This window comes from Panthera tigris, chromosome B2 (genome assembly GCF_018350195.1).
Source record: "Panthera tigris isolate Pti1 chromosome B2, P.tigris_Pti1_mat1.1, whole genome shotgun sequence".
Lineage (NCBI taxonomy): Eukaryota > Metazoa > Chordata > Mammalia > Carnivora > Felidae > Panthera > Panthera tigris.
In genome coordinates, this window is record NC_056664.1 from 68,541,457 (window position 1) to 68,685,635 (window position 144,179).

Genomic DNA, 144,179 nt, shown 5'->3' on the forward strand with positions numbered 1-144,179 from the left:
CAGATTGAAAATGGACGATCTAGCCAGGAAATAAATTATAAATATAAGAAAAAATATGACTGTCAAATGCTAGAAAATAACTTTAATGTTGAAAAAGTAGATCAAAAGGGTTTTTAACTGAAGATGGCTTTTAGAGAACCCAGTGATAAAAATGAATTTTGAAAATATTATGATGATTGTGAAAAAGACTGAAAAGAAAATAGTTGAAAAGCAGATAAAATAATGGAACTGGTAAAAAACAAATGAGCAATTATAAAATATAATGCCCATATAAAGCGGCAGTAGGAACTTTAAAGTGAAATAAATGATGTGAGGTTTTATTGTTGTTTAAATCTTTTACTGATTAAAGACAGTATTAGATTTGGTAGTTTAATAAAGAAAGACTTGGATAAAGATGATTTTATAAAAGTATAAATTTTTAGGCTACTAAAAATAGCAAAATTTCAAAAAAGCCAGATAAACACAATGGTTTCTGACTCTCAATGAAAGTTTAATATTGTCATTAGGAAATGGATATGTAAGTACCTAAGCTTGCTTATCCATATAAGGAAGTTATATACAGAATTAGTATAAGTTATATACAGAATAAGTATATAAATTATATACAGAATAACTCAGAAGCCTATATAAGAGGTGAATCTGTAGGCCTACTCCAAGGGTTTGGATTTATTAGACTAGAACAGGGCCTGGAAATCTGCCTCCTAAATAAGTTTCTTTAGACAATTTACAACCAGGTTTCAGAGATATTGCAAAATGTTAAAATATCAAAAATATCAAGACAAATTAGTATTAACCTTCAATTATGTAGAAGAAATTGTCATAGGCTCTTAGAAGCATAAGGATGATCATTTCATAGATCCTGTTCTTAAGAATTTAATCTCTTAGAACAGAGTTGCCTTAAAAGTACCATAAGAGGGGCACCTGGATGGCTCTGTCAGTTAAGCATCTGACTCTTGATTTTGACTCAGGTCATGATCTCATGGTTCATGAGATCGAGCCCCACATCAGGCTTTGTACTGACAGCACAGAGCCTGCTTGAGATTCTCTATCTCTCTCAGTCTCTCTCAGTCTCTCTCTGTCTCTGTCTTTCTCTCTCTCCCCTTCTCTGTCTTTACCCTGCTTGCACACACGTGCGCTCTTTCTCTGTCTCAAAATAAATAAATAAACATTTTTTAAGTGCCATAAGAAAGCTATGGACATCATACTTAATTAGCTAAATTAAAGAGCAGATTGGTTTCTCTTCTGAATCCTTAGTAGGATTGATGGGAATAAAGCCATTCCAGATACATAATGTAAGCACTGTCGATAAAATCTGATTGAGGCTAGACTTCGGTCAATTTGGGGAAGGAGAATAATACAGTGTAGATGGAATTGATGGCCAAATATTTATCCATTCAATAAATATTTATGGAGAGTAAATCTGGTGGAAAAATAAGGCTTGGAATAAAGTTGTCATGAGTGGACAGAAGTGAATAGAATCAATTGCTACTCAACTAGAACTTAAAGATTAATTGTAGGCTAGAATTCAGTGATTAATTGGATTTGGGCAGATGTGAGTGAGGGAGAAGATTAAAGAATCGCTTGAGTTTTCTGGTGTGAACCACAACCTGTGCTCTGATAACAATTATTGGGTTTTGGATGCTTCCTATTTCCTATTTTGTAGGCACTGAACATCCCTCTTTCATATTTGGTCTCACTTAAAGTTTGCAGCAATACAATAACGTGAATATTATTGCCCCTTTGTTGATGCCAGTACTGTAGACCATTGGGTTGAGATGCTGAGGGACAGTGTTATAATAGTAGCTAGATAAGGGACCTTTTCTGACCACATTCGTTTGTTTTCCCTCCTATTAAAAAAATCAAGGGCCATGCAATATACTGATTAGCATTCCGTTACTGTTAGTGGGAAATGACTATTTATAGTGGGAATTTGAATTTATATTCAAAATAAGAGTACTTTAAAATTATAGTTGCTTTAGGTAAAATGCTGAATTTGGCAAATAGTCCTCTCATTTGGGATCTACTGTGATTTTGTTTAACATTGAACTTAAGACTTCATTAACATTGTTTATTCCACTCAGCTGAGTTGCATACTTACGGACAAAGTTATTTATTTAAAAATAATATCCCCCTAAGCTACTTATTATCAGGAGTTATGAAAATAGAGTTTTCTTAGAAGGTGCAAATGAAATGTGTTTCTCCTAATTTTCACTCAGAGTAAGAATGAGATTTTTAAACATAATTTCAAGAGTTCATGGTCCCTCTCAATTTTTTAAATTTCCAAAATGTTTGTTTTTTCACAGAAAAATATTAAAAATTGGGGGACAGAGTAAAATCATCAAATTAAAGAAGACTATGAACAAAAGTGATGTTCTGTAACAGGTTCTGCTATTTTATTCTTCATTGTAACCTACTTAGGGCATTGCCTATTTTGCAAAAGAATTTGATTAGTATTTTTAAAAAAGGGAACATTACTTAGGGTAATAGCAATTCAAACCTTAATGACCAATTTATTGGAAGTTAAGCGGTATAGCCACAGGGTGAATACATTTATAAATACAAAAATGCTAAACTAGAATATCATTCCAGGATTTGCTTCCTTAGCACAAAGTTCAGTGCCACTCATATTTGCCCCCCAACTTACTTAATGTAAACTTTTGGCTGAAGAAGTAAAGCTTTATCATAGTCTAGTTCAAGCCTATAGTTATCAGTGATGAAATGTGAGGGACGTAAATTCTGTTGTCTACTGCTCCTGGGACCTGGAAGAGTTTTATGAATAAGACCACATTTTATTCTCACCCATATGTCCCATCAGCCTGAAACTCCGCTAAATTCAAGGGTGATTAGAGACATGGTTATGAACCTCAGGGTGCTTTGAAGTAATAAAGAGGAGGATTACAAAATTTTAGAGACACTGTGAATATAAAGGCCTGATCTGTAAACAGCCTTGAGCTCTCAGTAATGGTGTGGTTGCAGTTTTTATCAAATTTGTGGATAACAAACTATTATTTATTTATGTTCAATTCCACTCCAATAGATAGATTAGAAGTGTCTTGTCTGTGATAAAACAAAACTCTATCCGTATCAGATCTATATGAAAATAGTAACACATAATTTTGTGCAGATACATAGATAGATACCAATTAGTATTCCCATAGTGTTAGTATTAACAACATATTCCATTAGTATTAGTGAATGGTGGTAACCTTTTGGAGCACAATGAGGTCTCAGGCCTCCAGTTAAAACTCTTGGTAATTACTCAGGCCATTTCTATGAGAATAAAAGGCATACTACCAATAACAATACAAAGTGATTTTACATTACAGAGCAAAGGAAACGAAAATGAAATCTAAGCGCAACCAGAGAATACTTACCAACATCCTTAACACTGACTCATACTCTCAGGCTATTTGCAGCTGCATTTTGAGTCCAGAGGACCCATCTCTATACCTTTAAGTTAGTGCGAATGTCAGGAAGCCAGGTCTTTGGGGGCACAGCTCTGTTGTGGTCTTCTTAGTAGCCATTTTCTTATAGTGGAATAGATTGAATCATCTTTCCCATGAAGCAAAACTTATTGCCTATTTCGGCACTCATCACCATTTTGATAACCTCTGAGCAGCATCTGGTTGGGCGCTAAGCTTAATGCATGCCTTAGTTTCTGTTCTTTGTTGGCCTAGTTATCGCTTATGTGGCCATTAGGTCTGCTAACAAATATACCAGTTTTTCTCTCCTTTCAAGAACATGGTAGGATTGTTCTTTACCACTCATGTTTTTTAATTTATCAACATTTCACACCCTTTTTTTAAAAAAAATTAAGTGTAGTTGACACACAATATCACATTAGTTTTAGGTGTACAACTTAGTCATTTCACCCGTTAATATACCGTGCTGTGTTCTCCACAAGCGTAAGCTATCATCTGTCCTGTTACAACACTATTACAGTATCATTGACTGTGTCCCTTATGCTGTGAATTTCATTGCTGTGACTTAGTCATTCTATAACTGGAAACCTGTATCTCCTTCTCCTTTTCACCCATTTTGCCCAACTCCCAACTCCCTTCCACTCTAACAATCATCAGTTTGTTCTCTGTATTTATAGGTCTGATTCTGCTTTTTGTTTGTCTACTCATCTAGTTTTGTTGTTGTTGTTGTTAAAATTCCACTTATGAGTAAGAATGGTATGGTATTTGTCATTCTCATTCTGACTTATTTCACTTAGCATAATACCCTCTAGGCCCATCCATAGTGTCTCAAATGGCAAGATCTCATCCTTTTATATATATATATATATATATATATATATATATATATACACACACACACATATATATACATGTATATATATTTATATACGTGTATATATATGTGTGTGTATATATATAAATATATATATATATATAAATGTATATGTGTGTCTATCTATCTATCTATCTATCCACCACATCTTCCTTATCTATTTCTCTATTGATGGTCACTCAGGTAACTTTCATATCTTGGCTCTTGTAAATAAGCTGCAGTAAACAGGGTATATCTTTTTGAATTAGTTTTCTTGTTTTCTTTGGGTAAATATCTAATAGTGGAATTATTAGATCATATGATATTTCTACTTGTTAATTTTTTTTTAAATATTTATTTATTTTTGAGAGAGAGAGAGAGACAGAGTGTGAGCAGGTTAGGAACAGAGAGAGAGGGAGACACAATCTGAAGCAGGCTCCAGCTCTGAGCTGTCAGTCAGCACAGAGCCCAACGTGGGGCTCAAACTCACGAACCACAAGATCATGACCTGAGGCAAAGTCGGATGCTTAACCAACTGAGCCACCCAGGTGCCCCATCTATTTTTAATTTGAGGAACCTCCATACCATTTTCCACAGTGGCTGTACCAATTTACATTCCCATCAACAGTACATGAGAATTCCTTTTCCTCTACATCTTTGCCAACACTTGTTATTTCTTGTTATTTTGATTTTAGCCATTCTAACTGGTTTAAGGTGATATCTGATTGTGGTTTTGATTTGCATTTTCCTGATGATTAGTAATGTTGATCATCTTTTATGTATCTGTTGGCCATCTGTATCTCTTCTTTGGAAAAATGTCTTTTCAGGTCCTCTGCTCATTTTTTAACATTTTTTTTTCCCTCAATGTTGAGCTGCATAACTTATTTATATGCTTTGGATATTAACCCCTTATCAGATAATTCATTTGCAAATATCTTCTCCCATTCTCTAGGTTGTCTTTTTGTCTTTTTGATGGTTTCCTTTGGTGTGCAGAAACTTTTTATTTTAATGTTGTCCCAATAGTTTATTTTTGCTTTTGTTTCCTTTGTCTCAGAAGACATATCTAAAGAGAAGTTGCTATGGCTGATGTCAGAGAAATCACTGCCTGTATTATCTTCTAGGATTTTTATGGTTTCAGGTCTCACATTTAGGTCTTTCAACCATTTTGAGTTTATTTTTGTGTATGGTGTAAGAAAGTGGTCTTGCTTCATTCTTTTACATGTAGTTGTCCTATTTTCCCAGCACCATTTATTGAAAAGACTGTCTTTTCCTTATTGTATATCCTTGCCTCCTTTGTCATAGATTAATTGACTGTATAATTGTGGGTTTATTTCTGGAGTCTCTATTCTGTTCTATTGATCTATGGACTGTTTTTGTGCCAGTACCATACTATTTTGATTACTACAGCTTTGTAGTTTATATTGAAACCCGGTATTGTGATGCCTCCAGCTTTCTTCTTTCTTAGAATTGCTTTAGCTATTTGAGGTCTTCTGTGGTTCCACACAGTTTTAGTATTATTTGTTCTAATTTTTTCACCACTCATGTTAAATTAGGCATGGTCATTGAAATGCAGAGCAGAATTTTCGTGTGCCATTTCTAAGTGGAAGCTTTAAGAGCTAGTGTGTGATTTGACACACTAATTGTTCCTGCTTGAGACATCATGAAAGTATATGTTGATAGGAACCTGTGTCAGCTTGGATGAGTAGCACCATCTTCACATAAGTAAAAATATATGAGTAGCACCATCTTCACGTCTATACTGGATATGCAGAGTTAGGCCACCAAAAATTAGGAGTTGTTTGTTACTGCAGCATAACTTAGCTTGTCCTGATTGAGTTTACACTTACAACTTGACAATTTTACATTCAGCGTGACTGTTTTACCCATGAAAACCTGTGGATGACTCTGCAAGTTGATTTTTATTATTTAAAAAAGATTTTTTTGAGAGAGAGAGAGAGAGAGAGAGAGACAGTGCATGAGCAAGGGAAGGGCAAAGAAAGAGGGAAACACAGAATCTGAAGCAGGCTCCAGGCTCTGAGCTGTCAGCACAAGAGCCCATCATGGGGCTCAAACTCATGAACCATGAGTCAATTACTTTACTAAGCCACCTAGGTGCCCCTCTGCAAGTTGATTTTTAGAAGACCATTTTTATTTTTCTCTAGAACATAGATATTAAATAATCACATAATGAAAACTCACTTCTGTCTTGATTTTTTTAAAAAAATTCGCCATGTGCATTGTAAGGTCCAGTTGTCTAAATAAAAATGATATCCTCACAGTAATTATATTTTTATAAGACTAGTGAAAATATCAATTAAAGCAATTGCAATTATTTAAAACACAAAGTATGCAGACAAAAATATATAAAGGCATATAAAATAGTCTCTGATTTTGTCTTTTGTCTGCTTTTGTCTTAAAATGATTGTATTAGCTTAAACTTCATATTACCTAGAATAAGCACAAGAAAAAGCTGTATAAATCTGAAGTATATTCTTCAACATCTTAAGGGTTCAAGTTTATCTCTTTAAAATGATGTCTGAGCCTGGTTATAAAGCAGGCACTATACAAGTACAGCTGCTGCCATGAGAACTATAAAATCCAAACATGAGTTCGACTTTAATCATTTGAATTTTTTCTTTGTCTTCATTTCAACTTTTCCATTTCAGAATTTTTTCTTTGTCTTTGCAGTATGTCACCCAAGATTTCGGGAGTAGATTGTCTTAAGTAAAGTTGTACATTACAGAGTGCCTGGCCTTTGGTATTTGTGACCCATTTCTTTGTCATTTTGCTCTATTGCCTGTCAACACCCTCTTCTTTCCTTCACAGTTTTCACACATCATGTGAACCAGCCACAGATCCAACTCCTAGGTCTAATGCCAGTCATTTACACCTTCACTCAAACTGAAGTCAGTAGTTTTTCTATTGTGAGGGGTACATGCATTTTAAATGTGTCTGCGAAGGTAGGAGGGCCCACATATCCTCTGAAAAAAATTCAGACATCAGATGGGAGAGGTTTTTTAGGGAAGAAGGGGTGGTTTCTAGCATCTGTCAAATAATAGTCTGTGGTGGAAACTTTGTAGCCAACAGATGAGGGCAGCCTGGTTTTGAGGTTTAGGCGAAACAAGAGAGGGAATCAAGCTACTTCCGTTTGCATAAATAGTTTTATTTGTATTCAACTGTGTTTCAACTGACTTTCTAACCTCTTAGAAAACAACGTTTTAGATTCTTTGCACCACACAGCATCTCTGCGTGAAATTTATAGTAATTCAAACGGAAACTCCCTCTGGCTTCACATGACTGAACATTTGATTAAAATTATAGAAACCTAACTACCAGGCAACTCCTTCTAGCTCCGTATGGAACATCTGCTGAAGTAAGCCTTTAGAAGTCAGACAGAATTGAAATGTAATGCTCTAGGGGAATATATACAACACAAAGTTAAATGATGGACATGAAGGGGAGGGCTCATAAGATGTGGCTACATGGAAGCCTATTAGTTAATGGTTCAGATGTAGGGGCTTCAGGAAACAGAAGGGTTGTGGATTTGTTTGCTTGTTTGTATTAGGCTAATGGAGTGTAATACTATGTAAGTCTTAAGTGTAGGAAAATTGCATGTAATGTAAAAGCTTTAAAATAACTAATACAGGTATATAATAATTCAATTTTTTTACACGATTCAATTTTTAAATTTGTTTAAATGTTAAAATAGTAACTACATTTCAGAAAGTCAAAAGAGTAAAAAATTAATATACCAAGAAAAACTTTGGCATATAAATTTTTAGAATTCAGGAATAAGCAGTTATTTGACTTAATGTAATGTTAAAGAACTGAGGCATTAAAGAAAGTATCATTAGAGATATTGGGCAACAGAAATATATGAATATTCTTGCTGAGTTTGTAACAAATCTATAAAGATATAACTGACACTGATAATCAGAGTGAAAATAAATATGTCCAAAGAGGTGGGTTTTTTATTACTTAACCAAGCTTGAATTTTTTTTTTAGGTTAAACAAATAGCATGGTAGGCACATAAAATGGTTGATTATTGGTACTTTCCTGTTTTCATAGAAAAAAAAGTTACTGATATCATTTTGGAACAATACCAGTATTTATATCTACCAACATTGATTATAGCTGAATACACAATAGGTGGATCATAGGTCAAATTAATAATTATTGTTTGTGTCTTTCTCTCTGTAAATTAGCAAGGCAATCACTGTAAATATAACAAGGTTTGGCCTTAAGAATATTGTTATTGCCCATTTCTTAAAATAACAATGGGTGTGAAATTTCAAATATGCAAAATTAAGTAAATAATAGATTTAACGATTTGATTTATATTTTACTTCTGAAATATTCCTATTTTTGACTTTCTCTATTCAATATGAAATCCTGTATATAGAATTAAATTTCAATGCTTGGTACTTGACAGAAAAATAGAACCTGAAAGTCTGGAGTGTGGTATGGCAAAGAGCTATGAAAGAAAAAAATCTGAAGAATTATGCTTTATGTTGTGTTACAGTTGTACCATTTGTTGAAATTCACATGGTTTGTTACTTTCAGCAAGAGATACCACATAAATAAAGATTTAAGAGAATATAGAGATGTTAACAACTCATTGGTCAACAGAAATACACTTCCATAAACAGCTACATCAGACATTTCAAAATATACTTCAATAAAAATACTCATACATATTCATATAGAAATTTATATGTTCGCTTGCTCACAGAACTTCTCAGTGATTTGTGCAAGGATTAAAATTAACCAGTGGAAGAGGACAGGTGCCTCTCCTGCTATGGCTAGAAAACTATAGTGCTTGAGTCACTAGATAAAACCTAGTTACTCCTTTTAGTCCTTTAGGACTAAGCTTTAGGACCACAGTGTTATTTGTTAAGATGAACTTTCAGCTAACATTTTAGAATAATTTTTGAATCTAGTTTAGGTACAAAAATGATTTCTTGGAAAAAAAAATGGTTTCTTGGGCATTCTTTTCTTGTCAACTCCAATAAAAACTTAAATATTATTATTTAATATAATTATGGTATTATATTATCAAGTACCAAATAGAATAGATAGAATAAATTCAAGGCCCAGGAAAAGAATTCGGACATTAAAACTTCAACTTTTGCACTATTGAAGTAGGAGCCAAAATGTTGTATCAAAGGAGGGTGGAGTTTTTAAAGGAAGATACATGAAGGGGAAAAAAAAAAAAAAAAGGAAAATATGTGTAGAGTAAGAAGTACAAAACAGTAAGCTAATCCAGGTAAGATTTTATAAGAAACAAACCCCATAGAGTCAGTAACAGAAAAATGTGGAGGCTGTAGTTGTAGCCCATGTAGTTAAATGACTATGTTAGTGTAATATTCTAAGTATGTGGAATTCAAATCAAAACTGGACAGGGGCTCAGCTTTCCAAAAAGCTTCTAGAATAAAGAAATGGAAAAGTATAACAAAATCACAAAGTATAGAATGTAAGTTTGTATTTCGGTTTCTTAGTGGGGTTGAAGGATGCAACTTTCTCTTGCATGGAACATTTCCTCTATAAAATAATTTCTGTAGTTATTAGAAATTAGATATAATAAGCAATTGTCACTAAAATATATCACAAATTGGATCCATCAGTTTGGGTTAGTTCACTTAGAACTTGAAAGTATGTGTTATAAAATGTTGCTCTTTATTTCTATAAAATCAAAAAAACAGATAAAATCTGGAAGATTTAACATACTTATTAACTTTTAACTTGGTTGATTCTGTAATGAAATTAATGAGCCTAGGAATTAATATGATGTTATAGAAGGTTCTAAAATGAATTTTTGTAGACTTACTCCATATCACTGATCATAGTTTAACAAGTAGTTCTTTAATAGATATAAACCAAGCAAACTGAAACATCAAAGTTGACAACTTTGTCATTTATATAAGCTATTTACCAATACCCCACTTATATTTTGAATTAGATGATATTGTTAATTAGTGCAAAAATGACTCATTACCATTAACTTTAAGAAAGAAAATAAATTATAATAATATATTTCTATATGAAATTTTATATGGTTGCAATCATGTCTCAACTCAAGATTTTTGGAGAATATACAAATTAACCTGAATCATTGGATTAGGTACCACATATGAGAGATGGTGCAATTTTACCCTATAGTTAGTAAAATTATTACTCAAATATGTACCTAGCTAAATTTTACTTGGAGTGGGGAAAAAAAGGACATAAATATGTAAGTTGCTGGGAACCCTGTTCCTTTAGATACTGTCTAATGGTTGCAGTACACATGTATCTGCATTTTATATACCAAAAAGTTACCCTCATGAGACATGTTAGTGGAGGCAAATGAAAACCAAGTTTATACCTTTTTCCTTACATAGCCGTGCAGATTGACTTGAAGAGTGTGATTCAACTACATGATTTATTACTTGTATTTACGTGACTGGAGTCAGCAAAAAGAATATCCATATCGGTGGTGCCCAAGACACTCCAATATATGGGTTTGGATATATGTATTTACATATTTGTATAAAGCAACAACAAAATCTTTCTTCCTTTGTTTTCTCTCTTTACCCTAATTATTGCCCCATGTATCATCTGGGGCTGCCTCTCCTAAAACCCTGTGGTGGCTATACTTCTGATATTTTGCATTATAATCTAATTATAAGGTCAACTAGATGTTTTATTTCTGCCATAAGTCACTAGTGATTGTGGTGTTAAGTCAGCTTATTTTAAATATCTTTTAAAAATGGGGCCATTCTGAGTCTCTTGATATTTTTGTCAAAATGGGCTTTTCTCATGTTCTTTATCTCTTTGCTTTTTCTTTTTCTTTTGATCTATCATTTCCTCCCTTTTCACAATTGTCTTGGCTTTCTTCCCCCCCCCCCGCTTTTTTTTCTTTTTAAGGATTTTATTTTTAAGTAATGTCCACACCCAGTGTGGGGCTCAAATTTACAACCCCAAGATCAAGAGTCGCATGTTCTACCAATTGAGTCAGCCAGCTGCCCGGACTCCCTCTTTTTCATTCTCTGAGGAGGTAAAAAAGCTCAGAGGAACCTGTGTCTTTTCCAAACATTATGTACTTTTCTTCATATGCCTAAATCTGTTTCCGTGGATATATGAACTTTATACCTTCTAACAAACTACTCTGAATAATTTTTCTCTTCCAGTACTATACTAGTTATATGTTACTGTATAACCAATTTCCCCTAAAATAAGCAGCTTAAAACAACAATTGATGTATATTATCTGCCACTGTTTCTATGGACTTGGAATTTGGGAACAGTTTAGCTAGGTGGTTCTGAGTCAGAATCTCTCATGCGTTCCAGGCAAGATACTAACAAAGGCTTGACTGAGGCTGAAGGATCAACCTTTGTAATCGTCAGGGTTCCTGAGAACCAATAGAATATACAAGGAGATTTGTTATGAGAACTTGGCTCACATGCTTGTAGGGTCAGAGAAGTCCCATAATCTGCTGCCTGAAAGTGAGAGCCTGATGAAAGTCAGTGGTATTCAGTCTCAGTCTGAATGCCTGAGAACCAGGAGAGCTGATGATGTAAATCCCAGCTGAGGGCAGAAAAAGTTGAAACCAGATGTCCCAGCTTAAGTAATAAGGCAGAAAAAAAGGGCAGATTTCTCTTTCCTTTGCCATTTGTTCTATTTAGAATCTCAACAGATTGGATGATGCTCACCCACATTGGAGAGGGCAGTCTAATTTACAGAGTCCACCATTTCAAAGGCTAATCTCATCCAGAATTACCCATATAGACACATCCAGAAGTAATGTTTAACTAGATATCTGGGAATCTTGTGATCCAGTCAACTTGCCACATAAAATTTAACTATCACAACTTCCAAGGTGGCTCGGTCATGTTCCTGGCAAATTAGTTCTGGTTGTTGGCAGGAGGCTTCAGTTCCTTGCAATGAGTTCCTCTTTAGAGGGCTGAATTCACCATGATGTGCCAGATCATTTTTCCAGGTCAATGATCCAAGAGAAAGCAAGGCAGAAGCTGCAATGTCCTTTATGACAGCCTCAGAAATCATACTGTTGGTTACCCAGTTCACTCCTACTCAGTGTAGTAGGGGATCATGTGAGGTATAAATAAATACCAAAAAGCAAGAATCATTAAGTGCTATCTTGGGAGCTAGTTGCCACAAAGATAGACAATATGTGATTTTTTTTCTCATATCATTTGAAATTTCTCAGGGATAATTTTTATTCAACACTCACTTCCCTTTTACATGTCTTTCTAAATTTTATCTCCCTATAAAAACAAATCCATGGCTGCAATTTATACTCTTGCAATTAACTGAACATTCAGTGTTATTGTGTAATTTGTGTTGTTCAACATAAAGCATTTTTATAGCTATGCGATAAATTCATGTTTGCATATCATCACTTTTTAGGGCAATTTTTGTTACCTTTTCCTGTGTGCATCATCATGGACTAGTCTAAAAATATCAGTGTGTTCCAATTTTTTTTTCCTATAGCTTCTCAGCTTTTTCCTACTTGGCCATTAGGCTGTCCATTCTATTACTACTGCTACCACCACAGTGTACTCTGGAAGCATTCTTTAACAAAAAAGAACTCATATTCGGTTTGCTTTTCAATGGCCCAGGACACCGAATCAGCTATCATTCAAGGAGTTCTGGTTCCTTGTAGTAGAGAAGAGCAAAGGCCAAAATATGCGAGCCACAGGAGCACATTTCATGGCTTCACAGGAGTCCTGAAGGTAGGCAGGTTGTTCTGTTTGATGTTTATGTTTTCTGTTTTTTGAAATTTTAGAATCCTTGATTATGTCAAAAATAGTTACACTCTTCCATTTAAAAGCTAGTTTCTTACTGAATGTGAACTCTGGAAAGAGCATATATGGATTTGATTCTACATGCAAGAAGTGGAAAGATGTGAGGCAATTAAGAGAATAAAATTAAATGGCATGTACATATATGAGAGATAAAGAGCTCAGGGGAGACCCAGCTCATAATTTCTGGTGTCTCACCTGAAACTTAAAACTTTTTTATATGAAAATCACTTAGTCATGAATTAGGTAAGAAGAGTTCAGAACTCTGTGCTTTCCTTTTGAAGCTACATACTCTAGAGCATTCCTCCATTTTCTATCAAAACAGCTATCATAAGTGTCATGAATAGTCTCTGGGTACTTTCCCAAAAATTGTGAGGCTTAGTAGTTGGGGCATATAGCTCTGAAGTCAGCTCTGGACTTTCTCCAGCAGGTAGAGCTGTGTGACTTTAGGCAAGATATTTATTTATTTATTTATTTATTTATTTATTTATTTATTTATTTTAACGTTTATTTTTATTTTTGAGACAGAGACAGAGCATGAACGGGGGAGGGTCAGAGAGAGAGGAAGACACAGAATCCGAAGCAGGCTCCGGGCTCTGAGCTGTCAGCACAGAGCCCGATGCGGGGCTCGAACTCACGGACCACAAGATCATGATCTGAGCCGAAGTCGGACACTTAACCGACTAAGCCACCCAGGTGCCCCTAGGCAAGATATTTAAAGTCTCTAAACTTCAACTTCTTCATCTGTGAAATATATAATAACAGCAACCTCATGGTATTTTAAATATAAATGCACAATGAAAGGCATTCAATGAATGTTGCAAGAGTGTCCAGATGATACTATTTGTGTTACAGTTTGTATGTGTTACCTAGTCAAGGGATTAGTGTGGTGCCTAGAACCCAATACATGCTGGTTTGGTGCTAGTTTCTTGTGATTATTCCAATCTCACTTATTTGTTATTTCAAGAAACTCTTTAATAGTCCTTTTTACCCTAGCAAGGTCCTTCCACCAATCTAAATCTTTACATTGTAGACAGGAAGCACATTGCTGAAGCATTCATTAATAGAGCTAAACAACATAACTTTGGTTGAGAAGGCAATGTGACTGACTAGAGAGAGAACTGGTTTGGGACCATATTTTCAAATTGTCTTATTTTGCATAAATAGCTAAACCTTTCTAAGATTCAGTTTGCTGAAAAAAGTGGGACATAAAAAGATGAGAATCTAATATCTATCATTAATATTGATTGTAGTATGGATTAAGTGAGATATTCTTATTCTATAGTATTGTTATGTAGTCTAAGTATTGTTATGTTTTGAAAAAATGACCAGTGTAATCACCTCTCCATTACACTAAAACTATCAGAAAATATAACCGTCTCCCCCTCCTGCAAAAGAAAAAGGAATCCATCTTGTTTGTGGTGAGTTTTCTGTTCAGTGATATTTGCTTGGAAGTGAGATTGATTCTTAGTTTTGTGTCTTACCGGTTTACTTTTATTTTAAATAAGAAAGCTAATTTACTTATCATAAATATTAGGTTTCATTAATGCTTATCTGTAAGACAAGTAATGTATTATTACAGTTAAAGAGTTAAAGGATTCAAATGACTAGAGCACAAATACAGAGGTTGATCATTTTACACAAGGATGACTGGAGATGTTGTTTAAGAACATGTTGTACATGCTGCCATTCATCATTTCGGTAAGGGTCCAGATAAGGGCCATGCTCAGAATAACCTGAAATAAAAATTCTGTTATTTGAAGGAGGATCTAGCAGGACACCCTAGATTTGCAGACAAGGAATTCATGTCATATCTGCAGTTCCATGGTGAATTTTATAGAATAACTTATTTTTAGTCCTGTGGGTGTTTGTTTTTGTTTTTTAGTTTGTTTTTTTGTTTTTTGGTTTTTTTTTTGGATTTTGTTTTGTTTTGTTTTGCTTTTTGGTTGGCTATATTATCCATCTATTGACTAGATTCAAGCTCTTTCTCATGAACAAGTTTTGCTAAAGGGGAAAACATTAGAAGAAAATGAGGAAGAAACAATATCAATAAAATGCATATTTTATAAAAAATACGTTTTCCCCTATTTTCAACAGAAATTTAACTTGACCAGTTATTTCAAAGGTTATCTTCTGCTAATGTTAGGACTTCAAGAGAAAGAAAAGAAAGAATGGCTTATTTATTCTTTAAAAAAATAGTTGTGGACAGGGTGTGATAGGGGGCTAAATTAATCCTGGAAGATGTTGACTACAGAAGAACATGTAAGATTAAGGAAAGCTTCTACAATTTTACTATGGGGAGTATTTCCCAAGCACTGGAATCTTCTAGTCCTTATGTTTTAGCCTCAAGCTGATGATTAGCTCGTAAAGGAAAACTAATTTTTTCTTGAAATAGTTTTGCACAGTTAGGAGTATAATGGGTTTTAACACCTTCCCCTAAGCATTAAATGTTATTCACTGAGAGATACAGAATGGCAAGCCAGATATACCACTGATTTTTCAAAGTTTAATTGTTCTTTTATTATTTTGGTAATTAGATGATATATCCATAGGGGTTCAAACCTACTATAGGGTTATGTTAGCTTCAGTGTCCCTCTAGTTGAGGAAGATAAAGGAAAAGGTGAAATGAAAAATATATGAAAATAATACTCTGTAGAACTCCATGACCTATATTTGAGGACCGAAATTTTATCAGAACTGCTTTGTGGGTGATATAAATAAAAGTTGTGAAAAGCTTCTAAATGAAAGTTAAAAAACAAAGTGGAAAATTGATTAAAAAGGGACAGTAGAAATAGACGGGAAGATCTGTTAGAAGAAAATTTGCAGTTAAATTGAAAGATGTATGTTCTACTAAGAGACACACACACAAAAAAACCAGCATTTAAAAATATTCTGAGATCAAAATGAGATGAGATGATGGAGGTTTATTAACAAAACATGGAAACAAGGAAGTTCAAAAGCTAACAAGTGCTTGAAAGACCTGCAGAACACCTCACCCAAAGTCAGCAACAGTTATCACTTATAGAATGATTGAATAAGCTTTTAGGATGCACTTCAAACTCCTCAGTTTTAGAAAAATCTTAAAAAAGAATAAGTGCTCAATTTATTGAATTTCTATAGTGTATCTTTAAATGTGTTAATTATATTGTATGTATTATCCTTACAACAATTGTATGAGGTAATATTTATTACTCCATTTAACAGATGCACAAACTGAGTTTTAGACATGACTTTCCCAAAGCCACAGAGATAAGAAATGAAAATGATTTGAGTCTGTATGCCTAGCCTGCATGACTCCAAAGCTTGAGCTCTATCCCTTCCTGCCACATGCATCTCTATATTCAGGGAGAAAGAAGAGAAATAAATTAAATTTAAACTGAAAGCTCATAGGCAGTATTCACAAGTTCAAAAGACATTTATGTGCCAGATAATATGCAAGACACTGAGAGGAAGACATACTATAGTCTGGAGTGGTTGGAGAGGCAGGCTCAAACAAATGATTGCATTTTGAAGTAAATGAGTTATGATTTAAAAAATAGAAAAGCCTAGGATAGTTTGGAAGCACAAAGTAGAGCCATCCATCCCTGCCTAGGAAGTTTTCTTTGGATATAATTACTGAGGTGAACTTTAAGTCATGAAGGAGTGAGCGCAAAAAAGTCAGGAGCTGGGTATAGGAAGAGGAAAGAACAGCTGTAAGGCTCTGGGAAATCTGGGAACGGGGAGGAAGGTTCACTATGGGCTGAGGGACGTGATAGACAAAAGGGTCTCATTTACTGAACTAGAATCTTTTTTTTTTTTTTTTTTTTTAAGAATGCTCACTCTGTCTATAGTGCTGTAAATGGACTTGAGGATAGAAATAGGACAATGTTTCAATATTCTAGGCAGGGCAACATGATGATGAGGGCATATGGTGTGGTCTCCAAAGCACAATTAAAAACCCCTAGGGTACAACAAAAGACAGGCTTGTTGGGCCAGGAAAAGAAACATTTGAACTTCTATTTATTTTTATTTTATTTCAACCACTTTACATTTCTAATTTTGTATGTTTTTGTAACATGTATATACACATTTCACAATAAAAAGTTTGAAGAACACTGTGTTAAAAGGAATGAAATAAGATGGGCAAATATAATCCATGTGCATAGTCATAGATAGATAGTCATAGGCTTTGGTAGGACCTGGATAAATGGGTGTAAGGTAATGGGTGTATAGGTGAGATGTGGAAGCCAGAGCGTAAGTTTCAGAGTCAACAGTATAGGGAGGCAATTGAAACCATGTAAAGGGGTGAAATTAGGAAGGAAGTATATGTAAGATGAACAGAAATGAGGGCCTAGCCCAGAACTCCAGAAACACCAGCATGTGTCATGAGCACTAGAAGAGCAGAGATGGAGAATATGCTAGAGGGGTCAGAGAGAAAGAAAGGAAAGTGGGCCAGAGAGTGGTTTCATAGAAACTAAAGGAGGTGCTGGTAATAGTAAGGTGTCAATGGAAAATTCTGGCCACAACCCATGTAGAATAAGAGCTAAGAAGTGTATTCTGTCTTTAGAACATGCAGTGATTGGTAACCTTTTTGGGAAACAGCTTCAGTAATGTGGTGGGAATGGAAGTCAGGTGTCCAGGGATGGAAGAGTGAATGACGAACAAGGAAGTGAGGATGGACAGTAATGCCGATGACTCTGGTAGGAACAGGAGAGAGAGAATAGCTGGGGGGTAACGAAGGATTGAGGATGGTCTTTGATTTTCAATTAAAATATGGCAGAAACCCATGTGTTTAGATGATGCTGATGAAGTCATCGACTGTAGCGAAGTTGAGGATATAGGGATCTTTGCTGTCTTTAAAATTATCTATCTTATTTTCCATGGCCTTTCTAAACAACAGAACCGAGAGGCAAAATTTCCCCACACACAGTTCTAACCACCTGTGAACTGTACTTTTGGAGAAGCGTAGAATGAACGAAATTTTTTAGTTTCATCCATTCTGATAAGAAAGAGTGAAAGGAAATTAGAAATATAGCGAGGTAAAGAGGTCAAAACAGGTCAACATACGAAAAGAAACTATCTAGCAATGGTGTCCTAGAGAGGCCTGCAACTTCCTCTTCGGGCGTGGCATCTTCTCATTAAATCAGTTAATTCTAATGAGTAGAACTGAAGAAGCTGAATATCCTCCTTATCCCTTCAATGGGACTTGCTGGGGCTGGGAATTTGAGCATGGGAAGAGGTGATTCAAGGAGAGTAACTGCTGTTGATGAGAAAGTTTCTCCTTTAGTCATTTTGCATATTTCCCAGTTTATCTGATGACTTGATAGCCTAATTCTGTTTCTTGTTACCCTATTTTACTCTGGGAGCTGCATTTAATAGAATTATAGAATTTTCCTACTCAGTCCATAATAGGGCTTTCAAATGTTATCTTGTCTTATGAATTCACCCCTATCTCCCCAACATTTGCAATCCCCTCATTTGTGTTTCTTTTGTACAGCATTTGCAGCACCTTAGTCTAACTAATCAGTTCATAGTTCTCTTCCACTAGTCTGTGAACATTACTGTAGTCATCTATACTATCCTAGCGCCCAGCATATCTCCGGGCAGCTGTTCTAAACTTAATAAATATTTTTAAATGAATGGATGAATCAGTTATGTGAGCACCTTTTCTGGTTCTCTAAAAAAAGGTGCTTTTTTTTTAGGAATCATTTTCCTACATGTCATATAATTAAAGTCCCAAATGCAACTCTACTAATAGCTAGTATTTATTGAGCCAGGAAATGTGCTAATCACTTTGAGGATATTATATTTTGAATTCTCACAAGTCTATAAATTAATGATAATTAGCTCCATTTTATCGATAAGAAAACTAAGGCCAGAGAGATTAAGTAAATTGCCCAAGAGTTCCCAACCAATAAGTGGCAGAGTTAAGACTTAACAAGAGACATGAAAGATGTCAACATGGCAATGCTACTCTGGACTCTGGACTTCTGTCTTACGTCTCATATTTTTGTGGTAGCTTGTCTCCAAAGATGGCCACTATCAATAGCTTCCCTCCCCATGGACAGGTGGAATCTATTCCTTCACCCCTTTGAACTTGGGCTGACTTATGCCTATTTTGATCAAGAGAATATGGCAGAAGTGTTGCCACTTCAGTTCCAGACCTGGCCTTTAAAAGGACTAGCAGTTTCTGCATCCAACCTCTTAGAGATCTGAGCTGCCTGGCAAAAAACCCAGGCTGGACAGAAAGGCTACATGAAGGAGTAGGGAGGCATCTGGTATGTGTGAATGAAGAAGTCATCTGGACAACCATCCCAACTGAGTCTTCTGATGACTCCAACCCTAGACTCTAAGGATCTGAAACTACATGGGACTCCAAATGAGAACACTCAGCTTAATTTTGTCACCTCACAGAATCCTAGAAGGAAGTAACACATTGTTACTTTAAGCCATTCAATTTTGGAGTAATTTGTTATATAGTCATAGAAAACAAGAAAAATGTATTTTTTTTTTCAAATTCAAGTTGAAATTAAGTTTATGAATCGTAGTGCCCTGTGTTTTTCTGTATATGATTCCATTTGTTAGTATTCCATAACTATCACTATGTCTATCTCAATAGTTGTCATGCTTTTAGTCTAAAGATTAATCTCAGAGTAAAGTTTTACAGTGCATTGAATTTCACCTGGATGACCCAGCAAGAGTATATCTCAGAGTCTGCCCGGGATCTGAAGGGGAAGAGGTGCTTTCTTTGAACTATTTTCTTTTTTTGAGACTGCTGCAATGTCATCATTACTAATGTCATTGAAAAAACTAATGTAAATTAGTATTGTTTAGTGCTGATTTATGATTCATGACTATTGTCCAGAAGCAAAGACTACATACCACTGCATTTACTCACATTAAGTCAATTTTTATAACATTTTCAGTTATAATCATTTCTTCATTTGGCCCAGCTTATTAAGCATTATTCAGTAGATGATATGCTTGGTTTCAGAGATCTGTAACATTTGCACAGATCTTAATTTCCTGATAGTGACCATGTCTGAACTCTTGTTATATTTGTATAAACTGCTAATCATTTTCAACTGTAGAATCTCACTCACTAAAAGTTATTTCCTTTTTCAAGAAAGAGCTCTATAAAACTTTCTTTAAAAGTGAAGACAGAGGCACCTGGGTGGCTCAGTCGGTTAAGTATTTGACTTCAGCTCAGGTCATGATCTCGCGATTAGTGGGTTTGAGTCCTGTGTTGGGCTCTGTGCTGACAGCTCAGTGGCTGGAGCCTGCTTCAGATTCCATGCCTCCCTCTCTTTCTGCCCTTCCCCCACTTGCCCTCTGTCTCTCAAAAATAAATAAAACATTGTTTTTTTTAAATGAAGACATACTAATTGAGTGTTTATTATCTTGAACCATTGGAGATTGCCAGTATTTGATCATTTTTTGATTGACCTGGAAAAATGGGGATTTCACAATACTACATTCCAGGTATTTATTTATTCAAGTCTCATAATAACATTGTGAGGCAAGGCAGGTGGAAGGGAGTGTATCCACATATTTGCTGAGTAGGACTGTGGGGTTGGAAGTTAAGTGATTTATACTTTGTCTCACAACTAGGAAGTAATAGGGCCAGGATTTGGATCCAGGACTGCTAACACTGACTCTACTAATTCACACTTTGTCCTCTATAGTGACAAACTATTAACTCTGCTCATAAACAGAAGTTTATCTTTAGCAGTTACAGATTTTTAACCACATTTAATATTTCAAGGTTAAAGTGATAAATTAACCTGTTACCTCTGAAAATGGGTGGGATATAGAGAAATAGCCAGTATGGTGGTGTTGAAATAGCAAGAGCTGTTTCACCAATTATGGAACATTATATCCTATAGTGTTTTTCTCTTCATGTACATTTATAATTGTGGTTTCTCATCAGCCTGGGGTTTTCAATAAGACAGAATATGCACACATTTGCAAGAAAGTAACAAATATAGAAAGGCGGAGGTAAAGTGATTAGAGGTACCAAAATACAATATGATTTGTCGTTTTTTTTGTTCTCAATTAAATTGAGAACAGGGAAATCTCACATGAATTTAGGGGGCAAGATTTGTAACATACAGACCAATATTTTAAATCCAGCCTTCACATAGTGTTCACCATTACAATGATCTCTCTGCCTTCATCTCTGATCCAACAGACAAGGTATATTTCATGCCTTTGACCACAGAGCATCTCAACCATGCCAAAGAAGTCTGAGAAAAACTGCCAGATCAGTCACCAAAGCAAAGCATAGTTATGTGATGGTCACTGTAAGATTCTGTGGAGAAAATTCTGTCAGACGCTACTGTAAGAGCATCAGTGTGATCCGCATTGTTATTCCATTTTAAATAACATTAAAGATCTGTGACAGAAGTATAAATACAGAGGGGGAAATACTTGTTATTAAATAAATAATAATCATTGTTAAGATTAAAAGTGCTCTAATTTAGGAGATTTATCTTTGTGACAATATAGCTCCTAAATAAATGGAGAGCTTCCTAGTTCAGGAACTACCTAGTCCTGGATGATGCAGATTTATCCTACTGCTTACTAAACAGTTGTATTTATCCTTATTTGTCTATAAATAATTTATTCAGTCCAGGTGGCCATTCTGCTTTCATCACTGTCTCTGTCTAATAATAACCCCCAGAACCAAACCTGGTTCTTCCTCCTAAAACCATATCCACAAGTCCAATTTACACACATTCCTAAGAAGAACTTCCAAGCTTCCATTTATTCTTCTTCCTAGAATAGACTCTTTTTAAGTTTGTCCAGGCGGTGAGCACTTTTAGAACTAGCAAGAATCAGAGAAAAATGGTCTGTTTTTTAGGTACCTTGTACAGAATTATTTAACAATGAAAACTCTTAGAGCCACACTTTAACAAATAAGAACCTACCCATCCCCCTACCCACTCACTTCCCAGTTCCCCTCTCTGCTTTGTTTTTCTCCCTAGCTCTTGTCATCTCATATAGCCTGATTTACTTATTTTGATAGTTGTCTTTTATTACCCAGTGTTCTCTAGGATGAGGGCACATCTTTATTTGCTGCTGTCTTATCAATGTCTGATACATAGAAAGTTCACAGTTAATATTTGTTCAATCAGTAAGTGAACTAACGTGGAGGTCTCTTTCTCTGGTAAATTTTTGATAGTGATAGTTTAGGTAGCTATTATTGACCAAATCTTTTTGCAGTCCTACAAAGAATGTTTGACTGCAAATTTTCAGAGAAAAGGAGCTATTTTTAATGGGAAAATCATAATGGATTCGAAACCCCTCACAAAACTACAACCAAATATTATTGAAAAAATACTTTTTTTTCTTGGTGGCAGGAGATTTTATAGGACTTTTATTTTTTTATTTCTTATTTTTTTTGTAATTTAACTTTATTTTTTATTTTTTTAGATTTACATACAAATTAGTTAATATATAGTGAAGCTGTTATTTCAGGAGTAGATTCCTTAATGCCCCTTATGCATTTAGCCCATCCCCCCCCCCACAAACCCTCCAGCAACCCTCAGTTTGTTCTCCATATTTACGAGTCTCTTTTGTTTTGTCTCCCTCCCTGTTTTTATATTATTTTTGTTTCCCTTCCCTTATGTTCCTCTGTTTTGTCTCTTAAAGTCCTCATATGAGTGAAGTCATATGATTTGTCTTTCTCTGACTAATTTCACTTATGAGGGTATTCATAATACCCTCCAGTTTGATCCACATAGTTACAAATGGCAAAATGTCATTCTTTTTTGATTGCTGAGTAATACTCCATTGTATATATATACCACATCTTCTTTATCCATTCATCTGTTGATGGACAATTGGGTTCTTTCCATACTTGGGCTATTATTGATAGTGCTGCTATAAACATGGGAGTGCATGTGTCCCTTTGAAACAGCACACCTGTATCCCTTGGATAAATGCCTAGTAGTGCAATTTTGGGTCGTTGGGTAGTTCTATTTTTAGTTTTTTGAGAAAACTCCATACCATTTTACAGAGTGGCTGCACCAGCTTGTATTCCCACCAGCAATGCAAAAGAGATCCTCTTTCTCCACATCCTCGCCAACATCTGTTGTTGCCTGAGTTGTTAATGTTAGCCATTCTGACAGGTGGAAGGTGGTATCTCATTGTGGTTTTGATTTGTATTTCCCTGATAATGAGTGATGTTGAGCATTTTTTCATGTGTCAGTTGGCCATCTGGATGTCTTATTTTGAGAAGTGTCTATTCATGTCTTTTGCCCATTTCTTCACTGGATTATTTGTTTTTTGGGTGTTGAGTTTGATAAGTTCTTTGTAGATTTTGGATACTAACCCTTTATCTGATATGTCATTTGCAAATATCTTCTCCCATTCTGTCGGTTGCCTTTTAGTTTTCCTGATTGTTTCCTTCGCCGTGCAGAAGCTTTTTATTTTGATGAGGTCCCAGTAGTTCATTTTTGCTTTTGTTTCCCTTGCCTCCAGAGACGTGTTGAGTAAGAAATTGCTGCGGGCAAGATCAAAGAGGTTTTTGCCTGCTTTCTCCTCGAGGATTTTGATGGCTTCCTGTCTTACATTGAGGTCTTTCATCCACTCTGAGTTTATTATTGTGTATGGTGTAAGAAAGTGGTCCAGGTTCATTCTTCTGCATGTTGCTCTCCAGTTTACCCATCACCACTTGCTGAAGAGACTGTCTATTCCATTGGATATTCTTTGCTGCTTTGTCAAAGATTAGTTGCCCATACGTTTGTGGGTCCATTTCTGGGTTCCCTATTCTATTCCATTGATCTGAGTGTCTGTTCTTGTGCCAGTACCATATGGTCTTGATGATTACAGCGTTGTAGTATAACTTGAAGTCTGGGATTGTGATGGCTCCTGCTTTGGTTTTCTTTTTCAAGATTGCTTTGGCTATTCGGGGTCTTTTCTGGCTCCATACAATTTTAGGATTATTTGTTCTAGCTCTGTGAAGAATGCTGGTGTTACTTTGATAGGGATTGTGTTGAAAATGTAAATTGCTTTGGGTAGTGTCGACAGTTTACCAATATTTGTTCTTCCTATCCAGGAGCATGGAATCTTTTTCCATTTCTTTGTGTCTTCTTCAATTTATTTCATAAGCTTTCTATAGTTTTCAGTGTATAGATTTTTCACTTCTTTGGTTAGATTTATTCCTAGATATTTTATGGGTTTTGGTGCAACTGTAAATGGGATAGATTCCTTGATTTCTCTTTCTGTCACTTCATTGTTGGTGTATAGGAATGCAACTGATTTCTGTGCATTGATTTTATATCCTGCCACTTTGCTGAATTCATGAATCAGTTCTTGCACTTTTCTGATGGAATCTTTTGGGTTTTCCATATAGAGTATCATGTCATCTGCGAAGAGTGAAAGTTTGCCTTGCTCTTAGCTTATTTGGATGCCTTTTATTTCTTTGTGTTGTCTGATTGCTAAGACTTCCAATACTATGTTGAATAACAGTGGCGAGAGTGGACATCCCTGCCTTGTTCCTGACTTTAGGGGGAAAGCTGTCAGTTTTTCCCCATTGAGGATAATATTAGCGTTAGGTCGCTTGTATATGGCTTTTATCATCTCGGGGTATTATCCTTCTATCCCTACTTTCTTGAGGGTTTGTATCAAGAAAGGATGCTGTATTTTGTCAAATGCTTTCTCTGCATCTATTGAGAGGATCATATGGTTCTTGTCCGTTCTTTTATTGATGTGATGAATCACAGTAATTGTTTTGCGGATATTGAACCAGGCCTGCATCCCAGGTATAAATCCCGCTTGGTCGTGGCGAATAATTTTTTTAATGTATTGTTGGATCTGGTTGGCTAATATCTTATTGAGGATTTTTGCATCCATGTTCATCAGGGAAATTGGTCTATAGTTCTCCTTTTTAGTGGGGTCCCTGTCTGGTTTTGGAATCAAGGTAATGCTGGCTTCATAGAAAGAGTTTGGAAGTTTTCCTTCCATTTCTATTTTTTGGAACAGTTTCAAGAGAATAGGTGTTAACTCTTCCTTAAATGTTTGGTAGAATTCCCCTGGAAAGCCATCTGGCCCTGGACTCTTGTATTGTGGCAGATTTTTGATTACTAATTTGATTTCCTTACTGGTTATGGGTCTGTTCAAATTTTCTATTTCTTCCTGTTTCAGTTTTGGTAGTGTATATGTTTCTAGGAATTTGTCCATTTCTTCCATATTTCCCATTTTATTGGCATATAATTGCTAATAATATCTTATTATTGTTTTTATTTCTCTACTGTTGGTTTTGATTTCTCCTCTTTCATTCTTGATTTTACTTATTTGGGTCCTTTCCTTTTTCTCTTGATCAAACTGGCTAGTGGTTTATCAATTTTGTTAATTCTTTCAAAGAACCAGCTTCTGGTTTCATTGATCTGTTCTGCTAGGTTTTTTTGGTTTCAATAGCATTAATTTCTGCTCTAATCTTTATTATTTCCTGTCTTCTGCTGGTTTTGGGGTTTTATTTGCTGTTCCTTTTCCAGCTCCTTAAGGCGTGAGGTTAGCTTGTTTATCTGAGATCTTTCTTCTTTAGGAAGGCCTGGATTCCTATATACTTTCCTCTTATGACCGCCTTTGCTGTGTCCCAGAGGTTTGGGGTTGTGGTGCTATCATTTTCATTGACTTCCATATACTTTTAAATTTCCTCTTTTTTTAAAAAAAATTTTTTTACGTTTATTTATTTTTGAGACAGAGAGAGACAGAGCATGAACAGGGGAGGAGCAGAGAGAGAGGGAGACACAGGATCTGAAACAGGCTCCAGGCTCTGAGCTGTCAGCACAGAGCCCGATGCGGGGCTCGAACTCACGGACCGTGAGATCATGACCTGAGCCGAAGTCGGACGCTTAACCAACCAAGCCACCCAGGCGCCCCTTTAATTTCCTCTTTAACTGCTTGGTTAGCCCATTCATTCTTTAGTAGGATGTTCTTCAGTCTCCCAAGTATTTGTTACCTTTCCAAATTTTTTCTTGCAATTGATTTCGAGTTTCATAGCATTGTGGTCTGAAAATATGCACGGTATGATCTCGATCTTTTTGTACTTACTTAGGGCTGATTTGTGTCCCAGTATATGGTCTATTCTGGAGAACATTCCATGTGCACTGGAGAAGAATGTATACTCTAGTGTGTTAGGATGAAATGTTCTGAATATATCTGTTAAGTCCATCTGTTCCAATGTGTCATTCAAAGCCATTGTTTCCTTGTTGATTTTCTGATTGGGTAATCTTTCCATTGCTGTGAGTGGGGTGTTGAAGTCTCCTATTATGTTATTACTATCGATGAGTTTCTTTATGTTTGTGATTAACTGACTTACATATTTGGGTGGTCCACATTTGGCACATAAATGTTTACAATTGTTAGGTCTTATTGGTCTATAGACCCCTTGATTATGATATAATGCCCTTTGCATCTCTAGATACAGTCTTTATTTTAAAGTCTAGATTGTCTGATATAAGTATGGCTAATCCAGCTTTCTTTTGTTGACCATTAGCATGATAGATCGTTCTCCCTCCCCTTATTTTGAATCTGTAGGTGTCTTTAGGTCTAAAGTGGGTCTCTTGTAAACAGCATATAGATGGGTCTTGTTTTCTTATCCATTCTGTTACCCTATGTCTTTTGATTGGAGCATTGTGTCCATTGATGTTTAGAGTGAGCACTGAAAGATATGAATTTATTGCCATTATGATGCTTGTAGAGTTGGAGTTTCAGGTGGTGTTCTCTGGTCCTTTCTAATCTTTTATTGCTTTTGGTATTTATTTATTTATTTATATATATATTTTTTCATCTTTTCTCCCCTCAGAGAGTCCCCCTTAAAATTTCTTGCAGGGCTGGTTTAGTGGTCACACTCCTTTAATTTTTGTTTGTCTGGGAAAATTTTTATCTCTCCTTCTGTTTTGAATGACAGCCTTGCTGGATAAAGAATTCTTGGCTGCATATTTTTCTGATTCAGCACACTGAATATATTTGCCACTCCTTTCTGGCCTGCCAAGTTTTTGTGGTAGGTCTGCTGCTAACCTGATCTGTCTTCCCTTGTAGGTTAGGGACTTTTTTTCCCTTGCTGCTTTCATGATTCTCTCCTTGCCTGAGTATTTTGTGAATTTGACTATGATATGCCTTGTTGATGGTCGGTTTTTGTTGACTCTAATGGGAGTCCTCTGTGCTTCCTGGATTTTGATGTCTGTGTCTTTCCCCAGGTTAGGAAAGTTTTCTGCTATGATTTGCTCACATAACCCTTCTACCCTTATTTGTCTCTCTTCCTCCTCTGGGACCCCTATGATTCTGATGTTGTTCCATTTTAATGAGTCACTTATTTCTCTAATTCTTAAATCGTACTCTTTTGCCTTAATCTCCCTTTTTTTTTTTCTGGTTCATTATTCTCTATAAGTTTGTCCTGTATACTGCTGATTCTCTGTTCCGCCTTGTCCATCCTTGCCGCCGCTGCATCCATCCGTGATTGCAGCTCAGTTATAACATATCTTAAATTTCATCCTGACTATTTTTTACTTCTTTTATCTCTGCAGAAAGGGATTCTAATCTATTTTCAACTCCAGCTAGTATTCTTAATTATCGTGATTCTAAATTCTGGTTCAGACATCTTGCTTGTGTCTGTGTTGGTTACATCCTTGGCTGTTGTTTCTTTGTGCTTTCTTTTGGGGTGAATTCCTTCGTTTTGTCATTTTGAAGGGAGAAAAGGAATTAATGAGGTAGAAAAATTGAAATTAAAAAATTAAAATCAAAAACATGTTAAAATTAAAAATTACAAAAGCACACATACAAAAATCGAATAGATGATGCTAGATCCTAGGTGTGTTTTGGTCTGGGTGTAGAAAGTGGTTTGACAGATTAGAAAACCAAAAAAACAAAAAAAACAAAAAAAAGAGGGGGAGAGAAAAATAGTTTGAGAATTTGAAAAAATGAATACACTAAAGTAGACTAAAATATACAAAAGTAGAGAATATAGTATAAAAATTATAGAAAAATATTTTTATTAAAAATAAAAAAAGAAATATGAATTTCTTCATTTTCTGCATTTAAGGAAAAAGTAAAGAAATGAAAACGAGAACAAGATAAAAAAAGAAAAAAGAAAAGACAAAAAAAGAAATCGTTTGAAAGTTTGAAAAAGTAAATACACTCTACTAGACTGAAATAAAATGATGGGAGTAAGAGAATTTGAAAAAAATTACATAAAAGCAAAACATATAGTAATAAAAATTAAAAATATTTTTAAAAGAAATTGAAAGTAAAAATGAAGTTTTTCTCTTTCTACATTCATGAAAAAGAAAAGAAATGAAAAAGAGAAAAAAAGAAAAAGAAGGAAATTGTTTGAAAATTTGAAAAGGTGAGTACACTGAAGTAGACTAAAATAAAATGATGGAAGTAAAGTAGAATTTGAAAAAATTTACACAAAAGTAAAAAAAAATAGTAATAAAAATTAAAGACAGGTATTTTTAATAAAAATTGAAAATAAAAATGAGTTTTTTCTCTTTCTGTATTCAAGAAAAAGGAAAGAATTGTAAAAGAGAAAAAGGAAAAAGAGAGAGAAAAAAAATTGAATAGATGAACCTGCTAACAGATTGAAGTAGGACTGAAATTGCTTTGTTTTCCCCTAGAGGTCAGTCCATGTAGCTCTTTATAGTCCATAAATTAAGCTGGTGGTGAGGTTTGTGTTCCTGAAGAGTGAAGTTGGCCCAGTTGGGCAGGGCTCGCTGTAATAGCTCTGCTGTCCAGTAGATGGCACTGCTAGCCTATTGGGGTGGATTGTTGTGGTGCTCGTAGGTGTGCATGTGCATGTGCGGGAGCAGTGAAAAATGGCGCCACCCAGCCACCCAGTCTGTTCTCGCGGATCAGCAATTGTGCACCAGTCCTCCGTCTTCAGCTCTTGTCCACTCCCCGCTTTTCCACTCTCCATGACCAGACCCCAGGCAGTACCTCTCTCCCAAGTTTTGTCTCAGATGTGGCTATTTTCCCCAGCCTTACTTCCAAAAGACTGCGGCTTTGACCCACTCTGCCCCTCTGAGGGAGGGTCTCACTGAGCAATGGCCGAATGAGCAATGGCTGAATGTTGGCTGCCCCCAGGAACACCCACTGGATCCTGCTGTTACCGGTGCCCTGAGACTGCAGCCAGGTGCCAGCCCACCTGCCAAAAAAATTGCGAGACAGTATAGCCTCAGTGTTTCAGGGACCATGGAAAATTGCAACACACATCTGTCGCCAGGCTTCACCCTCAACAACATTTCCCCAGCACCAGTGACTATGGCTGCCTTCCGGGGTCTGCTGGGACCAGGTGGCTTCAACAGTCTCTACCAAATGTCCTTCCAGCAGTGGAACCGTTTTTCCCCATGTGGCCTGAGAACCTCCCAGACCCCACTCTGTTCCTGGGGATTCACCTTTCCCACCAGAGCACCTCCAGGTATCGAGCTGCAGAGTTGCAGCCTTTGTGCTCCCCTTGTTTAGTGTTAATGGAATTTAAACCCTCTCCTTTCTCCTTTCTCCCTTTTTAGTTTAGTCCCTGCGGCTGTTTCCAATTTTCCACTTTCTCTCCAGCTGCTTTTGGGGAGGGGTGCTTTTCCCATGTGCTCCCCCCCTCCCCAGTCTCCATCCTCTCTCTGCCCACAAAAGGGGTTCCCTACCTTTTGGGGCTTCTTGCTCCAAGTTCAGCTCTTTGTGTTGTGTACCTGCTGAATTCTGTAGTTCCGGTTGTGCAAATTGTTGTGTGATTCTTCCAATCAGTTTTCTAGGTGTGTAGGATGGTTTAGTGTTGGTATATTTCATTGACGTGAGACACACAAAAAGCTTCCATGCTGTTCTGCCATCTTGGCTCCTCCCTATTGAAACATCATTCTTAAATACTTCAATAACAGTCCAGAAATGATTCCTGGATAGCATTAAGCTTTCAAAATGCAAAATGTTTAACTATTTAATAAATAATAAAGTCAGGGGGAAATATGCTTCTGAGCAGTATACAATGTTAGTGTGGATTTTCTTACTATACTGCAAGGAGCTGGTACTCCAGTGCAACTAAACAATGAAACAATACGTTAAACGTAGAAAAGATACTAACTGGGTTGCCTGGGTGGCTCAGTCTGTTAATCCTCTGCCTTCTGCTCAGGTCATGATCTCACTGTTCTTGGGTTCCAGCTCTGCTGGGTGGGCTCTGGACTGACAGCTCAGAGCCTGGAGCCTGCTTCAGATTCAATCTCCACCTCTCTCTCTGCCCCTTACCTGCTTGCAGTCTGCCTCTCTCTCTCTCTACCCCTCCCCCCCTCAAAAATAAATAAACATTAAAAAATATTTTAAAAAGAAAAGATTCTAACTAAATTGTAGCCTGTTGATAGTGCCCCCAGGCACCTAACTGAAGCAAACAGGAGCATAAACTTCCCAGTAAAGGAAAGGGTAGAGAAGGTAAGAGTAATAATATGTAATAGATTTAATCAACTTTAATGCACCATCACAATCTCCTCAGAATAGCAGAGATAGAAGTGCAATATGATCGAAGTCCTCTCATGAGAAGAAGTACCCGATTAGATGTCTTTGCAGATATAAAAATATAGTTTGGTTTAGGGAATTTTTGATTTTGATAGTGAATTTCTGGTAAAAGTTTTTGCAAGTCATTACAGTGAATGGATAGTAAGATTTTGAATAGCAAGAGATAATTGTACATGGGTTGTGAATGTACAAAAAAAATCCTCAATTTTTTTTCTTGAAGAACTAGATGAGATACTTATTCTCTCTAAAGGACCTAACCTTATTAATTGATCACATATAGCAATAAATGTTAAGTTTGGAAAAAGTGGAAAGATATAATTGTTGTCATTAAATTCATCATATATTAATGATATGCCTATTTTTGTTTGCACACGTTCTTTCCTGCCTGCCACCTATTTTCTTCTGATTCAATATGCTTACACTTTACCAATTTGGGGAAAATGAAGTGAAAGAAAGACCCCCGAAATTCTCATATCAAAGTGTCATTCTAATCAACGATGAGCAAGCAATCTGCTGTCCAGAAGCTGCAATGATGATCATTATTCCTTGCAGTGGCTCTTAATAAGGCTCTTAGGTCATATTGATTTGTCTGGTGCCCCAAATAATTTTCCAAATGTGTTACCCCAGGGACTGAAAGCTGGTTAGATTGTTAGTGCCTGGTTTTAAAAATTGGAGAAGGATTGGTATTCTGTTTTGTCGATCTCAAATCCTCCTGCATTATTTCAGAGGCTGTTCTATCTGTAACAGCTTTATATATCTAGTATTGCACTTATGGAAAATATACCTAATTTGAAATTAAACAAATATTGTTTCTGTATTACGGATCAAAAGTGTGGCTGGCAAGCTGTTTTCAGTCTTATGGAGTCTGTTATTGCTACCGCTAAGCCACCTATGCCATCCAGCTCAGCTTATAATGACAAAAATAAGAGTAAAACATGGGAGTCTCCTCCACTACCCTATGGTGGCATTTTATTTTTATTTTAGCCAACATTTACAAGCAAAGTGTACAAAGGAATTTTTCTGGTTAAATAGTTAAGTAGGTTTTTCTCCTTTGAATGGAAAATCTTTGTGATACTTTGCCTGTACTTGGTTTAGTAAAGGGTACTTCATTAGCCTAAAAAACTAACCTGAAGAAGTAGACCAGTTAGAGTCTCATCCTCTGTATTGCCAATGGTTAAAAAAAAAAACACAAAAAAACTATTTAGTTTCAATTAAAGTCGTAAATAAAACTAGAATAAAACTAGAATTTGCATTCACATTATCTGGAATAATATCTGAAATGTCATAACCATAGCTGTAATTTTTAGCTTTGGTTTTTGTTAATTGCCGTGTGCAATTTGGAGCCCAAAAACATTTATTTTGGATTTATAGGTTAAACAGTACCTGCCCTAATTCTGAAAAAAAAAATGTGGATACAGTTTGGAAGAGCAGGAGGAAGCTGACCAATAAAATGCTAAAATGCTAAGCAACTAAGGAAATTAGGGAAGTATAGGGTACCACTATGGAAAAACTAATTTAGCCTTTCATTATTGATAGTCGACTAATTAATGCATGGGTGATTTAGTTCACATTTATTGAGTGCTTTTAAATTTTCACACACTTCAGTAGCAAAAACCACTTTGCCTAATAACAAGAAAAATTGCACAGAAAATTTTTAGGAAAACATCAGACACTAAGATCAATATATGTTATTATGCATAGGAGTGATGGATTTCAAATCGGGCAATTCTCAGTGGTTCCAAACTGAGTAGGGAGATGGAACACCATGGAACTCTCTTTTCATGTAGACGATATATCTTCAGTCTCAAGAACAGAGTAAAAAGCACTGAGAGTACATAGAAAATGCCTAAGAATTGACATATTAATGTAAAAAAAAGTCAATCCAGAATTAGAGTACTCTAAGTGCTTTCTCTCTCTCTGTCTCTCTCTTTTTCTCTCTCTCATAGTGTGTATTTTGAGACTTTTCTTGTCATTAACTGCTAAGCTAATTATATTGTGGTCATAAAGTATGTATGATATGTACTCTATGCTAAAACACTTGCTATTTTATAAAAGCAACATATTAGAAATAATAAAATAATTAAGAACTTTATGCTGGTGAAAACACACATGTCAAAACTTATGGGATGCCCTAAGTGTAACTTTGAAAGAAAGTTAGAGATGTAAATATTTATGTTAGTAAAGAAAAAAGTTACTAATGGAAAAATCTTATATCCTATATAAGAACATAGCAAGAGAAAAACATAGTAAGGCCAAAGATGAGAAGGAAGGAGATTAAAAAAAGAAATCAATAAAATAGAAACAAGATGAAAAAGAGATGTTTAACAGAACCAATAAGGTTGATGATTTTTTGAAAACAATATACAAGTTTTGAAAAACAATGTAATCTTGTATTCAACCACTTTCATAAATATTCCTATTTTTAATAATTTATAAAGTTTTTTAGATTTTCTATATAAATTAATGTCATGTGTGGTTACCTATGCATATATATTCTCTTTCCCACAGCCATATGTTTCTAAATTTTTTTCTTAATGTTCTGCCTGGAACTTCTTCTACAATACAGAAATGTAAGTGATGATTATAGAATTCACAGTATCATTCCATATAAAATGTGAAAAATTTTAATATAAAACCAATTAATATAAAACTAATTTATATGGAAAATCTAAACTCTACAAATTACTAGAAAAATGGAAATATTTATCAAAGTGGCTGAATATAAGATAATACATATGGTTGAATCACATTACATTTGCCATTCATTTGATCACTTTGACATATAAAAGTTGAATTTTTTATGGTTCAACTTAATACTGTCTGTTACATTCCTAAATATTAAAAACAAACAGCAAGAAAATGGCTTCTCTTTGACAGTTTTTACAGTAGTCATGAAGAATATCAAGTATTAAAAACATAGCTGATAAATGTGTAAGATTTCTACAGAGAAGTGTATGAGTTCCTAAAAAAAATAGTTAAAGGATGACTAAATGAGAATTTATATCATGATCATAAATTCATTGAAAGAGTGTGTTCTTCATGCTCTATATAAAATTTCATCGCATGAGTAATGTTATTTCAGGAAAGAATGTATTCACCACACTGTGTTACATTTAATACACTTTTTAAAGTTACATGTATCAAAGATATTTCTAAGAATGCTAGTTGGATATATTTATGTAAAACTCTACCAAGATATATGGATATAATTCTTGAATTTGAAATAAAAATAGTGTATTAATTCAAAACAAAAGAGAAAAAGAAAGACAAATTCAGAAGAATCAATACTTTAAATTTGTCAGTTTTCCCCAACTGATCTATGGAGTGGATTAGAATTTAATGCAATCCCAGTGAAAGGGTTATGAAACAAAATTAATGCAAACCCACTTACTAGGTTGTACAAGACACTTTATAAGATAATTCTAAAATTTCTATAGAGGGGTAAGCGTTCAAGAATAGCCAGAACATTTCTGAAGAACTATGGGAGCAGAGAATTATCCTACCAAGTATCAGGAGGTATGAAATGATAGGGATTAAATTAGTGTTTAGTACTAATCCAGAGATTTTTTTTCTTTAATGGCCAATGGAACAGAATTGGTCAAATGAAATATACCCACACATTTATGAAACTTTGGTATATCACAGAAATAACATTTTAGATTATAGGAGAAAAAAGAATTAATCAACACATGGAATAGAAACATGATTACATTTATTAAAAAATGTGTTTTGAAAAATGATTATATTTTAAAAGATGAAATAAATGAAAAGATGAAACTGGATTCCTACATTAAACAACATATAAAAATAAATTCTAGATGGATTAAACACTTAGGTGTCAAAATCAAAGCTTAAAGATAAAGGTAAATCTTTTCTTAAATAAAACCCAAAAAGCATGTCTCTAAAAGAAAGTACTAATAAATGTTACAGTGTTAAAAGTAAAAACTTTGTTGATCAGGAGACAATTGTGTATCAGTAAGTAAGTGATATATGTAGAAAAAGATACTACTCTTGCTACATACAACAAACAATAAATTAGTATCAAGACTATCTAAAGAACTTCTGCAAACCAATAAACAAAACACAAACAGTCTGATAGAATAGGCAAGATACATTCAAAAATATTTCATGTAAGAGGAAACACATATAGCTAACAAATATGTAAAGAGTTGCTTGACATCTTTAATGATCGGGGGAATGCAAAACAAGACTATGTTAAGATAAACTTTTGCACTCATTTCACTGGCAAAAATTTTCAAATCTGACAATACCAAGAGGATGCATGTACACTGGCTCTCTCATATCTCGTTGCTAGAAGGTTTAATTTTTGCAATGAATTTTGTAAATGGTATGGTATTATTTCTTAAAATTGAAACTCACATACTCTGTGACACCCAAGGATCTATAGATATATCTTCAAGAGAAAACTTTGCAAATGTACTATAGGAAACTTGTGCAAGAATGTTCATAATTGCACATTTTACATAGTAAGAACCTGAAAATGATTCAGATGCCCAGTTAAGGGAGAAAACATGGGTGAGCTATTCACATAGCGTGATATGGTATTGACACAATGAGCAATTTTAAAGCAGACAAAATGAGTGTATTACAATGGCATATACCATATCACTGCATATCATATTTTATGACAAGCACCCCACTCATATAACAAATGACCTGATAAACTTGTTATTAAATAAATGTTAAAACAACTAAAATTTCAAAGCACTTTTCAAGGATACATGCAATTACAATAAAATATAGGAAGATAAGGAAATAAATGATGGGCATAGGACTCAGGATACTTGTAATGCAAGAAGGGGGAGGCAGGTTGCTAAGAAAAGAGGACTGCATTGTTAGACACAGGTTATTGTCAGTGTGCTCACTTAAAAAAAAGTAGTTGGTTAGTGCTTATTATGTTAGTCAAAATAAAAAATTAAACAAAAATAAAAAATTCAAAACGGGTCCACACATGTGCCAATGATGTAATCATACTATCGTCAAGGATAATAATCCAATTATGTGCACCTGAGTTCAAAGAATTAAAAAAAAATAATGTAAGTCCTTTTCTAGAAAAAAACAAAACCTTTCTAAAGCACATCCCTATACCTTTAAGCAATTAAATAGGTACATGGACTAGTATTAGGCCAGGAAATTCAAATGTTGCCTGATAAGTGTAAAAACTGCTTATGATTAATTGATTAAGTGAAAAATCACATATGATGACAACTATTATCAATTTTTGTAACACCTAATCTATGCACTGATTAATCCCTGGAAGCAGAATTATAGGTGTGATGAATGGCCTTTACCAAGCAGAATTTCTTGTCTTTATTAATCTTGTTTGTTTTTATACAGCAGCACTGTCAGTGTAGGGTGAACAATGAACATAAAATAAAAATTACTTTTCAAGTCATCATTGCAAAAGTAGGCAGATTGAACCACATTTATTTTTGTAAGTGAAAGTCTTTAATCACCTTAACCACTTCTGCTTAGAATTTATTCTTTGCTTTGGCTGTGAAGATGCTTAGTTGAATTGACCTAATGAGAGGCCCTTTTGAAAAATTTATAGGAAGGTTTAACTTCAGAACCTTGAAAACTTCTTTGTTCAAAATTATGAGATGATTCTGTTGAAGGGAAATATTGCCAGTAATTGATCTTCACCCTGATGTGCTTTAATTTCTGAGGTCACCCAGGGATAGCTAAGGGGCACAAGAATAAAAGAAAAAATATATATATCTATATATATCTGCATTTTCTGTCTGTATATAAATATAATTTGTTCATTTGGGTTAGAGGAAATGGGTTGTTGAAATCATTTTCTCTCCTTGAGCAGCAATACCCCAGTTTTGTTTTCTTTTTAGTAATCAGAATCAATCACTAGTCCTTCTGTGTCTGCCTGTTGGTTCAGAGCCCCAAGTGACCAGGGGACAGTCTTGGCCCCCAATTTAATGCAATTATGTTTGTTTTCCCTGGTGGGGAAGATTCCCTCATTCAAGAATTAGGTCAACCTAATGCTCTGGTTTCATGGTACGGAGAAACCCTCAAGGGATTGTCAAGTACCTTGTGCTTAGTTATATAAGGAAGCTGTTAAAACCACCTCTGGAATTGACAGGGTAAAAAGAATTTGCTGGAAGCCAAGAGCTGTAGTTATGACTATAGGAGAGGAATATCTGCTAGGCACCTTGACTTTAGGTAGCAGAATATGACCACATCTAACCTGTGTCCTGACAGGAAGGGAGCTACCTACTTTCCCGTCTCTTGCCTGTGTCTCCCACTGGCTGAATACAACTGATAGTACATTGATGCAGTCCTGGAGCACAGAGTGGGGTGGAAAAGAGCATACAGTGGATTTGGATGGTGAATGGAGACTATTCAATGGAAACTACCTCCTTGTTGAATACGCTAGTCTTCTGCTTATGATTTAAGCAACAGGGCTCAAATTTTTGGACTCTAGGCCAAAGACCCAGAAAAAGCAAGAGGTTCCTCTTGATACTCATATATGATTAACTTCAAAATCCTGTCCCAGAATCTTGGTAAAATGAGCAAAAGTGGGAATTCCACATTCAGAGGAAACTTTCCTGTGATAGTTCATGTGTCCATTTGACGGGATCATGGGATACCCAGATATCTGGGGAGAAATTATTTCTGGGTGTGTCTGTAAGGGTGTTTCTGTAAGAGATTACCATTTGAATTGGCAGATTTAGTAAAGCACATTGCCCTCCCCATTGTGAGTGGGCTTTGTCCTATCCATCGAGCACCTGAATAGAACAAAAGGTGGAGTAAGAGTACTCAGTCTCTCTCTGCATTACTGGATGAGCAGAAAGTTTTCTCTCCTGCCCTCAGTGCTTCTGGTTCTCAGGCCTTCACACTGAAATCTACGCCATTGGCTCTCTGGCTCTTAGGACTTTGAACTTAATCGCTGGCCTTTCTGGGTCTCTAGCTTACACAAAGCAGATTGTGGGACTTCTCAGCTTCCTGGATCATGTGAGCTAATACCTTATAATAAATATGTTATATATGTATAACATATATATCACATATATTTTATACACATACACACACACACACACACACACACACACAATTGGTTTTATTTCTCTGGAAAACCCTGACTAATACAAAACTTTATCCCTACTCACAATAGGGATCCTTATATCTCAAAAACAGAGTAAATACACCAGTATGTATAGACCAAAATCAATATAAGAACTACATATCAAGATGACTTTCACTCTATATTTCCTTTTATTAAGTACAAAATGAATGACTACAAACTTAAATTCTTTAACATTTCTCAAACATGGTATAGGATAGCAAGAAGTTGTTATGGCTGATATTTTCCAAGTCAACTCTCCAAGATGAGGCATTTAGGCTTATGAATGCCTCCTACCAGTTTCTGAGCTTCAACCTTAATGCCCTGTGTGAATGAATAGTCCAAAGGAAAGATAGACTTCTTCATTAAGCCTCGCAAGATTTTGCAGATACAGTAGAGTCTAAATTAATATTTAGAAAGGAAAAGTTTTTCTAAAAGGAGCATAATATTCAATGATATATTTCAGTGTTATATTTCATATTATAACATGCTTAATATTCTTATACACTTTAGTTGATTCCTTAGACCCCACGTCATCTCAGACTTCATCAGGTCAGAATAAATTCTTCACTCTTCATTTGCATAAATAAATGGCCATCACATCTGCTTTCTCAGAATAAAGAAATTAAAGCCATCAAAAGTCTAATCATGTCTGTATATGTTGGAAGACAGAACATTACACACACCTTGGAAACTGTAGTATTTCAGGTTATACTAGTCTCATCATAGTTTCAAAGAATGTCAATCAAGGGCAGATGTCATGTGCCATCTACTTTTATCTCTTTCAGAAGCCTCTTTAAGAAAGGATTATCATCCAAACATAAGGATAATAATCAAAATAGAAGTATCAATAACTGAACGTTCTCATGTTTCACTTCTATAACAATATCTTGCACAAATTACACAGTACTCTTGCATAACCTAGCTTAGTCTTTCACAACAGTCCCGTGAAGTAGGTTCCATTCTTTTCAACATTTTAGATATGAGGATACTGAAGCTTAGAGAAACTAAGTTAAAACAGGAGTAAGTGCTAAATAAAGTTGGACCTGTTTTCCTCATCTGGGTTACATGCTCTTAACCTTTCTCCTGTGCTGTTTTATAGGTGCTCAAGTTCAGCCCTGACTGTGAGACGAAGGCTGTCTATTGGTAAGTGAATCTGTGATAAGCCCATGTTTCCACTTTGGTTCAGCCTTGACAACCTGTTCCAAGCATGATGAACTAAATAGAAATTGAATCTAAAGGAGCACTGTGGCTCTGTTTAAGAAGGTTAAAATCGGGTATAGTACTTTTTAGGCAGCACTTTATATCTGGCTTTCAGGGTTTTTACAGTAATAATATTAAAGGCAACAATGATTATAATAATTATTAATACTATTATTAAAGAAATAATTTATTAGTTTAGGAGTGACAAACAAGTACTGTGGTAGATAGTATTATTGTTCTCAGTTGCTTGCTCCTTCCCTGTGAGGATTATGCATCTCCGCTCATTACTGTATGACCTACATAGTGCTTCCTGTGGCAGGAGTATACTTGGATTCCATTAATGGCATGTCTATCTAGAAGATTTAAGAGACTTTATGTGTTTCCAATAGTCCTCGTGCCCCTTTGCACATCTCAGCACATCTCAGAATGTGGTTTTTCTCTCAGCTTAAATCTCGGAAAGAAGATGTATGGAACAGAATCCCATCAAGAGCAGACATGTAAGAGTTGACATGTAACTTAAGCAAAGAATAGACTTTTATTGCTCTAAGTTTGAGACTGTTAGGGCAACCTTACCTGGCAGAAGCTCACACATGGCAGATGTTGCTAGTTGTTCATGACCTTCTTTACCATAGGGTCCAGACACAGACCCTTTGGAACCCTGTCTGCATAGCACGCTAGATATCCTATACCATTGAATCACCGATAGTTCAAAGCTTCTTGATGATTCTTATATGTCTGATGTTATGCCAGACATGATATAAAACATTTAAATTTGACAGATAATACTCTTGTTATCTAGGGATTATAAGCTTTACAAAAATATATATAGAAAGAGTGAAAAGTGATGAAATTCAAATGATCTAATTTTGATGTCCTTCATGATTTTCTCAAGACAAAGGATAATATAAAAATAATATTCAAATTAGTGGTCCTGATGTAATGAGTATGTAACCTACAATAATGCCCTGACATATGATATGGTAGGTTCCTAATAATTTGTTGGACAAGTGGCCAATAATTATTATGTAAAACATTTTTTTTAATATTTATTTATTTTTGGGAGAGAGACACAGACTGCGAGCAGGAGAGGGGCAGAGAGAGATAGAGGCACAGAATCTGAGCAGGCTCCAGGCTCCAAGCTGTCAGCACAGAGCCTGATGTGGGGCTCAAACCCACAAACCATGAGATCATGACCTAAGCCAAAGCCAGATGCTTAACCAACTGAGCCACCCAGGCACCCCAAATGACCAATAATTATTACCTTCGAAAAATTATTAATGTATTCAGGATCCTAAAAATTATGTAGTACATAAAAACATGATTTGTAAAATACCAAAATGCAGAAAAGTGAAAATGTTTGCTATATACTCTGTCTTTAGCGATGGTATTTCAAGTGACTGCTGAAACTATTGAAATCAAGGAGGAGTTAAAAAAGCAGAGAAGTAGGGGAATCCTGGGCTTTCCTCTTTCCTCAAACACAGCTGTATTGAGGTCAGATTACTTGGAACACCCAGGAAATTGATCTGCAGAGTGACAGAAGGATCTCCAGAGTTGGGAGACGGACAGCTTAGTAAATGGAAGTGAATTGGGGGAGAGGAAAACAGCGGTGTCATGGAGAGGAGGGAACCCTTTCAGTGGAAAGAAAAAAGAAGAGAAAGAACGAGAGGTTGAGAAAGTGCAACATTGAGTCTGCACAAGAAGAAAACCTCTCTGGACCATTGACTGGGGAGTAAGAAGTAACGAATGTTCCAGGTTTTTGGTTTTTTGTTTTTTTTTTTGTTGTTGTTGTTGTTGTTGTTGTTGTTGTTGTTTTTCTGAGCAACTTTTTGAGTTTAAAATGAAGTTTTGGAAGTGTGTGACTTTCTCCACACTGAAGCTGTGGTGCACACTCCTGGAGAGGACAGAGCTGGCCCTGGGGTGCAGAGGACAGAGCTGGCCCTGGGGTGCATAGCATGATGTATGGATCTCTGGGGCACACTGGGAGAGAAGATTCCCTTTCTTGGAGTACTTTTGGAAGATGGTTTATGCTTTCCCAAGGACCAAAAACCCTGCAGGTGCCAGCCAAAGAAAGGACCTTCATCAGCAGGGTGGAGAGGCTCTACTCCAGAGGAGGAGAGAGGATCTGCATCATGCCAGCTCCTTTAAGACTTTGGGTTTTGAATTCTGGCCATGCACCAGAGAAAAACTGCAGGAGAGCTGTGGCATAGGGAGAGCTCCCTACCCTAGCTATTCTGTGAGGACTGCCTAAACAGCAGGGGATGTGAGATCCCAGGTCAAGGGATGAGAGATTGGAGTTGCACAATTTTACCCTAACACCAACATGGTGGGACATTAGACAGCAACACAGCAGCCCCCGATGGAGGTGAGACACTCTTACACCAAACCACCCCCCAGGCCCCACCCCATGCCTGGCAACTGCTTATTTACTGGGGCCGGACTGACCCTGAGCCAATGAAGCTGGCCTCTTCTCCAGAAGACCAGCACACCCAGTAACCCCCATGCACCAAGTGTACTGAAACTGGGTGCTTCAAAATGACACCAGCAGTTCTTTTTCCTTTTTTCTTTCTTCTTTTTTTCACTTGGAATCAGGCTTATAGTTTCGTGTTTGTTTTTTCCATTTCTTTTTCTCTTTTTCTGGATCAGGATTTTTTATGCTTTACTTTTTCTTTCTTTTCTTCTACTTTTTTCCTTTATTCTTCTTTGGGATCAGCCTCATAGTTTTTTGATTCTCTGTGTTTTTGTTCCCTTTCCTTTTCTCCTTTTTTTTGGGAATCAGGCTTTTCCATCTCTTTTTCTAGGGATACCTCAACAAACAAATAAAAGCACACCTGGTAAAAGGTCCAAACACTCCCCCGCTACAAGCAAGGAGGAGCTCTAGAGATTACTGACCAGTGGGAAAGAGCAAGCAAGACACAACAGTAGAGTCCACACAGCATATATCAGAAACACTTCCTGAAGTGCCAGACCCTAGACGGTATATGACCCCTTTTTAATATAGTATTACTCTCAGGTGCAGAAAACATAGCAAGCTTTCAAAACACACAAAGTACAGAAACTTAGCCACAGTGACACAACAAAGGAATTCTCTACAAAAGAAAGGTTAAGAATAAATCACAGCCAGGGACTTGCTTAAAACAGATATAAGCAATGTATCTGAAAAAGAATTTAGAACAATAGTCAGAAGACCACTAGCTGGGCTTGAAAAAAGCATAGTAGACACCAGAGAAACACTTGCTGCAGCGATAAAAGACCTAAAAAACTAGTCAGGATGAAATTAAAAAATGCTATACCTGAGATGCAAAACCAACTGGATAGAGTGACAATGAGGATTGAAGAAATGGAAGAGAGAATAGAGATACAGAAGATAAAATTACGGAAAATAATGAAGCTGGAAAAGGAGGGAAGGAAAATTATTAGATCACAAGGGGTAACTCAGAGAACTTAGTGATTTCATAAAATGCAACAATATCTGTAGCATAGAAGTCCCAGAAGAAGAAAGGTAAGATAAAGGGGTAGATTTATTTGAACAAATTATAACTGAGAAATTCCCTAATCTGTGGAAGGAAACAGGCATTCAACTCCAAGAGGCATAGATAACTCCCTTCAAAATCAACACTAACAGATCAACACCACAGCATACCATAGTGAAACTTCAAAACTACAAAGATAAAGAGAGAATTCTGAAAGCAGCTGGGGACAAAAGGTCTTTAGCCTATAAGGGTAGACACATTAGGGTAGCAGCAGACCTTTCTACCAAAACTTGGCAGCCCAGAGGGCATGTCAGGACATATTCAATGTGTTGAATGGGAAGAATGTCCAGCCAAGAATTCTTTATCCAGCAAGTCTGTCATTCAGAATATAAGGAGAGACAAAGGTTTTCCCTGACAAACAAAACCTAAAGGAGTTCATGACTACTAAGCCAGCCATACAAGAAATTTTAAGGGGGACTCTGAGTGGAGAAAAAAAAAAAGAATACCAAAGTAACAAAGACTACAAAGGACCAGAGAATATCACCAGAAACACCAACTCTACAGGTATACAATGGCACTAAATTCATATCTTTTAATAATCACTCTGAATGTAAATGGACAAATGCCCTAATCAAAAGATACAGGGTAGCAGAATGGATTAAAAAACAAGAGCCATCTATATTCTACCTACTAGAGACTCATTTTAGACCTAAAGACACCTGTAGATTGAAAGTGAGGGTATGGAGAGCCATCTATCATGCTAATGGATGTCAAAAGAAAGCCAGAGTAGCCAAATTATATCAGACAAACTAGATTTTAAAACAAAGACTGTAACAAGAGATGAAGAAGGGCATTATATCATAATTAAGAAGCTTGTTCTTCAAGAAGATGTAACAATCATAAATATTTATGCCTCCAAGTTGGAAGCACCTAAATATATAAATCAATTAATCACAAATGTAAAAAAAAAACTCATTGATAATAATACCATAATAGGAGGAAACTTTGATACTGCACATATAGCAATGGCCAGATCATCTAAGTAGAAAATCAACAAGGAAACCGTGGTTTTGAATGAAACACTGAACCAGATGGACTTAACAGAGATATTCAGAACATTTCATACTGAAGCAGCAAAATACACATTCTTCTCGAGTGTACATGTAACATAGATCACATACTGGGTCACAAAATAGATCACATACTGGGTCACAAATCAACTCCCAACAGATACAAAAAGATCAAGTTCACACCATGCATATTTTCAGATCATAATGCTATGAAACATGAAATCAATCACAAGAAAAAATTTGGAAAGCCCTCAAGTACATGGAAGTTAAAGAACATCCTACTAAAGAATGATTGGGCTGACCAGGAACTTCAAAAGAAATAAAAAAAATACATGGAAGCAAATGAAAATGAAAATAAGGCAGTCCTACAAAGCAAGTACATTGCAATTCAGGCCTATCTCAAGAAGCAAAAAAGATCCCATATATACAACCTAACCTTAAACCTAAAGTAGCTAGAAAAGGAACATCAAATAAAGCCCAAATCCAGTAGAAGCAAAATAATAAAGATTATAGCAGAAATAAATAACATAGTAACAAACAAACAAACAAACAGACAAACAAAAAAACCCAGAAGAACAGATCAATGAAACTAAATGCTGGCTCTTTGAAAGAATAAACAAAATTGATAACCCCCTAGCCAGACTTATCAAAAAGAAAAGAGAGAAGACCCAAATACATAAAATCACAAATGAAAGAGGAGAGATCACAGCCAACATTACCGAAATACAATTATAAGAGAATACCATGAAAAATTATATGCCAACAAACTTGGCAATCTTGAAGAAGGGACAAATTCCTAGAAACTCACATTCTGCCAACACTGAAACAGGAAGAAACAGAAAATTTGAACAGCCCATAACCAGCAAAGAAATTGAATCAGTTAAATAAAAAATCTCCCAATAAATAAGAGTACTGGGACAGATGGCTTCCCAGAGGAATTCAACCAAACATTTAAAGAAGAGTTAATATCTACTCTTCTCAAACTATTCCAAAAAAATAGAAATGGAAGGAAAACTTCCAAAATCAGTCTATGAAGCTAGCATTCCTCGATTCTAAAACCAAAGACCCCACTAAAAAGGAGAGTTACAGGCCAATATCCCTGATGAATCTGGATGAAAAAATTCTCAACAAGATAATAGCAAGTCAATTTCAACAGTGCATTAAAAGAATTATTCACCTGGATCAAGTAGGATTTATTCCTGGGTGGCAAGGGTGGTTCCGTATTTGCAACTCAATCAATGTGATATACCATATTAATAAAAGAAAGGATAAAAACCATATGATCTTTGCAATAGATGCAGAAAAAGCATTTGACAAAGTAACGCATACTTTCTTGATAAAACCCTCAACAAAGTAGGGATAGAAGGAACATACCTCAACATCATAAAGGCCATATATGAAAGTCCCAAAGCTAATATTATCCTCAATGGGAAAAAAACAGAACTTTCCCCATAAGGTCAGGAACATGAAAGGGATGTCCACTCTTATCACTGTTGTTCAACCTAGTACTAGAAGTCCTAGCCTCAGCAATCAAACAACAAAAAGAAATGAATGGCACATGAATTGGCAAGGAAGAAGTCAAACTTTCACTCTTCACAAATGATATGATACTCTATGTAGAAAATATGAAAGACTACATCAAAAAACTGCCAGAATATGTGAATTCAGCAAAGTCACAGGGTATAAAATTAATGTGCAGAAATAAATTGCTTTTCAATATACCAAGAATGAAGCAGCTGAAAGAATAATCAAGGAATTGATCCCATTTACAATTGCACCAAACCCATTAGATACCTAGGAATAACCCTAACAAGATGTAAAAGATCAGCATGTTTAAAACTTATGAAAGAAATTGCAGAAGACATAAAGAAATAGAAAAACATTCCATGCTTATGGCTCAGAAGAACAAATATTGTTAAAATGTCAATACTACCCAAAGCAATCTACACATTCAGTGTAATCCCTATCAAAATAACACCAGCATTCTTCACAGAGCTAGAACAAACAACCCTAAAATTTGTATGGAACCAGAAAAGACCCCAAATAGCCAAAGCAATCTTGAAAAAGAAAACCAAAGCAGGAGGCATCACAATCCCAGACTTCAAGCTGTATTACAAAGCTGTAATCATCAAGACAGTATGGTACTGGCACACGCAGATCAATGGAATAGAATAGAGAACCCAGAAATGGACCCACAAACATATGGCCAGCTCATCTTTGACAAAGCAGGGAAGAATATCCAATGGAATAAAGACAGTCTCTTCAGCAAATGGTGCTGGGAAAACTGGACAATGAGATGCAGAGGAATGAAACAGGACCACATTCCTACATCATACACACAAATAAATTCAAAATGGATGAAAGATCTAACTGAAAGCCAGGAAACCATCAAAATCCTACAGCAATCTCTTTCATCTTGGCCGTAGCAACTTCTTACCAGACATATCTCTGGAGGCAAGGGAAACAAAAGCAAAAATGAACAATTGGGACCTCATCAAGATAAAAAGCTTCTGCACAGAGAAGGAAACAATCAACATACCAAAAGGCAACCAACAGAAAGGGAAAAGATATTTGAAAATAACGTATCGAATAAAGGGTTAGTATCCAAAACCTATTTGCCCAAAAAGCAAATAATGCAATGAAGAAATGTGAATAAGGCATGAATAAACGCATCAAAAGAAGACATCCAGATGGAAAAGAGACATATGAAAAGATGCTCAACATAACTCATAATTGGAGAAATACATATGAAAACAACCAGGACATTTCACACCTGTCAGAATGGCTAAAATTAAAACTCAGGAAGCAATAGATGTTAATCAGCATGCAGAGAAAGGGCAACACTTTTGCACTATTGGTGGTAATGCAAAGTGGTGTGGCCACTCTGGAAAACAGTATGGAGGTTCCTCAAAAAATTGAAAAATAAAACTACCCTGAGACCCAGCAATTGCACTACTCAGTATTTATCCAAAAGATACAAAGTGCTGATTCAAAGGGGCACATGCACTCCAATGTTTATAGCAGCGCTATCAACAATAGCTAAATTATGGAAAGGGCCCAAATGTCCACTGACTGATGAATGGATAAAGAAGATGTGGTATATGTGTGTGTGTGTGTGTGTGTGTGTGTGTGTGTGTGTGTATGAATATTACTGGAGAACAAAAAGAATGAAATCTTGTTATTTGCAACAACATGGATGGAACTAGAGGGTATTGTGCTAAGCGAAATTAGTCAGTCAGAGAAAGACAAATATCTTATAATTTCACTCATATATGGAATTTAAGAAACACAACAGATAAACATAGGGGAAGGGAAGGAAAAATAAGATAAAAACAGAGGGGGAGGTAAACCATAAGAGAGGTTGCAACTGAGGGTTGCTGGAGGTGAGGTGGGTGGGAGGATGGGTTAGATGGTGATGGGCACTAAGGAGGGCACTGTGATGGCACTGGGTGTTATATGTAAATGATGAATCACTGGGTTCTACTGTGGAAAGCACTACTACACTGTGTGTTAACTAATTTGAATTTAAATAAATAAATTAAAAATGAACTATTGAAATCAGTTTCTAGTTGGTGATTATTAATATCATAAATAGCACTCATGAAACATGATGCAACAACTAATACCTATTTACTATTAATCATTCATAAGGCAGATTTTTATTGATATAAATTAGTAAGTAATATGCAATTATCTATTAATTACATTATTACAGGTTTTGTTTTTATGACACTTGTATTAGTGCTAATATTAACTTCTATTAAAATTTGGTAGCATATTCCTACATGTTATATTAAATGCAAACTTTGGGAGTTCCAGAAAGAAAATAATAAAAAATATCATAATCAGAAAAAAAGTGAAAGCTGAAAAAACCTTAGAAAATAAAATAATTTAAATTACGGAAAACTTTGAGAGAAAAATACAGAACACCAGAGAAAAAAGAGAAATGATTTAGTTTTGGTAAAATAAGCTCAGAAATATTAAGTATAATTGATAAGTAAGTTTCAACAAAAACTAAAAGACGAAAACATTGCAGAGAATCCATTCAACGAAACAGGATTTTTTCAAATCCAAGTGCATCCATGGAATTTTACTATTAACTTATTTTTGAAGGTTATTCATCTCAAGTAAGAAAGTCTGTCTTTCCAAAAGGTAGGAAGTTTTGGAAATGAATATTATATGAATATTTCAAGTGGAAAAAAGAATCTGGTTATTTCATTCTATTGCAAAAGATTCTGCATTTTGTCTGTATTTCAAACTCTTCAGAGGTAGAAAAAGTTGTGTCCGGGAGTGGCAAGTTTTTCATGTATTTCAGGTAATCATGAGAAAGAAATAACTCTTTAAACAATAATATTAAACATTCAGAACTTTAATGTGATTTTAAAAAATCTGTAAGTATCTGTGGTGCAGAACAGAAACTATATATAAGTGAGAAAAAATAATTCCATGTGGCAGTTGAACGCACGATCGGTTTTTAGTGATGCAATGTCTAACATCAGTAGATCAGCCAAGCAACTTTATGAGCATGTTTATGGGAACTTTTCCATTTGGCAGGAATTGTAGCAAAATTTGAATATTATGGCAAATGTTTATGCATAATATTAACATGGCCACCAAAAACTAGTGCATATTATTTGGGGCTAAAAAAACAACTAAATAATTAAGACAATAATGGATACGATTAAGAAAGTAACTTTGAACAAATTTAGAACTGATACTGCTTCATTGCTATATATATAAAACTCTTCGCATAAACTGCATTGAATTGAGAAGAATTAGTGTTTGATTTGAAAATTTCCACAATGCATATTTTCCATATGTGAATATTTTTATGGGGGGTTGCCCAGTAAATGACAAAATTGGACAAGGAATATAGGCATTTTCAGTAGACTCTTGTAAAATTTGAATCTAACCAAAAGTAATCTAAGGAACAGGGGTAAAACAACATGCAGGAAAAATAACAGATTGCAATAGAAGATAAAAAAACAAAATAAAACAAAACATCTAGGGAATTTATATTGCTTGTCTTTGAATGTTTAAATTTCTTATTAAAGAATATACCTAAAGTATCTTTTGACACCATTGATTTTGCTGTTATTGCTATTGTTCAAGACAGCATGTTTAAACAATTTTCATCTTTAAACAATTGTTGCAGTACAGTGAAAGCACATCACCAGATATAAATTTTAAACTGAAAACAGATAATTCACCACTTGCTGAACAGACTGTCTTTATTTCATTGGATATTCTTTCCTGCTTTGTCAAAAATGAGTTGGCCATATGTTTGTGGGTCCATTTCCGGGTTCTCTATTCTGTGCCATTGATCTGAGTGTCTGTTTTTGTGCTCATACCATACTGTCTTGATGATTATAGCTTTGCAATACAGCTTGAAGTCCAGGATTGTGATGCCTCCTGATTTGGTTTTCTTTCTCCAGATTGCTTTGGCTATTCGGGGTCTTTCTGGTTCCATACAAATTTTAGGATTGTTTGTTCTAGCTCTGTGAAGAATGCTGGTATTATTTTGATAGGGATTGCATTGAATATGTAGATTGCATTGGGTAGTGTTGAATTTTAACAATATTTGTTTTTCCTATCCAGTAGGATGGAATATTTTTCCATGTTTTTGTGTCTTCTTCAATTTCTTTCAATAGCTTTCTATAGTTTTCAGTGTATAGATTTTTCGCCTCTTTGGTTAGATTTATTCCTAGGTATTTTATGGGTTTTGGTGCAATTATAAATGAGATCGATTCCTTGATTTCTCTTTTCGTTGCTTCATTCTTGGTGCATAGGAGTGCAACTGATTTCTGTGCATTGATTTTATATCCTGCCACTTTGCTGAATTTATGGATCAGTTCTAGCAGTTTTTTGGTGGAATCTTTTGGGGTTTCCAGGTAGAGTATCATGTCATCTGTGAAGAGTGAAAGTTTGACCTCCTCCTGGCTGATTTGGATGCCTTTATTTATTTGTGTTGTCTGATTGCAGAGGCAAAGACTTCCAATACTATGTTGAATAACAGTGGCAAGAGTGGACATCCCTGTCTTGTTCCTGACCTTAGCGGGAAAGCTCTCAGTTTGTCCCCATTGAGAATGATATTAGTGTTGGGTCTTTCATATATGACTTTTGTGATCTTGAGTTATCTCCTTCTATCCCTACTTTCTTGAGGGTTTTTATCAAGAAAGGATGCTGTATTTTGTCAAATGCTTTCTCTGCATCTATTGAGAGGATCATATGGTTCTTGTCCTTTCTTTTATTGATGTGATGAATCACACTGATTGTTTTGCGGATATTGAAACAGCCCTGCATCCCAGGTATAAATCCCACTTGGTCATGGTGAATAATTTTTTTTAATATATTGTTGGATCTGGTTGGCTAATATCTTATTGAGGATTTTTGCATCCATGCTCATCAGGGAAATTGATCTATAGTTCTCCTCTTTAGCGGGGTGTCTGGTTTTGGAATCGAGGTAATGCTGGCTTCATAGAAAGAGTTTGGAAGTTTTCCTTCCATTTCTATTTTTTGGAACAGCTTCAAGAGAATAGATCTTAAGTCCTTAAATGTTTGGTAGAATTCCCCTGGAAAGCCATCTGGCCCTGGACTCGTTTTTTTTGGAGATTTTTGATTACTAATTCGATTTCTTTATTGGTTATGGGTCTGTTCAAATTTTCTATTTCTTCCTGTTTCAGTTTTGGTAGTGTATATGTTTCTAGGAATTTGTCCATTTCTTCCATATTTCCCATTTTATTGGCATATAATTGTTCATAATACTCTCTTATTATTTTCATTTCTGCTGTGCTGTTTGTGATCTCTTGATTTTATTTATTTTGCGTCTTGATTTTATTTCATTTTCATTCTTGATTTTATTTATTTGGGTCTTTTCCTTTTCTTTTTGATCAAACTGGCTAGTGGTTTATCAATTTTGTTGATTCTTTCAAAGAACCAGCTTCTGGTTTCATTGATCTGTTCTACTGTTTTTTTGTTTTTTGGTTTTGATAGCATTTGATTTCTGTTCTAATCTTTATTATGTCCTGTCTTCTGCTGGTTTTAGGTTTTATTTGCTGTTCTTTTTCCAGCTCCTTAAGGCATAAGGTTCAGTTGTGTATCTGAGACATTTCTTCCTTCTTTACGAAGGCCAGGATTGCTATATACTTCCCTCTTATGACTGCCTTTGCTGCATCCCAGAGGTTTTGGGCTGTGGTGTTATCATTTTCATTGGCTTCCATGTACTTTTTAATTTCTTCTTTAACTTCTTGGTTAGCCAATTCATTCTTTAGTAGGATGTTCTTTAGTCTCGAAGTATTTGTTACCTTTCCAATTTTTTTCTTGTGGTTGATGTCAAGTTTCATAGCATTGTGATCTGAAAATATGCACACTGTGTACTTGTTGAGGACTGATTTGTGTTCCAGGACGTGATCTATTTTGGAGAATGTTCCATGTGCACTGGAGAAGAATGTATATTCTGCTGCTTTAAGATGAAATGTTCTGAATATATCTGTTAAGTCCATCAGGTCCAATGTGTCATTCAAAGCCATTGTTTCCTTGTTGATTTTCTGATTAGATGATCTGTCCATTGTTGTAAGTGGGTGTTGAAGTCCCCTACTATTATGGTATTATTATCAATGAGTTTCTTTATGTTTGTGATTAATTGATTTATATATTTGGGTGCTTTCACACTTGGAGCATAAATGTTATAACTGTTAGGTCTTCTTGGTGTATAAACCCCTTAATTATGATATAATGCCCTTCTTCATCTCTTGTTACAGTCTTTATTTTAAAGGATACCCCATCCCTCTGCCCTCTATTCTAAATCACAGCTGAGGCTCAGATCTTAGCACTTATAACCAGCTTTATGAAAAGAGAGAAGAGATACTTTCTGCAAGGTCTGCCACAACCTATTCCAAGACTAAAACCCTGGGGTAGTTCTGCCTCATGATAGGAAATGGAGGCAGGTGAGGAAGCTGCCTCTGTTCCCTCCTTCTTACTGCTCCAGCCAAATGGAAGTACTATTCAGAAAGGACTGAATGTTTTTTACTTGTTATTTCCGGTGACTTCACCATTAAGTGTCCCCTCCAAATTATGGAATCTTGCCAAGCAAACTGTTGTGTAACTCCAGTGCCATTAGGTGGATTTTTAGGCAGGGATGAGTGGCAGTTACATTTTCTAAACTACAAATCAAGATATGTGACATAACAAAAGATTTGTTGTCCCTGTTTTTGTATAAGTAGCAGTTTAAGAGTAAAGAGGCTGAAAAGTTGGAATATCTGTAGCATAGTTGAAATATCTTTAGTCCATGGTTTATGTGATAGAAGAAAAGAAAATATGAAATGTGTATTCTTTTAGAACAGTCTGATAGAGTAATTAAAGACAGCTGTGGTGAATAGAAGATACATAGCCATTGTCTTAGAGGAACTTAGAATTTAATTCAGAAGGTAACAAATATATAAAACATCTGGGGGATTGTTTCAAAATACGGTATGCAAAATGTGGAATAATTTTGAGTTCCAAAGTCAAAATAAGGAGGGACAACCCCGAGGATAACGTTATTCAGGGATCACTTTGTGGGGAAAAATAGTATTGCATTTGAGGTAGAAGAACAGGAAGATATGGATTCATGATGTGGGGAATAAAATTCATTTTAGGCAGAATGAAGAGTTTGGAGCAAGGATGAAAAAGGGGCACGAATAAGATGAAAATAAACTGACTTAGAGCAGTATGAGTTACAAACACTGGCGTGTTTAGGGTAAAGTGGCAGAAAGGTGAGGTGAGCTGACAGAAGAGACTGAGCGCCCCAGCTTTGTTCTCAGCTTTCCCCAGGAACATAGGTAGTAGACGACTGTTGTTATATGTTGATTGCTAAAAATTCTACAAGTGTAACCATGCAAGATACCTATCGAACTATTTGATTAGGAGGTCAAAGGAAAGTATCTATTATGCATCCAATTCTTAAATACATATTTCAATCATTAATAATTTTCACTTATTTTGAAGACAGAGAAAAATGATACTTTGCCTCTTGTTTTTAAAGTTTACTTATTTTAGGAGAGAGAGTGTGCATGAGTGGAGGGAGGGGACGATAGAGGGAGAGAGAGAATCTCAGGCAGGCTTTGCGCTGTCATCAGAGAGCTTGACTCAGGACTCAGACCCATGAACCATGAGATCATGACCTGAGCCAAAATCAAAAATTGGATGCTTAACCAACTGAGCCACCCAGACGCTCCCCCCTCCCCACACTTTTCTTGATAGAAAATAAAAGAAGTTAAATTATAATGGAGCTGAATTAAAAGCATAAAGCATTAGCTTTTTGACTATCTGGTAAACTAAAATGGAACATATGGGACGTGAAAACCTTGTAAATTCGATACAAGCACATTGATGTTGAACAGATAGGAACATATGTGTTATGGCTGCGCACACTGTCTTTCTTGGCTCATCCAAATCGGCATGGATTGAAAGACTGTGAGGTTCTATTTGAAATATCTGTAAGATCCTGGTAGATAAACCAATGTGTGAATCAGGTGGAATACAAAATAAGAGAGGGATGGGGCTGGAGAGAACACGCTCGTGTGCACTGCCTGAAGGGATTTCAGTTCTGTTTTTATAAAAACACTGTGTCTGTCAGAAAAAACTTGTCCAACAGCCAAATGCAAACTGTGGGCAGCCAGTGTGCCGCCTTAATTTGAAGTTTGGCCTTTAAAGAGAATACAAATTACCTGTGGTCTAATAAAAATATTGCATAAAAGTAATATTAGCTAATTAAAGCCCATGATCCGATTGAAATCTTTTTTTTCCTTTTGTGAACAAGGTGGGATATCAGTGATGTATGAAATAAATATAAAACCGAATGATCCGGTTCTCTGAGGCTCGGTGATCAGAGCTGCAGTTCCACTGCGGCAGCTTAGCCAGCAGCTCTTTCACTTGTGCTGCACTGCCCTGCTCCCTCCTGGCTCACACTCCCATCTGGTGCCCGAAAGGATCAGAGAGGCTAATCGGCTTGCTAGACCATGCAGAGGTTAAGTAAGGACTTTGAAATGATTAAATCCACAGAGAAAAGTTGGACCAAAGTATTACATTTCCTTACATCTTCTCATCCACTGCTTTCGAATACCATTTAGTTGTTTTTTTTTTTCTTTGTGGCTGATAGCTTCTTATCGCTTGCTAATTGACTTTGAGTGCCTAGTGGGTTCATCTTTGTTCACATTGAGCCTTCCAAGAGAAAGCAATGAAAAAGAAATAAGAAAACTAACGAAGAGGAGGGAGGCGGAGAGAAACTGCTGCCCTCAGTAGAGTTATAAAGTTGACCCTTGAATAACAGCGGTAGGTTGGAGTATGGTTGAAAATCCTCATATCGCTTTTGACTCCCCCAAAACTTAACTACGAAAACTTAAGACCAGAAGACTTACAAATGACATAGTCGGTTAACACATATTCTGTATGTTATATGTGGTATATACTGTATTCTTACAATAAAGTAACCTACAGAAAAGAAAATGGTACTAAGAAAGTCATAAGGAAGAGGAAATACATTTGCAGTACTGTACTGGATCAAAAAAAATCTGCGTGTAAATTCAAACCGTGTTGTTCAAGGGCGAACTGTAATGACTTGAGAAAAGAGAGGGAGATGAAAGCTCTGGTACCCTGTAACTATGGCATGAGAAATGGGGATCGGGCCAATGGGAATGTGGGTAAGAATTTTTTTGTTGCTGATTTCATTCCACTTCAACCAGGCATAATGGCAAGAAAGTTTCGGTTGTCACTTATGACCACTCACTAAATTATGATCTTAGCTCAATACTTACACCTTCTTTTTTTAATCCTAGTGCTCAAGCCCCATTGAAAAAACAAGTGTTTTTTCCAAGTATTTGGTTTTAAATTTCCACTTTAAAGAATTAGAAAGATGATCTAAAAGATGTGATAATCCTCTGAATTGGCCTTAATTTCATATGTAGAAAAGGAAAGACCCAAGAGATTCATATATATTTTCTAAATATAGCTTTATTTTGCAACTATTAATGGAAAAGTTTTGAGCTAGAGATAGAAAAACTCATCAATTAAGACAATCAGCTTTTCAGTTTGGGAAAATATAGTAGTTTGAAACTCAGAACTTTATCTGGGACTTGTTTCCAATTTGTAAAGCTATCTCCTGCCATAAAAATAGGAAAAAAAATATTTTTCCTTTCTATAAAGCCAATTAACTAACACAGATGGCAAGCCGGGTTGCCAGGTGAATTTAGAACGAACCTACGTGTAATAAATGGTGATGTCAAAGCCTCTTACTAGAAGCCCAGTTATTGTTTATCTTGAAGACATGTATGGAATGAGATGTATCTGCCTGGCTATATAAAGGGGTGAGATTTCTTTCTGTCTTTGCAACCTCTTAGAAGATTGCCTATAATGTGCATTATATTCTGGTTTAATGTTTATGCAATAATAAAAGTGTTTTCTTTTTCTGCTACCTTTGTGGAGAAAATTTCTGAGTCAGGAGAAGATTTTGTTTTTAATTATGTAGCCCCAACAGCTTCAATAATACACAACTTACTATCAGCATGTTTTACCTCACCTGCATATCATATACTTATAGCAAAGGTGGAACCTGGCAACCTGATTAAAATAGATCATTGTGTTTACTTACCATCAGTTGTCCATTGAAAAGAAACATTATGACCTTCAGTATCGTCAGTTCTAAAAATGTCTTTTATAGTATTTCCACTTGCTTTTTATAAAGTGAACATGGAATTGTCTTCTTTGGTTACAGAAGTTGTCTGTATTGACAAAAAGTTAGTCTGAAAATATGAGTGTTTACAATGAAAAACAGATCACCAAAATATATTTATTATGTGACTGTTCAATAATAGGAGCTTCTTTTTATGGTAATATGCTGCTTTTTAATGAAAATTATATAATGTGTGTGTGTGTGTGTCTTTTCTCATTTCATTGTTTTCTTTTTGTTCTTTCACATTTGTTTCTTCCCTTGAATGCTTTCAAGATAACTGGTTTAAAAAGTAATGATCACCTTCTCCCTTTGTCAGTATCCTCCTTGCGTAGTATCTGAAATGGATCACATCAATGCGAAGCTGGTAAATTAGAAGCAAAGCTTAGTGACCTCTACAAAAATCTTTCATTGTCTTTCTTAAGAAAGAGAGTGTATTCTGATTAAAAGACGGTGCTCTTCTCCTTTACAAAAGGCAACAAAAATCTAGCTTCACTTAATGGCAAATATACATGAAAATATTGCTCAGATCAGGGAAAATACAATTGATTAAAATTTGCCATGTGAAATTTTATTTTGTGGTGCTTTTTTAAGCATGTATTTTTGATGTGGCAATGTTGGAGTACATATATTCATAGTTAGATGATATAAATTATTTTTCTAGAAAAAAATTTAAAATGGCATTACTTTTCTTTTACTTTCAGATATGTTCATTTGAGAATTCCATTTGGGCCTATGGTTTTAGTATATTGAGTCAGTGTCTCTCTCACTCCCCCCCCACCTTAAAAATGTATCTTGCAGCTAATTATTAGACTAGGGAGGGTTTCACCATTCAATGCACATATCATCATGTGAATGCTGTCTAAACCTAAACATTCATGGAGGCAGAGGAAGGGACCAGTCATAGACTAGGTGCACACCTCATCTTTTCACAATATTCACAAAAGCCTGTAAGGAAGAAATGTGGTAACCTCCTAACTGATCTCCCTGCTTTTCCTGTTGCTCTCCTACAGTGTATTCTCAAGACAGCAGCCACAGAGATGTTAAAAGGGAAGTCAGACCATGTCCCTCCTCCATTGCTGCCCCTTCTCACTGGCATAGAAGCCAGTGTTCTTCTGAAAGACTCCCTGTGATCTGCTCCCCCCCCCACTCCTTCTCTGACCTCATCTTCTGCATCTCTCCCTCTCTGTCAGTCACTCCTTTCCAGGCACACTGGCATCCTCGTTGTCCTCCAGCTCTTTGCCCTTGTTCTGTCTGCACTGTCCAGAGCCTTCTGGATAACACGCCCCTGGGTCATCTCATTCATGTCGTCACTCAAATATCCCTTTTAATTGCTACTCTAGTTTAAAAAAAGGACAATTCCTTTCCCTCCGAAGTCTGGATCCTGATCCCTACACTTCTTGGGTGTTTTTATTTTTACCTTTAACATGTAGCACATACTATGCACATGCATATACTATGCACATACTATGTGCATACCATGCACATACTATGTATATTGCTTATTTTTCTTGATTAGGGTTCATGCCCTCTCAATAGAATATAAATCGGTGCAAGCAAGTATTTTTATCTGTATTATTTGCTGCTGTACCCTGAGTCCCCAGGACAGTGCCTGACATATAGTAGAGGTGTAAAAATTATTTACATATGAAATGAACTAGTATGAATCTATAATTTTTATTTAAAGAAAGGCATTCAGGGACAATAAGCATTTACTTGAAGGCTCCAGGCACAGTTACTAATTGATGATTGGAGACAAGACTGAAACTAGGTTAAGGTAAATGAACAAAGCCAAATGTTATTTTATGTATAAAAATAACTCCAAAGGTGCCTATACCCTTCCCCAACTGAAGCTTTCTTAGGGCACTCCTGGCATTGTAACATGCATACTTATTCAAACAACATTTATTGAACCTGTATTACATTTCAAGCCCTGTCCAAGATGCTGGCACTTAGCAACAAACTCAACAAGCTAGTATCCTGCTTGTTTGAAAGTTGTCTTCTAATAGAGGAATACAAACAATAAATCACTAATAACAAATGCTGTAAAACACAGTGGTGTCATATTAAGTGTTCATTGTGGAGTGGGACAGGAGGTCAATGTAAAATTTGGTGTCCAGGAAAGAATATTTTGAGGAAGGAATACATAATCCAAGGTCTGAATGAAAAGACTAAGATAGTCTGCAGGGTCTGGGCAATCTCTTTATAGACCGAGGAAATAGCTAGTGTCAAGGTTTGGCATGTTAGAGTAACAGAAAAAGAGCTTGGCATGTTAGAATAACAGAAAAAGGTTAGAATGGCTGGAATATAGTAAAAAGGGACAGCATTATGTAAGATAAGTTCAAAGAGACAAGCTAGTTCATAGATAGCCTCATAAACCAAAGTAAGGAAGCATTGTTTTTCTTTTCTTTTCTTTTTTTTAGAGAATGAATGAACTGATCATATTGACATGATTTACTCAATACAGTTTATCCTAATCGTTGCCTGTCATGGTGTATAGAGGAAAAGAGAAGGAGATTAGTGTTAGGAGTCTAATATAAAAATTATGGGGTCCTGAAAGTGGGTTGCAACAGTGAAGATGGAAAAAAGGGTAGATTTGGGAGATGATTTGGAATTTGAGTCAACAGAAACTGCTAATGGGTGAAGGGAGTAAGGGCCAAGGAAAATCTCAAAGTCAGCCCTCATGGATGGTGCTGCTAAGAAGGAGTAAGACAGAGAAGATTTTTAGGGGGAGAGAAGCAAGAGGTCTGTTTCAGACATGTGAATATTGAGATGTATGTCAGGGAGTTAAGTGGACATGTTGGACTGGCAGGTGGGTACATGAACCGGAGCTGATTGTACAGGTTGGACAGTTACCATCATATAAATAAAACTTATAAAGAAAGTCACTTAGAAGGTGCAGAGACTGAGCCAATATTTGATGACTGAGTAGCTGTAGGAAAAGCCATCTAAGTTTCCTAGGAAGGAATGGCCAGTGAGGGAGGAGGAAAACTTCTGGGGTGTGATGTTAGAGAAGTCAGGAAGGGAGTCCTTAACTCTGCTGGATGTTTCGGAGTGGTCCTCTGAGATGAAGACAGAGAAGTGCTTACTACCTTTGGCAACATAGAGGACATTGCTTGACAAGAACAGTGGCACTGTGTGGTGGGGCAGAAAGTCTGTGGACAGAGACTTAATGGTGCAATGATACTGCTGGAAGAAAGAAATTATTGAAGTTGACATCAATTAATGAATTTTCCAGATCTTCAAGTCTTGTTATGGATGTTGGTTTTAGGTTTTTTGTGTTGTTGTTGTTCATGACACTAATCAACATCTATACTCATAATTATTATCACGGATAGTCCGGTTGCAAATGACAGAAACTGGCTTTAAAAAAAATCAAAGAAAACCTCATGTGTACTTTCACTTATAAATTTAAACATTTAATCAGTTAGTTGCAAAATTCTTAGTTATGAAGCCAATTATATTTCAAAACAAATTAGTTTATTAACAAAATGGGAAGGAGCTGCTTCTTGTGGCTTTATCAGCATATGTATTTATAGATGTAGGGAAGTATCAAACAATAATAATTTTCAAGGACACTTTGAATTTATAATATCTGGAGGGAATTCTTATAATTTACTATTTCAATACTTGGGAGATGGCAAACCACAGTAAATAATTTCACCTTTTATAAATTTTATATATATATATATATATATATATATATATATATATATATATATTACCAAGACAGTAGTTTAAACCTTCCACTTGCCATGACTGGTTGGGTTCTTCTGCATCCCACTGACAGAGACCATGGGCAGAATGTCAACAGACATGCTCTGTAAAGCGGAGGAAAAGCCAGTACTTACTGTTTAAACTTACCATTTCCTAATACAGAAATACTCAGATTTCAAGCTCATCACAGCAGGTGTTAAATAAGGAAAGGGAAGACAAAACCATCATATATTAATTTAGCCCATTGAGCCCTCATGACATGCACAATATGGTGTGCTGTTTCAAATATATGTTATTTTCCTGCCTGTAGTAGTCCATCTGCTTAGGAAGGTTTCTTTAAGTACGTTAGTTGAAAACAAGAAAACTTCAACAATACACTTTCTTAAAAGCTTCCTTTAGGTTCTTGCAGATTTTTATGATGGCATTCACCATAATACATCAGAAATAAAGACTTTACAAACAAAACACATTTTCTGCCTTTATCTTTTAAAGATCACAGCTTGAAGATGTTTGGAGCACAGCCCAGCACAGCAGAGCACAAAGTGTTTCAGAGGAAGTCAGTTGTGTAGGTGGCAAAATACCCCTCCATCAGAGGGTTGGTGACTGTTGTATATTAGCCAAATAAAATTTCCATTCATATTCATATTGTAGATGTGTTTTCCTTTTTCTCAAAGTGCGTATGCTTATAAGCTGCTTTTTAAATATTTCAAGGAAAAAACACATAAACATATAATACAAATTAAGGTGAATGGATATGGTCTAATGTGTCTCCAAGTACAAATTGCGTATGCTAGGGATTTCTTATAAAGATGGACTTGCAAAAAAGATTTGAGTTCTCTTCTTTCCCTCATTTTATTTCCATAAATACTTTTTAAGAGATTTATTTTGTAAAGATCTACCCTGTCTCTATAGGTTGAACGCTATTTATTAAATTCAACCAGTAATGCAGGGCAGTCTCATCAGAAAGAGTTGTCAGTGTTTTACCAGGATCCATCATTTGTAACAAATACCTCATATATCATGCAAAACCTTATTGCAAAACAAACAAACAAACAAACAAACAAGCAAACAAAAATATTCCAAAGTCAAAAGAATGTGATTCTTAAGGCTTCTGCTTACCCTTACATTGTTCATTTTTTTTTCTAAACCTCTTACCATTTGCCTGTATGCTTTTTCCTTGCCCTGATCATTTTCAGCTGAAGTACACCAAGGCAGAGAAATCATAAATTCTGTTCTTTACCCAAAGAGGCTCATGCAGTTACACTGCAGGCTCCCTTTGAGATGTATTAGTCAAACATTTGAAAACTTCTATAATTAGTGTGTAAACAAATTGCAAGTTATTGGTGCATTTGGTCAAATAGAAACTGTATTAAAAATAGTGATTTTTATCAACAAAAATAAGTGCATTGTATGCTAATCAGAATAAATGTCTGATCGTTTCTTAATGGAAAACCTGAAGAAATTTTATGATAATTTGAGTGCCTGAGTGTTGAATCACATTACCTTAATCCTCACTTCATTTCTTTTACACTGAACAACACTTTTTTCCTTGTTGAAGTGCACTTACTAATGTATTTGCCATTTAGAGACTTGACCAATGATTTATGAGTGTGCAGCACCCAAGACATATGGAATCTTTTTTATTAATTCAATAACACTCTGTCATATGTAGTTTCTTAGTTTTTAAAATTTTCCTTGTGGAAGACTTAATTAAGCCAATTTAGATTCTAATGTTATCCAAAGGCTCCTATTCCGCACATAGAAATAAAGGAAATGGTAACTCAACCTCTCCATAAGGAAAGTCATCCTTTTTGTTTTTCTCTAGGATGGTTTCGATGGATGTTAGAGATTTATTATGACTTTTTTTGTGTTGTCTCTTGGTAACTTTCCAGGGAAATAAGGAACTTGAGGTACATGGACAGTTTCTCTTGTTTTTAGTTAGACTACTTCTCACTCGGGGAGCTATTGTTGACTCACAATGATGGCTCCTTCTTCCTCAAGTAAGCTATATGGGAAAGGCTTGAAGAAAAGGACTAACCTCATTCACAAGAAGGAATGAAATAATTTAAATAACAAAAAGCTTAGGTGCCTCTCTATCTTATTTTGTTTTCAATTGCCCAAAATCAACCGTTTGGGGGAAACAATAACAATCACTATGACAGTAGTAATAATGTGCATATGTGCCTTATAATCATCATCAACCTCTCCTCTGTTTGACTGTTTTAGATTAGTTTTTAAAACAAACACTCATTAATGTAAGATGTGATCACCATGGAAATAGAATTTTCCCTTTTCCCCTTTGTATTAAAGAAACATCCGTTTGCTTCATTCATGCTGTGACAAATTTCCGATTCAAGCCAGGTAACTCCATGACGTTGGCAATGGCTTGACTTATTTTCCTTAATTTAATGATTGCAAAGTCTTATTTTCATTCAGTTTACAAAATACTTTAGAGCCTCACTTCAATCTGGTGAAATGAGCATGGTGGGTATGTGTCGTTATTCTCAGTGGTATAATTAAGACTTGAACTCAAGTCTTCAAATGCACCAGGTCTCTCCACTACATAAACCTGTTTTAGAGAGCTCATTATGGTTCAAATGCCCCCAGGAGGGCAGAAAGCTGGCTAGGAGGAAGGTGCTAGGTAATGTCACCTTTCATCTTGTCCTGTCTCCTGCTCTAGTCTACGTTTTCTCTAATATTCAAAGTCCATGGCGGTCCTGTGGCTTGTCCCCTAAAGAAAGTCAGTCATTTGTCTCCATGTTTAATCTATGCTTAAGGTCACCAGTGGGTGGGTTTTTGTGGAGAAGATACTTAACATTATAAGCATGTGTGGTAAGCAATTTGTTTACCTTATGAGACTGCTTTTTGTTTTCGATGTTTCTAAATATATAAGGATGGTTTGTCTTTTGTTTTTTCCAAAAAATGAATAAGCTGACAACAAACTTTGTTGTGGGTGTGGGATTTTCAGACAGTCAAAATGAGTTATATGAAGGAGATAGTGTTCATTTCTCTAGCATGTGATCTTAAGAGAAAATGTTATTTAGCTTGTGAAAATCCTGGAAATATAAAACTGCTTCTTAAGGATCATTTTTCTCTTTCTCTTTTTAAACTAGTAAAATATTCCACCGTCAATGCTGTCTGTTATATTTGATGTGGAAGAGAGCAGGCAATAAGGAATGTACGAAAGGCTAACCAAGACTCATTTCCCTATGAGAAATTTGTCCATCGTCCAGTTTGTCAAGGAGTAGTACTTGCAGGATAGCTGCCCTAATCTAGAGAGTGAACCCATCTAGGGAGGCAGAATGACAATGTGGTTAAGAGCTTAGATTTAAATTTCAGCTTTAAGTTTCAACTCTATGATAACCACCTAGGTGAGCTTATGTAGGTTACTTCTCTAAGTGTCTCTGGACACACACACACATTTTAAAATTATTGAATAAGGCATTCACACTATTCAAGAATCAAAATAATATAAAAATATATAAAATTAAAAACCTTGTTTTTACCACTGTGCCCGATTATACCTTCCCATTTCACTTACAACATAACCACTTATGGAGCACCTGGGTGGCTCAGTTGGTTAAGCATCTGACTGGCTCAGGTCATGATCTCACAGCTCGGGAGTTTGAGCCCCACATCTGGCCCTATGCTGACAGCTCAGAGCCTGGAGCCTGCTTTGAATTCTGTGTCTTCCATTCCTCTCTGCTCCTCCCCTTCTTGTGCTCTGTCTCTCTGCCTCAAAAACGAAATAAAACATTAAAAAAATAACCACTTATGTAACACTTTCGACTTCCTAATGCAAATGTAATACAAACATGTATTATTATTTTTCTCCCTGTCTTATGATAAAGACAGAATGACGCTGATTTTTTTTTTTTTTTTACTACATCTTAGAAAATAGTACAGATTATACCTTCCTTTGAATATGGGAGGATTTGTATCTTAGGTGTATGCAATACTATGGACTTTGAAAGCTAGATATAAAAGAAGATTTACTTTCCTTTGGTTATTGTGGAATGCCCATGCTTGGATTTGGCCGCCATGTTGTGAGGAAGTCAAGCAATCAAAGGAGTGAGGAACCATGGCCCCTGGCTGACAGCACCATCTTGGCTCCCAGTTGACAGCCAATGCCTACTTCCTGGGTGTTGTAAGTCAAATAGAAAGTACCTACTCCAGCCCCCAATCGAGTGACTTCAGCTGGTGTTGCATGAATCACCAATGAGCTGTCTTTGCTGAGCCCTGTTCAAGTTACAGATTCATGCAAAAAATAAATGTTATTTTTAGTCGCTAAGTTTTGAGGTGGATTGTTAAACAGCATTAGATAATCGGAATAGAGTTATGGTTTATTTTACTGTTTTTCTGATATTTCTGTTGTTTGTAATCATTTGCTATTACAAACCGAGGTACAATCCCCTACATTCTTCATATCGTATGTGAGTATGCATATTTCTAGAATAAGTAGAATTTCTGGGCTAATAGGTAAATACCATTTTTAACAGTTTTGTAGATACTGCCAAATGCCTTCTATTACAGCTTTTTATTACATTTATAAAGTAGGGATAAAAACAGAATTTCTTTTATATGAGTGTTGTGACATTAAATGACATATTCCACAGAATAGCAGAAAACACAGGGCCTGCATTCGTAAACACTCAATAAATGTGATAAAACAAAATAATCCATGATACACTACTTTTTAAAATCACATTTTTTAAAACGTACCTGAAAAATTGATATGAAGACTTTGCTACTTTGATTTTCACTTTTTAAAATGATGGTATAACTGAAAATGTTTTAGGGGACATTTGGTATGTATGCTTTCAATCTTTTACATCACCCTTGTCACAGAAATAAGACATGGTACTATTTTCCTAAAACAAAAAAACAAAACAAAACAAAACAGAAAATCCATAGCCTTTTCCTTTTGAAAAAATCAGTTTTCTCTCTAATGAAGTGATCTGATTTTCCTTTTGTGTTTAGTTAAGTACTGTGATTTTAAATATCACAAAAGTGCTAATAAATCCTCCATAATCTAATGAGCATTAGGATAAGGAAATTAAGGGGGACATGCTGTGATGAAAATTTCTGGGCATATAATCAAGTGTTTTGGGTAAATCCACAATTGATTGGTGTTATTATGCATATTCTTTTCCAACTGTAAAGAGAAAATCTTCAGTAATCAAAAAGTGGAGGGTTAATTTAAGTCCAACAGAATCACTACTACAGGGTGTTCAACTGTTCCATTTTGTTTGGTTTTGTTTCATGCATTGTAAAAAAAAATTAATTTGCAAGCCTGAGGGAGTAAACACAATTTTACATTCAGTTTCATGTTGTGCTTAGACTCTATGTTTTTCTGATGTGTACCAGATTTTATATTGACATCCAGAGAACTTTATTTCTTTTTCCTTTTAAATAATAGATACTAAGTTTGCATGGCACTTTGTAACTTTCTAACCACCTTCACATAAGTTATATCCTTTGACACTCAGACCTACACTGTGAGATGGGTTTGTTTTCCATATTTTATAAGTGGAAAACTAGAGGCTCAAAGAGCTTTCAGGAGCACTAGATAATCCGACATTAGGTCAGCTTTCCCTGATCCAGAACATTATACCAGGCGATTCTTTATAAGCAAATAGAAAGGGAGTCGAAAGTGATGCTGAGTGTAGTACAGCAGATACCCCTGCAACCCTCTTCACCCCACCCAGCCCGTTTGTATGTTCCATTTGGAGAATGAAACACAGCGGTGATGGTTTGAACTTGCTTCTCCATAGCGACAATCCCATTGTTCAGCCATGCACATACGCCCTTCAGAAACAGCTTTTCAGAGAAGTCCTCTTCAGTTATTCTGTATTTTCCTTTACTTACTTCTTTGTTATTCCCAAGAAGTGACCTCATTACAGCCCTCTTCATAATTTCAGCCTCCTGATTTTTTGTATGAAAGCTAGGCTATTTCTTCACTCTTTTGTACATTATTATGCAAAAAAAAGCTTCTATTTCAATTAAGATTGTAACCCCTAAGCTTTTCCCGTATAAAAGTGCATTTCCACACCTGCTAGTGATCCCAGTCAAGACTGCATCCTTTCCTTTTCTGTTTCTAGTTCTGGGTCGTTACACATGTGTTTCTTTTTAATTCTCCTTTTTCATTATATAGGTCATCACTGTAATGAATTAAAATAATGAAGCAATATATAAAGAGAAAGATGAAAACACCTTGACATCCCTATTCCCTTTTCCTTAACTTACTTATAATCCAACTGTCATCCATTACCCTGCCCAGAAATAGGTATAATTAACAGTGTGACAAGCATTCTTACAGTCAATTTCTATGTATTTACATATGCATTCACATAAGTGTGCATAACTATTTTCTTGGGTAAATTGCATACATAAGAATGTATTTATCATTCTACAACTTTGTATCTTCATTAAAATTTGTCTTGGCATTATTTTCATAGCACCGCATATAAATTTCTCATATTTTATAATGGATGTGATAATTTAAAACTCAGGTGGTATGTACTTTTATAAATAGTAGAGCACTTGAAACCTATTTGTTCTGAAACCCAGCATGAGGAACAGTAAAAGTCGTGTGATGGTGAGTAGGGTTGAGAAGCTGTTATTTGATTCATAACCATGAATGTTTCTTAGCTTAAAGTTGATCAAAATACAAGCCTCTATATTCCATAAAATGGATACGTCATAGTTTGCTTAACCTCTCACCTATTGTTAGTTATTAGTACTGCTGCAATGAGTACCTTAAAATAAATCTTTGTGCTAATGTACAAGTATTTCTGAAACTCTTATTTTTACATGTGATGTTTAGGCTTTGAAAGGTACATTTCTTTTAATTTCATACTTAGCAAATTGTAGAATTAAATCAGAGCTATGTATCTGTCTATACTATGGTTCTAGAAAATGATAAAGATGCCACTCAGGTCCCAACCCAGTTAATATATTTAGCAGCAGGACTTGAATATCATCCTATTAATAACAGAAGACTACCTTGGTTTGATGAGCAAAATGTAATGCTCTTTTCATGGTAATCTAGAAACATTTTAGAGCTACTTTATTTAAAACAAAATGAGATTCAACTGAAATGGTTTAAATGAAATAGAATCTGAAAAATTTAATAAATAATCTACACGCATCCAAATATTTGCATGTTTGACAATAATTAAGGAAAACTTTGGTTAACTCTTATTTTAGTGTTAATCCATATTTTTGGCATTGTTTATCTGAGAAATTTTTGTGAAAACAGTATTCTGAAACTGAAACCAGTGGTAAATAAAAAACTTGTGGTGAAAAGGAAGACAAGTATATATATATACAATCCCTCAAGTATATATAGATATAGATATAGATATAGATATAGATATAGATATAGATATAGATATAGATATATATACAATCCCCCAAGTATGTGTGTGTATACACACACACACACACACACACACACACACAAGTATATATACCAAATAATTCATCAACAATTTTAAACAAATGAAAAAGAAAGTATTTGTATGAGTTTTAAATAGAGAACTTACCTTTGAGAATGCAGTATGAGTAGCCTAGATAATACACTAATTAAGTTAATGTAAAGCTTATAGTCCCCCTCACTTTAACTGGATAAAGTCACAAAGATGTCTAATTACTTCCTCAGAAATCCGAGACATTAATGACCGACTATGAAGATAAATTCCAATTTTCTGATATTTACTATGCCTGCTCTCAGAACTTTAATTAAAAAAATAAGAAATAGTAACTATGTACCTACTTTAATCAAAGTCTCATAAATTTGAGCATTGTTGCAAAACAACATATTTTCTCAACATCATTGGATCGGAAACTTTATTTTGTTAATTGAGTACAAAGTTGTAAGACATGAAATGATTCTTCATGATCTCAAAACTCACAAAATAAGTTTTAGTGAGTTCAAGGCTGTTATATACTTCACACCATAATGTGATATTTTTATGGGTCTCCTTGATTGAACTGAGGGATGCCACATAGCTGGTAAAATGTTGTTTCACTTGGTCTGTCTGTGAAAGTGTATCTGGTAGAGATTAGTATTTGAATCAATAAACTGATTCAAAGTTAGAGAAGATCACCCTCACCAATGTGAGTGGGGATTCTTAAATCCATTGAGGGGTTGTAGCACAAAAGAAGGGCAAATTCTCTCTCTGAGCTGAGGAACCCATCTTCTCCAGTCCTTGACGACCGTGCTCCTAGTTCTTGGCCTTTCAGATTCAAACCAAGATTTAAATAAATACATCATTGCCCTCCCTGAGTCTCAGGCCTCTGGACTCAAAACTCAACTATAGTACCCACATCCCTGGTTATCTTATTTGCAGAGAGCAGATTGTGGAACTTCGTGGTTTGAATCAACTCATGAGCCAATTCTTACAGTATATCTCTTCTTTGGAGAACCCAGACCACTGTATCACATTTAAATTCTAAAACAATTCTGCAGTTCTACAATTGCCAGTATTAACCTCATTTTTTGGATAAGAAACTGATCCCCAACAAAATTAAATAATTTCCTCATGGCCATAGAAAAACACAGAAGGCAAACGATTGGAATGTTAGTTCTTTAAGGGTATGTACTCAGTCTTATTCATAGTTGTATCTCTAATGGATTACATGTAGGGTTTTAACAAATATTTGCTGATTATTCTAATATTTTGTATTTCAAGGCCAGGGTATTGACTATGATAGTGCATCAATATATTCATTTAAAAAGAAAGAATAAATATTTACTACTATTAGAATAGCCACCTATTCATAACATCAAGATACCAAATTAATAGTTATGAAATCAACTGATAAATAATGTTGAGGTATATTTATCTTGATCAGTAGGAAGACTGAAGAATTATATGTACCTTGTAGTGTATCTTTCAAACACTAAGAAAATAATCCTGAAAAGGATCTTATTTTTCCAACATATTTTTTATTTACTACCATTAGTATCTTTATTTCATGCAAATGAAAATAAATATATTATAATTTTCCTTCATAATCATTATATTTTAGTCAATTTTTTAGATATTTACCTCAAATTTTGCTTCATAAAAATTGCCCAATATATGGGGTGCCTAGGTGGCTCAGTCGGTTGGGAGTCCGACTTTGGCTCAGATCATGATCTCACAGTTTGTGAGTTCAAGCCCCTTGTCAGGTTCTGTGCTGACAGCTCAGAGCCTGGAGCCTGCTTCGGTTTCTGTGTCTCCCTATTTCTCTGCCCCTCCCCTGCTCGTGCTCTCTCTCTCTTTCTCAAAAATAAATAAACATTAAAACAATTGTCCAATATATTTAAAAGTAAAGAGAAGAGACATCACCTGGATTTAACATTTATCAAGCTCTTGGCATACTTGTTTCTTCTATTTAACCTTTTTCTTTTCCTGAAATACTTTAAAGCAAATCTCAAGTTTCTTAAACATTTTATCAAATGCTTAATTGGATTCAAGAGACATCCTGAAGATCAGTTGCTTAGAACAGATCAGAACTGATCAGGGGGCACCTGGGTGGCTCAGTTGGTTAAGTGTCCAACTCTTGATTTTGGCTCAGATCATGATCTCGCAGTTCGTGGGATTGACCCCTGCACTGGGTTCTGTGCTAACAGTGGGGCCTGCTTAGGATTCTCTCTCTCCCTTTCTCTGCCCTTCCCTGGCTCGTGTGCTCTCTTTTTTTTTCTCTCTCTCTCTCAAAATAAATAAGCATTAAAAAAGAGGGAGAGAGAGAGAACTGATCAGAAGATCACTTGCTCTGTATGATTCTTTAAAAAAAATTTTTTTTAAGTTTATCTATTTTCAGAGAGACAGAGACAGTGTGAGATGGGAAAGGATAGAGAGAGAGGGAGAAAGAGAGAAAATCCCAAGCAGGCTCCACTCTGCCAGCACAAAGACTGATGGGGGGCCTCAAGAATTCAAGAACTGTGAGATCATGACCTGAGCTGAAATCAAGAGTTGGAAACTTAACCAATGAGCCATCTAGGTGCCCCTAGTTACTCTTATGATTCTAAGTCATATGTTTCTGACCCATTTCATCTTCTTTAGGTAAGTTCTTTGGTAGTAAATATAGGATAGCTTTATGTTATGATAACAAACAACCACCTGATCTCAGTAGACCAGAAATTGCTTCCCTTTTAACAGTCAGTAGATTTGTAACAAATGACGCAGTTAAAAAGAGTAAGTGTAAAAGACAAAAATATGTGTCATAGATGAGTACAGAATTTTTTCAATAGTTAAGTATCATAAAACTTTATATAATATTTTAATATTGGGATAGTATTTGCATGCAGGAAGTACAACAGCTGTTGTAGCTGGTAAAGAACAAAAGATGATACAAGAGCAGGAGGATGCTATTATAAGTGAAGTGGACCAGAAGCAAGATCATGACTCTAATTTGAGTCCCTGTGGAGAGAGAAGAAAGACTTTCAGTAAGAATGTGAAACATATGTGGCACCTGGGTGGCTCAGTTGGTTATGATTCCGACTCTTGATCTCAGCTCGGATCTTGGGTCTTGATCTCGGGGTCATGAATTCAGGCTTTGCACTGGGTGTAGAGCCTACTTAACAAACAAACAAACAAACAAACAAACAAAAAGAATGTGAAACATGTCTATATGATGCATGTAGAATTAAACATGTAAATATGTTTAGTATTTCTATAGATGATTTGGACTTATTCAAATAACTCATTTGTTTCTAAAATTTCATTTATACACTCCTCTGCCCATATGTAAACTCTGGGTAAAACCAGCAACCAGTCTGTTTACTATGTCCCAATATTATGATTGGTGTTCTGGAAACAGGCTCTTCTCTAAGTGATTTCTACTGAGAGGATGTCTGACTTAAGACTATGTGTCTGCTGATATCTCTAGCTACTGAGTAGAGAGGAAGCCGGTAATAAAAGTGGTACTACAGGAGAAATACCCAGCCCACAATTTTTTTTTTTTCCTTCAGGGATGCTTACCACAGGGGTTTGAGGGAGAAATGTAAACTCTTCCTGTTTGGTCTCTGAATAAGTAAAACTAAATGACCTTGTTTACAAGCATATGCAGACACTCTTTATGTGGAAAAAGTGATAATAGTAGATATCTCATAGTGTAGTTCTAAGTATTAAATGAATTAATGTTGTGTAAAATGGTTAGAACAATACTTGGTTCATAGTAAGCACTCAATATTTATATGGAACAGCTATAATTATTATCATAGGTGGAAAATACTTTAGACATGGAAAGCAGGCATCATAATTCATTCATTCAGTTAATAATATTCATTAACTGTTATTTGTCAGCTATTGTGCTATGTGATGGAGTTGCCGAGATGAATGATAAAATTATTGCCCTTATATCAAATACAAGAGAGACAGTGTAGATTAAAAATTATTAAAATTACATATAATAAATTTAAAAATCCAAGTATGTGCAAGGATTTGTGAAAGCAATGATGGTGATTGGGACTAATACACAGAAAAAAGTGAGTGGTGGTTATATTCAGATCAATTGCCTAGAGCTTTTCTTTCTTTTTTTTTTTTTTCCAATAGTGAAAAATTGTTCCTAGATTTGTCCTAGATTGTTACAAGATTTTCCCTTTATTCATTTCATTCAAAATTGATCTTGCCAGTTTTACTGAGGGTTGACTATAAAGAATGAGGGAGATTATATCCGTGTATACTTGTAAATTTACTAATTCCCCTAGGCATGTTGATATGCCTGACTGATACCAATCCCTTAACCTCACACAATCTTAAGTGATTTGTTTTCTGGCTTCTCAGTAGCTTTCTGCTAAGAAAATAGAGAGGTTTTGTTTCTCTTTCCTTTTATTTTAGTCAGAAACTGTATAGACAGGGCATTGCATCTATACCCCAGATGGTTAAAAATTTGAGGTGACTTTCAGTTCCATTTTCTCTTCTTCATTCACCTTGACAGGTAATTGTGAATTCTTTATCCTTTTTTATAGCAGCTTTATTGAAGCTTAATTGATATACAAGGGACTGCACATACTTAATGTGTACAATTTTATGAGTTTGGACATATGCAAATAACAAAGGTGTGAGGACAATTCCAAGAAGAAATACCTCATGTATTCTTACACAGACGAACACATATGCATACACACGTATGTTAGGAATACCTTAAGAATTAAATTCACAAATGTATGTAAAGCATTTAGCATACTCTGCCTATACATAACTGAATAAAAGGCTTTAATTATTGTACATATGCCTGAAAATAGCTACAGTGAACCAGAAAGAGGACAAAAATAAAAGGATAGGATATTAGGTTGGGAAAGTTACTATTTATTTCTATATTGCTGACAGTTTTCACTAGAATTTTGTCTGATTTTTTTTATGTATCAACTGATATAATCATGTGTCTTTCTTTTCTTAGACTATTAATATATTGTGTTACATTGATTGATTTTTAGCTTTGTACCAGCCTTGTGTTCTTGGCATAAATTCCACTCAGTTGGAATGTATTGTTTATTTTATGTATTGGTAGATTTGGCTTGTTACTGTTTTATTGAGAATTTTTAATTTTTAATCTTGAAGAATATCAGTCTGTAATTTTCATGCCTTGTAACATCTTTGTCTAGTTTTGGAATCAGGGTAGTCCTGGCTTCATAAAATGAGTGAGTTTTCTATAAGATATTGCTTAAGTTTGGTATTGTTTCTCTCTTAAGTATTAGAATTAATCAAGGAAACTGCCTGAACCTGGATTTTTTTCTTTATTTTGAGAGTTTTCAAGAAGGAAATAATTTTTTTTTGGCACAAGATAATCCAAGTTATTTATTTCCTCTTAAAATGAGTTTTGGTAGTTTTGGCCATTTTATATATAAGTTGTCAAATTTATGGGCAGAGATGTGTTCGTAGTATTCCTTTATTATCACTTTTATGTATGAGAGTCTGTAGTGATGTCTCCGCTATCAGTTCTGTTATTGATAGTTTGTGTCTTCTTTCTTTTTTCCTCATGAATTTGGTTAGAGAATGAGTTTTATAGATTTATTAAAAAAAAAAACCAAGTCTTTGTTTCATTGATTTTCTCTGTTGTTTTCCTGTTTTCAATTTCATCGATTTAAATTTTTATATTATTTCCATCCTTCTTGGTTTGGTTTAATATGCTATTTTTTTATCTTGTTTCTTCACGTGGAAGCTTATGCTATTGATTTGAAACACTTCTTTTAGAATGTAAGTATTTATTTATTTATTTTTGAGAGAGAGGGAGAGTGAGAGCGAGAGCGAGCAAGAGAGAGAGAATGCACACATACATACAAGCAGGGGAGGGGCAGAGAGGGAAGGAAAGAGAGAATCTTAATTGGGCTTCACACTGAGTGTGGATCATGACCTGAGATGAAATCAAGAGTTGGATGCTAAACTGACTGAGCCACGCAGGTGTCCCTGGAATGTAAGCATTTAATGCAATACATTTCCTTCTAAGCCCTGTATTAGCTATATCTCGTACATTTTTACATGTTGCATTTTCATTTTCATTCAGTTCAGAATATTTTCTAATTTCCCTTGAGAACTCCTCTTAAACATATGGGATATATAGAAGTGTTTGTTTAATTTCACACTACTTGAGAACTTTCCAGTATTTTTCTGTATTTGATTTCTCATTTAATTCTGTCATGGCCAGAGAACATACCCTGTGTATTTATTATTCTTTTATATTAGTTAAGGTTTGTTTTATGATGCATAAAATGGTCTATGCTTGTGAATGTTTCATGTTCAATTAAATAAAAGTATTTTAGAGGTTTAAATGTCAATTAGCTCAAATTGGTTGATAGTTTTGTTCAGATTCTGTCCTATACCCTTGCTGAATTTTGTCTACTTTTCTATTAATTGCTGAGAGAGGGGTGTTGAATTTCCCTAGTATAACTGCATTTGGCAATTTCCCCTTTATGTTTTCTCAATTTTTGTTTCAGATATTTTGAAACCAATTTTTTATATGTCTGCCCATTCATGATTGCTGTATCTTCCTGGTGAATTGATCTTTTCCTTATTATGTAATGTCCTGTTTTTTCTTTCCCTTTTGGATTTTTACTTGTCTTAAGGTCTACTTTGTCATATGTCTCTATATAGCTACTCTAGCTTTCTTTTGATCTAGGTTTCCATGTTATATCTTTTCCCAACCATATACTTTTAACCTACCTATTTAATTATATTTGAAGTGAATTTATTGTAGACAACTCATTATGAGTCATATATTTTTAATCCATTCTAAGTATCTCTGTCTTTTACATGACATTTAAGACCATTTACATATAATCTAATTATTGATAATGTTGGATTTTGGTTTTCTGTTTTGTCATTCATTTACTGTTTGCTCTTTTTTGTTTCTCTGTCTAGGAACATGATATTTGTTTATGAGACACAGTCACCCAGCCTTCCCCACAGTTCTGCCTGAATAAGGTCCTCTTGGGGCAAATCAATGAGGAAAAATAGAATGAGGAAAAAAATACAGATTCCTTCAACACTCTTTAGGCCATAGGCACCTCTCTTTTTCTGGTTTTCTGGTTAGAAAGATGGGTTTTCTATCAGGCTTTTAGATGTCTTTGCTACTACCACCACAAGTGGGTAATTTTATGAATAGAATTGGCTTTGGGCCAGTGCCAAAAAAAAAAAAAATGAGGACTTCTTCCCATATACTGACTCACAGGGACTTCTCCCAATCATCTGGCCAGAAAGACAAGATTCTCTGGGGGTTGGCAGCCCATGCCCCACTACACAGCTCTGCAATGGGGCTCTCTTTCAGTTAAAACAAAGATAAAAGAGGAAAAAATTTCAGGAACTTAGCCCTGTTTTAGATTTTTCTCCAACCATTGACTCCCCTCCTCAATCTGCCTGTTACTATTAACTGTTCAGAGGTCTCAGGTAGTTGCTCTTTCTATTTTGTTCAGAGATTGTAATCAGTGGGATAGATAGGCTGCCTTGGATTCATTACTCCTTGACTAGCCCAGGAATTCAAGTAGCCTTGCTTCATGATGGCAAAATGAAGATTCAGACACTAATATAGATAATTCCAAAGCTGTTTTCTCAATTATCATATTCAACATATTGTATATAAAGGATAATATTTAATTTTCTATATCGCATGCAACATCAGATTTGTGTCCTATTATCTTTATTGTTTTATCTGGAGATAGTTGAGGAAGAATGAGAGCAAGAGCAAAAGAAAAGTCAATAATAAGGAAAAAGAAAGAGAGATAAAATAGATAAAAATAGGTAAATGTGAGTTAGCTTACATATTAAAAATATGCACTTGTCATATGTGAGGATCAGGATTCAGGAAGGAAACAGATATTATACTAAGAGAGTAACTGAGAAGAGTTTAATGAAGATATTATTTCCAAAGGAGTAGGCAGGGTAAGGAACATAATAAGGGATGTTGAAACTCAAAGGGACTTGCATCAGCTGAAAGTCATTCCCATCCCTAGACTTGAAGTGACAAGAGGAGGTGCAATTATTAGAACCCACAGGAAGATATTGTGTAGAAAGGTTGCATTTTATTGGAATCAGTGGCCATAACTAGAAGAATGTAGCCACTTCAGGGAGGAATGAAGCAGTAAATATTCTGTCTGTGTCTTCTCCTGCCCTTTTATCTTCTGCTAGTGTCTCTCATTGTCTGAATTCGAACACATGCTGTATTCAAGAGAGCCTGGATGAGGCAGTTCATAAATGTCACCTCTTAGAACTTATTTTAGGTTGAAGAGTAGATGGCCTAGACAAGACAAATGGAGGCTATCAGCCCCTTTTGCCCATCAGCCCCCAGTTCTATTGAATAATGGAAAAACACAATTGTCTCATTACAGAATGATTCCCTATAGTCTTAACCTCACCTTTTACTTAAATTAAAATATTAAGATTGCCTGTGTCATTCAGATATGATAGAAGAAAAAAAATAAATTTACATGAAACGTGGTTTCTAGAGTCTCCACTTACATAGTTGATCTTAAGGCCTGGTTGATAAATAGCTTATTTTTCTTCCATGACCCATTCTGTGTTTCTCTTACCCTCTACCAGCGTGCTGACTGGTTGGATATTTAATCTGTTAAAATGGTTAAAACTTTTTTTTCCCCCAGAGGATCCAAATTCTTAGCAATATTGTGTTAGTTGCTGAAGTTCTCCATTTTCATTGAGTATGGAATACTACAAGATGACCCAGTGAATGTTCTGGATTTCAGAAATAGTTAACTTTAAGTTTTTCTGTGAAATTTTCTGTAGAATAAGGATAAATAACTATTCCTAATGAAGTTTTATGCCAATTGGTTTAGTGGCATGAAAGACCTTAAATAACCAGGATACACTGTGATTGGCAGAATAATGTCCCTCCAAAGATGTCCGTGTCCTAATTCCTGGAATCTGAATACGTTAGGTAAAATGGTGAAGGAGTATTATCATTGAAAATGGAATTAAAATTATTAATAAGGTGACCCTAAAAAATGAAGACTATCCTGGATCATCTACGTGGACCCAGAGTAATCACAAGAATCTTTTAAAATGGACGAAAGAGGCAGAAAATGAGAGACAGAGGGAGATGTGACTATGGAAGAAGAGCTAGAGATATGCAGAATTGTTAGCTTTGAAGATGGAGAAATGAAGTGAAGAAATGTGTGTAGCCTCTAGAAATGATAAAAATCAAGGGAAAGAATTCTCCCCTAGAGCCTCTATAAAGGAATGGACCCTGCTGGCATCTTGATTCTAGCACCATGAGATCCATGTTGGACTTCTACAGAACGTGTAAGATAATTAATTTGCATTATTTGAAAACATAAAATTTAGTGATTTGTTATGCCACCAATATAAAACTAATACATAAGCTCTCAGTTCCAATTCAGTGGACACATGATTGTGTTTCCTGCTGGAAGCATTGTGCTCTTGAAGAATAAGTACTCCAAATGGCTGTGAGGGATAGAATGAAAAATTCCTTCAGTGGGACAGGCCATTCTGGCCTCCACCCCTTGATTTCTAGATCCATGTATCCATGGAGTTTAGGTAGCATACGTATTTCATGAATAGGTGTTTGGAAGAATAGTGTCATATATGGGTTTCTGACTTATGGCATTTTCCATATTCTATTGGACAATGCCTCAACTTCTTAATGTTGTCCCTTAGATGACAGATAATAGAGACTACAGTAGGCCATTCTATATTTTTATCAGTTCAGCTGCTTCTGGTTTGGTACACATGTAAGACTCTAGTCATAGTGCCATTGCACACCTTCTTTACTGTAAAATAAATTCCTTGGTTAGAGTCAATTTGGTGTAGTATCTCACAGAACTGTGTAAATCTGGAAATGCTGATAGTGTTAAAATTTTATAGGTGGGGAAGGTGGGTATAAGTACGAAGTATGTATTTCTTCCCATGAAGACAAATTAGGGCTCTGTCTTGTGGAAGGCGGTCAATGTAATCAACATGCCTTGAAATATCTGGCTGGCTTTGACCCAGAATGATGCCATAACATAAACTTAGCATATTTCCCTTGCACTTGGAAGTTTTGACACTTGCAGTATTTAAACCAGATTTGTTGAATCCATGAAGAACTTTTATCCTTCCCTGGGCTTAGTGATTATTTTTTGAACTATATGTAAGTGTTGGTATTGACTAATATTTATGATTTGTGTGAATCTGATTTGACAGTCAACTTTTTGCGCTATCATATTCATCTTCAAACATTCTTCTGTATAAATTCTTGATCAACAGATTAAGAACTGCCTCTGAATAAGTGTAGATCCATACCTCAGGCCATCTCTTCCCAGCTGTCAATTGAGCAACAAAATACCTATGTGGAATTCTTCCAACTAGGAGCACACTTTTTTATTGCCGTATTTCATAGCCACCCTAACTGAGGAGATAATGCAGTAACTATTCACTTCCAGCTAATTCCACGTTATCATGCAGACTCATCTGTATTCCTGGTCTGCATTTTCCTTTCTCTATTCCAAGATACTCCCCATGAGGCCATAAGTACTCATTAAGTTTAATTTTGCATTCTAGAGCAGCTGGGGCCAGGTGCCATAAAATGGGATGCTGCTCTGCACATTAAATGTGATTTGATGGATCAGTAACACCAGTCCAGATGGGGAGTTTAGGTAGCATAGGTATTTGATGTGCCATGATCAAACACTGAATTGCCACCAGAAAGTGCTTTTCAAGTGGAGAATAATTGTTAACCGAATATGGTATGGCCTTATTCTAAAACTCTAGAGATTTACACCATGAGTCCCCTATTAGGGTTTGCAAGAGTTTCCTTAGAGTCTTTCAGTCTTTCACTAGACACTGCCCATACCATTGGATCTATTGGGTTATAAGGCCCAGGAGTTTAGGCAGCTTTCCCTGTGAGTCTGGACATATGGCAAAGGCTTCTTTTTCATGATGCTTCTCCTCAAAGCTGGAAGCCTTATGGGTTACCTAGTAAAAGGATCAGAAAAATCTCTGACCATTGAATTCCCAAATTTTTTTGTAATTTGGCAGACCCCTGTAGTGACTCTACTTCAGCAGAGACTCTAGATAATTGTAGGATTCTCTCCTAATTTATGTCTTTGTAATGTGCCACTGCAATGTTCTGTTGGGATAAAAAGGTTTTATCTCTGGTATACTATAATGACAAGGAACAGGAGAAGTGATATTGCCTTGAGATATGATATGGAGGGTATACTATCACGGACATAAGACAAAGTGCTTTTGATTACTTTTACCAAGTGAGATAGAAAATAAGAATTTCCTAGGCTAAAAACTACCTGTTAGCTCAGAGGGGCTAAATTGATTTGCTTTTTTTTTGTTTTTGTTCAAAAATTTCAGCTTAAATTGTTATCAACACTTGATTAATATTACAGTAATTCACAGTTATTGTTTATAAATGGGACCATCCCAATTTTTCAGTGATCAAAAGATTTGTTAATGGTATATGAGATCCATCACCACCTCTACATCCTGTGAGTCTTTCATAATGGCACTAATTTCTACAATACCCACAGGAATGCAATGTTGTTTTAGTCTACTTTTGTCAGTGATGTGAGTGAAAGATAGTTCTAAGGACATCCTTCTGGACCTTCCCATAAAAAAAAGAGTCATTTCTCTATCGATTCAGTAACCAATGAAGATTCTGTCAGTTACCAATTATATCTATTTGTACTATGAGTTCTGGGCTTGGGGAATTAACTATGGAGAGATGAGATTAACTGACGCCACAACCCCATTATCTAAGTGCCATAAGCCCCCACTCTAACCAGTTGTCCATGATGGCTTTTTGTTATCCATGGATATTGCTAGCAGTTCAGAGCAAATATCTAATATCCTTTAGAAGTCTGGGTATTTCGTTTCCTTTAATTCTTAGACACCTTAACAAATAGCTGGTCATCCCTCTGGAGAAAGCTTCTAAGAAGATTTAAAGAATATATACTGCAGATTCCTTCGTCAAATAGACATATCCTCCCTTTCATTGAAGAGAGTTTAGGTTTGTAAAATGGGGAAAATCCCACGACTTCCCACTACTGTATTTGAACTTACATTTTTGTTAACTAAATCTAGAATTTTTCCACTAATTTTCATTGAGAAATATCTTCATAGGCTTGGTAGTTTGGCCATTTATTTATCCTTAGGCACATCATGATCAAGCAGTCATTGCCACAGAACCCCGCTGTTCAAATTGCTCTGATTATCACTCTCTCCTGTGGCCTCAATCAATCCCTTTTACTCTGACGGTGACTGTTGCTTATCCAGCATCTATCAGCATCCTTTCCCCTATCTCTATCCTATAGAGTTTTCAAGAATGCTGGTGGCCTCTCAATAATACATTTCTTCATGTCCTAATGTTATAAGTGTCCTATGGGCCTTTCTACAAAATGCATTTAGGAAATGATTTATTAGGTTGTACATAATGGATTTGTTTCATCTCCCTGAGGTTGAGAACTCCTTCCTTCTCTGTATGCCAGGGGAGTTCTGGCATCTCAATCCACTGTAGACACTCTATTGAGTCCATGTTTCCATTAGGCAACCCAGTAGATTGTTGACACTACTCCCAGGTTCTTGAGCCAACACATTAAATCCTGAATTTTAGGTAAGTGTAATACAAACTTAAATGAATTTATCCCGGTATAATATTTTAAAACGTGTTTTAACATGTTGGAAATTTGCTGCCATACATGTTGTCTGAACTCCTACACTTACAAATTGACAAGATCCTACCAGTATGGTTTATAAGCTGTGTCTTCAAAGAACGGATCTTGTCTATTTTCTTGGCTATTCTGGGTTCTAATTATGTTTGTGAGCATGGATGCAAGGAGGTGGTAAGGGAGGCTCCTGAGGAGAATTTGTATGACTTTATAAGACAAATTCTCCAGTTGAAATCAGTGTATGAATTTCTGAATGAATGAATGAATGAATGAGGGAGGAGGGACTGCTTCAACTAACAAGGATGTTTCTTTAGCATAAGGGCATTGAAAATTGATGCTGCAACTCTGCAATTCTTTTTATGAATACCTGAACTTGATTCTCATTCATAAATGATGTGCTATTATAGGCAATACTATATATTCCTTTAAAGCTGATGTAGTTTTGTGTTTTTTTGTGGGGTTTTTTTTTTTGTTTTTTGTTTTTTTAATTTTCCACTTGTGCCTTTAATTTTGTATTCATGGCTTTCAGGCAATCAGAGCAACCGTTTTACCCAACAATCTTATAGCCATCACTGTCACAATGGTGAACATATATTTCAGCCCCTTAATCTTCCAATGCCTTACCTTCTGCTTATTCTCCATCCCTACCATTACCAGTGGCAAATTGAGCAATTATGATGCCAGTGCCTACCATGGATTACCAGTGTCTCATTTCTCCAGAAAAGGTAATCATTGATAATGTGTGCAACCAAATCCCAGAATTCTATTTTGACATTTGTTTCCTCAGGCTACTTCTGACAAAAAATATTATATTAATCAGGATCCTATCAGAATGGAAATAGCTGATAAGATCAGCTTTTTGAGAAGGGGAAAAAAGGGAAAGAGAATTCAATAAAGATGAGGGAAAGTTAAGGAAATGAACAAGGGACTGTAAAGCGACCAGGATCTATCAACAGCTGGAAGCCATTAGCAACCTATAGTTTGAAGGGCTGGAGGAAAAAGCTATTGAAGAGTATACTATAGAAGAGTATCAGCCAGACAAGAACTATGGTGTAAGGTGGAGGACTATAGTTATAGCCATACCAAATCTTGTCAATAGGGAGCTGAGGGAATGCATTTTCTGACTTATTTTCTCTGGTATACTGCTGGCACATCCCCTTCAAGGATGCTACTAGGATCCAGAGGATAACAGCACAAATGTTATAGCACATCTTGGACAGATATCAAGCCAGAGAGTACTTTACTGGGTGGAGAGTAGATGTTGAAGGACAACCAGGATGCCATTGAATGTAAGACACACTCTTGTTTCAGAGATGTTCAAATGGGAAAAATGTTTTTTCAATCTAATATGCTTTTTCAATCTAATAAAATATGAAAATGCAGAAAGACATAAGAATACAAAAACTATTTAGAAGGATAAAAGATATAGAGCAAACCACTGAAGTATGTATTTATTTAAAAATTTTATTTTATTTATTTTGAGAGAGAGAGTGAGTTGGGGAGGGGAAGAGAAATCCCAGCAGACTCTGTGCTGACAGCTCGAAACCCCACCTGGGCTCGAACTCACTAACTGTGAGATCATGACCTGAGCCAAAATTAACAGCCAACCAGGTTCCCTCAAAGTAGTTATTTATTCTATTATTATTTTAATGGTACATTAAATTTAGTATTATGCTTTCTGATGGTAGAATAAAAAAACCCTGAGTAATAAAAATTGAATTGTTTGATAAAATAAAATAAATTAATCTGGATTTTTAAAGGTCAATTTCATGAGGAATGTATTCTATAAATCTTTGTTTTAAGGCATAATGATTCTAGTTTTCAATATAAAGCGAATCCTTCAAAACAGAAGTTTGGGCATGAAAGATTTTTTTTCAGTAGAAAAAGAATGGCTCTAGGCAAGGCCAAGGAGATAAATATTGAATGTGACTTTTTTTGTATTTTTATATGGTATTAGAGGAGATTGTTGTTTGGCTTCATTTTTGTCTAGCTCCAGGAAAAATTGAAAACCACCTGTGGTTTATTACTTTCATCTCAGATTTTCTTAATTTTACCATTTTTCCTCCATATGGCACTTGTCCCAAATGGAAAAAATGAAAAAGAAAACAAAGCTTATTTTTGCATTAGATTTTTTTATAAAGTCCTCAAGAAAATTAATAACAAGAAGTTGTATTAGTGGATATTAAGTAATTTTCATATACATACTGAACTCAAATTAGTTAAATGATTATAAGAATTTATTTTAATGAAAATTAAACAGTGGGGAGAGAGGCAATCTAAATAGAGTCTTCGTGAATTGCAAAATCCATATCTGTTGAGAGACTAAGACATTGGCTTTAATATTCACAAATTGTCAAAAACAAGAGAAAATATAATTTAGAGATATGGTACTCATCCTGTACCATCAAGTACTGAACAGGAAAGATGCTTCCCTAGTGGGAACAAATTTTTTTTGCTTTAGAGAGAAACACAAAGGTGGTCTCTCAGGAGGTGTATTGAAATCAAATAATAATTTCTATCTATAATGCCTTTTATCTGAACAACTGAACCATATTTGTTCATTAGTTTTCAGAACAAACTTGCAATTTGACTACTGAATTGTAATAACTTTTTTGTTACAGAGAAATTAAGGCATAGAAAGGTTGACATATAATAACTGCTTCTGAGGTCATTTAAACAGGGTGAATTACAGGGGCGCCTGGGTGGCTCAGTCTGTTAAGCGTCGGACTTCAGCTCAGGTCACGATCTCGCGGTCCATGATTTCGAGCCCCGCGTTGGGCTCTGTGCTGACCGCTCAGAGCCTGGAGCCTGTTTCGGATTCTGTGTCTCCCTCTCTCTCTGACCCTCCCTCCATTCATGCTCTGTCTCTCTCTGTCTCAAAAATAAATAAACGTTAAAAAAAATTAAAAAAATAAATAAATAAACAGGGTGAATTACGAAGAGACATACCAGCCTTGGTGCCTGGTATAATAAGGGATCTTTCAAGTAGAATCTTCCCATTCTAGAGTCCTTGCTCATAATGGCAGCTTTAGAAAGTCATATTTGTATTATGCAGTCTCATCCCTCTCATACTCAGCCATATCTGATTGGATCATTTGTAAGTATATGAACTGGGGATAGCTAAGCTTTGGTAACTTCATCAAGCAGGGATATAATAACTTTTGGGGAAATGAATAAAAATCAAGAAATTAGAAGTAAAAGCAGAACTGAAGAAACTCATGTAGGGTATCTGTGGTACTTTATTGACAATGTTTGCAGATAGAACTATAAAATAGACTTTCCAGAGAATTAGAGATAAAATGCATTTTTCAGTTCCTTTTTATATTTTCAGAATTAAACATTACTCCGTATGTTAAATCATGTATAACAGAGTGACAGATGCCTGAGATTTTACCTAATTACAAATCAGTAAATTAGCGTGCCACAGTTTCATGGATGCTTATTGAAGACACAAGATTCCTGGGTCAGAGACAAAGGACCATTATTACACCAATAGCACTAACCAGAGTATCAGCATTTTTGTGCCATTTTCCTAAGCCAAAATTGCCACAGGGTGATATGAAGGAAGCAAAATGATACTTGTGTATGTAATGAATTGCATGAAAGGAGAGGAAACCTGAGTTTAGGGAACTCAAATCTCTTATAATGGGTGATATACATGTTTGTCCTTTTCTCAAGAGAAATAGTTCTTTTCTCACAGAATAGTTCTAAAGGAGACAGTATCTGTATCTTCCAAGGGTGTTTACAATACACCTTTAAAAAGGTTATCTAGAACAAAGGCAGTTAGTTGAGCAGTAATATGAGAGACCATTGTCTCCCAAGAAAGTGCATCAGATGTATAAAATTATTCCTTCATACACAAGATACAAAAATGAATATAACACATGGAAATTCTCTGTAATATATGTAAATATTTCATATACATAGAAATGGTAATGAAATTTATTTTATATTCTCACATATGAGGCATGTATATATGCCTCAATTTATTGCTAGATGCATGAGTTTATTAATGTTTATTAATGGAACATATAAGATTTTTAATGCTAGATGATAAAACTGCATTAGCTCTTTTTCTGTGCTTTATGTAACTAAATTCAATAACTAAGTTTTCATGACTCTGTAAATTGTACATAATAATTTTAATATAGAAAATGGTTTGATTATTTTATTTTATTTTATTTTATTTTATTTTATTTTATTTTATTTTTTGGGAAGAGCACACATACACATGTGCATGCACACTAGTGGGGGAGGAGCAGAGGAGGAGGGAGGGAGAGAATATTAAGCAGGCTCCATGCATAGTATGGAACTTGACTCAGGGCTCATCTTACAAACCCTGAGATCATGACCTGGGCCAAAATCAAGAGTCAGTCGCTTAACTGACTGAGCCACCCAGGCACCCCTAAAATGGTTTAATTCTGTACCATAATTTTTTTTTAAGTTTATTTATTTTGAGAGAGAGTAAGAGAGAGAGAACACAAGTAGGGGAGAGGCTGAGAGAGGAAGAGAGAGGATCGCAAGCAGGCTCTGTGCTGTCAGTACACAACTAGCTATGAGATCATGACCTGAGCTGAAGTTGGATGTTTAACTGACTAGGCCGCCCAGGTGCCCCTATCTTACTCATTTTAAAATATATAGTTCAGTGCTATGAAGTACATTCATATTGTTGTGTAACCATCACCACCAGTCATCTCTAGATCTCTTTTTATCTTGCAAAATTAAAACTCTGTACCTATTAAATAATACTTCTAAATGTTATAATCCAGTAAATAGATTATAAATACATAATCCTCATCAGACACTGTCCTACTCAAGGATTCTAATAAAATAATCTAGCTTGAATATATGGTTAATATTTTAATTATTGCATCTGTGAGCTATCCTAAAGTTAAAGTCTAAATCCAGGAATATAATACACAAATTTATCAAATATCATGGAAATCTTGCATTCCTTTGATAAGCGAGTTATCCGTCAACAGTTCAGTGTGTTATAATGTATAGTTCTATGTGTGTTTATTCAGGGTGTCCTTGTATCTGTAGTTCCCAAAAGAAATACACACAATTATTTCAAAGGTCCTGGCATTCTCCTTGCTGCTCCGCTTATACCAATATATCTTCCATATTTCATCAACATGTATTAGAAACCTGTGAACCTGATTTTTCATTTAGCTGATGCAAGATTTGTCCATATTGTGTTGCCATACTTTCTTCATTTCCAAAATTCATCTTCTGAGCATCTTCAAAAAATCATTATTGAGCCTAACAATTCCAAATGGACTTGGCTAAAACCTCATGTCTCAGGTATACATTTCATTTGTACTTATCTAAGTCATCAACCTGTAAATCTGTAACAAGTCTTAGTATCTCTTACCATATAAACATTACTGCCAAAAGAACTTATTCTGTAGTAGGATATTACAGAACTTCTCCCAACTCACTAAGCTCTTTTACTTTCTTTATCTTCCTTGTGAGCTTGGATGATCTCCATGGTTATTATTCCCTATAAAACAGTGGGGGGTGACCAAAACATTTTTCTCTCGTACTGTTTCTTAGCCCTTTTCTGAGGTTAGAGCCACTCATACCATCTCATGTCTTATTTTATTTGCTCTCATTGCATTACTAACCATTTAAATTATTTTTATGATTTAATCATATAAAGCTTACATTTAGTAGCACTATTTTTTTTTAATTGACAGTTGCTATTCTGACATTTGCCTCTTTATATAAGTCAGAAATATTTCTTAGGTCTCCAAGCCTCTCTATGTTTAAAAGTAATTAAAAACTTAATTTCTGCCAAAGTTTCCATGAGGAAACTAGTTTGCCTGAGATCATTTTATCTACTTATACTTTTCAAATAAATATTGTATGCAGATAATTTCAACAAAACTTCTTTTAGCCTATTGCTCAAAATGACAGAGCACTTAGAAATTAAGGTGAGCCTTGGGGCGCCTGGGTGGCTCAGTCGGTTGGGTGTCCAACTTCAGCTCAGGTCATGATCTCGTAGCTCGTGGGTTCAGGCCCCAAATCAGGCTCTGTGCTGACAGCTCAGAGCCTGGAGCCTGCTTCGGATTCTGTGTCTCCCTCTCTTTTTGCCCCTCCCCTGCTCACAGTGTGTGTGTGTCTGCCTCTCAAAAATAAATAAACATTAAAAAAAATTAAGAAAAAAAGAAATTAAGGTGAGCCTAAATTTGTTACCTAAACAGTTGAATAAATTAGATCTCTTAATCTTTTCTACATTAGAGTTGAGTCATTCAAATTGCAATTTGGATATTTATTGGAGTATTTGCTGCTTTTATATTAAGTATTAGAGAAATACATGGTAGGATATCAAGTATTTTTTATCTTGTTGTAATACTACCATTACAAAACATTTTTCTATTATGGAAAATTTCAAATAAGTACAAATTTATGAATGAATAATATAATAAATCCTCTATATATCAATCGTGCATCTTCAACAATTATCACTCATGGACAAACTTGTTTCAGTTTTGACCCACTCAGCTCCACAGGATTATTTTGAAGCAAATTCTAGGTATAGCATCTTTCATCTTTAAGTATTTCACTAAAAAATAAAGACACTTCTAAAAGCACAATCATTATACCATTATACTATTTAGAAATACATAGTAATTCCTTAGATTAATTAAAATTCCAGGTAGTATTCACAACTTCCCAACTGGCTACCTTTCATCCCACCAACTTGTTTTGCATCCTTTTGGCATTATTTGACACATTCCTCCATTCCCTGAATTTCCTGTAAGCTGATAGTTAAATCTAGAAGTCTGGTCAGGTTCAGGTTTGATTTTTTATTTTATCTGGTTAGAATTATTTTGGGTGTTACTGTGTGCTTTTATTAGGAGGTGACTAATATCTGGCTAACTTTCCTTTTATGGTATTATCAAACATTGATAATCATTACTTAGATTATTTTTTTCATTATAAGTTTACGTAATGGGAATATTCTAATTTTATTATTTTTTCTTCCTTTTTTTTTTTTAAAAGCTGGAATATGGCTCTAAAGAATCAGCTATTTGAATTGATTACATTAAAGTCTTTTTCACAAAGAGGAGGTTAAATACTTGATTATTTCCCTCAGACTACCAGTTTTTAATAGAATTAATTACATTCCTAGCATCCTTCTAAGGAGGCCACTACATGTATTGTTAAAGTATACTTCTAAAATCATTTGACTTGAATCCACTACACTTACCACTCTTCCTGAGATACAAATTACCACCCCTCTTTGTGCAGAAGGCTCTTCAAGTTGACTCCTGAGTACTGTGGACATGGAAATATGTTTTAATAGTTTTATTGTTTTCTATTATAAGATGCTCCAGACACATCTTGTATATTTCCTTTGCCAGCTACGTGATCACCTATTTCCTTATGGAACTTTGGTTTATTTTCACTGGGGAAAGACATCAAATACTACAATCTAGGCATTAGGGGTGCTCTTTACTGTTAGGGTGATTTTCTTCCCCTAGGTCTTCTCAGTGAACAGAGTTGGGGAAAATGTACCTTTTTAAAAATAGACTTCATTTTTTAGAGCAGTTTCAGGTTTACAGAAAAATTGAGCAAGAAAGTACAAAGAGTTCCCATATGCTCCTACATATGCACAGCCTCCCCCAATATCAACATCTTCTAACAAAGTGGTACATTTTTTACAATCTTTGAAACTGTATTGACACATCATTATTATTCAAAGTCCATACTTTCTTTATATGTTATATTGGGGTGACTTTTTAATTTGTACATTCTGTGGTCTTGACAAATGTACAATGACATGTATCCACTATTATAGTATCATACAGCGTAGTTTCAGTGTTTTAAAAATCCTCTATATTCTGCCTTATTCCTTCCTTTCTTCTCTCTAGCACCTGGCAAACACTGATCTTTTTATGGTCTTTAGAGTTTTGGTCTATAGAGCTTTTCTATAATGTCATATCATTGTAATCATATGGTACATAGCCTTTTCAGACTGACTTCTGTTCCTCCATGTCTTTTCATGGCTTGATAGTTCCTTTCTTTTTAGTGCTGAGTAATATTCCTTTGTCTAGATGTACCACAGTATATTTATCCATTCATCTACTGAAGGACATCTTGGTTGTTTTCAAATTCTGACAATTGTGAATAAAGCTGCTCTAAACATCTATGTGTGAGTTTTTGTGTGGACATGTTTTCAACTCTTTGGGTAAATACCAAGGAGCATGATTCTATTATGGAAAATTTCAAACAAGTACAAACTTACAAATGAATAATATAATAAATCCTCTATGTATCCATCATGCATCTTCAACAATTATCACTCATGGATAAGATCCTGGATCCATGATAAGAGTCTGTTTAGTTTTGTAAGAAACTGTCAATGTGTCTCCCAAAGTGACTGTATGTACTATTTTCCATTCCTGCCAGCCAATGAATGAGAACTCCTGTTGATCCACATCCTTGCCAGCATTAGATGTTGCCAGTATTTTGGATTTTCAGCATTATTTATTTTTATTTAATAAAAAAATGCATCTTAAGCTCATGCTGATATTTCCTATTATAACTTGGGTTACAAGTTTTCATTTGAGTCCATTGATTTTCTATTTGTATATCTTTCTCTTAAACTATAATCCTATTTCTAATGATATATACATAAATGTTTGCCTCAGCCATATAACAATTGAAAGATGCCATTTTGAGTAATAGTCTTCCAGTTAAAAACAAACTATTAAATTAATGCTTATTCTCCTGAACATTCCCACTAACCACAAACACAAGCAAAAAGAAATCACTAATTAGAGACTTTGGAATCAAGGACCCTATGACTATGATACCTCTCTAATAGAGCATTAAACCTTGATTACATGGATATAACCTTGGTTATATTCCAAAAGCCAAATGACTTTGGGCCATTAAGAAGAAAAACGCAGTGCCAGGTGAGCTCTTAAGACCCACGTAGTTCATAACCACGATGTTATCTTTCTTAATGTGCAAAATTTCTCTTTTGGTTAAAATTACTCCTAGTCTTTTATTAAGTGTCAACTGGTTAGGTTTTTTTTCTCTCCACTCCAAAACCTATAAAGAGAAAAAGCAATTTTACATGTAATAAAATACTAAGAGTGGGATCTAATCCCTTTGCATATGGCAAGGAGTTAGGAGAGGCTGCCCTTGATCTTTTTTAGAGAATTTTCAAGGAACCATTAATGAATAGAACCAGAATATTAAATTCTGAATATTGGACAGAATGCTTCTGTGTTAGAGAATGTATATATATATATATATATATATATATATATATATATATATGATGGTGAGACAACTAGAACATTTTTTGAACTTGAAATAAATTTCTTCCTACAATTAATTCTCAAGCCAAAACTTAATTTTTCAATGTGGTATACACTGGAATTCACAAATCTAAGCAAGATGTTCCATCTAACCATCCCAGGCTCATTATCTTTATGTTAAGTGATTTTTCTTTTTTGGGTGGTTTTGAATTAGCAGTTATACAACCAAAGATAATGATTGCTACTTAATCTTGGGAGCCATCATTATAAAATTAGCAATCTGTCTCACTGCTTCACAATTGAGCATTTGTTTTGTTTCTTGAGGGAGAAAATAAAATCACAAATGAGTTTAGTACTGTCTTGTCTTCCATATTCTATTCATCTATTCACGATAGAGGATTACTGATATGGCATAACCTAGCTCAATTTGTACTTTCTGGTAATTAAACATTTAGTCTTGAACAGAGTTTTCATTAGTATGATTTCATTATGTTTCACTCATTCTTCATAGGCTGCAAATAAACCTTTAGAGACACTCTGTGACTACAGCTGGGAAGCAATAATATAAACACCAAGTAAATGATTCTGTTGTTTTATGACTTTTATTTCAACATTACTTTCTAAAGTATACTAAAGAAACAGGTTTATGAATTTTTCTTTAGAGAAGAATGGTTCTAATAGCTTGACTAATTATATAAGAGCATTAAAATATTTAAAACAAATTATTTTGGTAGTCTAAGTATGATTTTTTTTTTGTCTATGGTAGCAAATAAGAATGTCAGTGTTTTCAAAATTTAATAATTGGCCACATTGCAGACCCAATCCTAAGCAACACTATGATGTCCTTTTAAAAGTTTCTTTTACCTGAGATGTCATGATTTAAAATTATTTTTTAAAACTAATTATCCAGAAAATATTACTAGAATAAATGAGGGTGACACCCATGGGAGAGAGATGGAAGTAGGAAGGCTTTAAAAAATATACATATAGGATCAAATGTCTGTAAATTATTCCAAAATAGAATGCCAATTTTAGAATATAGGACAGTAACCACTAGTGGAGGGTATTCCCAGCTGGCACACTTATTTCAGCACTAATATGTACTATCTGTTTCTGAGACTGATCAATCGTAGGAAAACCAAACTTATTTAAGTAAATAAACAGGATTTGCAACTGCTTCCCTTTGTTTCATCTGTCTCAAAGACATCTTTTGTAGGCAATAATGCTGATAAAAGAGTATTATTCTGACCTGGGTTATATAATTAACTTCTAGAGCCTTAAAAAAAAAAAAAGACATTCTATACTTAAGTCTGAGGAATCTATTTTTTTTCTAGAATTGTGCAACATTTAAATATTTAAATTTTAAAAGGAGTTATTTTTAGTTTCCCCTTATTAATACCATGGAATTCTTGACCAAGAAGAATCTTTTTATATGCCTATAGATGGTGGACACAAGTCAATAGCATAATGGAAAATCACTGTGATTCAGTGATGGAGTGGGATGTTAAAATATGTCTAGGACTGCATGAGAATGAGATCCTACTGGGGACCTTTTAGAGACACCAGAGTTTGGGGTAGGGGTGAGAATGAATTATTTTAGTTGAATACCTGAATTAAGTTGGTTAGGACAGTGGAACACAGTGAAATTCACAGAACCAGAACTAGACCCTACTGTGAAGATATCCTATAAAGCAGAAAGCAGTGAGTGTTGGAAAGGAAAGCCAATGTACGATCTATTGGAAAAAGCTGAGGCTCAGGAATTACCAGACCATAAAAGTTACACAATTATGGATAGTACTTAGTCTCTCTGTCAGTAGTTTCTCCGTGCTCATAGTGTAGATTATCAAGAACTTCTATTTACAGTGCTTTTGCACATTCCCTCTGAAAATCATCTACAAATACATCTATCTATAAATGCATTACTGAGCCAGAAATTAAGAGATATTCTCAGAAGGCAAAAATATAGTGACGAACATGGATCTTGAGAGTTAAATGAGCAAGCATCAAATCACTGATTGCTCTAGGGAAATACAGTTATTCATGGCTAGTTCCATGACCTTAATTTTGATGACTGTCTGGGGCTGTGAGGCCAAAAGAAAAAGCTAGATTCTGTTCCATGTCAGAAATCTAACAGAAGGCCCTTCAGATAAGGCCAGACCAGGAAAATCGCATCTTCTGTGAAAGAGTGAATAAAAATTAAGTACTCTGCAGAGGTTCTGGATGTAGGGAGAAAGATAAAATCTCTGTTGAGATGATCTAAGTCAATATCGACCCTTGAGAGAATTTGTGGTCAAACCCAAAACCCATCGTACTGAAACTCAAAATTATCAAAGAAACAGAAATCTTAGAAGCATTCAGAGAAAAAAGATATATTAAATATAGGACACAACATTTAGATCAACAGACTATTTCCCTTCCTCAGTAACGGTGGCCAGAAGACAGTGGAATAACATTTTCAAAGTATCATGTGAAAATAAGTATTAACTTAGAATAATATAACTAATAGTATAAAAAAGAAAGAGGTAGATAAAAAAGACACCTTCAGATACACCCAAACTGACAGAGTTTACCATTAAGAACCCCTTACTAAAAAATATTCTAGGGATACCTGGGTGGCTTAGTCAGTTGAGCCTCTGACTTTGGCTCAGGTCATGATCTCATGGTTTCTGAGTTCGAGCTCCACATTGGGCTCACGGCTATCAGTGTAGCAGTGGATCCTCTGTCTCCCTCTCTCTCTGCCCCTCCCCTGCTTGTGCTCTCTCTCTCTCAAAAATAAAACAAGCATTGAAAATATATTCTAAAGTGTTTTCTTCACAAGGCTATAAAATGATCCTATGAGGAAAACCTGTGATTAAGAAAGGACTATTTGTTGAAAATGGATAAATATTAAAAACACTGCGTGGAAACAAAAAGTAATAAAGTATGATTTATGAAATAAGTAAAAAGGGCTAAAATGCTGCCAAACAATAGCCTATAGGTCAGTGTTGAGATGTTAGAGTTAAATTGTATTGTGTGGGAGGATGAGAAAAACAGCTTTAGTCTTTGAAGAGTTAAGTGTGCATTTAACATTTTTGAGCAAGCCTTAAAAATAACTTTCAAAATAGTAGAGAGAACAAAATGGAATCAGAAAAGAAAACTCAGTCAAATCAAAAGAATGCAAGAAAGGAGGAATAAGGGTGTGCAACATTTGTCAAATGTTACGGCTTCCCTTCTTGCTGAAGATTATACTTCACCTCCTTGATGTAAAGTTTGGCCATGTAACTCGCTTTGACTAATGAAATGTCAGTGTAAAAGCTTTGTGGGCCAGGTTATTATTTGGCATCTCTCTTGCTTCTCTGCTGTGTGACTGGCTGAAGCAGCTTCCAAAGTCCTGGGGAAAGAGACCTGGAGAGCCATTGCTGGCCATGATGGATTTGTCAAGTGAGTGAGAAACAAATCTTTGTTGTGGTGGCTCCTGACATTTTGTTGCTGAAAGCATAACCTACCTGTCTTCACTTAGGTGAGGAAATGAGCTGTCATGAAGTTTGGGACAAAGACCTGTGTGACTCCTGGCAAGTCCCTTCATCTTTCTGGGTCTTAAAACCACTTATTTTTGTTTTGTTTTGTTTTGTTTTGTTTTGTTTTGTTTGTTTTTTGTTTTTTGTTTTTTTGTAAATAAGATGTTACATAGACATGAGAATCTCTTGGAGAGTTAAAGGGAAAAGAAAATCAGAAAACATGATCCCATTTATGTTAATAAAACCCTCAAAATAACAACTATTACAAACAATATAAGCACATATCTGCACCTATACATATCAGTTTGTAAGTGCAAAGGAAAAAACCCAAAAGAATACCAATTTTTTTTTTTTTTTAATTTTTTTTTTCAACGTTTTTTATTTATTTTTGGCACAGAGAGAGACAGAGCATGAACGGGGGAGGGGCAGAGAGAGAGGGAGACACAGAATCGGAAACAGGCTCCAGGCTCTGAGCCATCAGCCCAGAGCCTGACGCGGGGCTCGAACTCACGGACCGCGAGATCGTGACCTGGCTGAAGTCGGACGCTTAGCCGACTGCGCCACCCAGGCGCCCCAAGAATACCAATTTTTAACAGTGGTTACCACTGGAAGGAAATAGGATGAGGAGCAGGGGGAAGGTAAGAAGGACTTAATTTTTATTCTATATATTCATTATTTGAGCTTGTACAATTATAATGTACAATAATGATTATACAAATTATTATTTGTATAATTTCTGTCACAAAATAGAATAAAATGATTTGTGGTAAAAATAAATAATCCTTGAGATTAATGAATGAAAGAAAGAGAGAGATCTTTTAGGAGAGGGATTTGAACTTGAGACACAACCAATAATTGAGCAATTGAAGCCGAAATTCAGGTGTCCAGAGTGAACATTATCTACTTTAGAAAAAGTCCAAACAAAGCTTTGTTCCTTTCTGTGAGTGGTATCTATTACATATGAACAAAAGCATTTCACATCCCACATTCTTGTAAAGACACACACTCTAAACAGGAACTGAAGCTACCATTTGCATTGTTTCTGTAAATTTTGATAAAAGGAGGCTCAGAGTTTCCAAGATAGAAATGTGAATGCTTACAGATGATTTATTGATATGCTGTCTCTGAGAAATATTAAAAGAAAAAATATATGCCCCATTACACCAAAAACAGCACTATAGACATTGGAAAACATTTTGCACTTAATACAAATATGGCAAAGTATCATCAGAGCAGCTTTTTGCTGAACATACCACAATTAACTCAATATAATGAGTACCCACCATATGCCAGGATAGATTTGAGAGTACAGAAATTACTAATATCTGATACCTGCTCTTAAGAAGCTTCTAGTCTAAGAATAAAAATCACATAATCAAATAATTAATTTTACAACAATTTGGTTAATTTTCAACTTAAAATATTTGGTTGATTCTCAAAATAAAAACAAAAAGGTCATCTAAGGAGAAGCCATCATGTAATTAAAGCACAAGATCTAATTTTTTGTTCCTACTCTTGCAACACTTTTCAATAGTATCATTTTACATATAGCCAAGATTATCATGCTTTCAGAAAGAGAAAAATAGAATAGAAAGTAGTTGCTATGATTTTTTCCAAAAGTATTTCTATGAATGAATTTATGTACTTTACAGCAAAGGATAAAACTGAAACAGAGAATGTATCTCTGCTTCTTGATAAGACTGCTCTTTAACTATTTTCATGGCCCCAATAAATTAAATGTTCCTCTAAGTATTATGTGCCTCCAGAGCTGTGCTGACCTGGATGATGGATCAAATGTACATTTCATAAAAATGGCATATTATGTTTTTAATCATATTTCTCAAAAAAACAGTTTAGGAGATGTAGTTGTACTGCACTGATCTTACTTTTTAATAAGTCATTCCTTCCCAAATCTTTTCAGTCTTACTCAGCAGAAGAATTTTTATGAGAGTGATAGGAAAATATGCTTCAATGAGCTGACATTTCAAATACTTTCCTAAAATGAACACTGATGAAAGCCCTTCTTAAATTATGCCATATTGGGTCATCTTCTAGGTCTTGGATATTGATATCTTGAGTTTCTCTGGTGATTGGTGGGAATAGAGAGAAGAAAACAGTTATTTGGGATGCAAACACATAAAGGTAATACAGTATAAAGGGAAAAACTGGACTGAGAACATAAGACAGATAAGTGACTCTTGGGAACAAGAATATAGGTGTGGGAGTCAATATAGATGTTGATACTCTGAGGAACTAAATAGCTTGGAAGCTGTTTTCATACTCCTGGAGCCTTGTGAGAATGGGAGCCATGGCATTCCATCATCAGCTGAGGCCTAAGAGCAGAGCAGCTGAGAAATTGTGGCATTGAAGTAATGAGGGAGCTGGGGAAGAAGGACCCCTTCTCCTGGCTTCTGATCTCCTAGTCATGCCTCCCATTCGAAGCCAGAGGGCAAATGGGCTGAGGTAACAGAGCCTGTACAGTTCATCCCTTTGGGCCACAGAAAACTGAAGAGAAAAGTGGAGGATGAACGTTGTGGAAGAGGTTCATACAGATCACCAGAGAAGAATTTTTAGTGCTTGCTACTTACAAGTGCTTCAAGTTTTAAGTGAGATTTTCTATGTTGAAGTTTTTTGTAAACAATGACAACTCTAGGGCAGTCAGATGAGATTCTAATACATTTAACTAGGGTATAAACCTCTCCACTATATCAAAGAACAGCTGGAGGGACTGTTCTTTCACTTCTCCAAAGACTGTGTTATAACCTTTCCCATTCTTTTCTTCTTCAAGAGTGCACTTGAGATTTATTCTGAACACATTTTAACTGTAAAAAAATTTTGAGCATGGGAAGGGAACAGCTTACGCTATGATTTGTCCTAGCAATCACACCTCCATCCTAGCCTAGGCATGACCCTAATTATAAATAGGTATTATCACAAAATATCTATCACCAGCTATATTACATTTTCTTTCTCTGGTGCCTCCTGAAAATACATTTCACAATGAAATAACTTCATGATATGTTATTTATCATCATTTTATTTCTGCTCTGAATTTTGCTCAGCTTAATAAAGGTTTGTGTTTTATGAAAGCAAGTAGAATGATGACATGGGAGAAAAAAGTTACAGAAAAGCTTTTAATGTCAGAGTTTTCTCATGTCAATCCTTGACACACCCATTGCTTTTCTGCCAGATGTGCTATGCCAAACCTGCTGGACACTTGCCCAAGTCCTGATTAGTGTCCGACTCCCATCACAGCAATTTCCAGAGCTGTCTTTTAAGCAATTTCAAGAACCAGTGTATAATAATGCAGTGATTTTTGCACCAACAGTTAAGTCCATAAAATTATCACAGACTATGTTGGCAAATAATGGGACTTAAACTTTTATTTAGATTTCTGAAATTCGATTTTGTATGAGCAAATTGTACCCAAAAATAAAGTGACTTTATGGTGAACCTTCCCATTTCTGTGTGATTCTATTCTCTGTTACAGCTGTATCCATGAACTTCAATCTTGGACTATAATCTGTGACCTGAATTTTATTCCTTATTTCTCCTCTAGATTCCCAGAATCTTGATTTGAATGTTGCATTCATATTATGACAGTTAATATACTTGAGGATGTAAGTACAAGCTCTGGAATTAATGGTGGTTTAAGCAATTATTATCTCAAATAATAAGAAATCCAGGGGAAGATGGTTCCAGGGCTGATTCAATAACTCACTGAAGTCATCAGGGACCCACTTAGTTTTCATTTCTCCACTCTGCTGTGTTTTAGCTTTCCTCATTCTCACAGATGGCAACAGTAGTTCTGGGCAGGGGTGGGGGGATTGTTTCTCTTTTTATCAGGGAGAAAATCTTATCCTATAAGCTTCCAATAGACTTTTCCTTATGGCTCATTGGCTAAAACTGGGTCATATGATCATTCTTAATCTAATCATTGGCAAAGAGGTATGGGGTTTTATGATTGGCTAAGATGAATTATTATTTTCTTGGGGCTGGAACTGGAGCCTGAGCACAAGACTCTAGATTTCCGAACAAAACCACTGAAAGGATCATGGGGAAGATCACGTTTGAGCAGGCAAAGGGATCTACTAGACCCAAGTACTTCTCTAATGTTTGTTGTACAGAATCCTCTAGTTTGGCAGATACAGAAGCCTCCTTCTATATCTCTCCTATTCCAATTTCCCTCTCTATCTTCCTAATATTATAGACAATGGAAAGTAAAATTTCACTTCCTTCATGATGTGGGTGGCCATGAGACACAATTCTAACAAGGAGATGTCCCAAGTATCTGAGGAAGACTTGCTGTTCTGAGTAAAAAGCCACTACACTGCTAGGCTTTCGCCCTTTTCCCTTTCCTTCTGTCCTTGTTCCTTAACTCTGCTCAGATACAGACGCCTGACTTGAGGTGTGCAATCAGCTTGCAAACATGAGATTGAAATCCCATGCTAACAATGGAAGAACAGGGAGAAGAATCAGATGAGTCTCTGAAGTCATCACTCAGCCTCCTCACCAGCCTTGGACTGCTGGCAAATGATTAAAAACAAACAAACAAACAAATGAGCAATAAAAAATTCTGTAATTATTTGAGCCATTATTTATGTATGATAGGTAACAGAACACAATTTCCAGTCAATATATTAGCTGTCCAGTCTGTTTATTTACTTATTTTTATTAAGCTTGTTTGTTTTCATGGTATCATATGAAATACATGCTTGTATTTTTTATTTTTTAAATTTTCTAAATGTTTATTTATTTTTTTGAGACACAGAGACAGAGAGAGACAGAGAGACAGAATGTGGTGGGGGAGGGGCAGAGAACGAGGAAGACACAGAATCCGAAGCAGGCTCCAGGCTCTGAGCTGTCAGCACAGAGCCTGACGTGGGACTTGAACTTGTGAACTGAGAGATCATGACCTGAGCTGAAGTCAATGCTTAACAAACTGAGCCACCCAGGTACCCCACATGCTTGTATTTTTAAAGCTCGATCCCATTATTCTATCTCACTGGAACCAAAGCCAATAGTTTCTAAAATGCAGTTTTTTGTGGAGATGCCTAGTCATTTCTCTGCTCAACCCTTCTAAGATAAATGGCATCCAAGGTTTCTATCATGTGGGTTTTGCCTAGGTGTCCAGATTTATCTCTTACTTTCTTCCTGTTTATACAGTAGTCATGCCCAATAACTTCCATTAATCATATTCTCTATTTTCTTACCTGTTACTTTTCTTTCATGCTGTTTTTCTTTGCCTAGGGTATCTTTCAAATTGTTGAAATTTTTCCCCATCTTTATGGCCTAATAAAATGAATTCTTCTCCAAGAACTATCCTACTGCTTAGAAGAATGTCATGCACACAGTTAGTGCCAAGTAAATGTTAGCTATTATTTAGCTATTATTATTATCTCTCTCTCTCTCTCTCTCTCTCTCTCTCTCTCTCTCTCTCGCATTATGGGAAACATACTCTAATTAAATATAAATTATGCTGTTTAAAAATAACTTCATTCAGTTACTTTCCCCAGAAAATTTTAAATTCTTTGAGGGTAGACTTTACTCGCTTTGTAGATGTTCAGTTAATAAATTGTACTCTACTTGGTTTGACTTGAAACAGGTGCCATAACTTTTATCACTTCTTATTAGAGAAGGACAGATAAAACTAATCCACGATCGGAAATCTGAGCAGGTAGAGAATACAGGGATGATCCTTGTATCATTCTTCACTCAAAGATATATAAATATCCACATTTAGTTTAATTTGGACCATCTGTAGGATTAAGTTTTCTATGACTCTATCTAATCCCCTCTTATCAGACTTTCAAAAGTTAATGCAGTGATCTGAATAGCCCTATCGCTGTTAAAGAAGTTGAATCAGTGATTCATAAACTTCCAAAACAGGAGTCAGCAGGCCCAGATGAATTCACTGGTGAATTCTACCAAATATTTCAGAAACAAATCATACCAATTCTCTACAATTTCTTTCGGGAAAGAGAAAATATGTCCTAAATCATTCTATGAGGCCAGTATTACCATACAAATTAGACAAAGATGTTATAGGAAAACTATAGACCAATATCAATAGATACAGAAAAAGCATTTGACAAAGTTCAACATCCATTCATAATAAAAACTCTCGGTAGACAAGGAATATGGGAAAACTTCATCAACTTGGTAAAAAAACATCTACAAAAAACTTATAGCTAATATCATACCTCAAGGTAAAAAATTTGAAGCTTTCTTACTAAGATCAGGAACAAAGCAAAGTTGTCCCATTTCATGAATACTTTTCAACATTATGCTGGAAGTTGTAACTAATGCAATAATACAAGAAAGGAAAATAAATGGTATGCAGATTAGATAGGAAGAAATAAAACTGGCCTTGTTTGTATATAACATGATTACCTATGTAGAAATTCTGAAAGAATCAACAAACAACAACAATAACAACAACAACAGCAACAAACCTGAAACTAATAAATGATTATGGCAGGATTGCAGGAAACTACGCTAATATACGAAAGTCAATTATTTTCCTATATACTAGTAATAAAAATATGGAATCTGAAATGTAAAAAAATTACTATTTCCATTAGCACCCTCAAAATAAAATACTTAAGCATTAACCTAATAAAATATGTATAATATATATATGAGGAAAACTACAAAACTCTGATTAAAGATTTAAAATAAGACTTAAATACACAAAGAGAGATTCCTTATCCATAGATAGGAAGACTCAATATTGTCAAGATGTCATGTTTTTTTTTTTTCCAAGTTGATCTATAGACCCAATACAAACCCTATCAAAATCTCACTGAATTGTTTTATGGATATTGATAAACAGATTCTAACATTTAAATGGATAAGCAAAAGACTCAAAATAGTTAATACAATATTGAAGAAGAACAAAATTGGAGGAGTAACACTACTTGACTTTAAGACTTTCTAAAAAGCTACAATAATCAAGACACTGTTCTGCTGGTGACATAATGGACAGATTAATGAATAAAGCAGAATACAGAGCCCAGAAATAGACCCACATAAATATAGGCGACTGATCTTTGACAAAGAAGCAAAGGCAATACAATGGAGTAAAATAATCTTAGAAGGAGAGAGAGAGAGAGAAAGAGAAAATATCTAGATGTAGACTTTGTACCCTTCACAAAAATAACTTAAAAGGATCACAGACATATATGTGAAATATAAAACTATAAACCTCCTAGAAGATAAATAGGAGAAAATCTAGATGACCTTGGGTATGGCAATGACATTTTTGCTACAACACCAAAGAAATGATTCCTAAAATAAATAACTGTTAAGCTGAACTTCATTCAAATTAAAAAAAAAAAAAAAAAAAGTCTGCTCAGCAAAAGACACTGTCAAGACAATGAAAAGGTAAGCCACAGGCTGGGAGAAAATATTTACAAAGACGTTTGAGAAAAAACTATTATCCAGAGTATACAAAGAACCCTCAAAACTCAACAATAAGAAAACAAACAATCCAATTATGAAATGGGCTAAAAAAATCTTAATAGACTTCTCATCAAGGAAGATGTGTAGATGGCAGATACACATTTGAAAAGATACTCTGTGTTTTATGTCATCAGGGAAATGAAAATTAAAATGAGATGTCACCCCACATCCATTAAAATAGCCAACACCCAGAACTGACAATACAAAATGCAGACAAGGGTGTGGAGTAACAACAGGAGCAGGGGAAGAGCAGAGAGAGAGGAGAGAGAGAGAATCCCAGGAAGGCTCTGCATGGTCTGTGAGCAGCCGGATGCAGGATTCAAACGCACAAACCGCAAGATCATGACCTGGGCCAAAACCAAGAGTTGGCTGCTTAACCCACTGAGCCATCCAGACGCCCCTATTTTATTTATTTTATTGAAGTATAGCTACCACACAATGCTACATTAGTTTCAGGTGTACAACATAGTGATTTGACAACTCTATATATTATGCTATCCTCACTCTAAGTGTAGCTACCATCTGTCACTATGAAATGGTATATTTCCTATGCTGTATCTTTCATCCCTATAACTTATTCACATAACTGGAAACCTGTATCTCCCACTCCCTTTTACCTATTTTGCCCCTCCTTCCCCCAGCAATCGCCAGTTTTTTCTCTATATTTATGGATTTGTTTCTATTTTTTGTTGTTCATTTGTTTTGTTTTTTAGATTCCACGTGTAAATGAAATCATATGCCATTTGTCTCTCTCTGTCTGACTTATTTCACTTAGCATAATACCTTCTAATTCCACCCATATTGTTGCAAATGGCAGGATCTCATTTTTTTTATGGCTAATATTCCGTTGTATACATATCACATCTTCTTTAACCTTTCATCTATCAATGGACACTTAGGATGATGTCTTTGTTTTTAATTTCATTTCCATGCCTGTGCCTGTTTCCATTTTGTACCTAGTATATATATTTATACAAAGCCATTTGGGGTTAAGATATTTATTTATGAAAGGACTATCTTCGCTGTCTCATATGGCAATGAAATTCACTTCTTGATCTACTGATACTTTCCTTTCATATATCAATATTGAGGATTATAGCTCGGCAAGCAAATATTTTTATATGTTTTATTAATATCAGCATATCAAGTATATGCTTTTTAATTCATAGAATGTCCTATAAGTGACAAGATACAAACTTTGCATTGCTTATGCCCAGAAATGGTGATGTAAACATTTGAACCTGAGCTAGTTTTCCTGGGGTCCAACAGCATATATATGTGAAGTGGTGACTCAGATAAATTATAACAGAAGAATACTTTATCTGAGTAGAACTTATGTTCCACTCTGAGACATGGTCAGGCCCTAATTTAATTTCTCGGCCTCTACCCCGCTCAGTTCTTCACGGATTGTGCCAGGATGCTATCTAGAAGACCTGGGCCTCTGTTATTCCTAACAAGTGTGTAGTTATGCCACCCAGTGCCCACCCTTTTCATCATTTCTTGAATCTCTGCAGCCAACCTTTCTTGAGATCTATGTGGCAATTGAAAACCCAGGTACTGATATGACATTGAAATTAGAAAACTCCTAACTTCTCTGTCTAACGTCTTGATTCCCTTATGAACAGTATTAGCATTTTCAAGGCCTTTTGCTTGGTTTTGATTTTTCATTTTGCCAAGTACTTAAAGTCATTCATGCCCTGCCTCCCATGCCACCCGTTTACCCATGCATGGGACTTGCCCTGACCCCAAACCATTTGACATGAACCTCAATACCCTACTGGGATACTGTTCTAGTGACAGCTGGCATGATTCCCATAATCATCTCTCCCAGAACTATGTCTGCCTCCCACCTGCACTGAAAATGTGTACCACTCTTCTGGATTTCTAGTTTCTGTGCCCAATTTATAGACTACTTCTCAGTACTAACAAAGACTGTTCTCTAACAGGTCAGAGCTAGTCTTTGCAAATGGATTATCCTTCTGCCCCAGGCTTTACCTCTGGTAACTGAATAAGCAGATTCTGGCTACTTTTTCTCTCCTCTGCATTCATTCTGATTCTTTTCACTTGACTCTGGCTGAGACATGGTAGTAAAACCCCTCAACAATCTATAGATTGCCAAACATGCTTGGGGAACTAGTTTCCGGGTTTACCTCTTTTGTTTGGAGTGGATATAAAACAGAAAGAAAAGCACTGAATTGGTTGCTGCCCTTTAAGTAAATAAATAAACATTGGTTTTTATCATAGAAGTGGTCAAAATTCATAAGAAAAATACCACAGAAAAGGGAAAAAAGTACCTTCACGGAAAAAAAATCTTAATGGATAAAATCTTAACCATTATCCGTATCTATTTTATTTACTCTAGAATGACCAGATATGCATTTGGTTCTGAGTGAAATCATGGGATCTTGTCTCATATCATCAAAACTTTTATATAAAATAACATTTAAATAGGTGTTCTGATTCATTACCAAGCGTCCAATACCCACAAAAACAGCCAGACTCACCATCTGCTGTACATCAGCTTTCCGGGCTTTGGCTGTTTGGCAGATGGTCCATATGGTTAGAGTCAGTATCTAATTATTCTTAGCTTTGCACTTCCCATTAGCTGTTTTCATGAATGTTTGTGTGACCACCACAGGGTCACCTGGTATGATCCAGTCATATTTGGGCATATGTTGTCCACTTGCTGAGCAGTAAGACAGAATTTGGACAGTTCTAAGAAGTTACCAAAGGGAGTCTTGGTATCTTGATCTTATTTGTAAGCATCACTGCAGTACTGATCTATACGTAATAGCTTTGGTTATCTGGAGGAACCTATCTTAGCCCTCCCCAATTTAATCTAGATCGCAGAATATTTTCTCATCTTTGTAGAAAACAAAAAATTGGAAATCATAGAAAGGGGATACCTATTGATTTTATTGTCCCAGAAACTTTAAGACTAGGTCCAATTACATCCAGAGTACACAGTGTTGGATAAACCCATAGGTTACATTAAGGGACTTCATGAATTTCCCCCTGCCCCTGGAATTAAAATGACTATTTTTGTTTGCTCTTTTTTTCTATACTTTTCTTTCTATTCTTCCTCTTTTCTTAACTTCATTTCTTCCTCCATCCCTTCCTTCCTTTCCTTTCCTTTTTCGTATTAAAGTTTCCATGGCAATTTAAAAAATAATATTAATAAACTTTTCTACTCCACCTGTCCTAGTTTTAACAAGACCTACTGAAAAGTCCAAGCTGATATATTTAGGGTTGTTCTGATAAGAATTATTATTTTTTTTTAAGTTCATTTATTTTTGAGACAGAGAGAGACAGAGCATCAATGGGGGAGGGGCAGAGAGAGAGGGAGACACAGAATCAGAAGTATACTCCAGGCTCTGAGCCATCAGCCCAGAGCCCGACGCAGGGCTCGAACTCACGGAAGGCGAGATCGTGACCTGAGCTGAAGTCAGACCCTTAACCGACTGAGCCACCCAGGTGCCCCAGAATTAATTTGATCAAAGACAATTAATGGTATATTCATGTCTAACTTCTGGTTCATACAAATAATTTCAGCATTTATGAGGGATAGAGCTATTCAGTGTCTTCAAATGTTCAAGTAAAAGAAATATTCACATCTTCAGTATGTTTACATTAGTGATGCATGCACATTGTAGAAAATGCAGAAATAAAAATTTCCCATAATTCTAAGAGATTTCGACTGCTTATATCTCCTATTTATTCTCTATCTAGCTATGCCTCTAGCTATAGTTGTATCATGAATTAGCCATATTCTATCTTTTAACGAAATTATAATGTAAACATTTTTTTTCTGTCTTTAATATTTTTGCAGACTTCATGATTAAGGACTTTTTGGATACTTTTTCAACTTGAATATGGAGTACTTTACTTAAACAGTTCCCTCTTGTTCATCTGTAAAGCCGATTCCACTAATTCAATATCACAAATAATTCTATGACAGTCATAATTTCACATTCATCTTTGATTGAATTTCTATTTCCTTAGGATATACTCTGAAGATGAAAATTATTCATAAGAAATATAAATGATACATTTTTTTTCTAATAGAATTTGTTGACTTGTTCCAGAAATGTTTATACCAATTTATAAACCTCTCATTAGTATCTAGGAGTGTATTTCAATATGTCCTCCAGCATTCTCAGAGGTTTCATGTGTATGATTATCCTTTTTCAAGACATAATGCCAAATCATCATGGGCCTCTATATTATCAGAGGCTATCCAGTCTACCCATCAAATTTTGAATAGACTTCATATAAATAATGCTGCCAAATGGGGCCCAGTATTCTTTTCATATAATTTTTTTTTTGTTGTACCCTAATAATTTAAAACTGCTTCATGGAACTAAAAGCTGTTGCAAGAATGAAATGGCAGCAAAGCAGATATTGAAGTTTCTTTGCTTGGCAAGTTACTTAACTCCTACTGGAGAACAGGTTACTAATTTATTTTAACCTTTAAACCACATCGGAAAGTTAAACTGCTGAGGAAGTAGCCTAACTAAACTCTGCCCTCTTTTATGGAAGAAGAAATTTTGATCAATTTCTAATTAACCATATTATAGCTTACTATATATAAATTAAGCACTGTAATATAGGTTTTGTCAAGCTTTGTCCGTGAACTCCAGCATTAAATACAGGCAATTGTGCAAAGGTTAACTAGAAATAAATTGTCATACTGAAGTAATGTCTTGCAAGTTCTGGGGCTGCCATCTCAGTAGCGTGGTGCAAATAATGAACCTTTCCCTTCCGCAGACCCTGAGCTGCCCTTTGAGGTCCCAAGGTGCTCACCTTCCCCTTCCACTCCCAAGTAAGCCGGCCAATCGATCAGAGGTGATCTCTTGACCAAACACCAAAACACATTTAAAATTTTAGATGCATCCTATCTGTGACACTGATTTGTCCTAAGGAAATGTTCTGCCACAGCATTTGAAAAACCAAGAGAAAAAAACCTTTCCCTTGCTGATGAAAACAAAATAAATAAGGTAGATGTTTTTTAGTTACGGAAATGTTGACTTGAAACTTTTGGGTCCTTAAACACATCTCATTGAATACCATTTTATTCATCCAGGTCTCTAAATCTGATAAGGTTATCACAATTAGATTTCAGATTACTTTGACTCTAAATCCCATTCTTCTTTGTGCTAGCTGCCACTCCCCTCTCCCTTCCCCAAGGATTATTCTCTTCAGACCTATATGCAGGGGTCACCATCTCGTAGTCTCCTGACCTTCAGTCCGATTATTTGTTCCTTTCAAATTGTGAGGTGCCCCAGGGAGAAAACTCACATATCATCTCTCTTGAATCCTCTAAAGGGAATAACATAGAGAGGTGTTTCTTCCTCATTGTTGTCTCTCATCTTCATTATTTGCTCAACATAGAAAAAAAATATTGGTGCCATTCCCTTTTTCTCCTTTCTCACAAACTCACCTCACCTGTCATTTTTATTAGTTTTTCTATCTGCTAGGATGCTTGTGTAGTCTTCTCCCTCTAATAATTAAAAGCCTCTTTTCCCCCTCCAATAGATGCAGTATAGTTTTTGCCCTTTGTATTCTATGTTGCAAATATAGTTTAAATGTAAGCCGGCTGCTTATTATATATGTGTTGTATTGGTTGCTGGTGACATAGTATCTTTAGTCTTCACTTAACACTGTTTGTTAAGTGGGGACAATAATGCTAGGTTCTATTTATGTTTCTCTGAGTATCTCTTAGATTTTTCTCATCTTATGAGGAATCCTATAATCTTGATCTTTTATGACAAACTCATCATTCATGGAAAAGTCCCAAAAAAGCAGTCCTCATCACCATATGGACAGCTGTATTGGATTACCCTTTAGCAAAGAAAATCCTTTTAACTTTCCCTGTTCAGCTTCCCTTGATTCCACACCAACATATTTTTTTTCTTCTATTAAGAAAACTATGATTAATGACACCTTCTATGAGGTGAATTTCATTATCTAAACCATGCTTGGTAGCTATTTTATTAATAACAACCTTTTTATTCAGCATACTGCATTTTCATAATCAAAGAAGTAGAAGTAGATTTGTACATGCTTGACATTCCATTCCAACTGCTTAAGGGATTTTAAAGACTCTTTTGTAGCAAATTAATCTATGAACCACTTCCTTGACTTTTATGTTTTAGTTCTGTGATATTTTATGTCATTTTGGTGTATCTTGAGGGATGGATGCTAGACATTATGGGAAGACACATACATATTTAAGTGGTATACCAAGTACTTAAGTGTAGATCCAGGGTTCGTGGGGTCCAAAACTCATACAATTTGTGCAGCTCACTTTAAGAAAAAGAATAAAAAGTTATGAATACATAATTCAAACCTCTTAAGGGGAATGTAAGGCCAGGGCCCTGAAGAATCAGCTTCCTTGACTCTATGAACAATACTCTCTATAGCCTTTCTCAGTTATTGTGCTTGGATACATGGGAAGTATTTGCAGGATTAGCTAGTAGGCATAGTAGGTCAATATTGTAATATTTTGCATATAGAAGATAAGAATGTTGGACTTAGTCCTAAGAATAAATATCCAAATGGCTTTTTTTGCTTATTTTGATCATAATCCTGTTTCATACTGGTTGTGAATTGCTGTAGTGATGGAGGGGATTCAAAAAGGATTGGGGAAGTTAATGTAAAATGTAAAGAAGTAATCTATAAAATTTATGAGTGGACCCTGAGACCTTTCTTTATCTGTTGCTGTGTTGCCAGCTGGCTGTATTTCTTGATCTATGGCACCCAAATTTGTCTTAACAGTGTTTTTGTTTTTGTAGAGATAAGGGTAGGTTTCAGTATGATAGTAATCCCTATTCTCATATATTTACCAATCACACACCATATGCAAGGAACAATACTCAATGCCATGGCGGTTGGGGGGGCGGGGAACTGTGTGAGAGACTATATAGAATGGCTTTAAAAACAAGGCAACTGACAAATGAGTGTTAAAGGTAGTGACAGGAAGGTGTAAATATTCTAGAATTTCTTCAAAGAAGAGAAAGATGTTCAGTGAAATTTTAAACATAAACAGAACATAGGAAAGTAAAGTACTACAGAGTGGATTGTGGGTCTGTTTTGGCTCTAAATTACAAATTACCTGGTACATAAATAATAAGTAAGTGGAAAGTGTGATTGTCAGAGGTATGTCTGTTTAAAAATGTTCTTGAGTTACAGAGCTTGGAATGATTTGCTTGGAATGACAGGCCCTATCAGCAAATGATCTTACATTCAGTGTTTATTTGACTATGTCCACTCTGGGTCCAGTGGGGCAATTGGTTGCTTAATCATTTTTGGGGCTACTTAGGTACAGTAATTTGGAGGGAAAATGGCTTAACATTACTCAGCCATTACATCATAGAAAGATAAAGTTATAAGAAACAATTGAGGTCACCTAGATGTGATCTTTAATTTTAATGGTGAAGCAGACTTGAAGAGGCAAAATGGCTCAATATCATATATCTGGTTGTGGAATTAGGACCAAAAGTTTGCAGATTTTTTTTTTTTTACTTCCAGAGAGGAAAAGGAAGAAACAAAACACTATATTTTTTCAACATGCTGTGTTTGAGGTACTTGTGAGATTTACAGATAGTGTCTAAGAATTACTTTGATAGTTATGTCTAGACTTCAGGGAAATGGTTAGTTCAAGGGATAAGGATTTCAGAACTATTAGAATATATGAATGCAAAGAATATCCCCCTAAGAGAGCACTTAGATATCTTAAATCTCATTTCAAGGAGGAAATTGTCATAAATGTTGTGAGTTGTGTCTTGACGATTGCATTATCTTCTCTCAAGTTCTGGTCACCCAGATTCTGGCCTGTCATCATAGATTATAATCTACATTCCACAAAGCAGTTTAAGACATTCATGCATCATTTATTCAAAAATATTTGTTGCCAGACCCTATTTTAGGTGTTATGGATAATGTGGCCACCAAAGCAGATGAGGTCTCTGCATTCAGGTAGTTGATGTTATAGTGGAGAAGATAAACTATTCCTAAATTAACAAATAAGTTAAATTCAGCAAGTGGGAAATTCAAGATAACAAATTCAGATATGGGAAGTATTCTACAGAACATTAAAGAGACTTATGTGATAAAGAGTGCTGAGGTTGAGATCTATACTGGGTAGTCAGGGAAGGCCTTACTGAAAGGTAACATTGGAGTGGAAACCTGAATGACCTTTTGGAAGAGAAAAGACTTCAAATAGTCGATGAAGTTAAAGCATTCACAACACAAGAGGAGAACCATCATAGAGGAGCAAAATGAGCAAGGAAGAGAATGGCATGAGATGCAGTCTCATCATGAGAGGGGAGCCAGAGAGCTGATTATATAGGGCCCCACATGGTTATAGTGAAGGATTTAGATGTTACTTCTTGTGCAAAGGAAAATCATTAGTGAATTTAAAGCAGGAGAGCGACATGATCTGATTCATGTTTAAAATTTTTGTAATTTTTATTTTTGAGAGAGAGAGAGAGAGAGAGAGACAGAGCATGAGTGGGGGAAGGGGCAGAGAGAGAGGGAAACAAAGAATCTGAGGCAGGCTCCAGACTCGGAGCTGTCAGCACAGAGCCTGATGCGGGGCTTGAACTGAAGAACCTTGAGATCATGATCTGAGCTGAAGTTGATGCTTAACTGACTGAGCCACTCAGGCACCCATGATTTGAGGATGCTGATTTGAAAATGAACTGTACGAATCAGGAGTAGAAACACGAAGACCAGTTAGGAGCTAGTGCAAGGGTTGCCATGACAGATTGTGGTGCCTGAGCTACAATCACCACAGTAAAGATGCAGAGGAGGTATGGAATCTAGGTATGTTTTGGCAGAATAATTGATTCAGTTTCATGGTGGATTCTGAGGACGCTGGAGAGTTGGGGGTGATGAGTGAGAGAAATTGAGGATTATACCTACGATTTGGCTTTAGAAAGCCTATAGGTAGTGGTTCCATTTATGAAGATGAGAAAACCTGGGAGGAAAATGACTTAGGGGAAGAAATCAAGGGATCTTTTGGGCACATTATGTTTGTGATATCTGTTATATATCCACATAGATATGTCAAATAGACAATTTGTGAAATTTATGAGCCTGGAGATGTGTGGAAAGACCGAGGCAGGGGATATTAGAAGCTATGTGACTAGATGAGTTGTCTTTGTGAAAGAAAGTAGATACAGGGGTGAAAAGGACAAAGGGCTGAATCCACAAAGGACAGAGAAAGTTGACTAACCTTTTGAGGTTGAAAAAAGAAATGAAAGGACACATAGGCCAGAGAAAACAAATTATTAATGGAGGCACACAAAAACTGAGAGTTTGATATTTTTCTTTAAGGGAGACTTACCCCAAATATTTATACCTTGGTTTGGGCAACAGGTATGTTGATCTAAAGTACCTGATATATAGCATTTTTAATTTAACCAATAAACACTTTCACTCTGGGGATGAATTGCATATCTTCAAAATTCTTGTGTTGAGGTCCTAACCCTTATAGTACCTCAAAGTGTGACTGCATTTGGAGAGATCTTTACGAAGGTGCTGAAGTTAAAATTGGGTCATTAAGTTGGTTTCTAATCCAATATGACTGGTGTCTTAATAGCAAGAAGAGATTGGGACACACATACCTGCACACAAGGAAAGATCAGGTGAGGACACAGTGAAAAGGCAGCCATCTGAAAGCCAAGGGGCAAGGACTCTGAAGAAACCTACTCTTCTGACATCTTGATCTTGAACTTCTAGCCTCCAGAACTGAGATAAAAAACACAACAGACTTTTATTATTTAAGTAATTCAGTCCATGCTATTTTGTTTTGGCAGCTCTAGCAAACTAATACGTGCCCCTTGTCTTACTTTATTTTTCTGCAGCATCTGAAATTGTCAGCTACTCATTTAAAAAAAAAAAAAGTCACATTTTACTAGTTCAGACATAAATTTAGCTAGAATAAAAAGTCCCAAAATAACAGAGATGAGGTAGAAACTTACTTTTCTTACACTTCAGAGTTTGAGTGTTAAGTTCAGAGCTGGTGTGGTTACTCATGGTGTCAGGACCCCAAGTTCTTTCTAGTGTTTTGTTCTTCCATCCTTGTGGGTTTTCCTCATCCACATGATCCAAAAGAACTCACCTCCATGTCTATTTTCAACATGAAGAAAGAGCACAGCCTACCCTGTAAGGAGTAACCTAAAAACTGTGCAAATCACTTGCTCTTATATACTGTGGGTCAGGATTTAGTCACATAGCTAGCCATGCCTGCCTTTAAGAAAAGCTGAGGAAAGACACCAACTAAAAGTAGGGATTCTGGGGCGCCTGGGTGGCTCAGTTTGTTGAGCGTCGGACTTGTGATTTGGGCTTAGATCATGACCCTAGGGTAGTGGGATGGAGACCTTTGTCAGGCTCTGAGCTGAGCATGGAGTCTGCTTAAGATTCTCTCTCCTTCTACCCCTCTCTCCCACTCACATGCTCTTTCTCTCTCAAAAAGAAAAAAAAAGTAGGGATTCTGCTATTGGATAGGAGAAGAAAGAAATTATTTCAAAAATAGCGTTGTACATGACAAGCACTAAACATGTGAATTTAATCACTTTTGATTTCATAATATTGCTTCTAAGTATTCTAAAACTAATTTTTTTTCCCTAAAAACTTTTGTCCTATACAATTTAAAGAACCACATTTTGTATTTGTCCTTTTCTATCTACTCAATCATGATATAATAGAAAGAAAATATTTGATTTTTCACACTTGTAATATTAAATGATTTATTAGATTATCCCTAAGATTCCTTCAAGGTAAAATTTGCATCTATGTTATATAACACATACTCTACTTACCATAAGTAGTTGAGAAATGAGGTATATCAATGTAATTGTCATGTATTAGTGTTATGGTGAATTATTTATTTCCACATAACTGGTCATTCAGCTCCTAGATAGCTCTTCTCTATTTAAAAAACATAAACAAAGACAAAAACAAAAACAAAAAACAGAAGAAAACATTCAAAATACTGTAGTTAATGATCTTTTCCAGTCTGTCCATACATATTAAACCACAAGGTGGCAGTAGTAGAGAAATTTCCCTTTTATTTTCTCAGGCTAAATAAACCACTATGTTTAGAGAAATATCACCAACTTTATTTTTTTCTCTTTCAGCTTCACATGTATGTTCTCACCCTGTTACAGAAAAAGTAACAACATTTTTTGTTTGTGTGTATCTAAAAAAAAAGAAGGAAACCTAACATTTTTGGTAATATTTCAAGTGTAAATTTAGAATATCTCAATACCACAAATATATGCAAAATGTTCATGCATGCAGATGTTTATGCAGTCATAGAAGGCAGAATCTCAAAAATTTCAAATTTCTCATACTTTCCATATTTATGTTTAATCAGCAGTACTTTAGCAGGCTAGAACTTCTCTGCTGTTTTCAAATACAATGATTTTATTATCAGTATATTCAATTACTACTTAACCTGTGTTGGATAGTGATTTTCATAATGTAGAAATAATGTTTATTACAGAGTATAAATGTGTATCTCATTGAATAAAGTAGCAAAATATTTACCCTTTCAAAACATTTACAGCTGTATTCTAATTGAGTCCAATAAGCAAAAAATAAATAAATAAGCAAACGTATTCTGTTATATTAACAAAGACAACTGAGAGTTGCTTGAAATGTGAATAGTCTTTAGGAATTATATGATCAAAAACCTAAAACTCTGGGATATGAATCAGCTATAGAATTCCATCTTAAAGTTTACATTAGGTAAGTAGAGATAAAAATGAAAGCACACAGACATCGTTAAAAAATCACATATAATCTAAGCATGGGAAAGCTAATTTCTCTGAATGTCAATGAATTGCTCCTGAATGATAATCTCCAAAAATGCAGTTAATCACTCCTTACTTCCTCGATAGAAGGCTTGTGCCCTGTCCATACAGAGACCTAGCTTTCAGCTCCCCAAATGACTCCTCATTTCCCGAAATAACTAATTGGGTCCTGAACTTATGATTAGTTTGTAAATCTTAATGTGGGCAAATATTTTCCCTCTCTGTTATGCTCTGTGCTGAACTGGGAATAACAGCTTTGGGCTGCAGGTGTGGTCCTGCTGTGTCTGCTGAACATAGTCACCTGGGAACTTTTGGGTGCTCCCTGCATATGTCTCAGGCTTTGGTCTGCTATTGGTGCTTAGCTAGCCACTGCAGTGGCTGCTATCATGTGGTACCATAAACAGATGGGTGGTTCCTGTTTCTGCTGCCTCCACTCCTGCTGACACAGGGCTTCCCCTTCCTCCATCTCTCCTCCATGTGCTGCTTCTCACTCTCTATTTAAGGAGCTGCCAAAATTCATGAGAAAGGATCTTGTTCTTTCTCTCCCTCAGATCCTGAGTCAACCACTTTTCGTGAGGTCATAGTCTTCAGTGTGAGAACTACCATTCATAGGTCAACCCTCTTTGTAGATACTTGGAAGAAAGCATTTTTTTTTTAGTAGGCTTTAGCCAAATGTATTTCTATGATCTTTCCTCCCTAATTTATCATTTGTTGGGGCGATAACAAAGCACCTGAAGAGACTCACTGGTTTTTCTCCTTACGAACTTGCATGTGCATATCAAACACCAAATTCTCCATTTTTCTGAAGATCCTATTATTTAGTCCCCTAATGGCCACCATATGTCTAATCCAGATACGCCAGCTTCCAATTCGCCCTGTTCCACTCCATCCGCTGTGGGCTCACTATTGCTGCTCCAAACCAACTTGAATCAAAACATTTACTCTCTTTCACAAGAAATCCAAGTATACTTAATATATTATTTCAGTTACTATTTTTACATAGCAAACCATCTTTGACAACTTATCTAAGCTGACGCTCTCTTCCTTATGTTGTTCTGAGCTAGTTTAGTCCCAAGAGGAATTTACATGAGGTTGGGAAGATGGGAGTGAAGCAGCAGCCAGGATTGTGCTTGGAAGGTCAGCATTCAGTTAGGTGCTAGCTCATCCATCGTGTGGATCTCCTGACTCATCTTGTTACTGCCAGACAACAACTACGCCTGCAGCTCCTGCAACATTCTCCAAATCTCCTCCTTTAATTCCATGATAAAGGGTGTCACATTCCCATGCACATCACCCACATGTCCCAGGCTTGGAAGAGGTGAGAGACCAAAGAAGGCTCCAGGTTGTTCTTGAGGTTCCCTGATCATTCTCACAGATTGCTTTTAGTTCTTGCTCCCCACCCTTCTCTTCATCCCTCCCTCACCATACACTTTATATCCATCTGTCCTTACACCCATCTGTCTCTCTCTCAACTGTCTGCTGTAATGACTCTAGACTCTGGCTCAGATTCAGAAGCAACAAGCATGTGTAAACATATGCAGTAAAGTCTTATAGTACTGTAAGGTGAATTTCTATAATAAATCCACTATTTTCACATCATTTCTACTAGTTCTTCTTCTTGAATCAAACCCTGACTGATACGTGAGTATCACTAGAAGTTGTTCACGAGGAATCTAATCTTAAGTATGAGTTCTCTGGAAGGGTTCTGAGATATCTGGAATTTGTTCTGTTATTTGGTTAGACTTAAGTGTATTAATAACCCTTTCCTAGTGGTAAAGGTAATACTGGTGTGCCAAGGCATGCAATAGAAAAAATATCTATTTAAATTCTTACATTTAGGCACTTGTAATCAAATGCATATATATGTCTTACATTAAAATTATGTTATTGATTGAGAAGGAGTAAGACCTTGTTGATGTAACAGGATCATATGGTTGAATTTGATAAAGCTATGGTCCTTGAACTCACATATTTTTTAGTCTTCTTTTCCAGTAGAATCAACTCTCCTCTATGTGAGCATATTTGTTTCCCTTTGTTTAAAGACACTCAAATGGGCTTTCCTGAGGTAGTTGCCTTGTAAGAAACTACCAATCAACCTCATGACCTACCTTCGTTACTTCTCATTGCTTTGAAACATATAAACAAATTCAAGTCCCAATGGAATTCATGAAGCACAGAATGTGGTTAGTGAGAAGGTATATATACTAAAAAAAATTGCACATTATTTGCCAATTTATTTCCACTGAAGTCTAAAGAACAATATGAGAATGCATCCTAGTGATGTGAGATCAGGGTTGAAGCAGTACAAAATTGGATCCAGCCAAATTTATTGAAATTTGTTTAAGCAGAATTTTTCATTGCTGTGTATTAGCCTAAGGAGCTGTGTATGGCTCTAACAGCTTACATAGTTGTTTATTTCAAACCTGGACTTGGGGGTGGCCTATACTAAAAGAGGTTGAAAGGCCAGACCTTGCTATACTAAGTAGGAAAATATCCAAAGTTACTGGGATGCTACTGTGGATTTATCATGCAAGATATGCTTGTCTTCCCCCTGAATAGATTCTCTAGAAGAGTAAATTTTCTTTACTAAGTGTCTGAGAAATACATTTAAGAGAGGAGTCCTAGCATTCTTGAAGAGCTCTGGGGTAGAGGTATTCCCTATAGGCCAGAATGATGGAGGGTTGGACTCCCAGAATTCAATGGAGATGATAACACTCTAGGGTTGCAGAAGTCAAGTTGCATCACCTGATTGTGAAAGACAATGTGGATATCAGAATGACCTGAGTCATAAAGATCTTTGGCTTTGGTTAGCTATGGTGCTCCTAGAAGTAGAATAGATGGGCAGCCTACTAAAGTCTTATATTATTTATATAAGCCAAAAAGCTCTAGATCTAGTTAACAGAAGTCACAGCCCATTGACAAATTTCCAAACTTAACCATTAGCTAACCATTAACACCCAGGGAGCCTTAAATGAGGGGGTGGCTAGGTCCCCTTGACAAAGTACCCCTCTCTCAGCCAAAAATTTTACTGTAAATCTTCCTCCTCACCTTCTCTAAATAAACCTGACTCCATTTGCCAGAATGACTATGCATTGCAGAAGGGAAATAATCACACATTTTAGGAATGATTGGACAATGGCTCTGAACTGAAACTAATTCCTAGTCACCCCAAATGCTACTGTGGTCCATCAGTCAGAGAAGGGGCTTATGTCTGTCAGGTGATCAGTGGGGTTTTGAATTGAGTCCATCTCACTGTGGGCTCAGTGGGTCCTTGAATTAACCTTGTGGTTATTACCCCAACTTGAAATTCATAATTGGAATAGAACATGCTGTCAGCTATCTGAATATTCATATTGTTTCTTTGGCCTATGGAGTGAAAGCCATTATGGGCAGGAAAAGACATCTACAAACCCTTACAGCTGGCAAACGTTTTCTGTAAAGGGCCCATAAATTAGTAAATATATTAGGCTTTATGTCACACACAGTCTCTGTTTCTTTTTCACCTCTTCCTCTTTTTTCCTCCTCCTCCCCTTCTCCTTTCTCTTCCCCTTTCTTCTCTTTCTTCTTTCCTTCTCCTCTTCCTTCTTCTCCATCTCCTTATTCTTCTTCTCCATGTCTTCTTCATCTCCATAACTTTTTAAAATGTAAAAATATATACATATTCTTAGCTTGTGGACTATATAAAAAGAAGCTGAAGGCTAAATTTAACTCATGGGCCATAGTGTACCAACCCTTGCTCAGTGGACTGAGCCATGCCAAGTTATCTCTGCCAAAATGAAGGACAGGTTGCTGTATCTGCTTCCTCCTACCACTAAGAAAGAGGCATAACACTTGGTATGCTTTTTTTTTTTTTTTTTTTTTTAGATTTTGAAGGAAACATGTATTTCATTTGCACATATTACTCTGACCTAGTAAACCTAGTAAACCAAAAAGTTGCAAGTTTTGACTAGGGCCCAGAAAATTAAAAGGTTACACAGGGTAAGATATACAAGCTTACAAGCTATACAAGCTTATCTGCCACTTGAGCCATGAGTTAACAGATCCAGTGGTGCTCAAATCATTTGTGGGAGATAGGGATGGACCCATGGCCTCTCCTCCCAGCATTCCTCCTTCTCATTCTGCACTTATGGCTTCAAGGAGTGTACACTGTGACAGTCTATTGAAGAAGAAAATAATTCTGCACCATATGCTGGCACGAGGAGAAGCTGAACAGTAGTAGCACTACAACCCCACCCTAAAGAGGCTGTCAAGTGCTGTGGTGGAGGAAAATCCTCTCAGTAGCAGAACTTTGAGCATTTCATCTGCTGCCTCATTTTCCCTTGAGGAAAAGCTAGCCAGGGTTATAGATATACAATAATTTATGATAAGTGTTTAATAGTTTGGTCCTCAGCCACCTGACCTCTCTTCCATGCTAACTTTTTTCCATTCTTATTCCTCTCAACTTCTCCTTGTCCCTTCTTTTTTTCCCTTCTGACCCTATACTGTAACTCCTTTCCTTTTGATAAAACCTCAGCATCATCTGACTCCCATGCTCTAGACTTTTGTCTCTACCATGATCAAAATACAGTCTTGGGGCACCTGGGTGTCTCAGTCTGTTGAGCATCCGGCTTCAGCTCAGGTCATGATCTCACCATCCGTGAGATCAAGCCCTGCGTTGGACTCTGTGCTGAGCGCTCAGAGCCTGAAGCGTGCTTTGGATTCTGTCTCTCTCTCTGCCCCTACCCGGCTTGCGCTTTGTCTCTCTCACTCTCTCAAAAATAAACATTAAAATATTTTTAAAAAGTATATAGTCTCAAACAGAACCTATCTCTTCCTACATAGTAAAAACATTTACTAAGGAAATGCACATTCCTCCAGCTTAGGTACATATGCAAGTGAGAGAACAATGGTTTTAATGTCCTACCCATGATTCCTTCTCTGGAGGGTTGATACATTCAGTTTCAGCAGAACCTCATAGGTCCTGAGGTAGACAGCAACAAAGACAACAAGAAGGGAAGATTCATTTGTCTATCTTGCTCTGTTCAGTGTGAGGTTGTTTCTCCAGTTGCTATATGTGGCATGGTCTCCAAGATCACTGTCAGACTTAATGATCCACTAGAAGGATTTACAGGAATCAGAAACTATTATATTTGTGGTTATAATTTGTTACAGTGAGAGAATAGAGATGAGAATCAACAAAGGGAAAAGGCTCATGGGCTAAAGTAAAAGAGAAACAAAGCTTTCAGTTATCTCATCTCAGTGGAATTGTACAGAGTGCACTTAATTTTCCCAGCACTCATGTGTGAGAGCAAATGCAAAGTGTTGACAACCGGAAAGCTCACCCAAACTTTGATGTCTAGGGTTTCTATTGGAGGTCAGTCATGTAAGCATGTAACACCTATATGACTGATTTTTGTTACTCAGACTCTAACCTCCAGTGCAAAAACTGGTGTTCACCATAAATCATATCATTAACCTAAAACAGCTGGTCAAACTTGTACAGTGTGGACCAAGCCTCAGGTGTACAAATATGGTTATTAAGTAGGACATTCCAAGGCTCAGAGTGAAGTTCCCTTGAGTTGGTCAAGGGCTAGTTTTGAAAACAAGTCTTTCTTGGAAAAAATGGGGATTTGAGAAACTCAGGATTGCTATTATACACTGGGTGTTCACATTGGGACTTCTGACTTGAAGGCATTCCTGTTCATCAAGAAAAGCCAAGGAGGGAAAAGTAACATTTAGACAGACATTATAGGGTAGGAATCAAAGGCTCTAGCTTTGATTTAACAGGTAGACTTTCATCTTTGACTGTGGAAAGATTACTTAACTTCTCTATTGTTACTTTTATTTTTCATTTGTAGAATGGAGATAATTGGAATATATACCTGAAAGATTTATTATGAGAATTAAATAACCTAATTTATATAAAATACTTACCACATTAACTACTTAATAAATTGTAGCAAGGGGCAAATCAAACATGGATGTTAAATACAATTCCACAGACTCTAACCCTCCTATAGGTTCCGTAGTACATTCTACCATACAACAACTCACTGCCATGTGAATATTGATATGTGGCTAGATAATATACATGGGAAAGGCTGCTGTGCCAATGTTTATTGTGTTTGTAGGTGCAGGGTTTTTTTTTTGTTTTCTGTTTTTGCTTTTGTTTTTAAGTGTGGTTTCACAGGTTGGGTTCTCTGAGAAGCAGACTCTAGGAGACAGTAATATGCAAGAGTTTTATTAAAGAATGCAATCAACACTTGTGGAAAAGAAGGAAAGGGGATGGGAGGGGAGGGGAGAGGGAGAAGAAAGGAAGAAAAGGGGAGGAAACGAAGCCAGACCTTGTATTCGGATAACTGAGGTATGAGGTAGTCTCAAAGGAGTACTCAGCCGACACTACTAGCAGCTTTGAAGCTGAGTTACCCCTACAGATTTGTCCAAAGTTGAGGTGAAGGAGGCCAGGACTTTGTATCCCTGTGTCAATCCAACTATTGGATTTTGTCCACTCTGGGAAGGGCTGACTTTGGATGAGGCAGCTGCCTTCTGCTGAGACTATGATTACAGTTGACTAGCAGGTAAGGGCAGATGGGCTTCCTAGGCGTGCAACCCATGCAGACCCACAAGACCCTGTGCTCAGAAGAGCCCCATATTTGGTTTAATTCTCTTTTCCACCACCTTGAAATTCTTATAATATTTGAACAAGATGCCAGGCCTTTTGTACTGGATCCCACAAATTATATAGTTGGTTCTAGGCAGGGGCTGTCTCTTACTGGGACAGTAAATCTTTACTTCTGAAGGGGGATTTGTGTAGCTATCACAGCACCACCAGCTTCTAGTAGGGGAATAGAGAGGACCACTTTTAATTAAAAAAATTGAATACTTTAAAGTAAACAAATAGGATAATTAAACTCATTAGAAAAGTTTCAATTTCTTTCCTATAAATTAAGTTCTGTGTCATTCTCTGGCTTCCTGAAAAAGAAGATCTGATATTTTAAGTTATTATATGCCTATTTGGTTCACTGTATAGAGTTTAAAACTTAAGTAAACAATAATAACAAAAAGGCATTTTATATATCCTGAAGTCTCTGTTAGAGACTGTGGCCTTGTGCCAGTCAATTGATTGGTTTAAGATCAACAGTGATCTTAAACCAGTGAGAAAGCAGACTCCAGGGAAGAAAAGCAGGCATTTGCTTTTTCTGGATAGTCAACTTTCTGGGAATTGGTTTACATTGTTCAAAATGGAGAGAATAGATGAAAGAAGGAGAAGGAGAAGAAGAGGGAGAAAAAAGGAAGGAAGGAAGGAAGGAAGGAAGGAAGGAAGGAAGGAAGGAAGGAAGGAAGGGAGGGAGGGAGGGAAAAACAAAAGAATTTTTCTTTCTCTTTCCTTGTCAACTAAGTACACTTTTCCCAGATGCTCAGCTTTGAATTAACTTTGAATTGTGATTCTTCTTCTGTTCTCCTCAGAGCATTTTTCTGGAAAGTGCTATAAATTTAAGATATTAGTTCATGATCTTCATGACAAAAAATGGATAAAATAAGATCTTTTAAATATCTTCTCAGTAAATATATATTCTGTGACTTGATGTATGGAAAATTTACAAAATGTACTGATTTTCAACAAATCCATTTACCACTGAATTCTGGGTTTGACAATTGTTTCATCTCTTGTTTTGAGAAAGGGACATGACACTAATGTTTATAATAATCAAATACCAGTCTTCGTTCAGACTTAATCCTTTATTCAATATCTAATTCAGTGTATCTAATCATTTTGCAGTTGAAACAAGTTTGTTGTTGTTGTTTTAATGCTAATCACAATTGGAATATTATATATTGGTTAATTTTTAAAAAATAAACTTAATGTTGAAAATCATTGAGATTTTGAAAACACACACCGGGTAATAGGTGACAGATGGAGATGGCTCAAAAATTGGACCTGATAATGAGTTATAGCTTAAGTATTACAACTTTTCATGAAAATTTGCCTGACCCTGAGAGGTCATAGATAACCTGTCCTCTGATGTCAGGGAGAACAAAGAAAGCAATAAAGCAAGCAATGGAGTTCATATAATCAAGGGTAAAAAATGGAATACAAGACAGTGTCAAGGACCACAAAAAGAGGCATTATAATGTAATGGATAAAAGTACAGACTGTGAGGTTAGGTTGCCTGCGTTCAAATCCCAGATCTACCTCTTTGTGATGATGGTGGCTTAGGGTTAGTTACAGCTTTCTCCTCCACCACATCTTAGTTTCCTTATGTATAAACAGCGGTGATATTTATTTCCTGGATTATTAGGACTGTTAAGTGGATTAACATGCTTGAAGTACTTAGAATAACATTTGGCATATAATTAGTATTTTGGTGGTTTTGTTTTTGTTTTGTTTTTTCTTTTATTGAAGTGTAACTGACAAATAAAATTATAATATTTAAGGGATACAATGTAATGACAACATATACATTGTGAAAAATTTCCCATCACCCAGTTAATTAACACACCAACCACTTCACATGTTTATTTTCTCCTTCTTTCTTTTCTTTTCCTTTCTTTCTTTTCTCTCTCTTTCTTTCTCTTTCTTTCTTTCTTTCTTTCTTTCTTTCTTTCTTTCTTTCTTTCTCCTACATACACTTAAGTTCCACTTTCTTAACAAACTTCAATGTGTAATATACTCTGTTATCAAATATAGTCACCATGTTGTACATTAGATCCTCAGACCTTATTTATCTTATAACTGAGAGTTTACCCTTTTCTCAGACTGTTTTCTTCATCCTCCCAGCTGCTCACAATCACCATTCTACTATCATTTCTATGAGTTCATTTTTTAAAATTTTACATATAATTGATACCATGCAATATTTGTCTTTCTGTCTGGCTTATATCATTTGACCCTTCAGTTCACCCAAGTTGTTGCAAATTGCAGGAATTCCTTTTTTTTATTGCCAAATACTATTTCTTTTTGTGTATACATTTCACATTTTTTTATCCATTCATCTGTTGATGAACACATATGTTGTTTCCATACTTTGAAGATATCTCCTCAAGGTAATACTTTAATTTCTTCTGGGTATGTATACGAAGAAGTGGATTGTTGGATCATATGATAGTTCTTTTTTTAATTTCTTAAGGAATGTCCATATAGTTTTTTCATAGTGGCTGTACCAGTTTAGATTCCCACCAACAGTGTACAAAGGGCTCCCCCTTTCTCACATCCTTGCCAGCATTTGTTATCACTTGTCTTTTTGATAATAGACATCCTAACAGATGTGAAATGATATTTCATTGTGGTTTTGATTTGTATATTTCTCATGGTTAATGATTTTGAGTATTTTTGCATGTACATTTTATCCATTTGTATATCTTCTTTTGAAAAGTTTCTATTCAGGTTCTTTGCCCATTTTGTAATTGGTGTGTGTGTGTGTGTGTGTGTGTGTGTACTATTGAGTTGTATGAGTTCTTTACATATTTTGGATATTAACTCTTTATAATTATGTAGTATGAAAATATCTTTTCCCATTCTGTATGTTGTCTTTACATTTATTGATATTTTCCTTTGATGTGCAGGAGCTTTTAATTTGATGTCCCACTTGTTTATATTTTGCTTTTCTTGTCATTGCTGTTGGTGTCAAAAGCAAAAAATCACTGCCAAGGCCAACTCAAGGAGCTTATCCTCTATGTTTTCTTCTAAGAGTTTTATCATTTTAAGTCTTACATTCAAGTGTTTAATTCATTTTGAATTAGTGTATGGTATATGATAATGGTCCAGTTTCATTCTTTTGCATGTGGCTCTCCAACATGCCCAGCATCATTTGAAGAGACTATTCTTACTCCATTGTATATTCTTGACTCCTTTATTGAAATTTAATTGATCATATATGTGTGAGTTTATTTTGGGCTATTTTGTTTCATTGATGTAAATGTCTGACTATGCCAATACCATACTGTTTTGATGACTATAACTTTGTAATGTAGTTTGAAATTAAGATGTATGATACCTCCATATTTGTTCTTTCTCAAGATTGCTTTGGCTATTTGTGGTCTTTTGTGGTTCTATAAAATTTTAGGATTTTTAAAAGTTTCTGTGGAAAAAAAAGTCATTGTAATTTTGATAGGGATTGCATTGAATCTATAATATTTTAACAATACCAATTCTTCAAATTCATGAATGTGGAATATCACTCCACTTATTTGGGTCTTCTTCAACTTTTTAAATTAATGTTTTATTGTTTTCGGTCTTTCACCTCCTTGATTAAATTTATCCCTAAGTATTTTATTGTTTTTTTGTGCTATTGTAAATCGGATTGTTTTCTTAATTTCTCTTTCCAATAGTTCATTTTTAGTGTATAGAAACTCAACTGATTTTATATATTACTTTTGTATCCTAAAACTTCACTGAATTTGTTTACTGGTCCTAACAGACTTTTTTGTGAGGTCTTTAAGTTTCCTGTATATAATATCATATCATTTACAAATAGGGATAGTTTCACTTCTTTCAAATTTGGATGCCTTCTGCCCCACTCCCACCCCTACCCCATTTGCTCTGTCTAGGATTTCCAGTACTATGTTGAATAAAAGTGGCAAGAGTGGACAATCTTGTCTTATTTCTGATTTTGGAGGAAAAGCTTTCAGCTTTTTATCATTAAGTATGATGTTATCTGTGGGCTTCTTATTATGGTGAGGTACATTTCATCTATATCCAGTTTGTGAGGGATTTTACCATGAAAGAATGTTGAATTTTGTCAAATAAGTTTTCTGCATCTATTGAGATGTTCATATAGTTTTTATCCTTCATTTGTTGATGTGGTATACCACATTTATGGATTTTCATGTGTTGAGCCATCCTTCAATCCCAGGAATATATCCCACTTGATCATGGTGTATGATCCTTTTAACGTGTCATTGAATTCAGTTTGCTAATATTTTGCTAGATATTTTTGCATCCATGCTTTTTAGGGTTATTGTCCTGTAATTTTCTTTTCTTATTGTGCCATTTCTGGCCCTTTCCTTATTGGCTTACCTTGTAAAGCCATTTAGAAGTGTTTCTCCTCTTCTACTTTTTGGAAGAGTTTGAGGAGAGGTGTTACTAATTCTTCTTTAAATGTTTGGTAGAATTTGCCAGTGATACAATCTGGTCGTGGACATTTCTTTATTGGGAGATTTTTGATTACTGATTCAATATCCTTACTGGTAATTGGTGTTCAGATTTTTGTTTCTTTATGATTCAGGCTTGGTAGATTATATGAATGTAAGAATTTATTCTAGGCTGTCTAATTTGTTGGAATATAATTGTTCATGGTAGTTTCTTGTAATTCCTAGTATTTCTGTTATCTTTAATTTATGATTTTATTTATTTGAGTCTTCTCTTTTTTTCTTAGTCTAGCTAAAAGTTTAATTTTCTTAGTTGTCTGATGTGTAGAAGTCACTCAGCTAGTTTCTGATTTCTCTTGGAGTTGTTTCATATGTTGCTGTACTTTTGGTGTCCATGGGAGGAGGGAAACTCAGGAACTTCCCTTGTCACCATATTGGCCCCTGTATTGGTGCTTTTATATTTTTTAAAAGGGAAGAAAATGATGAATAATATACCAGACACTTTACACACCTTGACTCATTTAATTCTTTCAATAACTTTGAAACATAGGCATTGTTAATTTCACTCTGCAGATGAAGAAGATGAGACTTAGATAGATTAAATAATTTGTTCACATCCAAGCAGACTGTCAGTGACAAAACAGGAATTTACCCCATGTAGGATCATTTCACACCCTTGCATCAAACTCTTTATGTAGAGGGTGAGATTCAGGTAAGATTCAGGAATACAAGTTCCATTAAGGTAGTCTTTAAAAGATATAAGCAAGTTATATCAAGTTGTGTTACAGGTTTATCTTATTGAGTTGAGGTCTTTGTAACCAGATGTCTTCATTATGTAGACAAGTTTGAGATGAGTATCACCTGGGCTTCTTAGAGCTAAGAGCTGCCTGCCTGAAAATAAGATCCTGTGGCAGGAGATGGGTGACATTCAGAGTTGTAATGAACTCAGTCTCAAGTCAGTTCCTTGGATCTGCTGGCTAGCATATTTCTGAGGAATAAAGGAACATCAGGGGAGTTGGCCAAACTAATAATGGCTGCTGACTATTTCTTCTTTGCTGTCTCACTTTTGTCAGAGTAAATGTGTGCAAAGCTAGGTACACTACATGTGTGTCAAGGGGATGCAATCTGAGAGATCAGCTTTAGCATTCATTTCATGATTTCTCATGAACAAAATCACATTTGAGTAGGGTGGGCATGCTTCCCAATTTTCCCAGAATGCTTCTGGTTTATGATTATTGTCCCACTGTATTTATAGATAGCACTGACTTCACTTCTCAAAACTGTCCTAGTTCAGATGAAAAATTAAATGATCATCTCATATATCTACTATATATATAATGGTTCCTGCTTCCCTTCCTAGCTGTTTCTTATTTTGGTTCCACAATTATGACAAGCCCCTTCCTCTCCATTTATGTGCAAACTGTAATTTTTTGCTTTCAAATAGTGTATTAATCATTTAAACTGGTTTTTATTGTTCAATGGATATATTTTCCTATTTGTGAAGTTGTTTGGACATTTTGAGTTGGGATGGAATGCATCACAATTGTTCCCTTTAAAATTAAAGGAAATATATTTTTATTTAATGATATTTCATTAAATTTCAAGAATGAATCAAATCTGTTAAGTAAGTGATAGCTTTATTCCTGGAACCTGGCATATTGTGGGCATTCAAAGGATAAATGTTAAATGATTGCTAAATGAATGAATGGCCCATATGGATCTTTACAGTGGGGTTTTGTGTTCTCCTGTTACTGTGTTTCGTGTTTACTGTCCTCTCATATAGAAAGACGTTATGTTTAATCCCACCTACTATGTTTATTGCTTTTAATTTATGATGATACTTAATCATCATGTTACACCATAGGAGACATTGTTTCTCTTCACTAATATTTGATTCTCTTATATTTTTGTATTTGTAGGTGGATTGCACTTCTCTGTAGGTTAGGTGTGACCACATAACTTCCTTTGGAAAATAAAATGTAGATATGTGATCATAAGAGTGAGGAAGCACTTATTGATGGTGTTCATTATCTTAAAATATAATGAGAATAAACCTTAGGAGACATAGGAACATTTGCCAAGGAATGAATCCATAAGTCACTATAGAGTGTTGATACTGTGCTCATTAGCACAGTCCCTGGCACAAATTTGGTATTCAATAATTGCTTGTTGAATATGAGATACAGTTGCTTAGTAATCATTCTTATTTTGTTCATACCATTCAGGTGAAGAAACTGAGAGTGAGAGAAACCAAGGAGCTGGCCCAAAGTCACCCAGTTTGGTAGTGCTTGGTGCTTGGGCTGGAACTAGCACTCAGTGTTAGGCTACTTGGTTAAAAGTCAACTATGAGCCTGTGATGGCTGGGCACTCTACATTATAAAAGAGTGGAAGGGTTTCTTCCTTTCTCTGAAGTGTTAATGGAGAAAACAGTTAAACACAAATCATTATTTTACAGAATTAATGGAATATAATATATATGTATAATTACATAATATAATTACAGAATTAATGAATATAGCATATATGTATAAACATACATATTATGTAAAAAATACTATGCATTTGTTTAAGTCAGTCTTTGTTTAACACTAAGCTAGGTTTTGGATAGAATGCAAAAGTAGTGCAAAACATGATTAACTTTAGACTGTTTAGAATCTATTTGGTGAGGGAATACACCAAAGTAATAGTAGAGAAGTAACTAGATTTTTTTTTTTAGATTGGCAAAAACCATAAGCAAATGGTGGTTTGTCACACTCAGATATCACCTCACGCCAGTCAGAGTGGCCAAAATGAACAAATCAGGAGACCACAGATGCTGGAGAGGATGTGGAGAAATGGGAACCCTCTTGCACTGTTGGTGGGAATGCAAACTGGTGCAGCCACTCTGGAAAACAGTGTGGAGGTTCCTCAAAAAATTAAAAATAGACCTACCCTATGACCCAGCAGTAGCACTGCTAGGAATTTACCCAAGGGATACAGGAGTACTGATGTATAGGGGCACTTGTACCCCAATGTTTATAGCAGCACTCTCAACAATAGCCAAATTGTGGAAAGAGACTAAATGTCCATCAGCTGATGAATGGATAAAGAAATTGTGGTTTATATACACAATGGAGTACTACGTAGCAATGAGAAAGAATGAAATACGGCCCCTTGTAGCAACGTGGATGGAACTGGAGAGCGTTATGCTAATTGAAATAAGCCATACAGAGAAAGACAGATACCATATGGTTTCACTCTTATGTGGATCCTGAGAAACTTAACAGGAACCCATGGAGGAGGGGAAGGAAAAAAAAAAAGAGGTTAGAGTGGGAGAGAGCCAAAGCATAAGAGACTCTTAAAAACTGAGAACAAACTGAGGGTTGATGGGGGATGGGAGGGAGGGGAGGGTGGGTGATGGCTATTGAAGAGGGCATCTTTTGGGATGAGCACTGGATGTTGTATGGAAACCAATTTGACAATAAATTTCATATTTTTTAAAAAAATAAAGTGATAGAGCCACCAAAAAAATAGAAAATTAAATTAAAATTTAATAAATAAATTAAATAAATAAATAAAATTTTAAAAAATGGTGGTTTGAGTATGTGTTATTTGTGGTTGGAGACCATAGATTAGCTAAGGAGAAAAGTGAGGCATGCCTACCCTAGTGTGTCTGGATCTTTGTATTTCTAGGAAAGAAGATCACACTGTTGACAATTGGAGGTACATATCAGCCAGGACAAAACCTCAGAGAATGAACTCATGTTAGATCTAATTAACAGACCCAAGGATGGTGAGGCCACACATCGGGTTGTAGTATTGTGTGGGGCAGTTATTAAGAACGGAGAGGTCTCCTGTGGTATCCCACAGAGGGTCTTCAAAGCCAGCTGGGTTACATGTCACCCTCAAAGGCCTTCATTCCTTTCTCACCTGTGCTCATCTTCCCACTTGTACATGGAGCTGAATTTACTCAGTGAGATGATGGTGTTTCCCTTTTTACCTTAGTCTGTGCATCTGCCTAAATGTGACTTCTATCACCTAGAGTTCTGAGTTTCAAACTCCATCTTCGTATCAGAAGTGAAAAAAAATCTATGATTAGTAGAAATAAAATTATAGAATAATGGAATTTTTTTCTGAATATACATGTAATACATGAACATAAAGAATTTTAAATACTGAAAAAGAATGGTATTTGGGACTACTCCACTCTTTTTCTCCCCTTGGGTAGTCTTAATATTTTTGGTATATTTCTTAATGAGTAAAAGCTTGTGTTCTAGAGCCCTTCTTCCTGGGATCAAAACTCATCTCTACCTGCTAACTGTGTGACAAGACAAATTACTTAACATCTGTATGTCTGTATTCTCATCTGCAAGAATGATTATAATAGTTTCTAACTGGGTTGTGAGAATTAAGGATATGATGCATATGAAACACTGAGAACAGTGCCTGAAACTTATTAAAAGATCTATGAAGTCTATTACCATTAACATTTTATCTTTATCAGTGACAGAAAGGAGCAGGAATAGCAATATAAGTTGCTTGGAATACCTATTTGGCCAAAGCTACGTCACAATCAGAATGAGCTCAACAGTCATCCAGTACTAGAAACTCCTTCAATGTAGGCATTGTCACCAGGTGAAACACAGATGACAATGGATTGACAAACATTCAGTATGTTTTTACTGGCCATGTCCACATCAGTGAATGACTCAGTAGGTCAGCAGACCAAATAAATATCTGCACTCAGATTGTCACAAAATCTATTTTTATTTATCATCTCAGATCATCCCCTTAAAAATCATCATTTGTTATCTACTCAAACCCTTGCCAAAGTTCTATTCACATTGTCTCCCCGGGTGGACCTAGGCAGCTTGACTAACCCCACCATTGATTAATGGGCACGTCATTGCATGTGGCTTTTCTCACTATGAAAGCAGTAATATGAAGAGGCACTGCATTTTAAGATGTAAGATGTGCCCTTGCTTTTTAGGCTCATGTACATCCTCTGCACCCTTTTTCTATACACTGCTGGGTTCTCGTGTCACCTCAGTTTGTGGTCAAACAACTATCAAGTCACATTGTTTCCTCATTTGTGTTGTTTTGCTTGCAATTCCCTTAGTGCTGAGAATTCAGGGTTTCTACTTTTAACTACTATACACAACACTGATCCTACATTCCCTGACACAACACTTTTTTTTTTAATTTTATTTTTTATTTTTTCAAATTTACATCCAAATTAGTTAGCATATAGTGCAACAATGATTTCAGGAGTAGATTCCTTAGTGTCCCTTACCCATTTAGCCCATATCCTCTCCCACAACCCCTCCAGCAACCCTTAGTTCGTTCTCCCTATTTATGAGTCTCTTCTGTTTTGTCCCCCTCCCTGTTTTTATATTATTTTTGTTTCCCTTCCCTTATGTCCATCTGTTTTGTCTCTTCAAGTCCTCATATGAGTGAAATCGTATGATTTTTGTCTTTCTCGGACTGACTAATTTCACTTAGCATAATACCCTCCAGTTCCATCCATGTAGTTGCAAATGGCAAGATTTCATTCTTTTTGATTGCTGAGTAATACTCCATTTTATATATATACTACACCTTCTTTATCCATTCATCCATCGATGGACATTTGGGCTCTTTCCATACTTTGGCTATTGTTGATAATGCTGCTATAAACATGGGGGTGCATGTGTCCCTTCAAAACAGCACACCTGTATCGTGGATAAATGCCTAGTAGTGCAATTGCTGGGGTCGTAGGGTAGTTCTATTTTTAGTTTTTTGAGAAAACTCCATACTGTTTTACAGAGTGGCTGCACCAGCTTGCATTGCCACCAGCAATGCAAAAGAGATCCTCTTTCTCCGCATCCTCGCCAACATCTGCTGTTGCCTGAGTTGTTAATGTTAGCAATTCTGACAGGTGGAAGGTGGTATCTCATTGTGGTTTTGATTTGTATTTCCCTGATGATGAGTGATGTTGAGCATTTTTTCATGTGTCGGTTGGCCGTCTGGATGTCTTTTTTCGAGAAGTGTCTATTCATGTCTTTTGCCCATTTCTTCACTGGATTATTTGTTTTTTGGGTGTTGAGTTTGATAACTTCTTTGTAGATTTTGGATACTAACCCTTTATCTGATATGTCATTTGCAAATATCTTCTTCCATTCTGTCGATTGCCTTTTAGTTTTACTGATTGTTTCCTTCTCTGTGCAGAAGCTTTTTATTTTGATGAGGTCCCAGTAGTTCATTTTTGCTTTTGTTTCCCTTGCCTCTGGAGACGTGTTGAGTGAGAAGCTGCTGCGGGCAAGATCAAGGAGGTTTTTGCCTGCTCTCTCCTCGAGGATTTTGATGGCTTCCTGTCTTACATTGAGGTCATTCATCAATTTTGAGTTTATTTTTGTGTATGGTGTAAGAAAGTGGTCCAGGTTCATTCTTCTGCATGTCGCTGTCCAGTTTTCCCAGCACCAGCACCACTTGCTGAAGAGACTGTCTTTATTCCATTGGATATTCTTTCCTGCTTTGTCAAAGATGAGTTGGCCATATGTTTGTGGGTCCATTTCTGGGTTCTCTATTCTGTTCCATTGATCTGAGTGTCTGTTCTTGTGCCAGTACCATACTGTCTTGATGGTTACAGCTTTGTAGTATAGCTTGAAGTCTGGGATTGTGATGCCTCCTGCTTTGGTTTTCTTTTTCAAGATTGCTTTGGCTGTTCGGGGTCTTTTCTGGCTCCATACAAATTTTAGGATGATTTGTTCTAGCTCTGTGAAGAATGCTGGTATTACTTTGATAGGGATTGCATTGGATATGTAGATTGCTTTGGATAGTATTGACATTTTAACAATATCTGTTCTTCCTATCCAGGAGCATGGAATCTTTTTCCAGTTTTTTGTGTCTTCTTCAATTTCTTTCATATGCTTTCTATAGTTTTCAGTGTATAGATTTTTCACTTCTTTGGTTAGATTTATTCCTAGATATTTTATGTTTTTTTGTGCTATGGTAAATGGGATTGATTCCTTCATTTCTCTTTCTGTCGCTTCACTGAGGGTGTATAGGAATGCAACCGATTTCTGTGTTTTGATTTTATATCCTGCAACTTTGCTGAATTCATGAATCAATTGTAGTAGTTTTCTGGTGGAATCTTTTGAGTTTTCCATTTAGAGTATCATGTCATCTGTGAAGAGTGAAAGTTTGACTTCCTCCTGGACGATTTGGATGCCTTTTATTTCTTTGTGTTGTCTGATTGCAGAGGCTAAGATTTCCAACACTATGTGGAATAACAGTGGTGAGAGTGGACATCCCTGCCTTGTTCCTGAACTTAGGGGGAAAGCTGTCAGTTTTTCCCCATTGAGGATGATATTAGCATTGGGTCGTTCATATATGGAACAATTTTATGATTGTGAGGTATGCTCATTCTATCCCTACTTTCTTGAAGGTTTTTATCAAGGAAGGATGCTGTATTTTCTCAAATGCTTTCTCTGTATCTATTGAGAGGATCATACGGTTCTTGTCCTTTGTTGTATTTATGTGATGAATCACGTTAATTGTTTTGCAGATATTGAAACAGCCCTGCATCCCAGGTATATATCCTAGTTGGTCATGGTGAATAATTTTTTTAATGTATTGTTGGATCTGGTTGGCTAATATCTTCTTGAGGATTTTTGCACCCATGTTCATCAGGGAAATTGGTCTATAGTTCTCCTTTTTAGTGGGGTCCCTGTCTGGTTTTGGAATCAAGGTAATGCTGGCTTCATAGAAAGAGTTAGGAAGTTTTCCTTCCATTTCTATTTTCTGGAACAGCTTCAAGAGAATAGGTATTAGCTCTTCCTTAAATGTTTGGTAGAATTCCCCTGAAAGCCATCTGGCCCTGGACTCTTGTTTTTTGGCAGATTTTTGATTACTAATTCGATTTCCTTACTGGTTATGGGTCTGTTCAAATTTTCTATTTCTTCCTGTTTCAGTTTTGGTAGTGTATATGTTTCTAGGAATTTGTCCATTTCTTCCATATTTCCCATTTTATTTGCATATAATTGCTGATAATATTCTCTTATTGTTGTTTTTATTTCTGCTGTGTTTTTTGTGATCTCTCCTCTTTCATTCTTGATTTTATTTGGGTCCTTTCCTTTTTCTTCTTGATCAAACTGGCTAGTGGTTTATCAATTTTGTTAATTCTTTCAAAGAACCAGCTTCTGGTTTCATTGATCTGTTCTACCGGTTTTTTTTGGTTTTGATAGCATTAATTTCTACTCTAATCTTTATTTTTTCCTGTATTCTGCTGGTTTGGGGTTTTATTTGCTGTTCTTTTTCCAGCTCCTTAAGGCATAAGGTTAGGTTGTGCATCTGAGATCTTTCTTCCTTCTTTAGGAAGGCCTGGAATGCTATATAATTTCCTCTTATGACCACCTTTGCTCTGTTCCAGAGGTTTTGGGTTGTGGTGCTATCATTTTCATCGACTTCCATATACTTTTTAATTTCCTCTTTAAGTGCTTGGTTAGACCATCCATTCTTTAGTAGGATGTTCTTCAGTCTACAAGTCTTTGTTACCTTTCCACATTTTTTCCTGTGGTTGATTTCAAGTTTCATAGTGTTGTGGTCTGAAAATATGCATGGTATGATCGCGATATTTTTGTACTTACTTAGGGCTGATTTGTGTCCCAGTATGTGGTCTATTCTGGAGAATGTTCCATGTGCACTGGAGAAGAATGTATATTCTGCTGCTTTAAGATGAAATATTCTGAATATATAAGTTAAGCCCATCTGGTCCAGTGTGTCATTCAAAGCCATTGTTTCCTTGTAGATTTTTTGACTAGGTGATCTGTCCATTGCTGTGAGTGGGGTGTTGAAGTCTCCTACTATTATGGTATTACTATCAATGAGTTTCTGTATGTTTGTGATTAATTGTTTTATATATTTGTGTTCTCCCACATTTGGTGCATAAATGTTTAAAATTGTTAGGTTATCTTGGGGGATAGACACCTTGAATATGATATAATGCCCTTCTACATCTCTAGATACAGTCTTTATTTTAAAGTCTAGATTGTCTGATATAAGTATGGCTACTCTGGCTTTCTTTTGTTGACCATTAGCATGATAGATGGTTCTCCATCCCCTTATTTTTAATCTGTAGGTGTCTTTAGGTCTAAAGTGGGTCTCTTGTAAACAGCATATAGATGGGTCTTGTTTTCTTATCCATTCTGTTACCCTGTGTCTTTTGATTGGAGCATTGAGTCCATTGACATTTAGACTGAGTACTGAAAGATATGAATTTATTGCCATTATGATGCTTGTAGAGCTGGAGTTTCTGGTGGTGTTCTCTGGTCCTTTCTAATCTTTGTTGCTTTTGGTATTTATTTGTTTATTTATTTATTATTTTTATTTTTTTATTTTTTCTTTTCTCCCCTCAGAGAGTCCCCCTTCAAATTTCTTGCAGGGCTGGTTTAGTAGTCACAAACTCCTTTAATTTTTGTTTGTCTGGGAAACTTTTAATCTCTCCTTCTTTTTGAATGACAGCCTTGCTGGATAAAGAATTCTTGGCTGCATATTTTTCTGATTCAGCACATTGAATATATCCAGGCACTCCTTTCTGGCCTGCCAAGTTTCTGTGGATAGGTCTGCTGCAGACCTGATCTATCTTCCCTTGTAGGGTAGGGACTTTTTTCCCATTGCTGCTTTCATGATTCTCTCCTTGCCTGAGTATTTTGTGAATTCGACTGTGATATGCCTTGTTGATGGTCAGTTTTTGTTGTTAATGGGGGGGGTCCTCTGTGCTTCCTGGATATTGAAGTCTGTGTCTTTCCCCAGGTTAGGAAAGTTTTCTGCTATGATTTGCTCACATAACCCTTCTACCCCAATTTCTCTCTTCCTCCTCTGGGACCCCTATGATTCTGATGTTGTTCCTTTTTAATGAGTCACTGATTTCTCTAATTCTTAAATCGTGTTCTTTTGCCTTAATCTCCCTCTTTTTTTCTGCTTAATTATTCTCTCTAAGTTTGTCCTCTATAATGCTAATTCTCTGTTCTGCCTCATCCATTCTTGCCGCTGTGGCTTCTATCCACGATTGCAGGTCAGTGATAGTATTTTTAATTTCATTCTGGCTATTTTTTACTTCTTTTATCTTTGCAGAAAGGGATTCTAATCTATTTTAAACTCCAGCTAGTATTCTTAGTATTGTGATTCTAAATTCTGGTTCAGACATCTTGCTTGTATCTGTGTTGGTTAAATCCCTGGCTGTCGTTTCTTTGTGCTCTTTCTTTTGGGGTGAATTCCTTCGTTTTGTCATTTTGAAGGGAGAAAAGGAATTAATGAGGTAGAAAAATTGAAATTAAAAAAACTAAAATTAAAAAAATATTAAAATTAAAAAATTACCCCCCCCCCAAATCTAATAAATGATGCTAGATCATAGGTGTATTTTGGTTTGGGTGTTGAAAGTGGTTTGATAGATTAGGGAAAATAAGGGGGTGGGAAGAAATCATTTGAGAATTTGAAATAATGAATACACTAATGTAGACCTAAATGAGATGATGGGAGTAAAATAGAATTTGAAAAAATTTACACAAATGTAAAGAATAGAATAGAAAAAATAAAGAAAAATATTTTTAATAAAAATTAAAAATAAAAATGAATTTTTTTCTTTTTCTGTATTCAAGAAAAAGAAATGCAAAAAAGAAAAAAGAAAAAAAGGAAATGGTTTGAAAATTATAAAAGTGAAAACACTGTAACAGACTAAAATAGAATTTGAAAAGTTTTACATAAAAGCAAAAAGAATAGTAAAAAAATTAAAGAAAAATATTTTTAATAGAAGTTGGAAGTAAAAGTGATTTTTTTCTCTTTCTGCATGCAAGAAAAAGAAAAGAAATGAAAAAGAGAAAAAAGAAAAAGAAAAAGTAAAAGGATATCATTTGAAAATTTGAAAAAGTGAATACACTGAAGTAGACTAAAATAAAATAATGGAAGTAAAATAGAACTTGAAAAAATTAACACAAATTAAGAAATATAGTAAAAAATTAAAGAAAAATATTTTTAATAAAAATTGAAAATAAAAATGAAGTTTTTGTCTTTCTGTATTCAAGAAAAAGAAAAGAAGTGAAAATGAAAAAAAATTGAATTGATGGACCTGCTAAAAGATTGAAATAGGACTGAAATTGCTTCATTTTCCTGTAGAAGTTAGACTATGAAGCACTTTATAGTCCATAAACTAGGCTATGAGACTTGTGTTGTTTAAGTGTGAGGTTGGCCTAGTTGGGGGGGCTCAGTGTAACGGCTCCACTCTCCACTAGATGGCGCTGCTAGCCTACTGGGGTGTAGTGTTGTGGTGCCCAGTATGTGTGTATGGGCATGCGTGGGAGAGGTGAAAATGGCGCCACCCAGCTACCCAGTCTGTTCTCCCGGATCAGCAATTGCACACCCGTCCTCTGTCTTCAGCTTTCGTCCACTCCCTGCTTTTTCACTCTCCATGACCAGCCCCTAAGCAGTATCTCTTTCCCGAGTTTTATCTCAGATGCGGCTCTTTTCCCCAGCCCCTTACTTCTTTTTTTTTTTTTAATGTTTATTTATTTTGGGGAGAGAGAGAGAGAGACAGAGTGTGTGCATGGGCAGGGCAGAGAGAGAAGGAGACACAGAATCTGAAGCAGGCTCCAGGCTCTGAGCTGTCAGCACAGAGTCCAACATGGGGTTTGAACTCACAAACCGTGAGATCATGACGTGAGCTGAAGGCAGACGCCTAACCGACTGAGCCACCCAGTGCTCTGCACCGCCCCCCCCCCCCCGGGCCCAGCCCCTTACTTCTGAAGGACTGCGGCTTTGACCCATTCCGCTCCTCTGTGGCAGTGTCTCACTGAGAAATGGCCAAATGTTGGGTGCACCCAGGAACGCTTGCTGGACGCTGCTGCTGCCGGAGCCCCGAGACTGCGGCCGGGTGCCAGCCTGCCTCAGAAAAAGTTTGCGAGATAGTGTAGCAGCAGCATTTCAGGGATTATGGAAAATCACAACACACATCTGGCACGAGGCTTCACTCTTAAGGACCTTGTTCCAGCACCAGCGAATGTGGCCGTTTTCTGGGGTCTTCTGGCACCATGTGGCTTCAACAGTCTCTATCAAATGTCTTTCCAGCAGTGGAACCGCTTTTCCCCGTGTGGCCCAAGAACTCCTAGACCCCACTCTGTTCCTGGGGATTTGCCCTTCCCACCAGAGCACCACCAGGTATCCAGCTGCTGAGTTGCAGACTTTGTGCTCCCCTTGGTTACAGTCTTAATGGGATTTAAACCCTCTCCTTTCTCCTTTCTACCTTTTTAGTTTAGTCACTGCAGCTGTTTCTAACTTTCTGCTTTCTCTCCAGGTGCTTTTGGGGAGGGGTGCTTTTCCCATATTTTCCCTATCCCCCTAGTCTCCGTCCTCTCTCCACTCGCTAAAGCACCTCCCTTCCTGTACCTTCTCATTCCCCAAGTTCATCTCTCTGCACTGCATACCTGCTGAATTCTGTGGTTTAGGTTGTGCAGATTGTTGTGTTAATCCTCCAATCAGTTTTCTAGGTGTGTAGGATGGTTTAGTGTTAGTCTGGCTGTATTTCATGGATGGGAGACACACAAAAAACTTCCATGCTGTTCTGCCATCTTGGCTTCTCCCAACCCCTTGACACAACACTTTAAGTGTCTATTGAAAATATATTTGTTTCTTCTGATATGGTGGATTCACACCTTGATTCAATATTCTAATTGTATGTGAGGAGAGTTGGATTTGACTAAAGTTGTAGTTGAGGCTAAGTACTGATAGAAGGGAAAGGATTTATGCAAAGAATATCAAAATGATTGATACAAGCATCAAATCAAGGAACTGATGAGTGTTATGACTGGGAGGACTGTAAATAACTGCTACTCAGTAGGGTAGTGAGTGGGTGGTATACTTGGAAGGCAGGTGCTTTAAGGAAACAGCAAGTCGTCTTCTTTTTTCTTTTTTAAAGTAGGCTCCACACTGGACATAGAACCCAGTGTGAGGCTTGAGCTCATGACCCTAACATCAAGACCTGAGCTGAGATCAAGAGTTGGACACTTAACCAACTGAACCACCCAGGCACCCCAGGAAACAAGTCTTTAGGGGGAAGGAGGGCAGAGCAGTTTGTGTGTGACAATGTGGAATAAAAAGGACCCTTAGCCCAGCTCAAAAGTGGGAAGAATAAGGGATAGAAAGATCAACTCAATCTTCATTTGAGTGGGTTTCAGGGAATGATGTCACAGAAGAGAGAGCCAGATTCCTGTTAGAGCAGAAAAGTGAAAGCTAATGTCTGCAGAAGTGACTGAGAATAAAGGAGCTTTTACTGATGAGTGAGCTAAGTCTTCAAATGAATTATGAAGGCGTTTCAGGAAATTAGTCCTAAAAGAAGATAGACAGAGCCAGAGAGAGATTAGAATCTGCTGAAGGTAAAAGATGTCCAGCATTTCTTGGGTCAAAATACCAGAATGAAGAGTGTAGAGGTTCACCATGAACGAGGAGGCTGAAGGAGGTGGGTAAGGGACAGCACGTCTGTCTTGTTCTGAACATGCAGCTTCCTTCTTCATTTCTGGCATGAAGGCCTTGAGGATAGCAGAGGAAAAATGTAAAATAAATATGTGAACTGGAATATTTGTCACTTTGATAGGTAAAAATGTTTTTCAGTCATACGTATATATAATTATAACATCAAAACCAAGTGTATATAGTTTTCTAGTTTGCTTTTGTAACTTCCACTTTATATCGTGCATATGCCATTAATTATTCTTCTTACTACGATTTTTAAATGGCTGTATATGGAGGTAAAGTAATTTATTTCACCATCTCCTTATTGTTGGAGAGTGAGGTTGTTTCCATAAATATGGAATATATAAATTTCACCCAAGCAATATGTCACCTAAAATACATTTAGAAATGGAGTTATGAACACTGGGGAAAGTGCCAGTATTTACTGTCAAATTTAAATAAGTATGTTGGATTTAAGGCTCTTTAGAGGCAAAAAAATTGAAATGAGATCTATAGAAGTCAAACTCAGAGTGGTTAGAGGTTAGTCAGTTCCCTGACTTTTTTTTTTATGGAACCAAATTTACCTTTAGATCCAAGGATGTTCATTCTAGAGCAAATGAAATTCAAATTTCTCAAAGATAAGTCAGGGTCATAGTCAGAGGAGACACTGTGAATCAGCAACATTTGGAGTTCAGAGATCCTGGCCACATCAGTTTTGTGTGAGTCTGTGGAATGAACGGAAATTATATATGAAGGATGCTGTTGCCTTATATTCCCCTATCCTATCTGAGGGTCACAGGGTTTTACTGTGAGCCAGGTCATTGGGCCTAGAAAGGAATACATCACTGATGGATTTTGCAAAGGGTTAACTCTTAAGGATACTAAGATACAATTTAATGCTTTGGAAAAAAATCAGTAGTGTGAATGTTATTAATCTTTTTATGAAAGTCTGTCTTCAAGCCTCAACTCCCTGATCTTTACTCTAGGCTGCTTATGGTCGGAAATATTTATTTGTGCATTAATATGATTGGATTTGGTGAGATTTAGTGAACCTCCATTTTCTAAATTGGATATGGGTTAGACTTGGACACTCTTTCGGTGGGGGTTTAATTTCTGAAAGTGCAGGCAATATCTTCACAAGTTACGGATAAGCCATTGGTTATCAACTAGGGATGATTTTGTCCCTCTCCCCACCAAGGAACATTTGGCAATGTAGGACAGGAAAGCTGATAAACATCCTATGACACACAGGATGGTCCCCACAACAAGGAATTCTTCAGCCCAAAATATCAGTAATACTGATGTTGAGAAACCATGGTACATGCAGACCTGTGTAACAGTTAGTGTTTTAGCACGTTCTAATGTCATTTTACGTCATGACATATTTTAGATAATCTTAAATATTCTCAATAGGTATTGGAATATCATTGTCTTCCTCAAGGACTTTTTGAACATTATTAGTATATATTGAGCTTATATGTAATAGTTTCTTTACACTCTATCATAATCGATATGTGAAATGTAGGAGGTGATTTTGACTCTCCTGAACATCCCATTTATATGACACATTTCCCTGCTTCCATAGTTTGTTGCACAGATTGAGAGAAGAAAAGTGTTCTTCCCCTATTATTTCTAAAACATAGACTTTTCTTTTCTTTCTTGAAACAGCAACCGTGTACACCAGCAGAGGTTTCTGTGTGACTCAAAGAACAGCAGTCAAATTCACAGTTGGAAGCAAATGCTTTACTTGGGGAAGTCTTTCCTAATAAATTTTGCTACATTCTTGACAGGGCAGAAAACACTTAAAGTAGCAGGAACAGCTTGCTTCTGGCTGGTGAGGGAGGAGGAGAGCATAAGTTAATACTACTTCTTAAATTAAAAAAAAATTTTTAATGTTTATTTTTGAGAGAGACAGAGACAGAGTGTGAGTGGGGGAGGGGCAGAGAGCAAGGGAGACAGAATCCGGAGGAGGTTCTAGGATCTGAGCAAGCTGTCAGCACAGAGCCTGACATCGGGCTCGAATCCACAAACCAGAAACCACAAACCACAAACCACGAGATCATGACCTGAGCCAAAGTCAGACCCTTAACCAACTGAGCCACCCAGGCGCCCCAAATTAATAATACTTCTTAATCCCAACTCTTATCTCTTCTTGTTTTCATTCTGTCTTCCACATATTGGGGCTTATAATGCCCAGTTTAGCTGGAAATTAATGACAAGTCTTGGTCAGAAACTATCAGCATAAAATTCAGCCTCTTTATCAACAAAGCTTTTCATTATCTAGTCTCCACTTGCTTCCCTTACTTCTCATCTGTGCTGGGCTCCAAGCCCAATCCCTAAAATAGTGATTTCCTAACTTGTGTGGGCATTAAAATAAAAATGGAAGAATTAGGTGAAGATCACGCACCTAATTCCAACATGGGTTTGGAGGGTTTGGGGTTTCCCCATACAACCAAGCAATTCTCAGACATCAGCTGGGTGTCCTACCATTCAGCTCAGTTTCCACAGTATCTTCCCAGAGATAGCATCAAATTTCACAGGCTAAGAGTTCACCCTACAAGCCTACTTTTCAATTCAAATGCCAACCCAATCCCAGGTTGTTACCTGTACTTATGACAGACTGGCTATAAATTAGAGGTTCACATGACCTCCTTCTTGGGATTGATAAATTTGCTAGAAAAACTCACAGAACTTGGGAGACTCATTTATTCACTAGATTACCTGCTTATCACAAAGAATAATAAAGGACATGAATCAATAGCCAGATGATGAGATACATAAGCAAGGTCCTGAGCAAAGGACTTTCTGTCCTTAAGTTTGAAGCACAGATTGGTGGCACATGGAAGCATTCTGTTTCCCCAGCTCTCTGAACCTCATCCTTTAAGTTTTTATGAAGACTTTATTACATAGGCATGATTGATTAAATCATTGATCATTGGTGATTGGTTCAACCTCTAGCCCTTCTCCCCTCCAGGGAAGTCAGGGGGGTGGGACTGGAAGTTCCAACCCTCTGTTTTTTGTTGGTTCCCTTGAAACCAGCCTCCACCCTTAGGTGCTTTCCAGAGTCACTTCAATAGCATAAACCCATGCCCTGTTTCTGAGTTGCCCTTTCTAATGTTCTATAAAACTCGCTCTTGCCCAAAATACCTACAGAAGAATGCTTCCTGTTTATGAGGCACTGTACTCCTCCAATTCATGGATTGTTTTGCCTTGAATAAAGGACATCAAACTCATTACTAAATTATTTCAGTTTGTGATTTGACAGATTAACTACATTTAAGATATACTTTATATATTGTAAGGACAATATAAATTAGAAAAAAAAAAGGCTTATTTATCCCTGTTGAAAATGGAGGGAAGAAATTTCCCTCCCCTCCTTTTTCATAGAATATTTACCTTAGAAAACTTGTAAGTACTTTCTCTTCTCTTTGAGGTGTATGTAAAGTTTTTAAGACTAAAAAGGCCTTTTGTTAGCTTTATGACCCAAAAAATGCTTTTCTCAAGAATGTGGAGCCATCTCTGAATGTAAACATCAAAAGAGGGCATCCCTATCTTCCAGTTTCTCTGGGAGGGTAGGAGTCTACAGTGGTGGGTGCATGTTCCAAGACACAAAATTACTTTATGTCATGGAGATAAAGAGTCTGTTTTTTCAACTTGAGTCACTCTAATTAACAGGTAAAGTAAAAATTATTTGTGACAAATTGAGTTATCAAGTCTTCTTACTGGAGGAGTAGTTAGTTGTCATTTATCATGAAAACTGGGTTTATTTTTTTCAGCTGTGTAAGAGGATGAGATTTCTTTCTGTCCATGCAGTCTGTGATGTGCATCACATCTGGGTTTACTTCTTATTCAATAATAAAACTGCTTATCATTCTCCACTACCTTCCTGAAGAGGATTTCCAGGTTGGGAGATTTGGTTTTTAATTATATTTCCCCAACAATATTTTCGTTTAATGTGCACGTGTTCTACAATGAACTGTTTATTTAAATGTGAAGTAAAAATTTCCTTAGAATATTTTTGCTCTATACCAAGAGCAGCAGCCTTCCCCCACTTTTTAACTAAAGATACCAAGAGAAAGGAAGCGTAGTGGGCCAGGAAGGGAAGAATAGCGGGAGAGGTATGGATATTAAATATTTTTTTAATGCATTTTGTTGAGTACCAAGTATGTGTAGTATATTGCGTGGAAATGTAACACAATGGTTTTACAATGGTAAAAAGTCATGGTTCCCATCTGAAAGGATTGCTTAGTCTAATTGAAGACAGGGCATGTTCTCTGGTAATACAGAGACACTAAGGAAGGTAGTGGAGACACTCATTTAGCATGGGCTGAAGAAGTGAGTGTTTATGAAGAAGGCTCAAGATTGGAATGTCCCAAATCTTAAGGGAAAGAACATGCTTTGTTGACTGATAATTCTAAAACCAAGAGAAGAGACAGTCTTCTCCAATGATACTCTTCACTGAAATGAAGAAGGGGGTGCCTGGGTGGTTCAGTCGGGTAAGCGTACAATTTCAGCTTAGGTCATGATCTCACAGCTCGTGAGTTCGAACCCCACATCGGGCTCTGTGCTGACAGCTCAGAGCCTGGATCCTGCTTCAGATTCTGTGTCTCCCTCTCTCTCTGCCCCTGCTCTGCTCGTGCTCTCTCTCTCTCTCTCTCTCTCTCTCTCAAAAATAAATAAACATTAACAAAAAAAGAAATGAAGAGTATTTTTCTTGTGCAACAAGACTATATTATTTTAAAACCAATTGTGAATGGCTAACTTCCATATACATGGGATTAAGCTACTGAGTGTCAAACTACATTCCTACTAAAAATCCTCTATCCTAACTCAAAGTGGCTCATAGATCTAGTTTTATGAAATCATAAAACTATACAATTTTAAGGAAAATATAGGAAAAAAATCTTTGTGGCCTGATGTCAGGCCAAAAGTTCTCAGACATGTTAATAGCAAAGCTAGCTGTATATTTAAAAATAACAATAATAAGTTGGACTTTGGGCGTGTGTCTATGAAAAACAGAATGTAAATGCAAGCTGCAGATTGGGAGAAAATGCTTGCAAGTCACATATCTGAGAAAAGACTTGTATTAAGAATGTACAATGAACTTTCAAAGGCAACAGAAAGAAAAACAAACAATCCAACTAGAAAATGGATCAAATTTTTGCCTTAAAGTTGACTTTGTCTGATACTAGTAGAGTCACACCAGCTTTTTTTTTTAATAGTATCTGCATGGTGTATTTTTTCTCATTTGTTTATTTTTTAGCCCTTTTCTCCTTATGTTTAAAATGCTTAATGTAAGCAACATATAGTTGGATTTTAAACAATCTATTCATTATAATATTTTCCTTTCTATTTAAGACTTATTTAATCTTTAAATTTTAAAGATATAATAAATAACCTTATAATTTATTTTTTCTTGTCCCATGTTGCTTTTTCTCCTCTTACTGATACTCTGTCAGTTTAGTTAAGATTTTTAACACCATTACTATATTTCTTCCTCCCACATTATAGTTTGTTAGTTGTATCTCATTTCTTTTTACATTTTTTAAAATGTTTGTTTATTTTTGAGAGAGAGAGACAGAGCATGAGCAGGGGAGGGGCAGAGAGAGGGAGACACAGAATCTGAAACAGGCTCCAGGCTCCCAGCTGTCCTGGACGTGGGGCTTGAACTCATGAACCCTGACATCATGACCTGAACTGAAGTCAGACACTTAACCGAGCCACCCAGGCATCCCGCTCTTATTGCTTATTTTACTGCTATCCTAGAGCTTATGACATACAACATCCTTGACTTATTACAGTTCTTTTTAAGTTGGCATCCTACTAATTCTAAAACAATGCAGGTAAGTGAGAACTCTTTGACTACATTCACCTTTAATTATCCTAAAATTTATTCTTTATACATCGTAATTTTCAGAAAACATTCTTATTAATGCTTTACATAATCAACACAAAATTAGATTTAGGCGTATACTGAACCTTTATGGTACTCTTCATAACTTTCTGCATCACCATGATTTCAACTGGAATGGATTTTCTTCTGTTGGAGAATTTCTGCCTTTATTATTATTTTTAGTGTGATTCTCCCAGTGAAGTATTCTCTCAATTTCTGTTTTACTAAAACTGTGATAGTTGCCTACATTTTTTCACTCATAGTTCTTGATTTTAATGGATTACATTAATTTTAACTATATTTGAAAAGAATATTTTCAAGAGTCTCAGAATTCTAGGTTGGCAGTTATTTTCTCTTTGAACTTTATGGGTCTAGCTTGAATCATTTCTGTTAAGAAGACAGTGGTCAGTATTTTGTTTGTTTCTTTCGAGGAGCTTTCTTTAAAAGATTTTAAGGTATTCTTTTTTTCTTTGGTTTTCATCAGATTTTACTGGTCTGATTTTCTATGTATTTATGTTGCAAAAATTTTTTAGAATATCTTAAATCTGTGGTTTTGATGCTTTAGATTAGTTTTGGAATATTTTAAGCTAATATAACTTCTGAAGTTTCCATTCTCTTTCTCCTTTTTCCTAGCTCTCCAATAACACCTATGTTAGAATTTTCATATGTCCCATTCATTCTTACAGTTTACTCTGTATTTTTTTTTCCTTTGTGCTTCCATATGGATCTTTTTTGTTACCTATCTTTTTTAAAAAATTGAAATATAATTGGCATATAACATTATATTAGTTTCAGGTGTGCAACATAATGATTCAGTATTTGTGTATATTATGAAATGATCACCACTATAAGTCTATTTAACATCTATCACCATACATAGTTGCAATTTTTTTCTTGTGATGAGAACTTTTAGGATTTATTCACATAACAACTTTTAAATGTACAATACAGTATTTATTAACTATAGTCATCCTCAGAATTTATTTTAGAACTGGAAGTTCTACCTTTTGACCACTTTCATCCATTTTGCACCACTCCCCCATCTCGCCTCTCAGCCTCCGGCAACCACCAATCTGTTCTCTGTATCCGTGAGCTCCTTTACCCATCTTTTGTTTTGCTAATTCCATCTTCTAATATTTCTACTCCTCCATCAACTGATTCTTAAATTCAGGTATAGTATTTTTTAGTTCTAGGGTTTTCTTTTAATTATTTTTATATAGTTTTTTTGAAATATTAACTTATATATTTTGAGAAATAGAGAGTGAGTGGGCGACGGGCAGAGAGAGAGAGAGGAAGAGAGAGAATCCCCAGCAAGCTCCACACTCAACACAGAACCTGAGGTGGGGCTTGATGTTACTAACCATGAGATCATGACCTGAGCCAAAATCAAGAGTTTGACACTTAACCTGTTGAGCTACCCAGTCACCCCTTTATATAGTTTTCAGTGCTTTAATAAGATTATGCCTTATCTTGTCTAGTTTTAGATTACAGATGTTTTAAAGTCCATGCCTTAAAATGCCAGTATATTAAGTCATCTATGGACCTGTTTTGTTTTGTGGGTTTTTTTCACTGATTTGGTCTTGCCTCCTGGCATATTCTCTTTTCTTTTTTTGTTTTTATTCTGGTAAATATATATACCATAAAAATTGTCGTTTTAAATATTTTAAGTGTACAATTCATTAATTATAAGTACAGTGTTGTTCAACCATCACATTATCTATTTTCAAACATTTTTATCATACAAACAGAAATTCTGTACCCATTAAGCAAAAACTCTCCATTCCATCTATCCCTCACCCCTAGTAACCTCTAATCTATTTTCTGTGTTTATGAACTAAATAAACCATACGTTTGTATGGTTTGTCATTTTTCATCTGACTTATTTCATTCAAATGTCACTTGTCATTTTTTGTCTGACCTATTTCACTTAGCATAATGTTGTCAAAGTTCATCCATATTGCAGCATGTATCAGAACTTCATTCCTTTTTACGTCTGAATAATATTTCATTGTGTATACATACCACATTTCATTTATCCATTCTTTTGTGGATGGACACAAGAGTTGTTTTCAACTTTTGACTACTACAAATAATGTGACATTGAACATTCAGGTACAAATATCTGTTGAGTCTCCAGGATATACATCCAGGATTGGAGTTGCTGAGTCATGTGGTAATTCTATGTTTACCTTTTTGAGGAGCACCAAATTGTTTTCCAGAATGGCTACACCATTTTACATTCCTATCAGCAATGTATGAGCATTCCCAATTTCCCTAAATCCATGCTACCACTTATTATTATTATTATTATTATTAGTTATTATAGCTGTCTGAATGGGTGTGAAGTAGTGTCTTGTTATGGGTTGTATTTTCTTTACCCTAATCACTAATGATATTAAGCATCTTTTTGTGTCCTTATGGGCTACCTGTAGATCTTCTTTGGTTAAATGTCTATTCAAGTCTTTTGTATATTTCAATATTGGATTATTTATTGCTAAGTTATATGAATCTTTATAAATTCCAGATGTTAAACCCACATGCCAACACCACTGTCATGAAATTTTCCACTATGTTTTCTTGTAGGAAACTTGCAGTTTCAAGTCTTCAAATCTTTAATACATTTTGAGTTGACCTTTGTGTGTGGTTTAAGATGATGGTCTAGGTTCACATAGGGGGATCCAGTTTTTCCAGCATCATTTGTTGAAAAGGCTACCCCCCACAATGTATATTCTCAGTACTCTTGTCAAAAATCAGTTGGCTTTGACTATA